We start from the raw sequence: 130,105 nt of genomic DNA, 5'->3' as shown, positions 1-130,105 counted from the left end.
AGAATAATTTTCTAAAAGTGAACGCACTCTTAGTATTTCTAATTCCGTTTTCTAAATTAAGTAAAAGTATGGAAAAATCTGTATATTGTAATTTTTTAAGGGAAAATGACGAGGCTTAGCATTAGAAGGTGGTCGTTATTGATTCACATGGGATTCCATGTGTCCAAAAAAACGATGTCGTTTTACCAATAATATAATAATAATAATTATTATAGTTAACATTATTTAAAATCTTGTAAACTCCATGTGTCTTAGATTAAAGGGCAAGCTGATAATAATACTGCTTATACCATAGCACAAATAGTAGCCATTTCTGACGAGCTTTATGGCCCATTGTCTTTGGGCCAGACTACCAGAGAGGAGCCCATTTCTGACCTTTTTAGTTCACTTTTTCAATCTCATGAATTCAAACATGGAAATTTCTGAACCCATTTTCGCTAAGTGCCACCTACTTTAATTGCACTGCTACACATGGATAAGGTTGCAAAGATATTTAGCTGAAAAAGTTGGACCAGAAAGATATTTTTTGGTGCTAATTACCCCACAGAGGAAGAAATCAATAAATGATACAAGGAAATGTCAAATTATAAGCAAAGCCTCTGTTTATAAATTATAAGCAAACCCAATTGAGATTTAGGCAAAGGAAAACCAAAATGGAGTGTTGCAGAAGGGCAAACAGAAGTGACATTCACTTACCAATGGAAGAAGAAGCGAAAATAGAAGAAGAAACAAGAGATTACTTTGATGGAATGGCTCCTAAACGCCATACGAAGCCTTCACGCAGCGAACATTCAGCTCAGTATGTAGATGTTCTTCTTCCTCACCAAAATTCAATTCCTGAGTTGCTTCAATTTCAAAGTCTCCAAACTGAATCTGAATCTCAGGTTCTTCCTCCTTCCTTTCATTTCATTTACCGTTTTTTGTGTTTATTATTTGCAAAAACTCTGGTAGATAAGCTTTCCGAACATCATTAGACGAGCCTGAGATCTAATAAATAAAAAGAGAAAAAAAAAAATAAATAAATGCGTTTGCCGGGAGTCGAACCCGGGTCTATTGCTTGGAAGGCAATTATCCTAACCGTTGGACTACAAACGCTTGTTGATTTTGTAATCGTTTCTTAACTTATTTCACTAGCAGGAAATAATTCACAATGGAAAAGGTGAAATTGGAGAGGAGTTTGTGGAGACAGAGTACTATAGTGATCTCAACTGCATTGACAAGCAGCACCACACGGTATCATAATTCTATATTTTCCATTTCTTTACAATGGTTAAAAAAAAAAAAAAAATAGCAAATAGGCACACAATTGAGAATAGTTTATTACAATTTCAGAAAAAATTCTTTCCTTATCTTTAAGCTTCAAACCTTTCTCTTGATGATAAGCTATTTTTCATTTGCTTCTTATTTCCTATGGAAATATGTGAAATTGAGTTATGGTAGTTTTTGTACATTTCAGACAGGAACAGGGTTCATCAAAACGGGGAATGCCAATGGCAAGTGCTTTAGCATAGCACCAGACTCTGTGACCTCTTGTCATACCTCTTGTCAAGGAAACCCAGCAACTAATGATTGGATTCCAGCTGCTGCTAATTCAGTACCTCCACTTGCTTACTTCATTTCCAATTAACAATAATTATTCTATTATGATACTCTCCATCCCAATTATCATACTCTTTATCCCAAAATATAAGTAGTTAATGTTTTTACGTGGTCGAAGAAATCAATTAATTTTTTTAAATTATAATAAAATCAAATAAAAAATATCTTGCGAAGACAGCTACTATATTTAATCTAAATAAAGATAATATTAGAAAAATATCATTTGTTATTTTTTAAAATATGTAAAATAATTTATATTTTGGAATAAGATAATCACATAAATACGATTTATATGATTTATATTTTGGGAGGAAGTATTTAACTCAAAGTTGACTCTTGTTTCAGGACAGTTTGACTGCTTCAAACAAGCCTAAGAGGAGTGACAGTTGAGATGAAGGGTGGTTGGAGGGTGTGTTTTCATCAAAGCTAGACCTACCTAAATATAAAAATCTTCTCTACCTATTATGCTTACTTGTGATAAATGAGCGTTCATTATTGTTGCTATCAGGCCAATTTATTTGTCCTAGTATAAGTATTAATTTCACTGTAATTGGCAATTGGATGCTTGTGGTATTTTATGCTCTCTTGTTTGATTATTATAAATCTCTCAAGTCAAAGTTCGACAATAATTTTTAAGCAGTTTTTAGCCTTCTATCTTAAAGGAGCTTTGTGTGAAACATTTAATCATTATAGTTTTTAGCTTTTAAAAAGGATTAATTAATTTCTTTTGATAATCATATCCATGATTTTTCTTCTTGGATTCAATTAATTAAATAAATAATATATTTTTCCTGTCATTTTATAATAAATAATTATTTTCACCGAACCAAGCTAACAGTTAACAATTAATAGAATAATTAATAATTATTAAAATAATTAATATTACCGTGGGTGTGCAGGTATACATGTATTTTTATAACCACCTGCTTTCAACCCAGCCTGTCAACTGAAAATATCATTGCATAGTTTCCTTATCCTAATAGTGAATGGAGAATGGAAAAAAAAAAAGAAAAAAAAGCTAAAAGCTTTCATTAGGAATAGCCATTGACTAATATAACATAATGGCTTCATTAACAAGTATGAATCCGTTGTGTACTTATGTTAGACATGAAGAGTGTTGGCATAATTATACTCCCGTAATGTATAAGCTAGCTGCAAAAACTATGTCACGTTTTATCGAATTGGATGCAGCTTCCATTTTCTTGTAGAGTGCAGAATTACCCATAATAGCAGCAGCATTTCTAAACTCGCGACATGTCTCATCCAGTCTGACAATGGTTCGCACTATCAAGCCTTCAGGAACATCAGTAAGCTCACAGATATCAGCAAATGGAGTTCCCTGCCACGAGAAAAACATAATTACAGGCCATTCAATAAAATATAGAGCGGTGAAACTAAGCTATATTTTGTAAACTTCCTAATGTTGCTTCTTTTGTCTATACTTTAGCTATTATAGAATATTATATTCTATAATAGCAAAAAAATGAAAGAACAATTTTAGCAAGTTAACCAAATGGAGTCAAAGGATTTTTAGAATAGACCTTTGCCCACTCGTAAACTACTTCTACAAGACCGAACTTCAGATTTTCCTGTGCATACTCTTCAGGGCTTATCTGTAGTTTGCAGTTGACTTGAAGCTCTCCAAGCCTTATTGCTGTATCATAGAGTCTGAAGAGAACAAATATCTGGGATTAGATTCAGAAATTGAAAAGGAAAATAAATAAAGGGAAGTACAAATATTACAGTCAAGTTTCAGAGTCAGAATCCAGGATTTATAGGCAACACAGTTATTAGAGGCTGGACACTGGAGAAACCATTACCAGCACCAAAAAGTCGCTATAATCCAACCAGACAACCACCACCCCTAAAATCGCTTGCCACTGAGGCTTCTCTATCCTAAATTTGGACACCTTCAATATCAGTAAAGAACAGCTTTTTGGATGATTGCATCCAGGCCCTCTCCCCTCCTAGGCTCATATTTCTTTTTGCCTCTTCCCCCTATTTAATCATCATGGAGTGCTTTATATTAATAATTTTCACTTTATCCTTTTTATTTGTGCAAGCAAACAGCATTAGTTTTTGGGCCTTACAGTTATAAACATCATAACAGCTTATAGAAGTATTTTGGGCCCTTACAGATATATTTTAGAACTTAATTAGTTCATACTAAGGAGATTGCAACTTTAGAAGAGAATGGAAGAATGGAAAAGTTGTATTCTTATATTCAATAAACTTTTGGGGTACTCGCAACTTTTCCATGTGGGCAGTAATCTTATTTTGAATTTACTTCTGCACTTTGTCCCAACTCTCAAGTGCATGCCTTGCACTTAGGCTCCAAGACTCTGTCGTAGTTACAAAACTGCAAGAGCACATAATTTTACATGGGTGTATATTTGGAAGGTTGGACCTTGCGAGCATTCATTTCCACTATATGTTGATGCACAGTATCATATGAAAAACAAAATTTGAAAGTATTATGAGGAACTAAGGAGACTTACTATGTGTACTCATAAGACAGGTGTCTTCTAACATGTTTTGATTTAATTTTGAAGAGAAAGGGAGCATTTAGGGAAAAATGCACAAATTTTTAATGACAACTTTTGAGAAAAATTATGAGTAGAAAGCATTCTACAGCAGATAGAATGGGAATCACCTCTTTTTAGCTTCAGATAGTTTGGGAGTTAGAGAAGGCTCAGAAGTTTTCCTCTGCTGAAACACAAAGGCTGACATTATTGCCACAGCTTCTTCTGGTTCCAGGTTATCAAGTTGATTCTCAAATAAACACTCTGTGCATATCAACTCCTCCCCTGAATTCATCTCACAAGCAACTCGGCCTTTAATTTGAACAACGAGGTCAGCATCGATACAACCAATTTCCTTTAGAACATCCATCTGCAAGTACACCATTTAAAATGTTCATAAAGAGTGTTTTACGACTGTCATGACTCATGAGACCATTAGCATCAGAAATCCCACAAAAACATACCCTGCCCTGAAAGTCTGGCATCTGTTGCAGTGCTTCATCTGACATTTGAAATCTTAGGTTATCAATTTCATCTTTATGCTTCTTCAGCTCTCTTGCCAAGGCAATGTGCTCCTCCAATTTTATACAACCATGACATTTATTCACTGCCATCTTTTGCAACAGGCTAGTCCACTTTTTGTATGCCTCCACAAGATTCCAATCTTTCATCTTCAGATCTAAAACAGAATCAACAACTTAGAAGCAACTTCAAGACTCAAGATAGCTGCTATGAAAAGCTCACCATCATAAACACAAACTACAGGTGGAAAGAGAGAAAGAATCAAAATGCATCTATGTGTTATAATTTTATGACAAAGGATGGGTTACTTCATTATGCAGAGGATGACTGTAAGCATAAAAAAATCAGCATCTTAAAATGAATCTCTCTGTTACAATTTGCTTATCAATCTAAGATGAACACATCGTGCATATGATGACTGTAACCATGCACTATCATATGGTTGGTCAAGGATCCTTGACCCTTCTAAGCATTATGTTAGATATCAAGGAAAATCCATTCTAGTTCAGGATCTCTAAGAAAGTTCATATATAACCAATGTTATAAAAACATCCAGCCTTGCCACTTCACATAATATACGGCATAATTTAGTCCATAGCATATGAAGGCAAGGGAGATAAACAGCAGCCATGTTGTCATGACTCTCACGTATGACATACAGTGAGATCACTGAAGAATGCATCAACAGTAGATAAATAGTGATTTCAGACGATGTGATAATACTAATAGAAAGCCATTAGGATAGAAATAAGAAGGGAACTAATCTTCTGGGAAAAGAAAAATCTCAGAACCACGGTACACAACTACATAAGACAAAACCTCATCAAGAAGATTATCCTAAAAATCCACGAATTAGTGTTTGCTAAAGCGAAGAAAGTTAGAGCATGAAAATAAGGTATTGCATATGGCTTGCAAGACAAATGAAGATTTGTTGTTGGGACTGACTAAAGTGTTACTTCCGTGACTTTTGTCAAAATAAACAGCTTCCAACACAATTGAAATGTAATTAGTTTAATGCCGGTAAACTTGAGAATGTTATTGCATTTTTATCATAATTGCCAGTGAAGCACTGAAATGCTCCTCAAACATGTGTTATGAGCTAAATTGCAAGCCCATCAGACCTTACAAGTTATACAGTGCATATTTCCAGGAACTTATATATGATATTCATCAACAAATAATTTTACCTTTCAGTGGATCTAAGGCAGGAGGGTACTTATTTCCATCAGATTTCAGTTCTGACAACTGCTGGACTGTCTTAGAGAAAGCACTGTTGCTAACATCCTCAAGAAGTCCAACTTGGTCAATCTTAATTTTACTATTGCATATGCATAAGAAATCTTTGGTATCCATTCCTCTAACTTCATAACTGACACCAGCGGCACTGCCTTGGTATGGTAATTTTATGTTGATTGCACCTGATCCTTTACGTGTAGCAGCAGAATAGAAGTACTCTTCTCCACCACGCTTCGATTTTGGCATAAGCAAATAAGCTTGTGGGCTATCACCACTCTTCTTATCTTGCAGCTCAGAGACTGGCATTGATGATGGCAAGTCAGGTTTGAGAAATAAAACTATGTATTGCTTCATAGTGGCAGAAGGTCCTTTCACAACTACTCCAAGCAAGTGGTCTTGTGCCTGTAATTGACAATTCCATAAGCTTAGCAACCTTAGCTACAGAATCAAAAAAATAAAAATAAAAATAAAAACAAAGTAATAATATGAAACGGTTAGCCATTTTCTATTTCAACAAGGTCAAAAAAGTAAAAAATTATGCTCCTGGGCAGGTTACATTCATGATGACTGAACTTATCACTAAATTTCAATGTGGTCACGCGAATTTCCAATTTGTATTCATAGAATACTCAACTTTGAATTCATTTCAATTAGTTGGATCTTCATGTGCTTCGCCAGCAAGGCCAAACTTTAAATACTATTTATTACAAATTAATCTTTTAAATAAATATAATAATTAATAAAGCATTGTAACTTTTCATTTTATTTTTATTAATTAAAAATAGTAAGATTATTATAAAATATTCAACCAATCTATTACAAAGTATATTAAATCAAATACTCTGAATAAGGTCGGTAGTGTTAAATAATTTAACATAAGCAAAATATTATTAGAATGTATTAAGTAATTGAAGTATATAAACAATTTCTTTCTAGACATTATTATGAACTAACAATTTTTAAAAAATAACTATTTATCCTCATACAAGTGTATCATAATTTCATATATGATCCATGAAAATAATTTATAGAGAAATTAATTATGTTAACTAATTACAAAATTATGAAATTAAATTGCATGTAATGTATGAAAAAACATTTTTGGAATGAATGATCTTTTAGTAATTAATCAAAATATAGGTGAAAAGTATTTATGCTTTTAATTTGATGCATATTTAATTATTTATATCTGTAGATCTTTTTATGTTGATCCAGTGTACCTTATTGGAGGAATCAAAGATAATAAGGGTAAAAAATAAATAAAAGATAAACAGTAGATTTGTTAAAAAAAAGGGCAAAAAAGAGGAAAAATAGATATTCATTGTTAAAAAAAATGGAAAGAATAATTGTAAAGCTGTAATAAAAAGAAAAGAAAGAAAGGGCACGGAAAAGGGAAATAAAAGATGAATAGCATATCTATCCAAAATAAATAAATAAATAATAGACGAAATAAAATATTTATTGTAAAAAATAACTAAGTAAATAGTAAATAAAGAACGAGAGCAAAGTTGTAAATGAGAGGAAAAGATGAAAGAGGAAGGGAAATTCAGTGCTTATTATGAACAGTAACATCCCTACCTTTTCTTTTATACATATGAACAGATAAAGTCACTCTTACTAAATTTTAATAAAGATTTTGTAATGTTTTTAATGTGAAGGCTAAGAATGGTAACCCTATAGTTAAAATTTTATCAAAAAACTAGCAGACTGATTTTATTGAAACAAAAATAAAAAAGTTGAGTATTTTGCTTACAAAGATTGAAACTTAGTGATTGCAAAAATTGATGAAAAGTCCAATGGTTTGAAATTAACCCCGATACTCTAATGAGAATGAACTTCATAACTGCCATAATTAGCAATACTGATTTTATTGAAACAAAAATCAAAGTTGAGTGATTTTGCTTATACATATTGAACTTAGAAACTGCAATGGTCTGATATTAACCCTGAGACTCCAGTGAGAGTGAACTTCATAATTGCTGTGTTAAAGACCATCACTGATAAAAAATTATGCATGGGAATCACCCTTTCTTACCATTTAAATTGGTTTGGTTTAAAATTTTTATCTTTGACTTCTATAGCATACAACATCCAATCAAAAGAGAATCAGCAACTCCTAGCAAATGTATGTCATTCACCTTCATCATTACTATGCTTGTGTCCAAGTCTTTTGACCACATGTCAACAATATTTTGCTTCAATACTCTTATCATATTCGGCTTTTGTATACCTTTAAGAGTATATTTATATTTTATTGCAAAACTGAAACCAACCCAACATTTCCATTAGAATTAGTGAATGCCAGTAGCAAGAATGGTTAGTTAAACTTCATATACTCAATCAAGAAACTTCATTAAAGAACCACGCCTTTATCAATTAGCACAACAACAATGCTTCAGCCAACATAGAGCATAATTTTATCCCTTTTTTAGCGAGAACATTAATAAATATGGGAATCATATTTTAAGACAAAAAGATATGGTCAAATATATGCACCAACCACAAATTAGAACTCACTGAGTGTGACTTCACAACCACCACTCTTCCAGGAGTAAGGAAGTGTTGGGCAGCAGGGGACTGCATAACTGCTTCTGATATCTGATTCCCATATTCCTCGGCTTCCAAGTACATGTCGTAGTACTCTTCAATTGCTGGTTCGCCTTTAATACATCTACATCCAAAGAGCCATACTTGATGATCTAAAAAATAATAATGCAGGAAGAAATATACAAGATGATTAATCAAGTAATAAGCCACAGAGTACTTCACTTCCTCACAGTTTATGAGAAGATTCAAAGACATGTATAAGAAAATTAATAAATACCCGCTAAATTTATTTAAAGTATGAGGAAACAAAAACAACATCAGATGCGGCAACAAATATGACGTGCTACTTGCAATGCTGCTTAAATTCTTATGCTGACTTAAGCACAACTAATAACTTTATCCCTATGCTATTGTCAGCAAAAAGACCAAGTTTTGAGGGTCAGAAGGAATCTATAATAGAACAATACAAGAAAAATTACAATAAATTTTTAAATTTTTGGGATTAAAGTGTAATAAGATATTCATAATCTTGTACCGCAAGGACTAAGGTATGAAGTCATTAAACCTCACGGACCAAAGTACCTGATTTTTAATCAACATGGATGAAAATGGATATTAAGCCAATCCTGAGGGGTGTTCAGTAATTACTCTAAATAAAACCATGATAACTGCATTTCAAACTTGTTCTAACGAGCTTCATCATTTTTTCCCTGTGATCTTGCATATTCCAATTGTTCAGAATCATGAAATGTATGTAAATGAATATGATATACATGTTGAGAAAGAGAAGTTTCTAAGTTTCTAAGACAAATATAGCCAAGCTATTGAAGCAAAACTTGCAAGGCGACATTTGTTAGAGTATTAAGCCAGCATAACAGTTGTTAGGGATATTCATATCAGGTTGATGGACCAGATTTAAAAGAACATATAACAGTAACTGAGGGTCATTATCAGGGGTGTTTTCTTTCTATAAAACATTTTCCATAGTAAATTAACTGCAATTAGGTTCTCAGTTTGAAATCACAAAATTTGGAAAACATTTAAGAGCCAAGCACAGAATTATCATAAGATCCAAAGCTAAAAAGCTATAAATCTAAAGAATAATAAAGCACAGACATATTAGGCATACGCGACATCATGAAAATATCCTGCATTGGTAACTGAAGCAAAGACATTTTTCACTTTGAAAGTGAAGAAAAATACCAAGGTTGACATAAAGGCTAAAGGTCAAGTTTCTATTGCTGGTATACTTACTCAATAGCTTTGGTAGGCTGAGCAAGCTTTCGCCTTAGAATTTGCTGTGTTTCAGGAAGTTTCTTTTGAGCATGAAACTCAGCAAAACTTCTTTTCAACATGTCCTCCACCTGCAGTTAAGTCCCCCGTCTGGTGAAATGAACTCACTGATGGATATGAAGACTCGAAGAAAACCACAAGCCAGACTTGGGAAGGGGGAAAATAGAAACAAAAGACCCAGTTACGTGCCTAACTACAAAAATTAATGCTACATGCAGAGATCACTCCTTTGGCTGCAAGAAACTCAACATGCACCTTCACCCTGAGCAACAATCTTCTGGCATTTGATTTAAAATGAGAACCTCAAGGCAAAATTTAAGCATCACAACTGAATTATGTGTCATGTCTTAACGACCAAATTTCCCTATATGAAAATAGCATAGACTTCAAGAGCATTATATCTATAAACATCTTTTTGTTTTTCATGCTTTTCCTTCCAGATATCAGGGTAAAACATCTTTAAAAATCCGGAGTTCCATGTACTAAGCCACATGCTCTGTAAGCTTGGGACAATGCAAGAGAAGGTTCTTGAATTTGCCAAAGGAAATGTTTACCCTGGTCTTTTTGTTATCTACAGAATAAGTTTAAAAATTGAGTTCATCTATCTTGCTTATCATCCATCACCCATTTTTCAGGATTGATGGCATCTCTATATTTCATACTTTTAGAATAAGAATCAATGAAATTGACAGTGGAAGAAATGCACCAAAAGACTATGCTATTGCAAATTCTGGGAATGCAAATGTAGAGGTCAACACACTAAACAACTAAACATAAGTGTGACCAGAGGGCTAGGTGTTCCCAAAGAAGCACAAATGTGTGCATGCTGCAGTCACGTCCAAAGTTGCTAGCAAAAGTACAATTGACTCTACAAGCATGCAACAAGTCGTAGCTTCAATTTTTTTACATTTCAATTTCAGAGCAAGCATAACCTACAGTTGGAAATTCAATATGCACACAAAATATAAATTAAAACATTTTGAAGGTCATGCAATTCCAAATGACAAGCAATCAAAAACATAAATTTTAGTTTGATAATTATTTACTAACTGTTGCACTGCTACATATTTCAGAAAACATAAATTTAGAAGTACCTTCAGTTCCTCTACACGGAGGAGATGTAAGATCATAATATAAGTCAATCGAAATTGAGATTCAAGCCTCGTAGCACTTCCAACTATAACAAGTCTCAAATCGCTCTCTTCAGGTATCTCATCACGGCACATCACGACAACTGTACCAATTTTGTCAAGTCCTCTTCTGCCAGCACGACCTGCCATTTGAGTATATTCCCCAGGAAGTAATTGTCTAAATTCCTTGCCATCAAACTTCCTTAAAGTATCAAATACAACCTGCATATTATGTCAAGGCAAAGTTGAGATTAGATTTATGCATCTCAAATCTAGAACTGGTAGTAATCATGCACATGAAAACCCATGATAATCTGTGTAAGACCAATGCATGTAGTTTCTCACTAGTTAGCAGACATAAAATTCAAAGAATTCCTCAAGTCTGGTGATTCCAACAATGAGCAAAAGCATTAGATCATTGGAAAGCTTGACACTGCTACACTAAAATGCATGTTAATGACAAACTACTCTTGATTTTCACTTCAAAACCAACATATGACTAATGCCTTCAAGTAACAGAAAGAGGACATCATCCACACAAAATGAACTAGAAATGTGACAGGTGTAACCTATTGCCAATTCCAACAATTCTGAGATAAACAGTCATATCAGAGATGCACTTTTTCTGTTGATCAGTTCCAATTTCAAAGTCAACCTCAACCAAATGATTCACTCTCATATAATGCCATGACTTTTTAATAGCAGGAAGAGCCCTTTAATCATTTTGTTCACCACTTAAAAATTCAAATATTAAACACCAGTAGAAATAACAAAGGAACAATTAAGAACAGAAGTATAAAAAACTATTTTTAATAAGAATAACGTATTGACAGAATTGAAAGAAGAGATAAACTGTTACAGTATAAGATTTGCAGGCAGATAGCAAACCTGCTGCTGTAGCTGTAGATGGGATAAGAGTTTACTAGAGGTATTTGCATGTCAAGAAGAAAGAGTCCAGAAAGAAGCATTGAAGACTTGAAGCATCTGATTTATTTCTTATTTTCAGTTATATGTGTGTAATTATGTAATTACATATTTTCTTTTTTAGCTTTTACCTCACTTTTAGAAAGTTGTAGTGGGGACGCGGTTATGCATATGAGATAGTTATTTGTTTCATGTAATTTTCTTTTCCCCATATGACATTTCTTGAAAGTCCACTTGGAAGCTTCCTCATTGGACCTGTTCTGACTGTTATTTATTTGGAAGGAAAACAAGAAATGGAAGTGGTTATTTTTCCTCAAAAATTGTCATTTGTTTATGAGATCGAAGGGTTCTCTCTAATGAGCCCTTAAACCAGCAATAATAGTTGGAAAAGGCAGAAACACTTATAAATTCAGACTTGTATCTGATAAAGGGACTGATTTTCCTGTTAATCAACACCAAACCAGATCACTAACTCGGGAACATAACATAAACACAACAAGGAGACTCTAGATAAGTAATAAGTAAACATCCCAGGAAATATGATACTGTGGCACAACACATCATTCCATTTTTCAAAATTAGTTATAAAGGAAACTCACCGTCCTAGCAGGGGCATTGACACCCATGGCAAATGTCTCTGTTGAAAAGAGTACCTAAAAGAAAACAAGCACAAGATAATTATATATAACTGCCTGAAGAGCAACATTAATAAAAGTGCAAAACATAGTTAAGAAACTCCAATTGTGTAATTCTTCAACCTCGTAAGAGCATCATCAAATAATACAGAACACTCCAGAAACTAAGGGAGAACATAATACAATATTGAAGCAATCCATAATCAGAGAAAAATTACCTTAATGACTCCACGGCAAAAAAGCATCTCAACCACTTCCTTAACAATTGGAAGAAGTCCTGCGTGATGTACGCCAATTCCTCTACGAAGAAGGCTCTGAACTCTGACAATCTGTAAATCAAATTAGTATGTTGAATCTGAATCATATTTATATCAATAGAATATGAATGAATATTTAGCTGTCAAACCTGTGGTAAATTCCGGTCAGATCCCTTTAATCGTGAAAATGCTTTATCACAGAAAACTCGGATCTCACTCTTCTCAGATTTGCTAGTGAGGTCAGTTCCAGACATACTATCTGCTGATTTATCACACCGATTCTTTGAGAAACAAAATATAACTACCTGAGAGCACAATGACAAGAATTTTAGAATATAAAAAGAAGGAAACTCCGATGCTGCATTTTAAAGTTTTCGGCATACATTAGAAACAGAATGAGTCATTTGATGCTATCACAGCATTCAAAAGACTAAAACACACCAGTAAGTTTGAGGTTTTCAATTGTCGCCTGTATGAACATTAAGAACAAATATTTAAAAAGTCAAATGCAAACTTAACTCCATTTGTCAAAGGAAAAATAAGAAGGAATCTTAAGCACTTCTTTTAGTTGTGGGAAAAGCCTATTTTCAAGGAAATGATTCCAAGAAAATTGGAATAAAGCTTTTCTATAGCTACAAAAATTTTCTTAATAGAGAACAACAAAATAGCTCTCCAGATTTTCCAAATTTAGACCAGTAGCTAGAAAATTAATATTATGTTTCCATAATTCATTTAATAAAGGAGCACTTCAATTTAGAAACCCTGCCTTCCATTGAAGTAAATGTGCATCGTGTCAGACTACTGGGTTTGAATCCCAACATATGCTTTTGACTTTTTTCCTTTTTGGATTGACACCAATTTTTTCCATATATAATTCAGTTATATAGATGGTTTTGTCAATGTCTTGCATAGACCATCATATGCACCGGTTCGTAGGTATGATATGTTAGTGGTGGAGGGTGCTAAACGTGAAAGAGATAGCCATACAATCACATAGAGGGAAGTTGTTGCAAAAAATCTATTTTCTCTTGCCATTAGCAGAATTTAGCTCTGAAAAGAGCATAATTGACAAAAGATTTGTAAGCCAATCCCAACTAGTTTGGAATTACGGCTTAGTTGTTGTGTTGTTGTTGTTGTTGATAGAATTCAGTATATGCATATGAGTGATCAAGTTTTAAAATTTATTTTTAGATTAAAAAAATTAAGTGATTAGACAAAAAATTATTTATATACTCACCTTTAATTTAATTTTTATTTTTATGAACTACTGATTACTTAATAAAGAGTCTAATGTACAACCATAAAACTATAAATAATTTGTACTTGATGAAAACAATCACACATACAGGTAATAGAGATTTCTTTGATAGTCTGTTGACAAGCTGCAACAATAGTGATGCCTCTGACCTCCTTGACCCCCAGTTATTTTGACCACTTGCACTTTGTTGATTCCCCCCACTCCCAAAATTTTGTGGACCAGAATGCTTATTCTGTTTGTTACGATTAGAAAATTCACGCTTTTGACCCTGAGCCCCCTCCCGCATTGCTGCAGATCCAATACCAACTGCACTTGTATTCTTTTTCTTGTGTGCATCCTTGGCAGCTTTCAAACCCTGAGGTATAAAAGTTTCATTCTCACATATTTTGTAAAGTTCTCCAGAAAAAAAGAGACAATGCTCCAAGGGGACGGGCCTTCTTGTAGTTCTGAAAATAGATGAAGCAAAAGGGAAATGAGCAACAATACAAGAAGATAAAAAAACATTATAAATTTCCTTTCTTCAGTACTTCTATTCTTGAAGTATGAAAGACTAAACAAGTAAAAAGTTAATAATTCTAATGTCCTTTAAAAAATTCAAGAATTTGAACATTTTTATTACAGTAGAGTGAAACTAACCCAGTAACTTGGATTTTCTTTTGTTTTGTCCGACCAATCCAGTCTGCAAATTCAACTGTGTTCGGTACCTGTAATGAGCAACTTAAAACTTATTCAATGGTTCAGTACAAAGAGAAGGGCAAAGCGGAAATGACTTATAACCAAAATGTGCTATCTAGCCATGCTACCTAGTTATGACCTTCCAGGGAAGGCATAGTTACAAAGTAAATAGTATGCAACTCATTCAGTGCGTAAGAAGAAATTCAATTGGCATCCATCGCTTCCTTTAAAAAACATAGCATTGCCATTAATAAATTTTGAAGATCAAACAACACCATCACACAAGTCAAACCCACAGGCAAGCTGTATAAAATAGTCACGATAGAATAAGCGCATATGATATTTCGGTGCCAAAGAATAAGTAACACACAAGAGATGCAGCAAATCTATTTTGAAGTTAGTGTTCGAATTATCAACACAACAAATTCAATGGTAATATTCATGCAAAAAATCTGGACAGTGAAGAATAATATACCGTGGCTGAGAGGAGGATAATATTTATATGCCTTGGAAGCATGATAATAACTTCTTCCCAAACAACACCTCTTTCAGCATCATTGACATAATGAACTTCATCAAATATGACCTATATCATAGACGGAAAAAGATAATAATAATGATAATTCAGCAGTTTACCACTGAAAGGGCAAAAAATAGATGAATGAAAGAATTTGAAACATTAAATGCAGAAGAAAGATTACTATTGGGAAAGAAAAATAATCAACACTAATGCATTATACCCATTCAATGTCTCTTATAATATCAGCACCTCGGTAAAGCATTGACCTCAATATTTCAGTGGTCATGATGAGACAAGAAGCCTCTGGCCTCAAGCTAACATCTCCAGTGAGAAGGCCAACATCGAATTTCCCACAAAAATCCCGATACTTCTGGTTGCTGATTGTTTTAATGGGAGCAGTATAGACAGCTCTAGTACAGTGCTGCATGACAAGAAAAGACAAGATTAAACCACTGTGGTATAGATTTTACAATGAGAAGTGAATTGTAAGATATCTGGAGTTCCAGGAAAAATAATTCTATATATCATCACATGTACTAGACTTAGAATATCATACTTTTGATGCTAAAGCAAAAGCATATTCTGCCACAACTGTCTTTCCAGCTGAGGTATGAGCTGCCACAAAAACAGAGTCTCCCTTTTCCAAATAATATATAGCCTACAATATCATTAAACCAAAATAATGAGGAAGAGGAAAGAAGCTGCTTAGGCAAGCAGCAATTAAAAGAATTTATACGAGTTACCTTTCAAGACAGAATATTGGCTGTATGTTGCTGCAATAGAAAGGGTAAACAATATTTTTCCCTCAGAGAGATTTGCCCATGCATTAAAATTCTATCATCAAGTAACCATAGTGATTAAAAACACAAGCACACAAAGGCGCAAAGGGCTCTTGTTTTGTTTCTTTTATTTTTATTTTTTTTTTATGTAAACAGATGCTAATGTGCTATCTGGAGACAGCTGGATCACATAAAAGTAAAGGCTGTTTATTCAGGATAAAAGAAAAATGCAAAGGCGCACCTTTCTGCCCCAGTGCAAAGAAGCACTCATATGCACCAGAGGCACGCACCTCAGTTGCCTGCCTCTGGGCAGTTATATGCAAGCCCTCCATAAGTAAGGTGCACCTGAGGTATGCCTTTAATAACTATGCAAGAAAGAATGCAATGCTTGTTAAGGCAAAATTTTCAAAGTTCGTTCTGAGGAAAGCAGCTGTATTGTGACAAAATGAAATTGCAATGAAAAGCAAAATCAATTATTTATTCTAAAGATTTCACTTCTTATATGCATTGGTTTAGGTTGCACAGTAAATTTGTCTACAAAAGATGTCATGGTGCTCTTTGGTTTGATTTCTCAAAGGCTTTTAATGATCCTAGGCATTCACACTTGCAAGCTATTTGCGGGAAGTGAGAATAATTATTGTCAAAACAAATAGAAAGTGGAAGTTATAAAAAACATTTTCAAAAGAATTGAGAAATAAAGTCCCAATAGAACACCTTGGTTAGAATGAACATCATACACCAACCAATTTAGAATGTTCAACATGGCATAATTCTCATAGGACATTTTACAGGCAGCTTTTTCTTAGTAAGCCTACTTTGTAAATGAAAGGGATTGTGCTGATCAGTACCTCTTTTTGGAATGAATCCAGTTCAAAAGAAAAATTAAGTGCCATATCAGGGACTAGTTCATGGAAGCGCTCTGCAATCCATTCATTATTGCCACTAAGAGCCCAGGCCTGTCAAGATATGGAGTCATTAAATTAAATTATTACAGCAAGGAACATTGGACTCTTGAGTGAAAGGCATAACATCATTTGAATGTGATGTAGTTACCTCTTTCGGCTTGTGGCCACCACCTTCACTAGTTCCATTAGATTTTGATGTCAATGCACCTGATTCAGCAGACAAAATCTCATCCAACACAGACGATTCAGTCTCGGACACATTTCCAGGCACATTAACCTTGCTGACATCAGCATCGAATTCTGGAGACTCCTCTTCTGATAAATGACCTTCAAAAGCAGTATTAACGTTAGTCTCATGGGAGGAAATAGGAGTAGGAGTAAAAGAGAATAAGCAATTATCTAAAGTTAACAATCTAACCCCCAAGGGAGGAAAAAACACACACACACACACACACACACACACACACATTAAACATAGAATTAACAAAAACAGAGTGCAAAGAGAGATATCTTTCTCAGTATTATTATTCATGAAAAAAAAAAAAGCAGTAAAAGGAAAGGGAGAGAGAAACAAAAAAAGACTCCAAACAAGGTAGACAAAGAGAGATTCAAGGTGTGTGAATGCCAGAAATGAAGGATTATTGGCTAGAGACTCCAAGGATAGTTGTCTAGCAGATTTCAAGTGATAAAGATAGCATTAACCAATAACTTTAAGGCATGCCAATTCCGGATTCCTTATAGATCCAGAGAAGCCAAGTCTAGTGGTGCCACGGAGGCGTCTTTTACCAATGAAAGAGCTTGTTAAAGGAAAAGGCTTGTGAGAAACACCTTTCTTGGGCCTCGTGCCTAGAAACAAGGCGTGCACCTGTTAGATGTCACCCGACCTTGTGCAGGCACTTGGGCCAGTGCCCTATGCACTTTGCACTTAAGGCTCTCCTTTAACGCCTACGGCCTCCTCACACAAACTCCCATTCTACTTGAGACATTAATAAGCAAAAGTTCATCTTGTGCTGAAATCTGATTAATGATATGGGGGTGGTGCTGAGGATTTGAGCTGTCGACCATTTGATCAAAGAGGCACTTAAATCATATAAAGGAGAACTCAACCTAAAAGCTCAAGTTTGTAGGAAAGGGCCAAGAACAGGTTTTATGTTCTAACAAATACAAGCATTATTTACTCCTAAAGAAAATGCAAGCATGAGGAATAATTATGAATTATATTCTTTTCTAAAATTGAACACAATTGCACGTCCAAGTTTGATGATTTATGGCCCATATTGTTATTATTCATTCAGTTATGGCTATGCCACAAGGCCACATTGGATTGTGGTTTATTTTTGTTTAACCCATCAAAAGGAAGTCAGAGGTGCAGATACAACACCCTTGTATAATTGTCATTTTCATTATTGGGAGGGTTTTATGTAATTGCTATTTGTAGTAGGCTTTGAACCTAGTGTCTATAAATAGGACTGTTAAATATTCTTTTTGGTGATTGAAAAAAAAAAAACATACACACACAACTGTCTTGTCGAACCACGTGAAATATTGTGTTTGTTTTTCTTTATCTTTTTCTTATCTGTGTGCTTGTGACTATTGTGTGATTTCAGCTAACAGTTACCAACAAATACCAAATAGAAATTCCACAAGAAAAGGGGAAAAAGTAATCTAATACTATTCTTGCTTTAAACATGCAATTAGAGCTTCAAGCAGCACACAAGAAGAAAAATAATTTATTAATCTGATAAGAAAATGGAGAAAATAAACGAGGCAACTTGAGAATTCATGCTTGATTTCAATCTCCTAACTATTGTGCGACCCGATATTTGTGCATCACTTTACATGATATGACAATCATCAACATTTATTCTTAACCATATAAACAATAACCAAATCATGTGCTAGCATAAAAATCATTGTATATCAAAATAATTCTTTTTCAATGCTGCTTACTTTTGAGATGTCTCAGTAAGATTAAAATATTGAACTTTTGGTTTCTTTAGTGTTAAACAAATTCCAGTACAGTGTGCTTCAATGCTTCAATACTAGAAGCTGAAATCTAGTGAAAATCACAAATCTCAAAATGTTCCCACATTTTTGCAGAACTCTGAATGTATACATCCATTTGGATATTGTCAATTTGAACTTGGCCTCTAAAAGGACAGTGACTCCATATCATTCTAAAATAAAAATTGATCAATCGCAGGGTATATTCAGGATATCAAACTGCCATTATAATTCAATATTATCCCCTACTTAGCCACATTGGATATTATCTTCATCATCCAACTCAAAGGGCCTCAAATGTTATTGAGCACCTTCATAGATTTATGCTCATAAGAATATAACTTTTTTGAAATATGCACATAAGAAAAAGGCACTCTAAATAATTACATACCATCTCCCACATATTCTGGAACAATATCCTCCTCCCAGGCCTTCTTGAACAAGTCATCAAACTGTATCGACAACTCATTCTGCAAAAATTTACCATCCAAACGTAATATTCTCAGACATGTAAATACAAAGAGTAGTATCTCATATGATTGAAGTAGTTAAATTGGCAAAACAATCCAGCGACAGACCAACTTTTCCTCTGGTGTGGTACTAATTGGACTTTGATCCTTGTAAACATTCCATGCGCTAGGGTACACCTTCAGAAGAAATAACAAAGAAAAGTTAGCATAAAAAATTTGTCAAATCAATTGTAAAGATTAGGAATTTTGTAAATTTATTTTCTTTGGAGTTTTACAATTTAAATTTACATCAAGTTGGTTACCTTAAGATCTCCAAGATCTAATCCTCTCTTAAGGCTTGGAGGAATGGATTGAGCTGGGCCACCATTCAGCAGTTCATGCACCCATTCACCATTAGTAGCACCAGCAGGTAGAACTCTCTCCAGAGATTGAGAATTATCTAAACCTCCTGGATGAAAAGGGCGGTTGTTAATGCTCCCTCTCACAAAGTCCTTTGCAGGTCCAACAATCCGTGGCAAAGGACTAGAATCTTGAGCTCCAACAGTTAATTCTGAGACATCCACCTAAACAACATAACAAGCAGCTTTCTAGCAGAAGTTAAAACCAGCAAGATAGAAAAATAATGAGTCAGACATCCTGCCAAAGCACCTCAAGCCTCCCTTGGCATGAACATTCTGATGGAATTTGCAAACAATAAAACAAATGGATGTGATACCTAAACTCATATGCTAAGTTGATAGGAATTCCAAAGAAGAAAAGTGTACATATTTGGAGAACACCTTGTACCTGTACTGAATTTGGTTCCCATATTCCTTGTTCTGATCCTGATTTTTTTCTTCTAAAAGGTAACTCCCATGTTGGAACCACAATGGATCGTGGCAATGAAGGCTCCTGTAGAACTTTTGCCCTCTCAAACCAGTCAAAATCCCACTGCCTTCCAGCTTTTTCTGCTGAAAATTCATCAGTATCTAACCTTGGAAATAGATATTCCTCTTCTATGTGCTCCTTTATTGATTCATATGTCTCCCTAGGGAAGGCAGGGGGCTGGAATATATTAAGGTGAAAAGTAATTGACCATATGTCTAGCAGTATTTTGTTTTAACTGAATTATGATTCAAATAATCAAAGAAAAATATAAATGAAACAAGAATTGCATCGTTCAACAAGGTATCTTTTGAAAGTCTCCATTTATTTCATGGAGAATAATTTTCTAGTGGAGAAAAAAATATTTTCTTAGAGCATGCACCTTATTTGTTCCCTAATGAGTTCCTTCCATTTTCTGAGTATGTGAAAACCATAGAGTAACTTCCCATTTTGGAAATAGCTTAGCATTCCCTTTGACAGTTACATATTAGTTGACCAATTTTACTAAGTACCCTAAAACACCAAAAGTACAGAAGCAGAAAATGATATTTAGGACAGTATTTTCTGTGAAACATTTTCACCAACAGAGCAACCATGGTTGTACCACTAACAAAACAATATTATTGATATCTTTGAAATCTATATTGCAAATACATGTTCTAATTATACCATTAGAAATTTTGTATTAGCTCTATTTATATGACTTTTTTTTCCCAGAAACTCCAAATACAAAGTGGCCAAGAGACCAGAAAAACATCAACAATTGCTTCCAATATCACTAGCAGTTAACTTAATATCATTTGCAACGCAAAGTAGTAGCTAAACAGCACACAATTCAAGCAAAAAATCAATCACAAACCGAGACAATTGTAGAATAAAGTCCTGGACTGGACAACAAAAAATGAGAGTTCAAATTATTACTATGCACACAAGGCGCATGATGCAATTAACAAATTATTGAGATACTTACAAGGATAAAATCAGGAAGCGACTTGACGGGATTGGGGCGCTCTACGGTGGACAGAGGCTCGACTCTGAGATGGCCACTGTAGCCGGAGAAGCCGACCCGGAAAGCGAGTTCGTTTGTTGCTTGGATTCGATCCATATGGTATTGGCGAATTGTTGGAATCTCGAAAATTTGTTACTGCTTTTGCCTCTGGTTTTGATTCGAAGAGTAACATGGGTTTTTCGCGGGTTTTGAGTGAGTGAAAGAACTACGAAGTGAGGAAGAGGACAGCGTTTTATCGTTTTAACCTTTAAACCCAGTGTCCACCAACGTTTTGTTTATTATTCTCTATGGAAAAGCTGCAGATTTCTAAACCAAAAATAGAAAAATAAAATACACAAAAATAGATTCTTCAAAAAAAAAAAAAAAAACTACACAAAAATAGTACTATCAATCAAAAATAATTATAAATTTTTAAGTTTATAATTCGGCAGATTAAAATCACTTTATTTTGGAAAAATACAAAATAAAATAATTAACAATACTATTATTTCTGCTTCAAAGAAAAAACAATATTATTATTTCTGAATGATTTGGAAAAACAATAACAAAATCTATTTTAATTGGAGCAATCAACCCATTTTTCAAACGTAAATTTATGTAATCAATACATAGTCTAGTAGTAAGTGCACATACGATTTATAATAAAAGAAAAAAAAAACCTTTGTATAGATTGAGTCAAATTTCTCTTGATAAATAATAATTTTTTTTCATAACATTCGAGTATTTTTGATAAAATTCAAATTTAAACTTAAAAATTCGGAGTAATATGAGTTATTTTCATGTTGACGAACGTTTTATACAAATTGATCCAAAAATTCTATCTAGGGCAAATTACATATTGTGAACAATATATATATTTTTTTTTCTTTGAAGTGTCATATCTCTATGGTTGGATTATATTTGGTACGAACCAACCAAATTTCTTTTTATCCATGGGAGCTCAGCCAGCAGGCCAAAAGAATATTGTACATTTGCTATCTAATGAGTATTCCTTCAAATTATCGAATATTTGCTATTAAAAAATTAAATAAATTATTTATTTTAAAAATAAAGTCACTACATAATATTATAAAGACAATCAACAATTGGCTTTATTTTTAATTAGTCATTGCTCTAGCTTCTTTTGGAGTTATTACATCCTTAGTAGCTCTATATGTACTTATACACAGCCCAATACTTCATTACTCAGCCGCGTTAGTGATCCTTTACCGGCGGTGAACAAGCTTTGAAAAAACAAAAAATTGAACCGAACCAAATTATTGTTGGTTTCTGGTTTATTATTCAATTTTTGGTTTCAGTTTTGACTTAAAATTTTCTACAATTTTGATTTTGGGGCTTTGAATCGATTATTCTAAAATATTTGTTTTGTAAATAAAACCAAACCGATATATAGCGAATCAAACCGATCATTTTGTTTTAATTTCTAAATTTATTTTGTTTTAATTCGATTTAAAAAAAATATATTTTTAATTTTCAATTTTTACAGTGATTCCATTCAGAACCGAACCGCACATTTGCACACCCGATTCACTTACTCCTCTAAATAAAAGATTGAGTCCGCGGAAGGCCCAATTTTGTCTTAGATGTTTTATATTTCAATATTAACTTTTAATTATCTAAGTTTATTATACACTTATCCGCGACGTTATTTATGTTATTATGAAATTCTCATTTTACAAGACATGAATTAATTTTACATTTTTAATAGTTTTTTTTGTTTGAGATATCAAATTTTATTAGTATATTATTAATTAGTTTATATAGTTGTTAATTATTGTAAATTCATTAGATAAAAACCATTTTGCTTGAATTAAAAAATTATTATTCCTAAATAATTAGATTTGAGGGTAATTTAGGAAATCAAGGACAAATGAAATTTAATTCTGAAATTATATCAAACAACCATAATATGGAATTCAATTGAATTATGCATTTTAAGTTGTATCAAACCAAACATTGGAATTCATTTTTAAATAAATTATAAATCAAATGAAATTGAACCAAACACTGTAAAAATAGTAATAAGAAAAAAAAAAAAGAAGCAATTATTGAGCTTCAACTAGAGCTTTTAAAAAGCTTTTAATAAGCCTTAACTTTTGGATAATAATAATAATAATAATAATAATAATAATAATAATAATAAATATTTTCTGCAAGCTCAATTGTGCTGTTTTGTACTTGTACATGCTTTTAATTGATTTCTTTATATAATAATTAACTAGTAATGGGATTTAGTATCCATCACACATTATTTCTAAGTCTTGTGATTTACAAGAAGTTCCTTACAATTAGATCAACATTAAGTTGCCATTAATCATTCTGAATCTTATCTATGGACATAAGAAATTAAATATATTAAATTTCTATGCATGTTTTCATTTTCTTTTTTTCCAGATGAACATGTTTCCTTGTTGTAACAGATCATTGACAAGGTGCATTACTTTCAAATCCATAACTAATTACAGTAAAATAAATTTCTATGTTATTCAAGATGTGTCAGTACTAACAGTCTGCATCTGTTTTGATCCAGTGTTCCCTGTTTCCAGTTGAGTTACATCCACCCAGCCCATATTCAGAAAGTTTCAAGTTGTTCTTCTACCATTTTATCCCTTCCATTGACTTGAATCTTGGAAGAAATTTTCCATTGTCTTCATCCTGCTGGACCAGGTCTGCATTATGATGCAGATTCATCTTAATATTCTGCATGCCAAAGATGGAAAAAAAAAAAATCAGAAATCTGGCGGGAAATATGATTTAATTTATTTTGGGCAACAAGGTTCCTACTAATAGAAAGTTCCACATAATTGTTCGTGAACCATCATGTTTTTTCTTTGATAGTAAAATTGTTGTCCCGTGGAGACATTTATATTGAAAAGTATACTCTTTGGTCATGAATAAAGACCACTCAGATGGTCTAAATTGGTGATTTGAAAGACACTAGTGAAATGAATAGTTTTTAGTTTTAATATCTAGACAAGATTATGTCTCCCCACAGCCTATTTTGCGTTCAGACATTTATGGTTTTCTCTTGTAAACATCCCTCTGGTTGAGAGGCAATAGACTTAAAATCTGCTCCTTCTCATTATTTAACTTGAGAATCTATTGTCCAGAAATTCCGATAGCATGATTTAAGAAACAAATTAGCATTCACCATACTTAACCATAGATTATCAGGGTGTAGCAATAATATCGGATGTTTATGGATAGAATCATAGGATTCCTTATCTTAGGAAATCTAGAGCTGGAAGACGCACCTTAATAAGCTTTTTCTTTGTTGGAACAGAATTGGCAGCATCATCACTAGAAGGATAGGCAGGATTTCTTGAAGCATGAAACTTTCTTAGCATCTCTTGCTTTCTTTAATTCAACTCTTGTTTCAGGCAATTCTATTGATGACCCCAAGAGATATCCTTGAAGTAGACATATTGCAGTCTTCATCATAGGTATCTGTTCCTTCCATTTGCATGCCACTGAGATTAATGGTGCTAACATAACTGCTCCTTGCCAATGATTCATTGCAACCTTCTTCTTCTGCTTCAGCATCAAGAAAGTTTTCTAGTCCATTGTTTACGAGCTTCAAGTCATTCTCCAGTCACCACTGTTTTATCTGCAATGTTATCCAAAGACATGGGAAATGTAGGTGTTGCCAGCTTACTGTTGACTGCTTTTGATCCAAGAGTTTCAATAGCCAGAAAACCATGAAAAAGCTCAGACATGATAATTCTCATCTGCTCTATAATATAGCCAAAGAGCTCCCCAAAAAACTCCATCACAAAATTTGCCTCAACAACTTATGCACCCGAGCCTAACTTCCAACTTCTATAGATCTACCTGTTGTACACAACCAACTTGCTTCATGTCCTGACCCAATTTGTAAATCATTTGATAAATCTTATGTGATTTAGGGTGTGATTCGTCAAATACAGTGAATTCATGGACCTCATTATCCAGCTCAATTGAACTTGCTCCGGCTGGTTTTTGGACTCCAGTGCTCTTCATTTGCAACCTCATACCGGCAACACTATTCCAATCACCAGCAGCAGCAAAAATATTTGACAACATAGAGTAATTACCTGGATCTGATGGTTCAAGTGTAACAAGTCGTTCTAGTATCTCCTTTGCTAGTGCCTTTGAGTTATGCACTCTGCACGCCCCCAAAAGGGTACCCCAAATAACAGCATTTGGTTCCATTGGCATGCTCTGCACGAGCCTAAAAGCTTCCTTAAGACAACCTCTTCGACCTAAAAGATCAACCATGCAACCATAATGCTCAATGTGGGGAACAATCCCATAAACCCTTTCCATAGTATTAAAATAATGAAGACCCTCATCAACAAAGCCTGCATGCGTACAAGCACATAGAACACCAACCAAAGTAATTTTGTCAGGCTTAAACCCTTCCTGCTGCATTCTAGAAAAGAGCTGAAGCGCTTTATCGCCATGTCCATGGATAGCAAGCCCCTGGATCATGCAATTCCAAGAGACTAAATCTCTCCTTGGCATCCCATTAAACACATCTAATGCTTTGCCCACTTTACCACACTTCGCATACATATCAACCAATGCATTAGACACATTAACACTGCACTTGGACCTAGTTCTCTCAATAGAGGCATGAACTCTTTTCCCTAACCCAAGAAAACCAGACTCGGCACAAGCTGCCAGTACGCTAATAAAAGTTCCATCGTCAGGCTTTAATCCAGTTGCTTCCATCTGATCAAATAATCTCGCTGCCTCCTGCACAGTCCCTTTTTCAGCATATCCAGATATAATTATGGTCCAAGAAACCAAATTCTTGACTGGCATTTTATCAAACAACATCCTAGCCATTTCCAAATCTCCTGCTTTACAATATCCTGAAAGCATAGTTGACCACGAGACCACGTTCCTCCCTGGCATTTTCTCAAACAACTCAAACGCGTCATTCATTGCTCCTGCCTTTACATAAGCATCTAACATGGTGTTCCAACTAACTGTATCTCTCACAGGCATTTCCTCAAACAACTTACGAGCCCCACTCATATCCCCAGTTTTAACCAACCCACCAATCATAGAATTCCAAGAAACAACATCTTTCTCATCCATTGCCATAAACAACTTCAATGCAGAATTAACACCCGATAAACCACATTTAGAATAACTATCAATCAGTGAATTGGGCACAAACATATCTCCAAAATATCCATATTTCTCCACATGGCTATGTATCATTTGCACCATGGGCAACCAAGCCTGTCCATTACAGGCCTTTAAAAGAAAAGGGTATGTGAAATTATCTGCAAAAATACCATTCTTTTGCATGTCAAAGAAAGCAGCAAAAGCCAATGATGACTGAGAGTTCTGCACGTGAGCTCTTATCAAAGTATTATACAACTGAACATTAGGGTCTTGAATTTGGTTAAAAACGTTGATAGCCAAAGTCATTTGTTGACAATGAGAGAAGGCCAATACTAGCTTGGGAGTTACATAGAGATCTTCGTGGAGATTCCTTTTGATTATTTGGGCATGAACTTCCTTTACTTGGTTTAGATTTTTGCATTTATGGAGGTCTTCCAGCTTTTGCTCAAAGAGCCTTCTCGTTGAAACCCATGCTGGGGCTCTAATTGCCGCCGACATTTGTGGGGTTTTTTAGACAGGGAAGAAGACAGGGCTCAACGATATCTATATTTTGTTCAATTCACCGGCCACCGTATAGCTACAGGTATTAGGTATTCTATTCCCGGTATTGGTTCGATTTTTCAATTTTAAGTCGAACCGAACCGAACCGAACCGCAAAAGTGTGTGTGGTAATTTGACAAAAATGCCACGGACTCGAACACAGAATTTAATGGGATTTGAATATGCTTTCGCATCCGCCTCTCCAGAAGCTTCTCCACTTACCTCTTACTAAATAAGGCTTTTCAGTTACCGATTGTTGCCATTTCGTAATTGTTCACTGCATTTGTGAGATCGAGATCGAGCCTCCTATTGCTAAACAAATCAAAACTACCCAGCGAGAAGGTTATACCAATTTTTTTATGGTGATCTTTCGTTCTTGTTCTTCTTAATTTTAATTTGAATTCGTCCCTGCTTCCATTTGATTTCTCGATTTTGTGATTATAGTCGGGTTTGTAATATTGTGGTTAGCGTTTTTGATTGATGGTTAAATTTTCTGCGTAGTTTCTAGCATTTTTGGATATATATTTGTTTTTTGAACTCCAAATAACTTGATTTGGTTCTTAGATATCTGTAGATTAGATGATTTCCTTGAAATTATCATTTTAGTTTACAAATTGGTTGCAAATATATCCTGATTTCTTAGGTTTTCAGATTGCTAGGACATGATGAATGTGTTAAATTTCCATTTTAATGTCCTCAGCCTGTGTTGATTATTCATGTGGACTCCTAAATTATTGTTGGAGTTAAAAGAATGTGAAATTCCTTTCATTTTCTAATGAAATTCATACAGAATTCGTATGTAAATATATTCTCCCTCATGAGTTGCATTATAAATATAAAAAATTTTCTAACTTTTTTATACCCTTTTTAAATTTTATCATCACAAACTCGGTCAATTTATCGACTAATCCATGTGGAATTTAAAAGATAATATGCTTTGAGATTCCAAATATATATATATACACACACATACACAAACACACCGTGAAAGACTCTTTGAGGAATCAAAGGCATATTTTTGTTTTTCTAAGTTGTCTTTTGTTTTTGATGTATTTTGTTTTCCCCTCTATGGTGTGTCCCCAGATGTCGTACTCCAGAAGGTCAAGATATTCCCGATCTCCTTCCCCATACAAGCGATACAGCAGGTCTGTCTCGAGATCATTGTCCAGGTCAAGGTCGAGGTCGACGGATAGGTTAAGATCAAGGTGTGCGTGGTTGCTGAGCTGATTTCTTTGTGCTATTATCTCTATAGCTGAGTTATCTACTCGTGTCATGATTTTGTTGGCAGGAGTCCTTCAAGTGATGTGGACAATCCTGGTAACAATTTGTATGTGACAGGGCTGTCACCTCGAATCACCAAGAGAGACCTTGAGAAGCATTTTGCTAGTGAAGGAACGGTATGCCTAACATAAATAATCTATTTTTACTTCCTAACTATGAATGCTAGAATTTTCTGAATCGATGTTGTTTGGAAATGATTTTCATTTTATTTGTTGTGTTCTTACAATTGGAAGCTTGATTTTTTTTAATCCTTTTAGGTGGTTGATGTTCATCTTGTTGTTGATCCATGGACTAGAGAATCTCGTGGTTTTGGCTTTGTTACTATGTCCAGTGTTGGGGAAGCTGATCGCTGCATTAAGTATTTGAACCGCTCTGTTCTTGAAGGTCGTGTCATTACGGTGGAGAAGGTATAACATTCAATCATTTTTCTACAGGGAGCCTACAAAAATTTATTGTTTCTTGGTTACTTTGCTACAATTAAATTGTGTTAAGAATTCTGGATGGTTTGCTATTAGTTCTTATGAGTTTGTAAGTTGTTTGCTTCTTTCCACTTGAAGTTTCTGTTGCAGCAGGTTAGCTGTGTGTAGCAGCTCTTCGTCAAACTCTCAAGTTCTTACCACAACTAAACAAACAAATCAAACATCAACAAGTATCAGACTGTTAGGGTTGTATGCCCTGCATTTCTCTCCTTCTTTAGCAATTAAATCTTCTGCTGTTTAAATTTATATGCCTAAGATTTATGGAAATTTGATTTTAGCATTGTAAATATATAGTGTATATATATATATATATATATGTATACTTGGAAAAAAAAAAAGGTTATGTTCCTTATTGATATCTCTGTTACTTTTAAAATTGGTTTTGCAATGCAGTGGACTGAATCTTTTAATTTATTTAGGCTAAGAGGCGGCGAGGACGAACTCCTACTCCTGGAAGGTATCTGGGGCTTAGAACCATTCGTGGTGAGTATGACGATTTCCACAACATGTGTTAATTATTCTCCTTGTTTTCTAGTTCATAGACATTCATCTCTTCTACTATTTCTTATTTTTTGTTTGTTGCAGTGCGCCGCTGGACACCTAGTTATTCTCCCCGTCGATCGCCAAGCTACTCTCCTTATGAGAGGAGTCGGAGTCGGTCACCTCGTTATTCATCAGAACACAGCAGGAGTAGGTCATATTCTCCTTACCATAGGCGGGGCCGACCCTACTCTCCCTATCACCGTCGGCGCAGATCATATTCACCTTATTATTATAGCCGGAGCAGGTCTTACTCAAGATCTCCTTACAGTAGGTCCCCTGTGAGTAGGCGTGACCGGTCATACTCACCATATGACTCCAGGTATCATTCACCAGATGACCGATACTACAGAAGGCATTCCTATCGCTCTGTTTCTCGAAGTCCTACGCCACGAAGAACAAGAAGCTCAAGGAGGAGCTACTCACGCAGCATTTCCAGGAGTCCAAGAAGGAGCTACTCGCGAAGCATTTCCCCTAGAAAAAGTTCAAGGCGGAGTTACTCGAGAAGCCCCTCCCCAGTGTTGAGGAAGAGCTTGAGGAGAAGTTACTCTAGAAGCCTTTCTCCTAGGGATAGGAAGAGCTCCAGAACTATATACCGCAATGGGTCGGCAAGGCGTGAACGTTCTCAAGATAGTTACTCAAGGAGCCCAAGTGCGAGTCCGAGTTTCCGATCTGTTTCTAGGTCTGCTACACCTAGTTCTACTTCTCCATCTTCTTGAGTGGAAGAGTGTATGCTATTGTAGCTCACAGGATATGTGGCCGTGGTGTTTGAGTCTTGGCATGACTTACTGTTGATTGGAGTTTCTGTCTCCTTTCCTGTAATGACTGATCTGTTATTGTTAATAATCTTGCTACTTGAAACCGATAAATAGAATGGTTGCTGTTTGGTATCAGGAAGAAAGTGACCTGGAAAAAAAGCCTAGGAATTTGAATCCATTTTTATCGTTTTCTTAGTTGAAGGCTTTTTACATGTTCACTTTGGCAGGCAATAAAATATTATGAGTACTGAAGCTGAGGTTCTTGTCCCTAGCTGGGATATTTGCTTCCAATTTTGTAGGACTACTGAAGTGGTCTCGTCAATAGTTGCATTAGGTGTTTAATTACTCTGTTGATATTTAGAGACTAAATCACGCACATGTTCCTAGGATGGTGATGTGTTGCGATATTAAGATTGTATCAAAAACAAAGTCAAATCATTAAATGGTTAATTGTTAAATAGTCTTTAATGAAGAATCATTCATTTGAGAAATTAGATCGATTCAAAATACTTCTAGTTGTTAGGACATAAGTAGATGTCATGGATGAATTAGAAGTCTATATTTTTAATTATTGCAATTTCTATTTTTCTGATTTGTGTAAAATTCTATTAAAGTTTTGCTTATGTAATATATATGTAGCTTCTCATTAATAATAATGTATTTTCGTATTTTCTTTTATATTATTTTATAATACGTTATTAGCATGGATCGTTCTATTACTATGAATTCGTTCTGCCGTTTTTGATTTTTATTTTATCGCTCCCTTGATCAAGTCGGTCGAAGAAAGGATAATTTATGGTTTGCGAGAATCAAAGTTAAGGCTTGAGTCTTTTAAATATTTATTTAATTATGATATTATATTATTGGTACTCTTCAATTATATGTTTGATTTAATTTTTTAATTGATTTTGTTTAATTATGGTCTTAATAGATAATTGGATTTCTTTAATTTTTGTATGGTCTTGCGACATTAATTTGATATTATTGCAATTAAATGTAGATTTTTAGTTATTTTTGCCAATTGTTTTACTCATGAAGCCATAGTGGTTTGCCGATATGATCTCTTGTGTTGGATTGTATGGTTTGGTGAAATACTTTAATTTATTTGATTGACAAAATGTCTATGGAGTGCCAATTTAAATTTATATTTAACCTTAATTATTATTTGGGCACAATGCCCTAATTTATTTATTTTTTAAAAAATCGAAGAATTACCAATCACAATCAGTTTATATTCATCTATAAATATTTGTTTATATCGGCTTATTTACTTCCACATTACAAAGCTTATTAACAACAAGTAAACTGATGAAAATATGTAATCGTTTGATGGATAATAAAACAAAAGATTTGTTTATATAAAAAATATTATAAGGGCTAAATATTTTTTTTTATATAGCTAATAAAAAAAATCTTTTTATAAAGATTTGCTTATAAAGTATGCACTGCACATATTTATTTTGTTTATTATTTTTATTTTTCAGTAAAATATGTGGTTTATTTTGCCCATATCTGATTTTGAATTAATTGGTAAATAATGACGGTTTTAGCATCTTTATAAGCTGATGTTTTATTTGTTAATCGCTTTATATTATTCGATACATATATTTATGTGGAAATAAATATTGATAATTTATTTGTCAACTATATTACTTTAAGTTGTATTCACTTTTGAATTTATTTAATTTAGTTGATTATTTTTAAATTTTTTGTTATGATCTTATTGTCTATTTTGTTTTATTATAATCACTTTCATGATATTAAATATATAGATTTTGAATTTATGGCCTTCTATATTTCCATCAAGAATTATTATATTTAGATACAATGGATCTTAAATATAAAATTAAAAAAGGAGATTAAGGATCTAGTCAAAATAGCATAAAGATTTGTTTTTTTGGAATGATTTGAAAGAAATGTATAATTGCAAAAAGTTCACCGCAAATAGATGCAATTATCGATGCAAAGTTCGTAAAATTGTAAGTGATTATAATTTTGTAATATTAAGATTATTGTTTTATTATTGTATATTGACATGTATTATTCATGTGTTACCAATTTTGAGAAGTGATTTATTTATTTTTAAATATAATTAAGATATTATTATTATTATTATGTTTGGGATCTATATATTAGCTTTTGATATAGAATTGTTAATGACATCTATACCTCGAATATGCTCCTGAAGTAGCAATATCGAGAGAAAAAGTTTTAAGAGAAATTTTAGATTTATTTCATATCTTTTTTATCATTAAGCAAAATAAAAAGATCTTAATAAAGATCATGAGGCTGTTAACTGGATTTTGCTTCATTCCCTAAAGTGAATGGAAGAATATATGTATATATATGAATGTAGCCATGTCTATCTAACTACATCTTATTCATTATTTGAAGTGAATGCAATAATATATAGCATGAATAATGACAAAAATATATTTGTCATTCATAATATCAATAAGATCACAGTTGAAGTAATGAATTTAGAAATTATGATGGTCACATAATTAAGAATAAATTTTAACACCAGAAGTAGTACAAATAATATGGCATATATGGATACATTTGATTATGCACGTATTAAACACAAAAATATAAAAAGGTAAATTTGGCTTTGGTAGTAAAATAATAGTTAAAGGCTCTAGAAGAGCAAATATTACTACCTAGAGGAATGAATTTTATGCATAATGTATTATTCCAAAGACATTCATTAAAATGGATACATAGTTTGTTCTCAAAGTAAATTAATTATTGAGCAACCACATAGTTCAAAAGAACTACTTATGTTTTCTGGAATATATATAAGGTGAAATTATTGATCAATTGATTTGGATAGATTATGGACGCATCCAAAAGATAGTTGCATGATTATTAATTTGCAATATGGAGTTTGCAAATATTATTAACTTGCAACCTGAAGTTTGCAAGATTATTTGCGCAAATAATTTGATTAAACATACAATTTTCAGATTATGTTATTAAGTTAATTTATCTTGAGAATAATGGTGAATTTACAAATCAGCCCTTTAATGACTATGACATGTGTTGATTGAAATAATTATAAGGTATTTAGTTGTTGCTTTTATTTATGCTCAAAAATGATTTAGTAGAATCATTTATAAATGATTGCAATTAATTGCAAGACAATTATTATGAGATCGAATCTTCCTATTTTTTAGAGGGACATGCTATTAAATTTAATAATACTTACTTGCATCAAGCCAATAAATCATTATAACTTCTCCCCTTTATAATTGATTTTGGATCAGAAACTAAATATTACCTATTAAAGAATTTTTAAATGTGCGGTATATGTTCTAATTGCTCCACCACAACGCACTAAGATGGGTCCTCAACGCACTAAGCCAATATATGTCGAGTATGATCTATGATTAAATATGTAGAACTTTCAAATAAGAAATTTACATATCTCAAATTTGTTACTTGTTATGGATCCCGACATTAGGGGGAGAAAATAAGTAACTAGAAGAATAAATTGGTTGAAAAGGAATTATCGTTATTATATTTTGATCCTCATACAAGGTAGTTTTAAAAGTTTGGAAGATAATTCATTTGCAAAATATTGCAAACTAATTGCTAGATATATTTATTGATCCAAAAAAGAGATAATTAAATCTCACATACTAGCTGCAAATGCTTTTATTAGAATTAAAGTTCTTGAAGGATAAACTGCCTATGCTAATGAGTCTAAGGCACACTTGAAGCGTGGTAGACTAATCAGTTTTAAGGATAAAAATCCTAGAAAAGGAAAGGAGCAAATATTCCAGATGATCAAGCTCTAGAAGAGCAAATTATGAAAGAAGTTCTTAGACATGACTAATAAGTTTTCCAAATAAATTTAGGTATCTGAAATCAATAAAGATTATGAGATCTCTATAAATTATGTCATGTCAGGACAAGTATAGAATTGATATAAAATAAACTTCGATGATATTTTTATATATAATATAGTGCTTGAAATTATGAAATGAGGATCTTTAACATAGTCTATTGGATTGATTGACCAAGATACAACAACGCATGTGGCATTTAAATTTACTTCAAAAGTAAATTTTGAAATCTTAATATGGACATCAAAGATGTCAAGCTATTAGAATACAAATATGTATTTGTGCGAAATTAAAATGGGATCATGAGATATAAAGCAAACTTATTGCACAAGTTTTTCGCAAAGAACTTACATTGATTATGAAGATAAATATCATCATGTGGTGGATGTAATAATAATTTGATATTTAATTAGTCTGGCAATTTATGAAAATTCGAAATGCGCCTAATGAATTGATAACTGTCTATTTATATGTTAACTTAATATATATATATATATATATATATATATATATATATATATGAAAATCTCCCCGAGGATTTTAGTTGCTTGGAGCATAAAGTTAAATTCTTGAAAATTTTATTCAATCAAATTGTATACAGTTCTATGGATTAGCAGATAATAATATCCATGAAATATTGAAAAATGTTTGAAGCAAGCAAATCGAGATCAGCGAAATATATTCAAGATTTCTATATGGATTAAAGAAATCACAATCAATACGGTACAATCACCTTAATGATATGTATGGCTGAAAAAATATTATATTATTTTATAATTATATTATATTTATAATATTGTTTTGTTGAAAGTCACATACTATCATACTTTGATATTTACTTTATATATTACGACAAGTAAAGTGATCTCTTGATTAATGAATATTTGTTGAAAGAATGATATAGTGATATTATAATATGTTCATGAATTTTTATAAAGATATTTGAACAAGAATTTATCATTATTTGATCATGAACATTATTGGAACTCCTGAAGAGCTTCCAAAGATTATAGATTCTTTAAGAGAAGAGTTTGATATAAAAGACATTGGATATATAAAGTTCTACCTCGGCTAGAAGATCGAGCATTTTATAAATGAAATTTTATCTATGAATTTACATATATGGCTAAGTTATCAAAATAAAATTATGTGGATGTCAATGGCTGGTGAGGTCATTTGATGAGAAGATGATCATTGTTCACTTTGAGAAAATTATAAAGAACTTATTGGTCTTAAAGTATCATTTCTTAGTGCAATAAAGGCGCTAATATATCTTGTTAGTCATATGACTTGATATAAGCATATTCATAAATTTTATTTGCAGGATATAGTTTTTCTAAAATATGAAGAAATTATTCTTAGAGGAATGATATATTAAAGAAAACAAGAAGATCATATTTTACAAAAAATTTCTTTTCGCTCATGATCTATAAAGAAATGACAATTTGAAGTTCAACCACTCAAGCGATAATATTATAAATTTGCTCATTAAAATACTTTCTACTACAAATTTTCTATTTATAAACTTTCTACCACAAGTTTTTGAAGGATTAATGTACCAAATTAAAATTATAAACTCGAAGATCTCAAGATTTATCTTCATGAGAGAGTAAATACGCATTATACTCTTTTTCCCTTTAACCAAGATTTTTTCCCATTAGGTTTTCCTGATAAAGGCTTTTAATGAGAGAGTATTTCAATGCATATTTTAGAAAAGAAGAATATACTACTTTTTTTTCATTAAGATTTTTTTCCCTATAAGGTTTTTTGTTAGTAAGGTTTTGACGATATATATTCTTTGAAGAATGAACATCCAAGGAGGAGTGTTATGAAATAAATGGATGTCCTATATGGGCTAAGAAGTCTGTATTCTTAATTATTGCAAACTCTATCTTCCTGATTTGTGTAAAACTTTATTAAGGTTCTCCTTATGTAACTCTATGTATATATATATGTGATTTCTCATTAATAATAATAACACTCTCATATTCTCTGCCATATTTTGCTTTCTATTACTTCACTTTCTTCTCATGAGTTTTATATCATTTTATAACAGTGGTTTCAAGAAATCTTTATGTTTTTTGTCAAATGCACTAAACAGGATATGGTTTTGAAAATTACACTATTTAGTCATTGCATTGTAATTCTATTATATTATAAGATCCAATTGCTAATTTTTCTATTAGGCGATTATGAAATTTAAAAATACTATAGAGGATAATCATTATATAAGACTAGGTAGTATAAAATTATGAAAATTAATATCTTTATTAGTCCATTTCTCCAAACTATAGCACAATATAGTAATTATTTTTAGGAGTACTTTAATTTTAGTCATCTAACAAAAAAACTAAAATCTCATAGTGTAACGAAATTATACTGTTAGGGGTAAATAGTATGATTTTACAAACCAAAATCCTTACTAGTGTATTTAAACGATATCTAGGAGATATTACATAGCTTCGTGAAACTATATTATATTCAATCAACAATCTAATAAAATATCAACTGTCAAAAACAAACAATATATTCTTCCATCAGGCTGCCAAAGATAATTGCATATATAAATACGTGAATAGTTGTAAACCATTATGTGGCGGTACTTTCTGATATAACATGTGTGCAGTACAACAGAGAAGCATAGGATTTGGTTTTATTTCTTTTACATATGCTTATCCTGATACAAGTGTAGTTCCTTACACCTGATATTTCTCCACATTCTTCCTACCTTGACATTATTTGGCTGAAATCACATACTGCACAGGTTGAAGACTGGTGCATCATACTATTTATGGTACTCGGCACTCTTCTATGTTCCAGATCTCCTTCGCATATTGAGCAATTGTGCGATCGCTGCTGAATTTACCACTTCCTGCAGTACTCAATATGGACATTTTCAACCATCTCTTCCGATCCCTGCAAGCGACAAGCGACATTTGATGTTTTCTAATAGTTAATCATCAGTTCACTTGATCATACGGGAACAATGTGTACTGTAAATTGTCTCAGGGTGAAAAGTCAAAGCAAGTATGTAAAGGAGAGATTAGAAAGCAGTGGTGTGGGCAATTATAGACTTGATTTGATAAACAGCTTTAAGTAGGCCTGGTCAACCTTACAAACTGGATCAAACTACCTGTTCTAGTTCTTCAAATTGGAGAACAGGAATTGGTGCCTCTATCTGGCTGGTTTTTCAAGGTGAAAAATTATTTCTATTTGACCAGTTTCAAAGTGCAACAAGACCCTCAGTTGCAACCAAGAGTTTGGTCCTGGTTCCATTATCATGGGAAGTGGAACCATTCCGTTTCCAGTTTTTCTTTTCTTTGGTTCGGTTCCAACCAATTCCCAACCTTGGCCAGGCAAGCCTAAAGTTTCAATCAAGCAGTAATTAGAGAGACTATCACGACAAGTCGTTGTCAAAGATTGTCTTCTTGTGTGGGGTACAGCTCCATATGTTTTTAAGACAATCTTGTGGAAATAACAACCTCAAACATAAAAAAATGTTGAATTCAAGAATATGGTAATCAATATCTTACTTGTAAGCTTCATCTACTCTTTCCTGAGCATCCAAATAACTTGGGAAGTCATACCCAACAAGAAAATAATCACCACGGCCATAACCAGAGTTACCCTCAAGAGATTCAAGAAGAGGGTTGTAATCATAGCTTCCAAATGCCCCACTTCTAATGAACTGCTTGGCCTCTTCAAACCGAGGATCCGGTTTGAACTGTCATCAGCAAGTGTGATGTTAGATAGAGAAACAGGATACTAGTTTATTTTTATGAAATAACAGAATTAACCACAAAATAGGAAAGCTGAGAATATTTTTAAGCAACAGAAGAAAATTTAATCCTGAAGTAACTAAAACGTCCTATTCCTTTTCCTTTTCGGTGGGAAGTGACTGTGATTATTATTTCATAGAACACTTCATTGGTAAATTAACTTCGTTCCACCACAACTTGTAGTAGGTGCAGGGGCCACTGCCAAGTCAATACTCTTTTAGAAGGTCTCTTGCAAGATTTAGGTGTAATTAACTAAATGCATCAACTTAATTGGAAAGCTTCCACTGGCCCCGTTTTCCAGTAAGGTTTAATCACAAGGGGACCTGGAAGAGCAGCAGTTACATAGTGATCTGGTTATCAAAAAATTGCAAATTCTTCTTGTTCTTACCAATCCATTCTCTCTTTCCTTTCGGAGCCTAGGGACTTCATCTGCTGTTGCACCAAAGAGAAAGAAATTATCCTGTCCTATTTCCTCCCTGATCTCCACATTAGCCCCATCCAGTGTTCCTATTATAAGGCAACCATTGAGTGAAAATTTCATGTTGCTAGTGCCACTTGCCTCCATGCCTGCAGTACTGATATGCTGTGATAGTTCACTTCCTGGAATAAGCATCTCTGCCACAGACACATTGTAATTTGGAACAAATACTACCTGAAAATACAGCAATCTGTGAGTGGAAGGCCTGCATATACCATAAACATGGAATACATGGATGTATTTAAGGAGCATGTGCAGTATTTCTTTCGCAGAATCTCATTTCCCATGCCAGAAGATGCAAAGGCTTGTTGTTTGATATCAAATGCAAAATAAATGAGTTAATTAAAAGGTTGAACAAATTGGCTCTTGCAAGTTCTATAATTTTAGGTTCCTTTTTTGAGTAAACAGTTAAGCAAAAGAAAGTACAAACACTGAGCAGAAAAAGATCAACCATCATATAAAAAAAAGGAAGATGAAGATGTTTATGAATATGGTATCGCAGAAGGCAGAATAATAATGCAACTGCAAGATTGGAAGGGCATGCCTCAGAAAAGTACCAATCAAATTGGCAGTTTGACAAGAGATTGTCACCAACCATATACGGCAGTATAAATATATATATATAGCTATATTATTTCCAGTTGAACAATAATCTTTCCCTGTAAACACAATTACTCATTTGATGTATTGGTCCCTAGAGCTTAGGGCCCGAGGTCTTGAGTTTTATTTTTAAGTTCTAATATCACATATGTTTAACAATGGGAAAAACCAAGTTATCCTGAAATATTTGATGGCTCGACTCATATAAGGGCTATTTCAGACTCATTTATCTGCACTAATGACTGATTTACAAACCTAAGTTGAAGCACACTTAAACAAATGAGCCAAGTTTGAACAATAATGGGCTCCAACTCCTTTTTCGACATCTGCTTATGGTTTGATTATGAACTCCTAATAGGTTGAGTTCCACTTATAGCTTGCTTAAGGCACATGAATAACAATTCTTCAAAAGCTTAGGCTTTGGTTGCTAAAATATATGACCTCTGCTAGAGTTATAATTTTCAGACAAACAAATAAAAAAAATTCATGAACTCCAAGGCTCATGTCAACAAAATCTGTTGAATTTAATCTACTAGTTCTTATTTGAAAAATGAGCCAACTATGAGCTAATCTAGGCTCTGTTCTGCTGACTTGTGTGGTGAAACTTCATGTATCTTCCGAAAACCAAATTTATTACCTTCAAGTAACTATTGACTTCAGGATCAGTGTTGACAACAGCACCAACATCATTTACCAGCTTCACTATTCTTTTTGCGTTTGTGTATGTAGCAAATGCTTTTCCTCCTATCATGACAGTCCGTGGAGTACTTTTCTTCCGCTTTTCAATGCTCATCTCCTGTCAGAGTCCAGTAAAAGTAAGTCTGAAGTAGAATAAGTCATGCCACATAAAATTATACAGTATTAAGCACATAGTGCTATATAACGAGTGAGCAACAAAAGAAATAGCGGCCTTAACAGGTGCACTGTTATGACAACGTGCTAAAGTAGGAAGTGGCTGATGTGCTAGTTGATTTGAATGAAAACTATCATTCATTAGGAAATAAATAAAAAGTGAGAAAGAAATGTCTTGGTACCTTCAGTTTCTTGTATCTGAAAACTACACCCAAAATGTTCAGCAGCTGTCTTTTATATTCATGGATTCGCTTGACTTGTATGTCAAAAAGACTATTTGGATCAATGCTTACACCTGTCACTCGCATTATGTACTCTGCCAAACGCCGTTTATTAGCCATCTTGGCAGAATCCCATTCAGCTTGGAAGTCCGCATTGTCCACAAACTATTCAAGAAAATCTCAGTAGTGAATACATGAAACCACTTTTGTGCAGATGAGTTCACACAAATACAGCATGTAGATACTTACCTGTCGAAGACCTGCAAGTAGGTCAAGCTTGGTAATCCACTGGTCAGTTTTTAATTGTTTTGTAATTATGTCACTAAGCTCAGGACTGCAAAATCTGAGCCAACGGCGAGGCGTAATGCCATTGGTTTTGTTTTGGAACTTTTTTGGCCATATTGAGACATAGTCTGCAAATAACTCGGACTTTAAGATATCACTGTGTAACTGGGCAACACCGTTTACCTGCAAAGCAAATTCAAAAAACAATCTTATTAAGTCACCTCACGATTCTGAGCTTAAGGGCTCAGCTAATTGAGATAATGCATCTCATTGTCTTTTTAGATCTCTAGAAAGATGATCCGCTTACCGTATGTGAAGAAACCACACATAAATTTGCCATCCGAACAACTGGCTTTTGGGGATTATTATCCAAGACACACATGCTAGAAATCTTACTCTCAAGATCAGTTCGACTGCTGCGTATCATTGCAATGAACTGCAGTATTTTCAAAGTTGACATACAGATTACAGCATCACATATATAGATGTGGAGGAGTGCAAATGGTTAGTTCATATACCCTCTTGTCTATTTCTTCTATGATTTCCATATGGCGTGGAAGAAGTTTCCGAATCACAGTTTGTGACCACTTCTCCAGTGCTTCAGGAAGGACTGTGTGATTGGTATAAGCAATGGTCCTGGTTAAAAAATCAAAATTTTATTTTGCAGACCTCAATAATAATATATATATATGGTTAAGAAGGATTATGAGAAACAGCAGAAGTCCTCAAGAACATGAGTTTACACACTTTATTGTCACATCCCAAGCTTCATCCCATCCGAGTCCTTCTTCATCCATTAATAACCGCATCAGCTCCGGAATAGCAAGAGTGGGATGAGTATCATTCAATTGCACAGCCACCTTGCTGGGAAACTCAGACCATTTCCATGAGCTCTTTCCAGTTCTCCTCTCCTTAAATCTGAGAATTATATCCTGCAATTAGTCTCAAGATTAGGCTGAGTAGTAGTGGAAAAATAGCAAAATGCAACATTTAGAACCTGAAGAAACACGAGTTGGGAATTACTGTATCTCTACAAGAGAGCACCCTTTTACAAAAAAATGTGGAAAATTGGATCAAGTCACCTATTATACACTGTAGATTCTCTTTGGAATTCTCAGCTGCCCACCCCTTGCCTAGCAGGCAGTAGTGGAGCCAAGATGTGGAAGGAGGAAGGGGGAGAGGGGGATGCACAGGTGCTTCTGGAGGAATCCCTCGGATCATCAGATGGTGAGATTTTGGGGGGGAATAGAATAATTTATATAGCAAGGTTTTTTTAAGAATTGAATAATTTACTCAGTTAAAATGATTTATAAACTTCTTTCACTGTGGTGCCAAAAACAGGTCCATTTTCACATTAGTACTTGAGTTCTTAGTGCCACTTGACCTGATATGTCCTCCAATTGACTCCATTCTACATTTTCAGGACCAATGGTGAAGCTAGAATTTTACATCAGGAGTGTCAAAAGTGTATGTATTTGAAATCAGAATGTAAAGGTTGTGCAATTTTTGAAAAGCAGGGCAGTTTTTAATTATTTCTTAAATTCCAGTTGATGAAATTCTCTTTTTCAAAAATATAATAAATTTAAATTAAATTTTAATTGTTGAATAAGTCCTAAATGTTCCTAAATTAGAAAGTTTGTAGGTTAATAGCAATTGAAAAGTATGGACTCAAGAGACAGCTTGAAAAATTCAGAGGTTTAAAAATAAATTATTCCTCATATTATATATTCATATCAAAGGCGACAACAATGTTCAATACAGTACTAAGTGTGTCATGAGTGATAACTTTATAATTGAAGTTACACTTTAAGATAGGTATCCAAAGTCAGGAATTTAGTGGGGCAAGATTATTTTTTAGTGGGCAATAATATAAATTCACCACAATAATAATGCAAAAAGAACAAAAGAAAATGTTAATGTTCCCTGCCTGAAGTGATGCACTACATAGAAAGAATTGTTGCTTCAGCCGTAAAAGCTTTCCATCCTCTGTTGCATCGCCGGGATAAAGAACAGCACAAATCTACAAACAATTTTACAGGCAGACTTCAGGAAAAGATACAGAACTTTGCATATTGTGCATGCTTTATCAAATATCGATTGTAGCTTCATGGAATATTAAATTTTTACAGTATCATTCTACAATAAGCAAGAGATGACACGGAAAAAGTTTGATTAGTGCATCGTTTTTCTCACATGGATAGCTCCTGTTGGAAGGATCATTGCTACTATGATAATTAAAACCAACCTGCTGAGCTCGAGAATGAAGCTGTGCAGCAGATTCATACTGTCCATCATTAAAGTGAAACAGGTTGAAGTCCTCAGCAGAAGCTCTTGCTTCCCAGAGACGAAGACTAATGGTATTCTTGGTTTTGTATCCTGGAATTGGCACATCATAAGCTAAAGCTTGCATGACCTCTCCACCAATCCACTTTCGGCTGCAGATACAAGATGCAAGCATCTCATGTCAAATTGCTTGTTGCGGAATAAACAAGAGAAACATGAAGACAGGAACATAAAGCATTCTAAAAGTGCTAAAGGTAAGAGGGGAAGTATTCTAAAAGTAAGTATGGTCAGTTTTGTACAGGCTTTGAAACCAGTCATACTGTATGGTAAATTGGCCAATTAAAAAGATTTACCATTAGTTTAGAACTTACAATCCATCAGGATTAACCTGAACATGGCCAAAGAATCTGACAGGGAAAACAACATCATGCCTGGCGACTTCCCAAGGACTGAATTTCTGCATAATTTGTCAAAATAAAATGTCAATGAGTTTACAGCATTAAATAATGTTAAGCAATATTTTGAAGCGAGAATCTACCTCAAGCCAGTCGTCAGCAATTTCTTCTTGGCCCTCCTTGGTTATTCGTTGCTTGAACAAACCATATCTGTACCTTAGACCATATCCCCAAGCAGGCAAATTTAGTGTTGCCATAGAGTCTAGAAAGCATGAAGCGAGTCGTCCTAGACCACCATTTCCAAGTGCCGCATCTTTCTCCTAAAAAGAGTTATTTCTAATGATCATTATTCAAGTTGGGAGTAAATTCAGATCAATGTTCAACTTAAACTGGATTATGATAAAGAAAAATAAGCTAATAAAGTCTTTTCCGAAAATTCTGTTTATCTTCTCTCTCAAAAGAGGTCAGTCCATTACTATGACATGGACTTGAATACTGGATTCATTTTATTTGAAACTCTGAAATCTGAACGAGGCTTTGTTCGTTGACTGGTGGTCCATGCCCATATGTCAAGAATGACATGGGAAGCAGAAGCATCAACAAGGTTCTACGATATTCACAGATCATGAAAAAGTGAAACTCACTTTGACCAGATGCGAAAAGTTGCCAATCAAGTTTTCACCAGGGCAAGATTTCACAAATGGAATCAGATTTCGAAGTTTCTCTTTTGGTCTTTTCTTTTGATAAGCAGTTTCCGACCAAATATCAACACTAATATCATCAACAATTTGATGAAAACAGTTTTTTGTAGTTTTCGTAAAGGCTTTCGAAAGAAAGTCTAAAGAATATCACAATTGGATTACCTGCTCAACTATTTCCTCAAGTTTGTGTCCTAATTTGTTTAAAGCATCAGCATATGCACCGTGAACACCCAGGTTCCCAATAGCATTAGTCAGAGCTCTTCCTTGAAGATATTCCATTGATAAGTAGTATGTTTGCTTTGGATCAACTTTGTGATAATGAAGATAGGTTTCATTCCATTGCTGCATATAGAAAGAGAAAAAAATATAAACATCTTCACCAGAAAAGCTTTCTGATAAAGCATAACAGTTGAAGTTTGCACTGTAACAACAAGCTTTCACTACCATTTTTACACTGGTTGGAAAAGGTAATTCGTAAATGTTCAACAAGAAACTAATAGCAGAATGCAGTAGCTACAAACTGAATTGTGGAGAACTTCATTCTTCTAACATGTCAATATGTAGTATGAATTGTAACCCTTTACAGAAATAACAATCTTGAATTATTTATGAATTGAAAATAAAAAAGAAAAAAAGAAAAAAAATGCTCAGTAAAAGACATCTACAATATGGTAGGTAAGAAATATATTCTTCAGAAATAGAAGATGTCTAGAAACTAAATGATCTAGTATAACAAGACCACAGGAAAAACAAATAAAAAAAAAAACTATAATAACAATAAGCCTTCGATTATTTAAGGCTGGAAAACATCAGTACTTGTATAAGACGATCACGAACACTGTCTGCGGTGGCGCAGTAGGCTTGCTCCGGCTGAAACTTGTAAGGGGAAAAATGAGGAGTATAGTGTGCATGGTAATTGATATTAGAAGCGATCTCTGACGGGTCCTCAGACAACGGATGTGCAACTGCTGGAATCTTAGAACAAGAAACAGCAGATACAGCAATACTAGAACCGTTGGCTTCTGCACTAGATGCCATAGGTGACCTCCAATATTTCCTTTCAAAAGCAAAATTTAAAATTAATGAAAACCCAAAATCCGAATGGGAATCCAAAACAATGTAATGATACCACAAAGCGGAAAACAGAGTGAAAAAATGTTACTTGGAGAGAAAGTGCGGGTATAAATATCGAAAATAGTGACTTTCTGAAAGATACTAAATTAATGAGCTTTCACAAAGGAAAATCAATCAGTAATGACAAGGATATAAAGCGAATGAGAGAGAGAGAGATGCGGAATTTAAAGAAGCAAGTGGGAGAAAAATCGAAAGGAGTGAGATGTAAGGAAGATATTTGCAGAAATGTCCAAAAGAAAGAGAAGAGAAAGAGACAAAGTAGAAAAAGAAAAGAAGAGAAAAGGGGGAGAAGAAGAAAATATCAGAGATGGGAAATGATGGGAGATGAGTGAAAATGTGATAGAGTATCACATGAGTAGAGTGATCGAATGAGTGAGATTGGGGATGGGCACGTTGAAGTTGGTGATTTTCGTCTTCTTCTGCTGTATAGTACACAGAAGATTGGAAATGGCGGGGTGCACGTGTAGCCATTCAATGAAAGCGCGCACAACGAAGAGGGCTTAACTACCGGATCTTGAACTCTAAAAACGGAAACTTCACAATCACATAATAAAAATAAATAAAAGTTGGGCCTTTTCATTTTCAGAAACATTTTTCAAGTTTATATTTGGACTTTCATTGGTAGTTAAATAGATAGAAACGCCTTTTCTCAAAGAAAAAAAAGGAAAATATCAAAACACCAATTGAAAATTTTAACTCTCTTGTTTGGATGGATGGAAAATGGGAAAAAAAAGGGTTTTTTTTCCCTTTTTTTTCCCAAAAAAAATAAAGAGGAAAAGAAATATAGTTGAAAAATATATTATACATGCCATAAATAATTTTCTTCCCAAATTAGAAGAGAAGTGAAGAGATTTTGAAAAATTATGAATATATTTCTTTAAACATAATTCTCAATAAAAAAATAAATAATTTAAGCTACTGTTTTTTTATAAAATAATTCCATTTCCCTCACTTGAGAAATTATCCAAAAAAGAAAATAGACTTTCCTTCAATAATATTTTTTCTTTTTCCCCTAAAAATCTTCCCAAATAGACTATTACTCAGTATCTAAATAGTTGATAAAAGGTAATTTAATTAATTACAAATTCTTTTAATTTTTTTGTAATTTGCACTTTTAACACTTAAAATTGTAGTAGGGAATAGTTGAATTCCATGAAATTAGACAGAAATATTAAAGACTAAATAAATAAACATATTTTAACAAGATTGGTGGTGCCAAAAAAATATATCAATCATTATTGACTGGGGTGATAAACAATCTTAATTTCTATCAGGTGAGAACACGGGTTCAAGCATCGGGAAACGCATTTTGCTGGGAGAGCAAAAAACCTTTAGGTTTTATGGCCTAAAGGGAGGACCTCCTGCTTATACCCAAAACGAAAAAAAGAATACAAACACTAACAAACTATTATCTGCCCAAATCTAGATTTCTTCAGCTCAAGTGAACATTACATCTAAAAGAACACCATAATGCTTCCCATTCCACAAGGCTTTTCTACATTATATATGCACTCTCTCCCCCCTTGTAAATACTAAGAGATTGATTCCTTAATTCAAATCTGAGATCTCCATCTCCTTATTCCATTTCTCTTTTCTAGCAGGAATTCTTGGAAACTGCAACTTCTGCAGGAAATTTTATAACAAAAGAACAATGGGAAAAAAAATGTACATAAGGATCACATGCAGTCACAGTTTCATGCAGAGATGAATTTATAGCTCTCCCCCTCTTCAATCCCAAATGTTTTTTCTCTGCTCTTCTTTGCATCTCTCCATGGATAATTTGCAGACTGGTGAGAAGTAGAGGCAGAAGCAGAAGATAGAGATTTTTCTCTTAAATCCTTTCGAATTTTCCATAGCACCTCCCCACATTCTTTCATGGAAGGCCTTGATGGTCTAATATCAGCAACACATCGTTTAGCTAATTCAAGTACCTTCTCCATTGCAATGTTTGATAGAGGAGTCCTCCTTAGCATTGGATCCATAACTAGTATTGCTTCCTTCTCCTTTAACTTCTGCATTGCCTGCAAATGCACATGGCATTAGCAAATTATACATCACAATTACATCCCACTAGGTGGATACTATTTTGGACTAGATTTTTCTGTGTTCTCATTCTTTTTTTTTTCCCCTAATTTCAAAGGCAAGGTAGTATCATTGGTCAATTTTAGTATAATGTATCTGTATGTTTAACATTGTTGTTTCAGCTTTTGTTGAGAAAAACACCGTTCAAAATGTTACTTAGTGGTTATCAAAACTTGGTTTTTGACGTGAATTTCACATGCTCCATTCATAGAAGTTGTAAAATAGCTAAAAAACACTTGAAAGCTTTTTTTTTTTTTTTTTTTTTTTTTTTTCAATAGCATCTAAATGGTGCTTCTCCAGTAGAAATTTCAAAATTAATGTCAAACAGTTTCTAAGATCACTTTCCTGGTTTGATAAAAAGGAAACGTCAGACTAAGGTTGGAGATTCACAATGAAGGTAAAACCTCCCCGTTAATATGATCCCAACGGGATTTTGAGTTATAGCCAACAACATGATACGCTAATTCACTGATCACTGAGTCGACCTTTAGAATTTCCCTTGTGTGTGTTCATGAGTTTGACCTTTCATCTATAGAGTTTTCCATTGATGGGCCAATTACCTGATTTTTCTCCAAAACTTTTATATTTTTTCAATGATTCAGAACACTGTTATGATACAAGAATGTTGCCTACAATACATAGGAACTGGCCACATGAAGTTTGACGAGTTCCTAAAATTATAATAGCTACATGTGACCATGTAATTACGGGAGAAGAGCGGGACCAATTTTCAGGGAGCTCAATTATTTACTTCAATTAAATTTCCCGAGGAATTATGTGCTAAAACCTAATTTACAGTTATGATAGGGTTCACCTAGGTTATTTTACTTGATTTGATATAGTTTTCCTTAGACATTCATGAAATACAAAGAATTTGCATCTCCATTAAAAGAGAGATCTTCAGGACTGAGGAATACAAAGAATTTAGTCTCACTAGATGTTTAAGTTAGCCTCAAGATATTTCTGATGATTCAAACAAAAGTGGGAGAGAGAGAGGGAGATCCTAGCAAGGTAAGAGAAAATTTCTAGCCAGACAAGCTTTTAGTGGAAATTATGCACAGTACTACATGTGTGCAGATTCTTGTGACAAGAAGTCAGAATGATAAATCATGCTTCTGAATATGTGGACTGACATAAATAAGAATTTGGATAGTTGAAACACTTACCCATCTTGTTGTTACTCTCTCTTTTATTGGTCTTTTTGGTTCAATTGGATATCTTCCAGTCATCAATTCAACAAGCAATACACCAAAAGAATAGACATCACTCTTTTCAGTGAGTTGATATGTCCTCAGGTATTCAGGATCCAAATAACCAGTTGTTCCTTTGATTTGAGTTGAAATATGAGTGACACCAGGATCTTCTGTGGTCAATTTTGCAAACCCAAAATCTGCTACTTTGGCCCGGAGTTTTTCTGTTATAAGAATGTTTGATGCTTTTATGTCTCTATGGATTATTGGAGGATCTGTCGAATAAATTAGTGATGTTTTCAGGTCTGTGAAAGATTCTATATTCCAGTCAATCTGAGTATATATAATGATTCTATCAATATGAGTATATATAATGATTCTATCATCAGCTTGCCTTATTTTGAATGTTTGATCCATCAAGTTATACCTGTGTACATGTGAAGATAGGTAATTGCATGAGCTACATCAATTGCAATGTCAAGACGTTCAGCAATCTCTAGTCCATTTCCTCGAATTCCTGCACCATCAAATGATCAAATTTCAAGTGAATATTATGCAAAAACAATCATTGATTAGTAGTCTCAAAGCATTAAAGGGCTTAGCCTGCCTTGTAATAGAAGAGTTCAGGAGCTTCAAAGCCTTGCAAACACCTCTTTAAAAGTTTCCGAAAGCACTTTTGTGTGTGAGTTTGCAGTTACCTTTCAAAGCTGAGCTTTGATTCCATTTTTTAATTTTAGTATTTTTTTTTTTTTTTAAATTGCTTTTGGAAAATAATGGTCTAAGAAAAGCTAAAACATCTAGCTTTCCTCAAACCAAGGTGTGTTAGGCCTTAAATATTTGAAACTGTAGTCTGTAAAAAGCAACCTAACCATAATGCCAAATGGTAACTTAATCAGTTAATCCTGTTAATGTTTTTACAAGTCATATCAAAGGACTTGTTGACTCAGTTTACTACATTATTCAAGGGCTAGCCAATGATAACATTCTGTGAAAATTCTGGGATCTATGGAAGGACAAATCAAGAAAACTTTAATAAGCAAGAGATTTTGTCCTTCCATCACTTTGCAGGTGGAACATTATCAGTGACTAGTTCATGGCTGATGTGGTAGACTGAGTTAAGAATTTCACGTCATACAAGTGATACCAATTTTTCAAAAAAGTTTGATAAAAGTTGATAGCTGTTTTACTTACCATCCAAATGCTCTCGAAGAGTTCCATTTCCAACATATTCAACCACAATAATCCTCTCATCTCCATATTCTACACATCCATATAACCTCACCAAATTCAAGTGTCCAATCTTAGACAGTGTGAGTACCTCATTCTTGAATTCCAGTGACAAACGCTTGTCGTTATCGTTCTGCACAGAGTTTCAAATCATTACTATTAATTAGATCACACATTCTTTTCCTGTCATAGTTCTATTCATACCTTTTTAGCACGCTTAAAAGCAACAAGAGATCCATCCTTGAGTTTCCCTTTGTATACAGTTCCAAAACCACCTTCACCAATCGTATTGGCTGGGGAGAAATTTTCAGTTGCTTTATAAATTTCTTCAATGGAAAAACTGATTGTTCCAACTATTCCACTTGATTTGCTGGAAGAGCCATAGGAACTAGAAAACTTGAATCTTGATGAACTCTTGCTGTTGCTTCCTGTTGAAAGATCAGTTGAATTTGAAACTGCAGTTTATAAGAAAAATTAGTTTTTGAAACAAGAAACTATCAGATCATATTTAAAATGAAAATTGAAAGTCTAAATCCAAAGAATCATGTTTCAAGTACATTTCTGAAATGACCCAATGAAATTTATTGATTTTATCAAGAATTATAACTAAAAATCGATAACATTTCAATAATAATAATAATAATAATAAAAGAGATTCCATGTGGACCAAATAAAATCTTATTCTCAATTCACATAAAAGTTAACTTTCTATCTGAAGCTTCATTAAAACTGTAAAACTACAAAACACTCTTAGATTAGGTTTATTGCATGAAGAGTAATAACAACTTACAGGGAACCCCTTCAACTAGAGTGTTATTTCTTGTGGTTCCTGTAGTTACAGCTCCGGCCACCTTTCTTCGCCGGAAAAAGATAATTGTAAAAACTCCAGCTACCTTTTTGAAATAGTTGAAAACAGGATTAGTTTGAGTTTTGGCATGGTGTTTAGTAGTGGCGCTAGGAATCTGTTTTCTTTGGCTCGACTGAAGGATGTGGGGACTTTTTGATGTTTTCTTCATTTGCAGAGATGCGGTACCTTTTTGGCTAACTATTTGTTCCTGCTTAAAACTTGACAATTCAAATGTGGGGTTATGTTGTCTCCATGTCTCTTTTCTTATTTTCAAGACTAATTCAAGCAGAAGCGCGTTTAGTCTTGAAGAAAAGATGATCAAACACACAGAATTCTTTTTACATTAAAATGACCAAGTCAACAGTGCACCAAGTAATTAGTGAATATAAATATTAATCTTATATATTATAATCATTCCGATCAGGCAATCAATTTTTCTTTTCGAAAGAACATTTCAGCTCCTCGTTTCCGTTTGACCAAATCTGGATACAATAAACTACTCAAGGACAGCAATGTTTAAACTTTAAATTAATTTCAGGCATAGTTTTATTTTTTATTTTATCTTCAAATAATATATAAAATTAATATATTTATCTTCAAATAATATATTTTATCTTCAAATTATTTTTAGTTTTTAATTCTTGTGAATGGAAAAGAATTCTACTGGGAGCTTTACCCCCTTGTAGGCCTATCTTTGAAACATCTCTGATATAAATAAAAAAGAAATTTAGTAGTTTAGGTTTATTTTATTTTAATTAATTATTTTCCTTTTTTGTTTGAATTTTATGGGCTCAATATATATTGCCACTTCGAACTTTACACTTGAGGGACGACAAGAATACACACTGTACATTTCTTCAATTTCATACATAATAGTATCCCATCTAGAGCAGGGGAATTATTGCAGTCAGACTTCTCTACTGCCTTGAAGAACACAGCTTCACTTAGCTGCAATTGTAAACTCTACACAGTCCATTCTTGAATGATACTTTCAGAGGTACAACTTCTTCGGGTTACTGCAGAGGAAAAATTCGTAAGACAGCCCACTTAGGTAAAAAATACATATATATATATATATATAATCAAACTGTTAATAATTGATTGAACATTCTCTCAGTATCACTGTATATTCTGCCAAGTGTTTGTGAGACACTAGCATAACAACATTATGCGATAGCTGAATGTTAAGTTCATAAATTAAAGAAATCCAGACATCAACAAGAAGAGAAGATAAAGAATGAAGACTTCTTATACTGACCAGTTCAGTCAAAATTCACCCTTTCTCCAGTAGAAAAAACGATGTAGAACAATGCAGAGAGAAAATATAAGCATGATGTAAGCAATAGAAATCCTTGGAATGATCCCACCAATTCAACAAAAAAACCAGCTCCAACTGTCCCAACAATGGCTGCTAAAGTTCCAGCAGTGTTTGAGATTCCTAAAACAAAGCGAAGCATAGCAGTTAAGACATCATAAAAAACTAATTCTTTGAGGTATTGAAGTTGTTATTTGAAATTTAGATTTAGTAGTACCATGTAAAACACCAGTATATTGGGGAGCAATCTCCTGGAAATAGAAGTGCAATGTGAAAGGTTAGAGAAATATTTAAAATGAAAAATTTGCACAGTTTATAATTTCAATTTACATCCTTCAGTTTACCAACCTGAAAGTTCACAAGAAAACCCGAGTGACTAAAAGCTTTCAGTGCAACAGCTAAAGAAAGCCAAGCAGATGCAATAGATGGACTTTTTGCAGTAGTCAAACCAATAAAAGCAATCCCAGGACCCATAAAACCAATTGACTGCACAGAAGAAAATTCAATGGTTACTCGGATAACCCAAAATGGCATATGTACATACAGACAATCAAGACAAAGAATATTAGGCACAAAATAGAAAGATGAGATATAATCTCAAGGGTTACAATTGATTCAGAAGAGATAATTACAGAAATAATGTGGTTGGTCACCAGAAAATTGGTGAATCACTGGATAAATATAAGCTGTGACCTTTTAAGAGCACTTGCAAGAATCAATTTACCAATTCCTTCCAATTTCTTCATGTTTGGATTAAGAATCATATAGGGGATGCACCATATATACCAGCAAGTTTATATAAACCACAGACCCGTTAATTATCAGTCTATAACTAGAACAGATAGTGCACATATTGATGGGATGGAAGAAAAACAGCACCTGCATGATCTTGCGAGTCAAAGTGATACTTATACCGCCCTGTATCAACGTGTCTGACCACAGCCCACCAAAGAATCCCATGACTGCCATCAAACTCCAAGGAACCGCACTAAACCATGCAGCTTGTTTCAGGTCAACATGAAATACCTGCAGTTAAATATCATCATTTTAACTCATTAAAAGTATATCATCTAATAATCCTGACCAATGGTTAATGGAGAACCACAGCATGTAACTGAGCATTTGGTCTTACTGTATTAAAGTATATAGGCATCCACGAAAGAATAACAAAAAATCCCTGCAAACAGTTTTCAATTAAAATTAGTAAAAGAAAAACTAAGCTGACATATAAGGCAATCATACTCAAACTTTAGAATTGATCTAGCCAGAGGGTATGATACACCACCACAAAGTAAGAAAATATTAAAATCCAAATTAAAGAGTACAGCACAAAGCGATATGAAAAGTACCCAGCTATGCATGGAGTTTGCAACTATAAGAGACCATGTCGGCATTTTAGACAGCAAGCGTCTGAATGGAGGGATTACCCCGGCCATCCTGGGTTTATTTTCCACAAGGAAAGATTTCTGCTTCTTGCTCATAATGTACTCCAATTCATATTTTGATATCTGGGGACTACGGTCGGGAGTACTTGATATTGCAGATAACCAAACCAAAACCCAAAGGAATCCAGATAGTCCAAAAATTACAAACGGCCCAAATATACCACCTCGTGACATGAGGATTGGGGATAGAGTGAGTCCTATTGCACATCCAAGCTGAAATCCGGCCATTGCAATTCCAACTGCTCTGGCACGTTCTGTCGATGGAAACCATCTAAAAGAAAAAGTTCATATAGTTTCTTCAACATTTTAGCTTCACCACTTCTAACTACAAACCACAAGTTGTTGAGAGGCACACTATGTAGGAGTTTAAGTTTTCCATCTATACCTTGCTATCATGTTGTTCATGCAAGGAAGAGCAACACCTTCGGCCACCCCAAGCAAAGCTCGCATGGCCATTAGAGCCCATAACGAAGTTTCTGCAGCAAAGGGAGTAAGAAAGGTAGCTAATGACCACAGCGCGACACCCCATCCCATGACTACTTTACCACCATAATAATCCACCAAAGTCCCTCCTACTATTGGAGAAACTAAGTATCCCCACAGGAAAGATGACTGCCACAGCCAAAAGCATCGACCAATCAGTTATGAGTAACAAATGAAGGTAAATCGTTACAGTACAAGCAAACTAAAATCTCAGTACTTGTTTAAAACTTGGTAAAATTACTTCACCAGTATTGCAATTGGCATGGTTAATTAAAAAAATTCCTAATAAAGAGGAAGTAATTGCTCCAAAACCAATATATTTTTTAACTAATTTCTCCTTGTTGACTAATAGCAAGAAAATTCAAGTTAAAGAAGACCACCTGAACAATACCGGAGAAGGATCGGCTCCATCCGTGAGCAAACGACAATGGAACAATTGCCACCGACATCACAACACGATCGGCATTACAAAGCGCCAGTGCCAAAGCAAGCATAGCTACCACTTTGATTCTCTCCGAAGTTATAAACTCTCTAAAACTCCGCTTCTCCGGCTCGCTATCTTCGCCTAACGAACCTAACCCAGTGTCGTCCGACGAAACCCTAACTCGTGAAAGTGAAACTTTACGGAATGCAACTGAGTCATGCCGGAGTTGAGCTTGAAAAGAACCCGGCGGAAAAAAAACGTTTCGATTATAGTCATGGCTTGTCGAAACAGCGAAACAAGAAGGAAATGGAAGCTTGAAACGTTTGGATTTGAGGCTTTTGATTCTGTAGTTTTGGAACAGAGACAGCGAGTGAGTGCTATTTGGTCGATTGAGAGAGAACGCAGAGTTCATTTTTTGGAGTTGCTAATTAGCTATTGCTGTTGCTGACTTGAGATTGGAAGGAAACTCCAGTTCTTCGTACACTCCATCAAGATGAAATGACAGGAAGGCCCCTATAATCTGAGGTAAATGTGTGAGGAAGATTTGTAGTTTGTGCTGACTCGGAAGGTCTGAATAATGAGTTCCTCTATAATTTGAAAATTGAGGGAAAGTATCTTGCTGCTTTTATACGTATCATACGTATCATCGGTGAGCACTCCTTTAACCGAAACCAATCAAATTGAATTCCCTGTGATTATCGATTTAATTGAATTTATTTGGGTTAATTTAAAATTGATTATTTCAAACTAAATCAGATAAAATAACTATCCAAATCTGATGAAAATGAATCGGTTATATTTGATTTTCGGTTTCTAACCGAGTATTGCACCCCTGCATCAATCTTGTCATGAACGGAGACCAGAGACAGAGACATTGTTAAACGACAACGTTGGACATATGCATATATAATATTGCCTGTTATTGTTTATTTTTATTTTTGAAAGAAAAAAAAAACTTTAATGAAAAAGAAAAGGGATTCTTTCTTTCCTAGTAAACCTGTCTGGCCCAAAACAATTGCTTAGCACAAGGGTTTCATGAACAAAAAAATCCAGAATATCAGTGAATCAGCAGAGTGGAAACAAGACGTATAAGCTAGGCAGGTAAACTTGAGCAATCATCAGAGATTTCTGCTTCCCCTGAAAGTACTTATCAGAATCACTGGATTCATGGAGCCTCTGTTTCTCAAATTATAAGTCTATGACTCTCCTGTTTAACTAAAAAGTTAACACACTTCATATCAAGCTTGAACTTGACAATAGCATAACAATGGAAACAAACTGCAACAGTTATCAAATCAAGGCCATATTGACCCAAATGAGAAGGAAAACATAAAAAAAATAATAATACGATTATATTTTATTGTGAACATACTGAATCTTTTCTTTTTTTTCATTATATATTGTCTGATTACTAGTTACAAGAAAGATATTTTTCAGATAGACACAGACGTGCTGAGGGGTATTATCTAGATACGAGTTGCACAGAGTTCCAAAGGGAAATTACAATCAGATTTTGCTATTATGTTTGCTGAACAGCCAATGCCGACCTTCAGCAATCAACTCCGCCGTTGCTTTGCTTTTCACAAGAACAAGTGTTCCTGCATAGCCTCATTTTCGTCTCAAAACCTTTGAAGTACTCTCTAACTCAACCTGCAATTTAGGATGAAAAGACCAAAATTTAATACAAAACCGAGGCTTAGGCTACCAACACCAAACAACCAACAAATTATATAGCAAAACTGAAGAACTCCATATACAATCCCAAAAGAATATCAATTGTCATTATCCTAGATAATGACAATAAGTCCAAGCAAAGTCTTAACATCCTCATCGTGAATGTCTGCCTTGTAATGCAAGTGATTATCGGTTCTAATCCCAAAAGTCCCTACCTTTTATGAATTTCCAATGCACCAAAAAAATCATAAGCATCATCAAATGAAATATACAAATCTTATAATGAAATTCACTTCCATGAATTCTATGTTCATTGTTTATAGTAAAATATTCCTATGTTTGGTAAACCGTAATGCAATGTAATTATCGAACATAGAACAACGTAATGCACCATGATTAAATAACATAGAACAGTGTAATTTTATCGTGCGTAGAACAACATAGTGCAGTGTAATTACCAAACATAGAACAATGTAATTCAATGTATGCCTGCATTAAGGCTTACCAAACATGGTCGAAAAATTCATTGCATCAATCCCAATTGCAATCCACCAATCAAGTTTTTTAGTGAGTGGTGAAACAATCTTGAAGCGGTGAAGCCAATTTAAGGAACAGTCTGTTCACAATCCAACAACAATTACAATGATTAATTTCTTGGTGGAAATTAACCAATATTACAATAAAAAATAGCGTTAATTAAAGAGAAAGAGCTTGATTACATTGACATTTGCAGTCGAAAGAAAAGAGATAGACATATCCACTGGCAAAGTCATGAGCAGACCTTCAACATACACAATCGTACCACCTACACCTACTACATCTACCAGATCCGCAACTGCACCAGCAGTTAACTTACCGCTTCTGTCCTGACACAGTAAATTAAGCAATTTTTTACTATAATTAGATCACAATCTTGGCAAATGAATAATAAATTGTAATTAAATGATAATAATAGAAAAATTGGGAGAGAAAGGGTTTAGAATTCGGATTATCGTACAGTGAGGCGAGTAGGACCTTAAAAGTGCACGAGATGAAACCGGGCTCGACTCGGTCGACTCGCATTCCTCTTAAGGCGAAGTCTTCGTAGAAACTGCAATCGAGCCCGAATCGGTGAGGATGAATAGTGAGTTGTGAGACGCTCCCCGATTCTTCTTCGCTTAGTTTGAAAAATTCTTTCGTCTTCTCCATCGAAGCGTTTTCTCTGGCTTGCATTTTTCTGGAGACCCTTGTACGACCCCATTACGCAAATAAATACCAATTAAACGTGTTCAGTATTTCCATTTGGTCCGGGCTTTTCTAATGGGCTGATGACATTATTAAGCCCCTTCGGCCACAAGGGTAAACTGGCAAACTGGCTTCTAAATTTAACAGCCAAAATTACCCTCGCTACTTTACATGCCTTCTACTATTTATCAGGGAAAGATTTCTGCTACTTGCTCAAAATGTACTTCATTCACATTTTGATATTAGGGAACTTTCAATAAGAACTTTTCAATAGAAAGAAAAGGACATTCTCTATTTCCTAGTAAACCTCTCTGCCTCAACAATTTCTTAACATTAGCGTCCCAAGAAAAGGAAAAAGGAAGCAGAATATAAGTGAATTTTCTGAGGAATATACTACAGAATAGCTGAGGAAAATACTTTTGGTTGCTTGCTAAGCAGTATGAGCAGAGCAGAAACAAGAAATGCAAGCAAGTCAAGGTATACTTTTCTGCTTCCACTGAACATACTAAGCAAGTCAAGTAATATGAGCTTGTGTGACCATAACACTTGGGTATGGTGAAAACCGCTTTGCTTGTGATACTTTTCTGCTTCCACTGAACATACTTATCAGTACAATTTGCAAATATATCAGTCTATGACTCTCCTGTTCAGCTAACTAAAAAGCTCATTTCAAGCTTGACCCTTGACATTAGCAAAACAATGGAAACATTCCACAAGGACCACAAAAGTTATCACATCAAGGCCATGTTAATCCAAAATAAGAAGGAAACATGAAAAACAATCAGAATATGTTTTATTGCAAACACAACAAATATTTTCTTTCTCCATTATATAGTGTATTGATTATTAGTTACAAGAAAGATATTTTTCAGATAGACACTAGCGTATACACTGTCAAAATACAAGTTCCATAAGTTATATAATCACATTTTGCTATTATGTTTACCAAACAGTGAATGTCGACCTTCAGCAATTAACTCCCCTGTTAGTTTGTTCTTTACAAGAACAAGTGTTCCTGCATAGCCTCCTCTACGCCCCAAAACCTTTGAAGTAATCTCTAACTCATCCTGCAATTTAGCATCGAAAGACCAAAATCAGATAAAAAACCGAAGCTTAGGAAACAACCAACAAACTATATAGCAAAACTAAAGAACTCCAAATGCAATCCCAATAGAATTTCAATTGCCATTGTGCTAGATGATTACAATAAGCCTAAGCAAGGTCCAAACATCCTCATCATGAATGTCTGCCTCGTAATGGAAGTGATTAACAGTTCTAATCCCAAAAGTCCCTACCTTTTAGGAATTTCTAATGCACCAAAACGAAATCATAATCACCCAGAGAAAATTAGGAACACTTGTCAATCTTAAAATTGCAATTAGTGCATAGTTATTAGAACTTCAGAGCTTAATTGGTAAAATGAATTTGAAGCACAAACTAGCAAAGAATGAATATAAAAACTTTTATAATGAAATCCACTTGCATGGATTCTATGTTCATTATTTTAGAATAATGAACTAAAAATTCATCATTCCACTCCATTAAAATCCACCAACAATGCTTTTCAGTGAGAGGTGAAATAATCCTGAAGCCAATTTAAGAAACAATTTGTTCACAATCCAACTACAGTTACAGTGATTAGTTTCTTAGTGGAAATTAATCAATATTGGAATAAAAGAATAGCCTTAATTAAACAGGAGAAGCTTGATTACATTGACATTTGCAGTCGAAAGAAAGGAGATACACATATCCACTGACACATTCATAGGAAGACCTTCAACGAACACCACCGCACCACCCACTTCATCTACCAGATTCGCTATTGCACCCGTAGCCAACTTCCCGCTTCTGTCCTGACATCATAAAGTAAGCCATTTCTAAGGAATTTATACTCTAATTAGTTGGAAAACTGAATGATGTGTTGTAATTAGATGATGATGTAGAAGAAGTTGAGAGAGAAAAGGATTTGGAATTTGGATTATCTTACCGTGAGGCGAGGAGGGACCTTGAAAGTGCAAGAGACGAAACCGGGCTCGACTCGGTCGACTCGGATGCCTCTTAAAGCAAAGTCTTCGTAGAAGCTGCAATCGAGCCCGACTCGGTGAGGATGAATAGTGAGTTGCGAGACGCTCGCCGATTCTTCTTCGATTAGTTTGAAAAACTCTGTTGCCTTCTCCATGGAAGCTTTTTCTCAGACCTCGACTAGGATTGGCAGTTTCTGGAGACTTCTTTATTCAGTTTCAGATCGGACGATTCAGTTGAGGATCGCTTTGTGCGACGTCGTTCATTCCCGTTCCCAGACTAGTACTTCTCTTTGGTCCGGGCCTTTTCTAATGGGCTTATCACATTATAAGACCCAAAGGGCAAACTCATTCGTGGATCACATTGTGAAGTATTATAACATATTCGAACTCGATTCAATTTATTAAAATTATTACAGTTGATAATTTTAGCTTTTTTTTTATTTTTCATGGTGTTTTTTAGTTTAAAATTTTTTTTGCATGCAGTGGATAATTTCTTTAATCGAGTTCATATGGTATCAATATGTATCAATATGTATAATTTTTTTACCAAAATAGAAATGAAGAAACATGAAAAGATACAGGAAAATGAATATTTTATATGGGTAAACACACGTGCACGTTACCATAACATGAAAGCGCCAATGGTTAGAAGTTTCCGTGCGTCCATAGTTGCCCTAAGTGGCTTGTTTAATAATCGTCTTAAGTGGCTTGTTTAATAATCGGTGAGTTGATGTGATCCTTCATCCTTCTCCCCACCGCCATTTCCCCTATCAACTTCACTTTCATCAACACCACATTTCTCCTCATTTCTTTGCTAAACCATGATCACCTTCAATTCCTAAAAATCCAAAACGATAAGACTGTTATTATTTTCTTTTCCATTGGGTGCAAACGATTGATCAAGTTGGGTTTTTATTAGTTTCTGTTAAAGAGAAGAGTTTGTACACATTCTGCAGGTATCCAATGTCATTTTTGGAACTACATTAGTGAAATATTATTAGCTAATTAATAATTACTGGAAAATAATTTGCTTAATTGGAATTAGAGAGTTAGAATAATACATTATCAATAATACTTCCATTGCGCACGGAAAGAGAAGTTGGATTAATGGTGAACCAACAGTATGTCAGTATGCACTTGAAGCAAATCCATTTTCACTTCCAAGTTCCAACCCATCTGACATTTGGACCAGCAGCTGAGAATATATTGATTGAACTAGCAATATTCTTCAAAATCTTAGCTTCACCACTTCCACTTCAAACTACAAACCAGAAGTTGTTAATGTAGGAATTGAGTCCAAAAATAACCCCTAATATCCTTAAATGACAAACATATAACACGAAAAGCAAATTAAGTGTAACATTTCTGGAAAAAGACAAGGGCACTCTTTTTTTGGGTCTTTCCTGATAAACCTCTATGCCTCAGCAATTTCTTAATATAAGCATCCCAAGTAAAAAAATATACATATCAGTGAACTTTCTAAGGAATATACATACTTGTGGTTGCTAAGCAATATGAGAGAGAAGAAACGAGGATGAAATATGAAAAGCAATCAGAATGTGTTATTGCAAACATACGGAGTCCTTTCCATTTCCATCACATAATGTATGATATGATCAGACAGACACTAATGTAAGGAGGAACATTATGAAAATACAAGTTCCTAAGTGAAGTTATAATCACATTTTGCTATTATGTTTACCAAACAATGAATGCCGACCTTCAGCAATTAACTCCCCTGTTGCTTTGTTCTTAACAAGAACAAGAGTTCCTGTGTAGCCTCCTTTTCGTCCCAAAGCTTTTGAAGTAATCTCTAACTCATCCTGCAATTTAGCATCAAAAGACCAAAATCAGATACAAAACCAAAGCTTAAGCTACTAGCATCTGACACCAATAAATGATATAGCAAAACAAAAGAACCTATTCAATCACAATAAGCCCAAGAAAAGTTCAAGCATCCTTATTATAAATGTCTGTGTTGTATTGCAAATGGTCATCAATTCTAATCCAGAAAGTTTTAAGAATTTCTAATGCACCAAGACCAAATCATCATCAGCCATGGGAAATTGGGATTTGGGAACACTAATCAATCTTAAAATCGCAATTACTGCGAATTTATTAGAACTTAGACTTCCTCGGTATAATGAAGTTTTGCAGACAACCCATTAAGGAATGAATTATAAAAATTTTTGTAGTGAAATTCACTTACATGAATTCTATGTTCATTATTGTAAAATAATGAACTAAAATTCATTCCATTACACTCAATTGGAATCCACCAATTGCGTTTTTTAGTGAGAGGTGAAACAATCATGAAACCAATTTAAGAAACAGATTGTTCACAGTCCAATTCCAACAGTTATAGTGATTAGTTTCCTAGTGAGAGATGAAGCTTGGATACACATTGGTGACACTGGTTTACTCGATTTTGTGCTGAAAAATCGGTGAACCATCTAATTTCAGAGTTCCGCCCCTTCCGGCAAGAGTTATAGTGACTGGAGCCGAAATATACAGAGATGTGTCTTATTTGTATACAAATGTATGGTTGAATTAGCCAGAAGCAGAACTGGTGGAATTGGTAACTCAGGCAAGACGAGACAGCAAGCAGTTTGAGAATTAAGGATGAAAACGACCAATTTATTGAGATTACATTGACATTTGCAGTGGAAAGGAAGGAGATAGACATATCCACCGTCACATTTCTGGGCAGACCTTCAACGTACACTACCGCACCACCTACTTCATCTACCAGAGTCGCAATTGCACCCGTCGCTAACTTCCCGCTTCTGTCCTGACACCATAAATTCAGCCATTTCTAAAGAATTTATACTCTAATTATATAATAATCGTGGAAAACTGTATAATAATGTCGAAAAATTGACAGAGAAAAGGATTTGGAACTTGGTTACTTTACAGTGAGGCGAGGAGGGACCTTGAAAGTGCAAGAGACGAAACCGGGCTCCACTCGGTCGACTCGGATGCCTCCTAAGGCGAACTTTTCATAGAAGCTGGGACCAAGCCCGACTCGGTGAGGATGAACAGTGAGTTGCGACACACTCGCCGATTCTTCTTGGCATAGTTTGAAAACCTCTGTTGCCTTATCCATGGAAGCCTTTCCTCTGATTTTCAGTTTCTGGATATTTTTCTATCCGGTTAAGTAGTACTGGTGTCATATGTTTAAATCAGTTAGAAAACATAATATTCTCTGGTTACCATATTTGTCATATTAGGAATTTTATGATTGTTGAAGAAAATCATTTAATTTATATAAATTATAATAAATTATTAAACGAATCGATTATATTATTTTATTAATTATATATAAAGGATAAAAATAAAAAAAATAATTTATAATTTATAAAATTCATAAATATGACAAGTATTGGAAAAGGAAAAAAGATGAAACATTTGATAGCAGCAAAATAATATTGGCAGCAATAATTAAATAATTGACTGTAGAGGATGAATTTTTATTTATGAAAAATGTGTATATATTTATTCAAAATAGAACTTGAACTCTTCATTAAAAATCAATAGTTGAGTATTTCTAGTTTTTAAATAGAATTCTAGGTTACATGAGAAAATTAAATAGAATTCTAGGCTACATAAGAAAATTACACCTCAAAAGTTAGTATTGAGATTAGAAATCTTAAGGTTATGTAAATTTACTTGTCAAGTGTGGTTAGCTTTCCATCCACTGATCGATGGAGTCTAGTAATATGGTATGTTCTTCAATTGATGTTATTGACGTATAGCGGCGACGAAAATTTATCTGTATTCGTCGTATGTTGTAAATTATTAGAAAAATAATTCAGTTATAGAAGATCTAGAGAGTTATTATTTTGACTTTCAAATTAATTAACGGACTAATTGTTATTATTAAGATTTATATCTTTTATCAAGATCAACTTTAAAAGGAAAGATATAATATTATATATTTTTTTAGTTTTAATCTCATTATTCAAAAAGATATGAATTTCATTGTTTCGTTAAAAGATCAACTAACTCTGTTAGCTAGTAAAATTCTATGTCTGGTCTATATATTTATTTATAATTCTTGATATTATTATTAATGAATTACAATTAAAAAAAATTATTTAGAATTTATTTTTTCATAGAAAAATTATTTTTTAAACAAAGTAGATTTTCAAGAAAGCAATTTTAGAAATGTCCAATTATCACATAATGACGATGAAAATAGCTTTTAAAAATAAAGTAATTAAAAACAAAAATATCATTTTATTTTTTAAATTATCTTGATTTTTATAAGAATTTAACTTTCTCACCTTTTTAAAACGAGGATATACTTTTCCACATTAAGAAAATGAATTTTCCTAAAAATATATAGTAGTATATTTTTTTATACCAATCAAAATTAAATTTCTTTTTTGAGAAAATACATTTGAATACTTAACATTCTTATATTTTCAATAAATTATTATAATATTCTTAATTTTTATTTCAAATTAAATATCAGATTCTTCTAATTAAAAAGTTACTTGCTTTCGAACGAAATATGCTAACTTTTTTTTGACAATAAATTCACTTTTTAAATGAAACAATTTAACAGTAAATTCGTAATAAAAGTTAAGAATTTCATAATAATTTTTTAAAAATAAAATGATAAAAATATTAATTATAATATAATTTAGGGACCTAAATATATTTTACATTTATTTTTTTTATAATGAAACGGGATTTTTATTTCATAATAATTCACATTATTATTATTAGCCTATTTTGAAATGCAAAAGGAGGCTAATGGCTATAGCGTCTCTATGGCTTATAGGGACCAAAAGGATAGCCCAAATTCTGATGGAGTGTAAAGTGCAGCGCACGTGCAATTTGGTAAAGCGTTCCAAGAATCAGAAGATCAAGGTCTGGCTTCTAGTTCTACCATTATTAAATTTAATTTTAATATTATTAAGTATAGAATAAACAAAAGCTAAAATCAAAGAATCCTAAGGCTTCTCAGTCTCAATTTCCAAGATTGGCATTGTAATATTATAAATTTTTTACAGCATTACCGTATGGGTAAAACCAAATGGGGTTAATTTCGATGCTTGCTGCAATGTTCTTTGGTGGGGTTGACTATTTAATCTCTGGACTGGACACACATGATGACAAGTAACTTGTTTGGTAGACACTATTCATATTGACAGATAATGCGCAAAATGGCTGAATACGTAAATTCACCGATTAACTAACCTCTAACCTCTAATCTTGTGTTTCGAGAATTGTAAATATTTTATATTACACTTGAATTTATAAATTTTAATAGTTTACACACATTTAGATATTAATATTAGTAATTTTTAACATATCGATTTCATACGTAGTTAGTATGATTTTTGGAATATTAATTTTCAGAAATTTCTAACTTTTTAATCGGTGTTTAATTGATTTAATTTTGTAAGTTGAAGTATTTAATAAAATAATTTTAAAAATCAAAGTGTTTAATAAATGTAATTTTGTAAGTTGAAATATTTGATTGTCATAGTAAAAATTAAGAGTGCCACAAAGTTAAAATGACAAATTTCAGGGGTGAATTTATATATTCAGCCCATACAAAATCAAGCATTGGAGTTTTCATACCTTTGTCTCATTATAAGTGTAATTTAAGGTAATTATATAAAAGTTAAAAGTCAACTACATAAATTCACTCTTAAACTTTATAACTTTAATTCTGTGATACTCTGAACTAGATGAACGATCCATCATGCATTTGAACATACAAATTTTGATAACATTTCCATATTAATATCAATAGTTTTTAAAATTTTTGACTTTTACATGTAAAATATTAATATGATTTTTTGAGTAATAATTTTTCATATTTTTCAATTATTTAATATATTTCTATTGATCTAGTTTTGAAGTGTTAAATAAAATAATTATGCAAATTGAAGTGTTTAACAGGTGTAATTTTATAAGTTAAAGTGTTTAATGTATTAAAATAAAAAATTTAGGATATTGTTTAGGATTAAAGTAAATAAAATAATTCAATAATAGTACTACTTAACCTTCAAAACTTAGAAATCTCAAATTTTAAATTTGAATCAAAGTCAAATTAATTATACTCACTTATTGCAAAATAATTATTGTTTATCAATAAAAAATTAGGATAGGGCACAAATTCATCAAAATTGAATGAACCAAATTTTGGTTGAATTTGATTTAACTTTTAATATATTTGGTTCAATTTTTATTAAGTTCAAAAAAAAGTCTAAATTTGCTCGAAAATAGTTAAAGAATAAATCAATTGAACTGAACTGAATTAACTCAATCGGTTCAATTCAATTTTCATTTTAAAAATTTTAATTTATTTAATTTAGCAATTTACACTAATTCCATTTGATCTAACTACTTATTAACAATAAAATGTTTGTATGGAAAATCCTAATTCTAAGTATGGGAAAACATTTTATAAAGTTTGGTATTGAACTTTATTTTCATTTACTTGTACTTGAAGTGATACTCATTACTTTCACAAGTTGAACAATGAAAAGTTAGGATAGGAGAGTGAAAGCAGTCCATCTATTCCTTTTGCTTTTTCACTCATGAAATCTCCACATCATCAATTGCTCCATCTCAAGTTCTATTCATCTTAATCTTGTTGTTACTTTTTAAAGATATGAAATGTGATTAAATCACTATCTTGATAATTGTAAAAAATGTAAATAATTATTTAATGTATTAGGTTTTAATTATAATTATAATTATAATTATAATTTTCTCCTCTTTTATTTGGTAAATAAATTGATTACTTCTTAAAATTAGCTCTATTAAACTATTTAATTTTTTTGTTAAAAAATATTATTTTTGTCAGTAAGCAAGGGAGTAAATAATAAGTGAAAAATCAAACAATACTATATAGCATTAAGTACCCTCTAAAATGACACTTTTTGAATGGCAACACTAAATAATTTAACAAGACCAATATTAGAGACTAATAAATATATTTACCAAAATAAAAGGAATGAAGTTGTAATTATAATGGATTTTAAGAGATTAACTAGTTATTTACTATTTCATCAGACAGCTTTCGAAAAATAACTTATTTGGATAATATTTTTTGAATTTGCTGATGTTTGTTATATTCAAGAAAATTAGTCAATGGAAAAAAAAAAATTAGGCAATTTTAAAGAAAAATGACTTCTCATTTTTTAAAAAGAAAAACATTTTTTAGACATTATGTTAAATTTATTATAACCTTATGATTACATATTCGTTCACTAAATTAGTAATAGCTACCATCATTAGTCACTGTTCACTATTTACTAGCATCGATCACAAACGACTATCATAATCCATCATTTTTATATATTTTTTCTCATATATAAAAATGAATTTTTAAAATATAAAATTGTTATAAATTTGATATTGTTATATCCTTATAAACTATAAAAGTAAATTCCTTTCAAAAAAAAAAAAAAAATTCTAAGAGTAAATATTTTTAGCTAATTTTTAATAAACAACTAAACAATAGAAAGGAAATTATTTAAAAATTATTTTTTAAAGATAAATTATTTTTTAAAAAAATAAATAAAATCTTAAAAAATATCAAACACAATAATTTCTTGATGAATAGTGTAATGAATTCAAATTTAAATGCTAATCAATACAATGAAGGAGACTAATGACAATATCATGATGATAAGCAATTCTTTGAAGAATAATATAATCATGAAATATCTAACTCTAATCCCTCTTTAACTCTTTCATGCATATCCTTCAATAATAACTTTTGTAGGTTGTAAGCAAACAAAGCAAAAGTAAAGTTTCATAAAGTTACATGAGAATGAGATGAAACATTGCTTTTAGGATCATCAATCAATCTCTTAACTATTAAACCTTCTATTGTCTTTTATTTAAGAAACCATTTTCAAATTTGAATTTTTGCTTTCTAGATTTGGCCTTTATTTAATTTTTCTTTTCAAAAGAAAGCCCCACAATTCCAATTTATACATTGCAAACTAATTTAAAAAAATTAACAAAAATTTTCCAATGATTTAATTATTATTTTGCTAAATTAATTAATTTAGTTATTTAAATTGACTTCATCTTTTGTGTTTGTGTTTTTCTAGAGAAAAAGTAGTATTTTCATGAAAAATTATTAATTTATAATGGCATTCAAATATATTTGCATTGTTTTTTTCTTTTAGTAATATTTTTTAAAGTAATTTTCCTCCTACAATCATTAAAAAGAAAAATTACGGTAAGGGAGGAGTAAAAAAGAGAGACAAATAATCTAGTTAGAGATGTGCAAATGGGTTGTTCAATTCTGAATCGAGCAGCAGAAATCAAAAATGATTTTTTTATAAGTCAAATCAAACAGTTCAGTTTGACACACATTAATTTGATTTAATTATCGATATAAAGATTGAAAATCGAAATTATAGAAAAAAGATTAAAACCAAAATCGAATTAAAAAATCAAATAAACAAACTAAAAATCGAAAGTAGTTCGGTTAAGTTTGATTCGATTTTCGATTTTCTTTAAAGTTGCTCACCCAACAAAAAAAAAAAAAAAAAAAAAAAAAATCAAAATTTTGTATTAATACAATGCCAAATTTAGATGGGGGTTTATCCAGGGTTTTCTCTTGCATTTCTCCACGATACTAATTACTACTAAACTACTCTATAGCCTATAGTTAGTGCTTAGTACCCACTCTCTCTTCCCATTCTTCAATCTCCCTCTTTCTCTGTTTGTGTCAGAGATGAGCTTAGTATAGCAGCAATGACTCTACCACCTCAATCTCAACCCCACCACCACCGCCACTCCACCTGCAACCGCCACCCCTCAAAACCCATCACTGGTTTCTGCGCATCTTGCCTCCGGGAACGTCTCGCCGGCATTGACCCCGACACACACCAAGAAACCCCTATTACCTATCTTGCCAACGAGCTCCGCCGTAGTAAATCCTATTCCAGTAGCTCAAATCCAAATGCATCCTCCAGCTCCACCAGCACCACCACCATCTCCGAGCCTCGCCGCAAGTCTTGCGATGTTAGGTCAAGGAACACTCTCTCTGATCTGTTCCATATTGATGATAAGAGAAAATATAGCTTGAATAGGAAGCCAAAGGGTTTGGGTTTGGATTTGGGACGTGAATTGAAAGAAGAGGAGGAAAATGGCGCTGAAGTTAGGGTTGCAGATGATGTTAATGTAACAAATGTGAATGCTAGTGAAATAAATTTAGATGATGAGTTTGAAGAGGATGGAGAGTTTAAAACAATGAAGGAGTTTATAGATCTTGAATTGGAGAGAAAGAAAAATGGAGGTAGAGATTTAAGAAACATTGCAGGGAGCTTTTGGGATGCTGCTTCAATATTTAGAAAGAAATTAGTTAAATGGCAGATAAAACAGAAGAAAGAAAAGAAGGAAAAGAAACATGGTGTTGTTATCGGTGGTGGTGGTAGAGATGGTAATTTTGCAATGGAATTTGAGAAGCCAAGTATTAGAAGATTAAGAGAAACCCAATCAGAGATTGGAGAGTATGGATTTGGAAGGAGATCTTGCGATACTGATCCAAGACTATCAGTTGATGTAGCTAGGCTGTCCGTTGATGATGCAAGGTATTCTTTTGATGAGCCTAGAGCTTCTTGGGATGGTTACTTGATTGGTAAATCTTATCCGCGTCTTGCACCATTGGTATCTGTTGTGGAGGATGTGAAGTTACCTGCGAATGGAATTGGAAATGTGAAAGATAATGTGGACTTGAAGAATGAAGGAGAGAGTAGCCCTGGAGGCAACGCACAGACTAGGGATTATTATTCTGATAGGAGGAGAAGGAGGAGCTTTGATCGTCTTGGTTCAAATAGGAGATTGACATTAGGTGATGATGAGTTCAAATCAATATCAAATGCTAAGGTATCTCCTGAAACAGTTGGGTTATTCCATGGAGCTAAGTTGTTGGTTACAGAGAAAGAATTAAGGGATTCGAATTGGTATTCACTTAAAGATTATCAGGCAGAGAGTACTGATGCTAAGGATGTGGAATCTGTTGTTGGTGGAGTTAGCAAAAAAGGTTTGAAATTCAAGAAGTTGCAGACATGGCGTAGCATGTGGAATATTTGGGGTTTGATGCAGAGGAGAAGTGAGAGCAAATGCGGCGATGAGGAAAGGAGTATTGGTGGAAATGTGGCTGATGGGTCAGCGACAGAGTCTTGGCAGAAATTGAGTGGTGTGGCCGATGTCGAAGCAAAGGGCACTGTTAGCCAAAAGCTTATAAGGAGTTACACTATTAGTGCTAAGGATTCCAGCAAAATGGCCTGTGGTGCAGGTGAGACCAAAGAGAATGGTATGAAGAGAAGAGAAGACCTTGTGCTGCAGCGTAATAGGAGTGCCAGGTATTCTCCAAACAACCTGGATAATGGCCTGTTAAGGTTCTACTTGACTCCATTGAGAAGTTATGGAAGAAGCAAATCTGGAAAGAGTCGGCTACAAAACTCACATTGTTTGGCAAGGAATGTTCTGTAAAGGTGCATACCTGCGTTAATTGTTCCTCAGTGAAATGTGATGTTGTAAAGACATAACTTAATGTGTTTCTCCTTGTTCTATAGATAAAAACTCGTCATATTTATCACTTCTTCTCTCTGCTTAATACATGTTTCTAATAAGTCAGCAATGATAATTAGAAAATTTTTGTTTTTGCTCAATTTGAATTTAGTAATGGTGCTTACAGAGGCAATATAGATGGCATATTCTTTTGGCAATCCATGCAATATTGAATTGAAGCATTTGCTAATTTTGTTGTCAATTAACTTATTGTTGTACATATTCCTGGAAATTCCAATAGTCAGTAATCTCAGTGATGTAGTTATGGCATCTGAATTTGCTTCTAGAACCATTGCTAGCTTCTGGTTGAATGAAATTAATCTTCGTAGTCCATTGTAGTGCAGGATCATTGGTGAGTTGATGAATACTAACTTGATGCCCACTTGTTCAAAAAAATTAGAACCATACAGTTCTTTATTTTATCTTAACGAGACCGGCCATTGAAAGGGGAGCCCGCCGAACTAACATATCTAGTTTCTTCCGAGCCAATAGCTCCCGCCCCAAAAGAAAAAGGCAGGACCCAAAAGTGCAATGCTTCACCCTCAGAATTGAAAAAGACTAAGCTTTTTGTTTTGCCTTGACTTGGCCTTTCCCAGATACCCAGAATGTCTCATTGATTTTTACATTTAGTGGAAATAGTTTCTAGTGATGGCCTGGCTTTTTCCTATGAATAAATGGTATTGTTGCATCTCTGCTGGATTCTGATCTCTCATGGTTGCAATAGCTGTCCATATATTTGAAAATGCTTCTTTCAATAATGCTTTTGTGAGTCTCTTTACCACTCCACTGGAAAAAAAAAAAAAAAAAAAAAATCATTTTTTGATCTTTTAGGTGATGGGTAATGTTCAGTAGATGCACTCTTGCTCTGCTAAAATGCAACATACCTGCTTGTCTTTGAGAATTGTTTATGGTACTTAATAGTACAAGCAAGTTGCTCTTGATTCACTCGGATTGCCATTGACTTCTACGTGTCTAGGTTGATTGCTACAGGTCTTAGTCTTACTTTTAGTCACAGATGTTGAATCTTCACTTCCCTCTAGGCAAAGAAGAAGAGAAGGAAACTTCAATCTGACCATATCAGTTCTTAGGTAGTTAGCACAGAGGAGCTGATTTAGGATAAATCCATAATTTTCTTTAGTTTATTATACAGTTTCAAACTCAAAGCCTCATGAGCTTGAAGATGACTTTAGTAACTTTAAATGAATGAAAGACTGGATGGTAAAGTCACCCTATTTTGTTTTCAAGGAAATTTACTTGTGGTAAAAATCAACGAAACAAAGGTTTTAGTCCTTTAGATCCTGTTGTATTTCTGTGAGACTGTGACATTGCCGAAGAGTACTGTTATCTTTTGTAATGTGGGAGTGGGGACCCAAAGATCCTAGCCAAGCACTTGTTACAGGTTACCAATAATTGCTTCTGATGAATTATTTTTTTCACTGGACAAACTTGATTGGTGTGATCCTGTTGGAGTTTTTGGCTTAGGATTCCCCAATTCTGCGATCTTCTTCTGTTTGGGCCCTAAAATGGGTAGTATTGCATTAAAGGCTTATTTGCCATACCCTCCAGCAAGTACTGCAAGGTCTTTTCTCTACTTTTATCTACATGGTTGAAAAGCTTGGCAACAATTGTAACTTGGAAAAAAGCAATAGTGAAATTGTAACTTGTAATTGGTGAACATGCAGATTGTGGAGAGACAATGTTTTGTCCTTTGCAGATATGTAAAAAAGTTTAGTCTTGATCTTGTGTGATAGTACTCTCATTGTTTAGCCAAATATAGATAGTTTTCTAAATGTTCTTGCTGCCAGAATTAAATCAAGAATGCAGCAAATCAACAGTAGTGAAATTTTTGTTTGGAAATGGCATGCCATTCAAGCATAGTATAATAAATAAAATTACTGCTCCCGGTTGACATATTACACTAGTTGGCTTATAGAAGGGGAAGATGGTCCCACATAAAAATAGGAGAAAAAGGTAGGATATACTACATTAAATAAATATAATTTATTGATAATTTAAATAAGTAAACAATCATTTATAATAAGTGATAGACGTAAAATAAAAAAATATTTAATTTTTTATTTCAACATAATTAGTAAAATTCTCAAAATTAACATAATCATTGAAAATCTTTAAAAAAGATCAAATTAATTCCCAACGATATTCCGCATTTTAGTTTATTAATATAATATAATATTATCATTCTATTTTTATAAAAGCTTTGTAAATTACTGATTTCAATTCAACATTGTGAATTAGTTCTTAGATTTAATAATAATAGGTATAAATTACCAATTGTAAATTATAAGATAAAGTTTTTCATTCTTTTATGTATCTTTTAACTTTGTATTTTAAGTATTAACAATTAACAAATATATATTTAAGACAACAATTTTAATATATTTGTTAATGAATTTATCTAAAATTCTAATAAAATTTTCAAATATATCTTTAAAGTGTCCAGAAACTATCTCAGATGTTTTGCATGTTGTTAAGGTGTCCAATACCAACATGGGTATGTTGTTAAGGTGTCCGTGTAATTTAGGTCTTTCTCATACAGTAATTGGCTTACGTGAAATTAATCCTGCCTAAAAATACAAGGAGAAAGTGTGTTTGGTCCAATACAAGGAGAAAGCGGGCTTGGTCCAATACCAAAAGAAATACAGTAATGGAGGAAAAACATACTCCAACTTCGAGTCTATTGTCAAGTAGTGAGAGTGTGTGTGCCATTAAGCTAAACTTGGGACATTGCAAGCTCGAAACTTGAAACTTTTTTGCTGCAAAATTCTTAACCCCCATAGAAAAGAAAAAGAAAATTCTAATGGCTACTCATTATCCATGCATGACAAACGAAATCTTCTATTATAAAGTTAATTATAAAAATAATAATGATCAAACCATGCATGCCATAAAACATTATTGTCTTCCTTTTCCATTTGAAGCATGATACTAAGAAATCATGCCAAACAATATGACACAATTATATCACAATCTCATCATCAAACAAACATACAAACAAACATCATTAGACATTCAGATATTGTCACTCAACATCATACCCTTTTTCTTGAAGCTCTTGTATCACCTCATTTCTCATCCTTATCCACAGCTTTTGTGCTTCTTGTTCAAACTTCTTGCTTTGCAATTCTTTCTGATAGTTATACGTATCTTTATCCGTTTCTACAACCCCTTTAGGCCCAATTGTTGTTCCAATCATTCCTCCTTTTGCAACAAACTCTTCCATTGCTTCTGTGTCGCCTGGGTATGGAAACTCTCGCCTTTCATACAAGTGAGCTAGTTCTCTCTCCTCCTTTGGCTTTGGCTTCAATGTCCACCAACCAAGCGGGGAAGTTTCGTTGTAGAGCCAAGCAGCGCCAAATAGTGTGTAGGTGCAGAGCAGTGCCTTTCCTACTTGCTTCCAGAAATACCAATCTTCTTTTCCTAATCCTACTTTCCTTAGATACTTGTCGTAATTCACTGATTTTAGATATTCGAAGCCTGAAACATCGATTTATCATAATTTCTATTATCATTCTTCTTTCAAGCTCTTTATCAAACAGTTGGAGTGCAGCTAAGTTATTAAAACAAAGAAAAACAAAATTTACATCACCTGTTTTGGCTTCTTGAAAACGTTTACGAACCATTTCTTTGGCTGCGCTGCTGAATTCTTTGAGGAAAATTCTATATTCGATTAATGGCTTCAGCTTTCAACTTTGAAAAGAAACAGATTCCGCGGACTCTGTTCCAGATTTTTTGGAACCCTTGGATTGTTGTATGGAAAAACTTAAGTGCAGCCTTCCATATTAACCTTCTCCAAGTCCACACACAACACATTTTAATGGTCGAAACGACATCACTTTGATATTTTCCACGTTTTTTAAAATTTTAACAATACTCTTTTAAATAAAACTTCTTACCTAATTAATAAAAAAATTTATATTATTTTTATTATAGTTTTACATTCAATCAAAAAATCTGATTCCTGAATGCCTAATTTTCCTTAAAAATAAAATTGAATCGCTATTTTCTATTCTCCATTTTTTTTTTCATTTCAAATTCAGTATCAACAACGAATTGAGTATCCACTTAAAATGGGTAAAATCTAAATTTAAATCTATTTAATAAATAAAATATTTAAATGTATGTAAAATTTTTTTTTATCCCATATATTCGTCATAAATCCAATTATAATTATACTTTAATATTTGAACCAATTTAATGCTAAAAATAATACTTTAATTTTTAGAAAAAAATAAAAATAAGTAAAATTTATAAAATCCTATTTTGACTTAAAAAGACTAGGGATAAGGATAAATTTACCACTTGAATTTGAAAACAATTTAAAAATAATGTACAATTTGCTCAAAAATCAACTTTTTGTATAATTTATCCTTTAATTGCATAAAAAAATTAAAAAAAAATCCATTTTTTAAAGAAAAAATATGACATCTATATTAAAAACAATGATAATGCTTGTTATGATTAAAAATGTATAATTATAATATCATTAAGGTCCTAATTAAATGAGGATGGTTGGGACCCTAGAACCCGACCCCGACTCGGATAGGAAAACTACTATTTCAACTCGTCCCCAATCATCTGAATCTGTTTAATCCAATCCTCAAAAGTGAAAATTAGTCCAAAAAGCCCAATAAAAGAAAAGCCCATATGCAAGTCCAGGGCACTCCAGAGGCTTCCCCGTAAAATCTCCAAGCTCCAAGAAATCACCAGAAAGCTCGTCATAAGATTGCTCCAGAAAGGACCACATATCTCCCCTGCTTCCTATAAATACCCAATCTATTCCCCTCCATCACATCATCGAAAAACTAGAAACACGACGAAGCTACTCTCGCTACGATCGACCAAATCTAAGGCTTTCAGATCGAAAAATGGCATTGATTCCAAGCTTTTTCGGTAACTCACGAAGCAACATCTTCGATCCTTTCTCTGCTCTCGACGTTTGGGATCCATTCAGAGACTTTTCTTTCCCTTCATCTTCTTCCCTCGTCTCTCGTGAAAATTCTGCTTTTATTAACACTCGCATTGACTGGAGAGAGACACCAGAGGCTCATATATTCAAGGCTGATCTCCCTGGGCTCAAAAAAGAGGAAGTGAAAGTAGAAATTGAAGATGACAGAGTGCTTCAAATCAGCGGGGAGAGAAATGTGGAGAAGGAAGACAAGAACGACACGTGGCATCGCGTGGAGCGTAGCAGTGGCAAGTTCATGAGGAGGTTCAGGCTGCCGGAGAATGCAAAGATGGATCAAGTAAAGGCTTCAATGGAAAACGGAGTACTTACTGTCACTGTTCCTAAAGAGGAAGTCAAGAAACCTGATGTTAAGGCTATTGAGATCTCTGGTTAAGTTTCAGCTTATAATGATGTTATCTCAATATATATATATATATATATATATATATATATATATATATATATATATATAATGATATGTGTGTGAGAAAGTATGTACTGAAAGAATGTTTATTATTACTGTTTCATTTTAATAATGTAAAATATAATAATTCCTGATTATCTTTTCTCCTTTGTTGCTTGATGAAGTAAATTTTAGCTGTATAATTTTGATATTACTGATCTAAGGTCTTAAGTGCATAATCCGCTGATTCCATCAAATCATTAAATTCAAAACAAAAGCACCAGAAGGAAGAAAAGAAAAGGGAAAGATTTGTTGGTTGGGGAAAACACACACAATAGACCGTTGTCTTTGTTGTAAAATTTTTAATTATATTTTACCCATTTCTGGTAAAAGAAATACAATCTTCATCACTAACATGATATATTTTCTATGATATGTTTTTTCACAGTTTTTTCAACGACACAACAGCAAATCCAAGAGATGATGATCAACGAAGAGTTCCCACAGGAATCTTGTATGTATACCACTTTGATATCAAAAGAAAAGCCACTAAATTTAGCACACTTAGTATTGCCCATACCCAGAAGAAGTAATCAACGTGACCATAATTTAAATTGTCTGGTATCCACCCTGGTTTTCCATTCTTTGCAGTAATGCTCATGGTAATAGTTACGAGAAGAGAGCTCAAGTAATTACCAAGTGCGACTGTGGTAAGAGACAAAGCAGAACATAAGCTCCTCATTGCATCTGGCGCTTCTTGGTAGAAGAATTCTAATTGTCCGATGAATGTGAATACTTCTGCACATCCTATAAGGAAATATTGTGGAACTTGCCAGAATACTGATATGGGTACTTCTTTAACTTCATAAATATTGTGTCTTTCAACCATTGCGAGTCTTATCATTTCTAGTACTGCAGCAGATACCATTGCAAATACTGATATCACAAGGCCAATTCCCATTCTTTGTAGTTGAGTCAAGCCAGTTTTATGGCCTGTGAATTTTCTTGCTACTGGAACAATGATTCTGTCATAGATTGGAACCCAGAAAATGACGCTAAGGGGGTCGAAAACAGAAAGAGACGCAGATGGGATCTTGAAACTGGAATTGCCAACATATTTATTCATCTGATCTCCTTGCAATACAAATAAGTTGCTCATTTGGCTGTACACTGCAGCGAAGATTATACCAGTAGCCCATATAGGAAGCAACCGAATGATTGATTTTAACTCCTCAACTTGAGTTACTGTGGAAAGTCTCCATGGGTCTACTGATTCTTTTACATTATCTTTTTCGGTTTCCACTGCTGCCTTGTCAAAGAAACTGAAACAGCAAGATTACCACCGCAAGTAAGAAACTAAATTTTTGAGTTTGATCACTGAAGCTCAAATAAAAGGACATGTACAGTGCATGAGGTTAGTCATTGATTTAACTATTTAATCCTTTCAATAGATTAGTCATTGATACTTGACCATTGAATTTTGCCTTACCTCAAGATTATATAGGAATTCACTCTAATTAAAATCTTTCAGTTGCCTTTTGTCCTTGAGTTTGACCAACAGGAAATTTAAGTGGAGAACCAAGTAGTTGATGAATGAAATTATTGGGATAAGTTAATTTGACTTTGAAAATGGTGATCCTAACTAGTGATTAGGTCGAAACTCAAGCACTGAATGTTATCCACAAAAAAAGGCATTCTTGGTTTCCTTTGAATTCTTGCAGATTGTAATTGTTCAAACACTAACCTGAAATCTTTGGTGTGCTCAACCTTGCGGCTCCCTTTGATGTTGGATTCAGCATCTGCTGTCTCATGTAACAGAGACTTATCAGCAGGCACTTTTACTTTGTATTTCCTAATGGATGCCACTATCACCTGGAAGAGACGTGTAAGAGGGCTGCCTCCTGGTTTTTGGTTTCTATAATATCTAGTACCTAAATAGAAGCTTGTAAGAGCAATTAACATGGCTATTGCAGGAATGCCAAAACCCCATCCCCAACTCCAGTTCTCTTGTACATAAACAAGCACGGAAGAAGCAATAAGAGCTCCAACGTTAATTGAGAAGTAGAACCAGTTGAAGAAAGAGCCTTTGTGCTTCTTCTCAACCTCATCTGTATCATCAAACTGATCTGCTCCATATGACGACACACAAGGCTTAATCCCTCCAGTGCCTAGTGCTATCAGGTAAAGTGCTACAAAGCATGCTGCACTTTGTCCATCAGTCGGATCACAGTCATTTTTTGAATAACATTTTGGCTTTAGACCTGGGACTGATGCTGACAGAGCTAAAAGCGTCATCCCCTGTGGATAGCAAAGGGTATTGTGTTATATGCCTTGAAGTGTTGAAAATGATGTGGAGAACACAGAAACTATGATGTTTGAGGCATGCTTGAGCATTGTACTTTAAGAATAAATTTTGCTCCTCAGAGGTAAGCAACAGAAGTATGATTTCTTTCTTATGCAATATCTAACCTCTTATGCTTGATTTTAAGGCTTGTTTAATACATGAGCCAAGCTCGAGCTGACCAGAACTCAGCTTGGTTCATTCGCGGCCTAATTGTGATTTATATGATTATAACATTAAACAAAACAGCGTATCAAAAAGTAAATGCAATGCAAATCCCTTTTGGGTTTCAAATGCTTAATCTTCTATAAGTTGAAATCTACAAATACAAGGCAAAAAACATTAGTGAAACTTACAATGACATAAATACTCATGAAAATTGCAATAGTCCGATATCTTCCTAGAAAAGCATCAGCCAAAAATGCTCCGATCAGCGGTGTGGTATAGCATGTTCCACTCCAATCAGAGTTATTTTTAGTGGCAGTAGCACTGTCCTGATTTAATATGTTCTTGAAATAAAGAACCAAATTGGAGCTCATCCCATAATAGGCTAATCTTTCACAACATTCATTTCCTGTTAATAAAAATATAAAAAACTGATAAGCATTTCTCTTTTTATGAACATATTTCACTGCATGTGTCAGATGGAGTTCACCAGTACCTATTATGAAGGGGCAGGCTCTCCATGTTCCAGTTTCCTTTTTATTAGCAGGATTCCCACGGTAATCCACTGTCCCATCTTTTGTATATATATCCTCTTCTGCCATGACTTCTTACAAATGTTCTCTTCTTTGCCTATTCTTTGGAACTGGCTACTCTGCAGAATTTGTGAAGTTCTTATAGCTGCATTAAACAAGTAACAATAGCTTTATCAAATTAGATCTGCAGCAAATGCTAGACAAGAAATTTATAAACTTTGAACCCTAATTTTCTTTCTCCTCCTTTTAAGAAATTTAGGCAAGAACTGATCATTTCTTGCCAAAATTCGACATGAAAAGTCAGAAATTATCCTTTCCGCTATAAGTAATATATATGAAATATATTAGGACATGCAATAAATAAGTATTCAAACCTCATGCGTGATAAATTGAAGCAATGATCCAAGGAAGCAGTTTGGCTAATGAGAAAGAGAAGCAAAATTAAGACAAAAGTACTAAATTTCCTGATATTGATCACCACTCAAAACTCAAGAGGCTCACTGCCACGTATAAACTGTACCCATATAACCCACTTTTTGTTTGACTGATCTATAATGTGGAAAAAGAGGTATACAACAGATACCGAGGTTGGATTTTTGTGGGTTTGACTAGTATCTTATAGTGACATATGGGAGCCAGGAAATGACAGTTTGGCTTGCTGGAAATAGGGCTAGCCGTTGCTAATGAGCTTTAGTTCCATAATATTGAAGTCATTTCAAGATTCATATCTGAGATAGAGCCGTAAAAGGACTTCTTTTCTCAAGGAGTGCAACTATTCTTATTGTTTCAAAATTAGCAAGTTCTTGAAAGTTCAAACTTTTCCACTAGAAAAGCAGATTGGTGATGTACTCTGTTGGGCGAGTCAAGAAATGCAAATTAGTTCAAGATTTGCAGAAATATAATTAAAATGGGAACTCAATTAGAAAGGAAAGAAGATTCTTACCATTACTTACTCTATCTTGTGTGTAGTTCAAATGCCAAGAACTAAATAAAGGGTTTTCTTCATTGGTTTCCACAACAGTGACGTTGGGTTCAATGGGTTCTCCTTTGTTTCACCATAGCCAACCGTTGTTGCTATATATGTGGATGGTCTGGGCACAGCTAACAGTGAGTTGCTTGCTCCTGTTGTTTATTGTAAATTAAATAAATTATTGAGTGTCAAATCAACGAAATCAGTGAATTTAAACATCCATTGAAAACCACGTAAGCAGCGGTTTACTAGTTTTACAAGTTTATTACGTTGGAAGATTATATTAGTACTCCTTCTGTTAGTTCCGTTAAGAATATTTTAAATTTAAAGGATCTGCAGTTCCTTTGTCGTCTTATACATATTTAAAGGATCTGCAGTTCCATTAAGATTATATTATGAAAATTTTATGTAAGGTACCCAATCCATTCCCCTCCATCACATCATCGAAAAACTAGAAACAAGACGAAGCTACTCTCGCTACGATAGACCAAAACCTAAGGCTCTCAGATCGAAAAATGGCATTGATTCCAAGCTTTTTCGGTAACTCACGAAGCAACATCTTCGATCCATTCTCTGCTCTGGACGTTTGGGATCCATTCATAGACTTTTCTTTCACTTCATCTTCTTCCCTCGTTTCTCGTGAAAATTCTGCTTTTATTAACACTCGCGTTGACTGGAGAGAGACACAGAGGCTCATGTATTCAAGGCTGATCTTCCTGGGCTCAAAAAAGAGGAAGTGAAAGTAGAAATTGAAGATGACAGAGTGCTTCAAATCAGCGGGGAGAGAAATGTGGAGAAGGAAGAGAAGAACGACACGTGGCATCGCGTGGAACGTAGCAGTGGCAAGTTCTTGAGGAGTTTCAGGCTGCCGGAGAATGCAAAGATGGATCAAGTAAAGGCTTCAATGGAAAACGGAGTACTTACTGTCACTGTTCCTAAAGAGGAAGTCAAGAAACCTGATGTTAAGGCTATTGAGATCTCTGGTTAAGTTTCAGCTTATAATGATGTTATCTCAATATATATATATAATGATATGCGTGTGAGAAAGTATGTACCGAAAGAATGTTTAGTATTCATGTTTCATTTTAATAATATAATATATAATAATTCCTGATTATCTTTTCTCCTTTGTTGCTTGATGAAGTAAATTTTAGCTGTATAATTTTGATATTACTGATCTAAGGTCTAAGTGCATAATCTGCTGATTCCATCAAATCATTAAATTCAAAACAAAAGCACCAGAAGGAAGAAAAGAAAAGGTAAAGATTTGTTGGTTGGGGAAAACACACACAATAGACTGTTGTCTTTGTTGTAAATTTTTAATTATATTTTACCCATTTCTGGTAAAAGAAATACAATCTTCATCACTAACATGATATATTTTCTATGATATGTTTTTTTACAGTTTTTTCAACGACACAACAGCAAATCCAAGAAAAGGTAAAGATTTGTTGGTTGGGGAAAACACACACAATAGACTGTTGTCTTTGTTGTAAATTTTTAATTATATTTTACCCATTTCTGGTAAAAGAAATACATTCTTAATCACTAACATGATATATTTTCTATGATATGTTTTTTTACAGTATTTTCAACGACACAACAGCAAATCCAAGAGATGATGATCAACGAAGAGTTCCCACAGGAATCTTGTATGTATACCACTTTGATATCAAAAGAAAAGCCACTAAATTTAGCACACTTAGTATTGCCAATACCCAGAAGAAGTAATCAACGTGACCATAATTTAAATTGTCTGGTATCCACCCTGGTTTTCCATTCTTTGCAGTAATGCTCATGGTAATAGTTACGAGAAGAGAGCTTAAATAATTACCAAGTGCGACTGTGGTAAGAGACAAAGCAGAACATAAGCTTCTCATTGCATCTGGCGCTTCTTGGTAGAAGAATTCTAATTGTCCGATGAATGTGAATACTTCTGCACATCCTATAAGGAAATATTGTGGAACTTGCCAGAATACTGATATGGGTACTTCTTTAACTTCATAAATATTGTGTCTTTCAACCATTGCGAGTCTTATCATTTCTAGTACTGCAGCAGATACCATTGCAAATACTGATATCACAAGGCCAATTCCCATTCTTTGTAGTTGAGTCAAGCCAGTTTTATGGCCTGTGAATTTTCTTGCTACTGGAACAATGATTCTGTCATAGATTGGAACCCAGAAAATGACGCTAAGGGTGTCGAAAACAGAAAGAGACGCAGATGGGATCTTGAAACTGGAATTGCCAACATATTTATTCATCTGATCTCCTTGCAATACAAATAAGTTGCTCATTTGGCTGTACACTGCAGCGAAGATTATACCAGTAGCCCATATAGGAAGCAACCGAATGATTGATTTTAACTCCTCAACTTGAGTTACTGTGGAAAGTCTCCATGGGTCTACTGATTCTTTTACATTATCTTTTTCGGTTTCCACTGCTGCCTTGTCAAAGAAACTGAAACAGCAAGATTACCACCGCAAGTAAGAAACTAAATTTTTTGAGTTTGATCACTGAAGCTCAAATAAAAGGACATGTACAGTGCATGAGGTTAGTCATTGATTTAACTATTTAATCCTTTCAATAGATTAGTCATTGATACTTGACCATTGAATTTTGCCTTACCTCAAGATTATATAGGAATTCACTCTAATTAAAATCTTTCAGTTGCCTTTTGTCCCTGAGTTTGACCAACAGGAAATTTAAGTGGAGAACCAAGTAGTTGATGAATGAAATTATTGGGATAAGTTAATTTGACTTTGAAAATGGAGATCCTAACTAGTGATTAGGTCGAAACTCAAGCACTGAGTGTTAATCCACAAAAAAAGGCATTCTAGGTTTCCTTTGAATTCTTGCAGATTGTAATTGTTCAAACACTAACCTGAAATCTTTGGTGTGCTCAACCTTGCGGCTCCCTTTGATGTTGGATTCAGCATCTGCTGTCTCATGTAACAGAGACTTATCAGCAGGCACTTTTACTTTGTATTTCCTAATGGATGCCACTATCACCTGGAAGAGACGTGTAAGAGGGCTGCCTCCTGGTTTTTGGTTTCTATACAATCTAGTACCTAAATAGAAGCTTGTAAGAGCAATTAACATGGCTATTGCAGGAATGCCAAAACCCCATCCCCAACTCCAGTTGTCTTGTACATAAACAAGCACGGAAGAAGCAATAAGAGCTCCGACATTAATTGAGAAGTAGAACCAGTTGAAGAAAGAGCCTTTGTGCTTCTTCTCAACCTCATCTGTATCATCAAACTGATCTGCTCCATATGATGACACACAAGGCTTAATCCCTCCAGTGCCTAGTGCTATCAGGTAAAGTGCTACAAAGCATGCTGCACTTTGTCCATCAGTCGGATCACAGTCATTTTTTGAATAACATTTTGGCTTTAGACCTGGGACTGATGCTGACAGAGCTAAAAGCGTCATCCCCTGTGGATAGCAAAGCGTATTGTGTTATATGCCTTGAAGTGTTGAAAATAATGTGGAGAACACAGAAGCTATGATGTTTGAGGCATGCTTGAGCATTGTACTTTAAGAATAAATTTTGCTCCTCAGAGGTAAGCAACAGAAGTATGATTTCTTTCTTATGCAATATCTAACCTCTTATGCTTGATTTTAAGGCTTGTTTAATACATGAGCCAAGCTCGAGCTGACCAGAACTCAGCTTGGTTCATTCGCGGCCTAATTGTGATTTATATGATTATAACATTAAACAAAACAGCGTATCAAAAAGTAAATGCAATGCAAATCCCTTATTGGGTTTCAAATGCTTAAATCTTCTATAAGTTGAAATCTACAAATACAAGGCAAAAACATTAGTAGAACTTACAATGACATAAATGCTCATGAAAATTGCAATAGTCCGATATCTTCCTAGAAAAGCATCAGCCAAAAATGCTCCGATCAACGGTGTGGTATAGCATGTTCCACTCCAATCAGAGTTATTTTTAGTAGCAGTAGCACTGTCCTGATTTAATATGTTCTTGAAATAAAGAACCAAATTGGAGCTCATCCCATAATAGGCTAATCTTTCACAACATTCATTTCCTGTTAATAAAAATATATAAAACTGATAAGCATTTCTCTTTTTATGAACATATTTCACTGCATGTATCAGATGGAGTTCACCAGTACCTATTATGAAGGGGCAGGCTCTCCATGTTCCAGTTTCCTTTTTATTAGCAGGATTCCCACGGTAATCCACTGTCCCATCTTTTGTATATATATCCTCTTCTGCCATGACTTCTTACAAATGTTCTCTTCTTTGCTTATTCTTTGGAACTGGCTACTCCGCAGAATTTGTGAAGTTCTTATAGCTGCATTAAACAAGTACCAATAGCTTTATTAAATTAGATCTGCAGCAAATGCTAGACAAGGAATTTATAAACTTTGAACCCTAATTTTCTTTCTCCTCCTTTTAAAGAAATTTAGGCAAGAACTGACCATTTCTTGCCAAAATTCGACATGAAAAGTCAGAAATTATCCTTTCTGCTATAAGTAATATATATGAAATATATTAGGACATACAATAAATAAGCATTCAAACCTCATGCCTGATAAATTCAAGCAATGATCCAAGGAAGCAGTTTGACTAATGAGAAAGAGAAGCAAAATTAAGACAAAAGTACTAAATTTCCTGATATTGATCACCACTCAAAACTCAAGAGGCTCACTGCCACATATAAACTGTACCCATATAACCCACTTTTTGTTTGACTGATCTATAATGTGGAAAAAGAGGTATACAACAGATACCGAGGTTGGATTTTTGTGGGTTTGACTAGTATCTTATAGTGACATATGGGAGCCAGGAAATGACAGTTTGGCTTGCTGGAAATAGGGCTATTTAGTTCCATAACATTGAAGTCATTTCAAGATTCATAGCAGAGATAGAGCCGTAAAAGGACTTCTTTTCTCAAGGAGTGCAACTATTCTTATTGTTTCAAAATTAGCAAGTTCTTGAAAGTTCAAACTTTTCCACTAGAAAAGCAGATTGGTGATGTACTCTGTTGGCGAGTCAAGAAATGCAAATTAGTTCAAGATTTGCAGAAATATAATTAAAATGGGAACTCAATTAGAAAGGAAATAAGATTCTTACTTTTACTTACTCTATCCTGTGTGTAGTTCAAATGCCAAGAACTAAATAAAGGGTTTTCTTCATTGGTTTCCACAACAGTGACGTTGGGTTCAATGGGTTCTCCTTTGTTTCACCATAGCCAACTGTTGCTATATATGTGGATGGTCTGGGCACAGCTAACAGTGAGTTGCTTGCTCCTGTTGTTTATTGTAAATTAAATAAATTATTGAGGGTCAAATCAACGAAATCAGTGAATTTAAACATCCATTGAAAACCACGTAAGCAGCGGTTTACTAGTATTACAAGTTTATTACGTTGGAAGATTATATTAGTACTCCTTCTGTTAGTTCCATTAAGAATATTTTAAATTCAAAGGATCTGCAGTTCCTTTGTCGTCTTATACATATTTAGTTAGCTTGTTTTTATTTTTTAACCATCGGCTACCCGAAAATTTACTCCGGGCAGATTTGTAAGAGCAAAACACTCTCTCTTAAATTTTTAAAGAGACTTTTATAATTTAAATTCGAGATTTCTATTTAACAGAGAATGAACTTATGACATCCCATCTCATTGAACTTATTTTGTTAACATGCATGCATACATGTTTCTACCATTGCATTTGTTATTGTTACGATTATGGAAAGTTTCTTTCATGGTACAATTTGAAAAAAAAAAAAAAAAAAAAAAGACTATTTTTACCAATTTCCAATAAAAAAATCTAATTTTTATGTTTGCATTAATTATTTCTCTTATGAAAATGTTATATAAGGTACCCATTTGCTTACAGTGAATTGACTTTTTTATTTATAAAAAAACACCATCCATTATCATTAAATGAAGAATTCCCATGTATTTATGAAAAACAAGATGCAAAATTTGTAAAGAAAATGACAGGCCAATGGAATTGGCTGACTGAATATACTTTGAAAGGTATGTCAACAATAATTATTGCATTGTCATCATTTCAATTCATAAATAAACTCGCTCCTAATGTGAATAATGTCTTGGACTGACCTAACAAACTTGGTGTGAACAAATGACTTCTTTTTTCTTTGCTTTTCTTATCTTTTTTTTTTTATTATTATTATGCAGCTCCTGCACGTTGAGTTCTTACCCTAAACGACAAAAATAAAATTACAAAAAAGGGGAATTATTTATTTATTTATTTATTTTTAGGGTTTGTAGTATTTGTTTGATGTCACTTAGATAAAGCATAGCAGAATTGTTTGAAAGTGGCTTGGAATGGTCCTTTCTCCAGGCCTCTCTCTTTCAATACAACTTGCATATCATACTCCAATGTTAAAGCTTTTGTAATTCCAAACTATTGGTCCTCTTGATAAAGAATTGACAACCCATAATTATCCTATCTAATTATAACTAAATGTGTTTAATATATATATAGTATAACTATCATATTTGATTTATTTGCAAAATAAAAATATAATTGAATTGTTTATTGTTGGACATAATTTTGTTTTCTTATTTAACATATATAATAAAGCTTTAAAATGCTTTTAATTATATAATGTAAAGAGTTGAAATATGCTTAATAAGTTTGTCCATTGGTTCGATCTAAAATTAGGTTTTTCAAGTATTTTTGTTTTTGAACTGGATAGAAACTGGAAATACTAGATTTGGTATCCTGAACCCCTGTGATCACCATTTCTACAAATTTTCCGTGAAAAAATAAAAAATAGGTAAAAATAGGTCATGGGATGGGAATCATGCCAAAAATAGAATTGGAAGGATTATTTTTTAGTTTTATAAATTTAACATAGTTGTTTACTAAAATTACCATCTTTAATATTTAAGCCAATTTAAGTATATATGAAACTAAATTTCCATCACTAATGATTCCAAGGATAATATTTAAATTTAAATTTATAATAATATATATTCAAGCAACTTAAATATTATTTTTAAATATAAATTTAAGATTCTACTAAATATTGTATTTAATTATTTGCAAAAATAACTTAAAAAATGAAACTAAGAAAGAGGAGGCCCCCAATTCCAAAGGTAGGCCCAAAATCTTTAAAAAAGTTGAAGCCCAAGATCAAGATTCTGCATGGTAACCTGCCAAAGCCCAATCAAACTGGGCTTCAGTTTCAACTTTGAAGACCAGCGATTCACGGGAATTTTATTAGCTAAACGAACAGGTAAATCTATCTGAAACGAAAGGTATATCTGTACAACACAGTTACACTGAACTCCGGTCTTTCATTTTTCAACGACATGTCGTTTTCCATAGATTAGAATAAAGAGAACTTGTCGACAAAGGAGGTCGCCAAAGATCGTACTTCACATTACATAACCTGTTGAAACTCTCTCAAATCTCTGCTGGACTGGTATAGCTATGGCGTCCATCTTCAGATCGAAACCGGTTATTCTCATACTTTTCATACAATTATGCCTTTCTCTCTTCGGTCCGGGCCTTGCGATTTCATCCAGGTACGTTTTCTTTTTAAAGGTGCGAAAATGCGATTGTTGAAATTAAAAGGAAAAGAAATTGCAAACTGAAGTTGGAAACTTCTTTAATGATAACTCAATGGGAAGATTTTTGTTACTAGCTAGTTCAGTTCGGTTTTACCTTCAACTTGCAGTAGGTTTGTCCTTGTCAACCATAATGGATCGAACTTTAGGGTTTTGAATTATTCAGTACTCGTTCATGTTCTAATTAAACGCTTATTTTACTTTTCCAGTTCTGTAGATGGTTACACCATTAATGGTAGAGTGAAGATTGCAGGTAAATTTTTTTTTTTTTTTTTTTCTCTGTTTCTATGTATGGATGGATCTCTAAATATTGTAGAACGGAGTGTTAAAGCTTAAGAGAAACTTGAACAAAGAACTTTAAACAACTGGAATTCTTATTTGCTGAGGATTAAACGGTTCAGACTTGCTATATATAGCTTTACAATAAAGACAAAAACAAAACGTAAACAGCAAAACAAATAAATCCATAAGACTAGGACTCTCCTAAGGAATAGCACTTCCCTAAAGAATAGGTCTTTATTCAACAGAATCCAAAAACTAATCAACTCCTAACATACCCTCCCTTAAACTTATTCTTGGCTAAAAAGAATTAGTTTAAATCTGAAAAATCACAGACGCCAAGCTTCCTTCGTAATTTCTGGAAGGCTTCTAACTTGAGAGGCTTTGTAAACAGATCAGCAAGCTGATCGTGAGTGCCACAAAACAATAAGTTTACTGTTCCTTCTTTGGTAAGATCTCTGAGGAAATGAAACCTTACCTTGATATGCTTTGAACGCCCATGTAGAACCGGATTCTTTGACAGTTTTATGGTTGAAGTATTATCACACATAATTTCCGTTCCTTCCTTTTGTGAATGCCCAATCTCATTGAGTATTTGTCTCATCCAAACGGCTTGACATGCGCACGCAGTTGCAGCTACGAACTCTGCTTCTGTTGTCGACAAAGTGACTATGGGTTGTTTTTTAGATGACCAGGCTACTGCTCCTCCATTCAGCATAAACACGTAACCTGAAGTGCTTTTGCTGTCCTCCATGTCACCAGCATAATCACTGTCAGTGAATCCAATTAATTTACCATCTCCGCCCCTTTTATAGAAAACCCCATATCCAGTTGTGCCTTTCAAGTACCGCAAAACCTTTTTTACTGCTGCAAAGTGTAATTGCGTTGGACAAGCCATGAAACGGCTAATTAAACTCACCACAAACATTAGATCAGGCCGTGTGGCAGTAAGATACATCAGACTCCCCACAATCTGTTTGTACAAAGTCTCATCTGCTTTGACACCATCTTTATCTTTGTCGATTTTCTGTCCAGGAACAATTGGATTACTCACAGTGTTGAAATTTTCTACCTCAAAACGCTTCAAAACCTCAGCTGCATACTTCCTTTGACTGATAAAAATTCCATTTGAGCGTTGTAAAACTTCAATACCGAGGAAAAATCTCATTTGACCGAGATCAGTCATCTCAAATTCACTCTTCATGGAACTTTTAAATTCTCCCAACATTAATTCATCATTGCCGGTAAACAATAGATCATCAACATACACACTTACAATCAGAATTTTACCTCCCCTTCTTTTGACGAAAAGTGTGTGTTCACTGGAACTGCTTTGGAATCCCTCCTTGATAAAATAAGCTTCAATTCGACTGAACCAGGCTCGGGGTGCCTGTTTTAACCCGTAGAGCGCCTTATTCAGTTTGTATACCAGTTGCTCACTCCCTTTCTTGACATAGCCTTTCGGTTGCTCTACAAAGACATCTTCTTTCAATTCCCCATGCAAAAAGGCTGATTTAACATCCAATTGATAAAGCATCCAACCATTTTGAGCCGCAAGTGCTATAATCATCCTTACAGTGTCCATTCTAGCCACAGGAGCAAAGACCTCAGTGTAATCAACCCCATGTTTCTGAGTATAGCCTCTTACGACTAACCTTGCTTTGTGTTTGTCTACCTCACCAAGCTCATTTAACTTTGTTTTGTAGATCCATTTTACTCCTATTTTCTTTGCACCAGCTGGTAGGTTGACTAGATGCCATGTCTGGTTCTTTTCGATAGAGTTGATCTCCTCATCCATAGCCAATCTCCATTTTGAGCTCTTTACAGCATCCTCATAGCTTACTGGATCTGACACTGATAAAAATACAAAATTAATATCATCTTCCATGTTGACATCTTCTTCTTCGGATAAACCTTCACCGGTCACATAGTCTGTTGACCATATGGGTGGTCGTCTTGTTCTGCCCTCCCTATGAACCAATTCGGATTCATCAATTTGTTCAGCAACTGGATTAATTGATGTTGTGACAACAGTTTCAGCAGAGGTATCTGCAGTTTCAGTGCTTGTTTCTGCAGTTTCAGTGCTTGTTTGTACTTCCTTTTTTTGAATCTCTATGCTCTCTTCCCAAATTAATTCTGCTTCATCGTCACAATTTTCCCAATCCCATTTTCTATCTTCCTCAAACACCACATCACGGCTCACGATGATTTTCTTTTCAACTGGATTGAATAATCTGTACCCTTTGGATTCACTGCTGACTCCGAATAATACACAAACCATGCTTTTGTCTTCCAGCTTTGTCCGTTTAGCATCTGGAATATGAACATGACTGATACATCCGAAAACTCGGAAATAATCTACTGCTGGTTTTACTTCACTCCATGCTTCTTCAGGTGTCATGCCTTTTACCGCTAGTGTGGGAGAGCGATTTAAGACATGATTTGCCCACATAACAGCTTCAGGCCAGAATTTTTTGGGCACGCCTTTTTCAGTCAACATAGCTCGAACCAGGTTCATTACAGTTCGATTTTTACGTTCTGCGACCCCGTTTTGTTGCGGCGTGTAGGCAGTGGTCAGTTGTCTCTTAACTCCATGACTTTTGCAGAAGTCATTGAATTCAACAGAGTTAAACTCTCCTCCTCTATCGGTTCTTAGGCATTTTAATTGCATTCCAGTTTCTGTCTCCACGAGATTCTTGAAACACTTGAAGAGATAAAATGTTTCTGACTTTTCTACCAGAAAATATATCCAGGCTTTTCTAGAAAAATCATCTATGAAGCATAATAAATACCTTTTTCCACTGCTCGAAGATGGTGTAATCGGACCACATAAATCTGCATGAACAAGACCCAATTTTTCGGATGCTCTCCAGGAACTCATCTTTGGAATTGGAGTTCGATGTTGTTTCCCTTTCATACATGCCTCGCAGGTGACACTTGGTTCCTCAATTCGTGGCAATCCTTCCACCATGTTTTTGTGCTTCAAGGTACGAAGGCCTTTATAACTGAGATGGCCATAACGTTGATGCCAAAGTGTTGACTGATCTGTATTTGAAACTTGTAAACATTTACTCACACTTGTTTTTGATGTTTCTGCTAGAAGAATGAACATCCGATTAGCACTCATAATGGATTCTGCGATTTTTCCTTTCTGTGGATGATAGACACTACAAGCTCCATTTTTGAACAGCACCGCACCTCCTTTTTCTTGAAGCTGTCCAACACTTAAAAGATTGTTCTTGAGTTCTGGCGCCCAAAAAACTTCCCCAACAGTGTAACAGGTGTCCTGCAGAATTAATTTCACAGTCCCAATTCCAGAAACTTTCATTCTGGTGTTGTTTCCAAGTTTGACACTATGTGTGAACGTTGTGTCTAAATTGGAAAACATATTTTTATCACCAACCATGTGATTGGAGCAACCAGAATCCAGGAACCATGCGTCACTTCTTTTTGCTTTATGTTGCTCAACATAGGCCATTAGTAACATCTCATCTTCTTCATCGAGCTCTGTATAGTTAGCTTCATTTTTCTTAGGACATTCATACTGAAAATGCCCTAAATCATGACATCTGTAGCACTCAACAGTAGCCTTGTCAAAATTGGTTCTACCTCTTCCACGCCCCCTTCCTCTGTAACCTCCTCTTCCTCGATTGCTTGTGCTCGATCGACCTTCTATTTTCAACACCTGGTCTTCATTACTGTTACTGGGTCGACGAAATTTCTGTTCATGTACCACTAATGAGCTCTGCAACTCATCAATGGACATTGTGTCTGTATCCTTGGATTCTTCGATGGATACAACAACATAAGTGAACTTCTCTGTCAGGGTGCGTAGAATTTTCTCTACAATCTTCTTGTCTGGCATCTCTTCTCATTTTATTTGCAACTAACATCACCCGAGCAAAATATTCTGTAATCGTTTCATCATTTCGCATTTCCAGGATCTCAAATTCTCTTCTTAAGGCATTGAGAAGAGATTTCTTCACCTTCTGATTTCCTCCAAACTTCCGTTTCAGTGAGTCCCAAACAATCTTAGATGTACGACGGTCTAAGATTTGTTCGAAAACAGTTCGATCAATAGCCTGGAACAGGTAATGTTTTACCTGATAGTCCTTGGTCTTTGCATCATCCAGCTCTGCCTGTTGAGCCTCAGTTAATTTCGTCCCTTCTGTTGGTTCCGTGAAGCCTTGCTCCACCAAATTCCACAAACCTTTTGCTCTAAGCAAATTTTCCATCAACTCACTCCAATGATCATAGTGACCGTCAAAGTGAGGGAGCTTTGTTAAAGTTTTGTCATCTGCCATTCTCTCAGTGTTTGACAAACGTTGAAGATTGCAACTTCTCGTTTCAGAAACCCAGTGGGGGCTCTGATACCAATTGTTAAAGCTTAAGAGAAACTTGAACAAAGAACTTTAAACAACTGGAATTCTTATTTGCTGAGGATTAAACGGTTCAGACTTGCTATATATAGCTTTACAATAAAGACAAAAACAAAACGTAAACAGCAAAACAAATAAATCCATAAGACTAGGACTCTCCTAAGGAATAGCACTTCCCTAAAGAATAGGTCTTTATTCAACAGAATCCAAAAACTAATCAACTCCTAACACGGAGAGGATGAGCTTGATCCATATAGCCTGTCCCATTAGATTGGGATGAAGAGTTAGTTGAGATAAAGAATACTAATGCTTTATTTTTATGGCATTTTCATAGTGGCAAAAGTTGATTTTTAATAAAAGAAGAGTACACGAATAAAGAAAAAAATAATATTGTTTCTAGATATCTCAATTGCTCAAATTCGAAGCAATTCTCTCTTTTCGACGAATGCACTAAAGAGCCACCTCAAATTCAGAGGAGGTACCCCTTCTCCCGAAGTTTCGGGGCTATTTTTCTGAGTTCCTTTGAGAGAGCTGTCTCGCACCCCTTGGTATTTTGAGGCAGAAGACCTCGAAAAAGGAAAAAATCGTGGTTGGGATGCTTATAGTAGCAAAAGCAATTGGGATTATTATTTTATACACTGGAAGAATCTGATTTTCAATGTGACTAGATAATGCATCACTGATCGAGAAAAAGATTCTTTCTTTTCTATAATTATAAGTTCAATTAGAATTTGACAATGTTTTTCTTTTCTTTTTGATAAGCCATAATTTGGCTGAATCTTAGATTTATTACATTAAAATGGTATCTGCAAATGCTCAGAATTTGACCTCTCATTCATGCAAAAAGAATTGATTCTTAATAACATTGTTAGTCCATTCCTGTTGCCTTGCAATTTAATCAAAATGAAAAATTGGTGGAAGAGAGTATATTAGGCAGAAAAAGAAATTTGGTGCTGATAGATGAAAATGGTTACGCTTATTATACAAAGGAAAGCCCAGCCCTTGTCTGCTAGGTGTATATGGTAAAATAATCTATACACAGTCTCCGTGGTCAAATTAGCTTTTGTGACTAATGGTTCATTTGAAACTGTCCCATTATTTTTTCAACCAATGCTGCCTGAAATCTGATGCATGTATTGAAACCTTGATGGAGTGAATGATTAGGCAATCATTTTGAAGACTAATAAAAAAAAGTTTGATTTTTGGATTACTTTGCCACACATACATGAAAATTTTGGTTGCGCTCCATCTTGCTGTTTATTTCTCTGATTTGCACCTTCTTAGTTCAGCATTATTGATGTTATTCAGCAGGTCTGGGTGCAAAAGGATTTGGTCTTCCTGGAAAACTATCCAATGTCAAAGTTATTCTCAATGGTGGCCAAAGCATCACTTTTCTGAGGCCTGATGGATATTTTTCATTGTATCCTACTTTTTTTCTCCATGGTTCTTTTTATTCTAGCCATTCTGAGGAATTTCTCCCAGGCGTTCTTTTCACTTGTTGCTGAGTATAATCTATATTATTTTATTATTAAGGGAATGCTATTAAACACGTTTTGGGAGATATCATGATTCCTTGACTTGTGTACTAAAAGCTATAACGTGCCAGCAGGGACTCATTTAATTGAAGTTGCTGCAGTAGGCTATTTCTTTTCTCCAGTACGGTTTTCAATCTCAAAAATGATGTTAACATTGGATGACTGTGTTTTTAGATTTCTTTTTATTGAATTTCTTCAAAAATGTTTAGGTCCGAGTTGATGTTAGTGCCAGATTCCCTGGCAAGGTTCAGGCAGCATTGACAGAGAACAGAAGGGGTCTGAGCGAGTTGGTATTAGAACCAATCAGAGATGAACAATACTATGAGGTTGAGCATCCTTCTTATATTTATCATTGTAGTTGATTTGTTTATCAATTATTGTCTATTTTCTCATATCTCGTTTTGTTACAGATTAGGGAACCATTCTCTATAATGTCTGTTGTCAAGAGTCCAATGGGTCTTATGGTGGGATTTATGCTGGTGGTTGTGTTCTTGATGCCCAAATTAATGGAGAACATGGGTAAGTTTTCATATTTGATATGAAATTGCTGTGTTTCTGTCTTGATGTCTTGCAATTGCAATAGAGTTAAATGTGCAAACCAGCTGATTTGGCTAACGATGCATTATTTTTATGATCAAATGTTTTCACTCATGATAATGGTTTCCAGAATGTCATGAGTGATCATCTTGTTATTGTGTCAGGATTCCAGATTTTGATCAAAATATAAATGCTGTTCTCTTTCACATGCATTGACCTCTATCCTTGAATGTTGCATTGACTTGCTAGTTCTGCACTTGAGTGAATTAGCTTTTAGTAGAGTTCTAGCCATAATTAATATGTTGGTTATCTCTCCTCTATGTTTCTCTATTGTAATAGATCCTGAGGAAATGAGGAGAGCACAAGAAGAAATGAGGCAACAAGGGGTTCCCTCCCTCGCAAGCTTATTGCCGGGAGCACAAAGATGAACCTTGTCAATTGTTAGAGGCGAGCTGGAAAATTCTGCAGCATTGTGTTGAAAGGCTTTGTTAGAGTCGAGCAGAATGTTCAAGCATATTGTCAATTGTTAACGATGTCCATGGCCAAAATTTCATGGAGACTTAAACTAATTATATTGGTTTCAGTTTTTGAAGATTTCGTTCCATTTTTGTATTCCTGGTATCATCGTCTTTTTCACTTGATTGAAGAGCGTACAAAATAGGAATTCACATGCAATACTTCTAGTGAAGTATTTGAATTAATGTAATTAGTTAAATAGGGGCAGAATGCATAAGTTTATCCCTATACTTTCAATGAAAACCCTGTAGTTGAACTTTTACTTGATCTTGTTTACATTTACAAATTTAACCCTAACAAAATTGGAGGGATGAAAGAACAATTAATTTAGAGGGAAAAAATCAATGAGAGGGTTATTTTATTTTTCAATTCAATGCACATGTAATGTCAATGGCAAGCTAAGATTTTAAGGATCACTGTGAACATAAATTGAACATATTCTCTAAATTATATCTATTCAGTTTGTTTTGGCAAACCAAAATGGTCCGTAACTCACATTAAAATTTCTTACAATGAACTATTTTGAATTCTTATGTATGCTATGAATTTTTTAATGTCTAATTTTTTACTCCATTTCAGTAGAAAGACCATTATAGTCGATGCACCCTGACTTGATTCAGTGACATGTCAGTGACGATGGCAAATCAATTTTAAAAAATGGATTCAATTGACTCCTCTTTTTTTCAAAATTTTCTTTAAATACATATACATTTTTCTAAATTGATCCTCTTAAATTTGAGGTTGAACCATTTTTATTATATTTTATTATATATCACTTTAGAAGATTTTTTTTACTGGATGGTGATACCAAATCCATTGGTCAAAGTTAAGCTTAAAATGTTTCATACGTTTCATATGTTTTCACCACCTTTATGAAAATATTGTACTCTACTTATTATTAACACAAGCGTGTGTTCTGTTAATTTTATATTGAGTACAGACAATTAGACATGTTCTTGATCCTTGTAATCCTTCAGTTACCAAATTCATTTCGCAACGCAAAATTGTAAATTGTATATTAATTGACCTGAGTGAACCTTGGATTCTTTCCAAGTCATTCTTTATCTTAGTTTGCTTGATCGAATGATGAATGTAGTTTTAGCATTTTATTTGTTTTCTTTCTTGCCGGTTTGGTAGACTTGTCAATTGGTTAAGTGATCCTCGCTGAACATGATGACTTGTCAATGGATCCTTGCATTTATAAAGACCCAAATGCACCAGTAGAAGCTCGTGTCAAAGACCTTCTTTCAAGAATGACTTTGTAAGAGAAGATTGCCCAGATGACTCAGACAGATCAAGATGTTGCCTCTCCTTACTACCTCAAAGACCTCGCCATTGGTACCTCTCTCTTCACTTTTAGTTAGTGAGAAGATAATAATTAATAATTGCTTATTGGGTTTTTTGAAATGAAAGAAAGAAATAAAGGAATTAAATGATTTTTCTGAATTTTTTGTTCTTTCAAGAATTTTATCATACATTTGACGGACTATTATTTGGCAGGGAGTGTTCTCAGCCTTTTAGGCAGTGGACCTTTTGGGAATGCTTCATCGTCTGATGTGGCGGATATAGTTGATGGGTTTCAGAAGCTAGCACTTGATTCACGGTTAGGTATACCAATTATGTATGGGATTGATGCAGTTCATGGCAATAGTGGTGTCTATGGTACCACTGTATTCCCTCACAATGTTGGCCTTGGAGCTACTAGGTGAGTTCTTTAATGCATTGTTTTTGATTAATTTAGAATAGTAGCATTCTCGTACGTTTTTCTGTTAAATTTAAAGAATTCAAAATATGGATTAATGCTTTGATTTTGGCTTCTGAACTCTAATTGTCATAGGGATGCGGATTTAGTACGAAGGATTGGCATTGCAACAGCTCTTGAAGTTAGGGCAAGTGGCATTCATTATACTTTTGCTCCCTGCGTGGCTGTAAGTTGTTGCCTTATTGTTGGTTATTGTTAGATAATAACATGCATTACCCAACGTGTGGTTTGGAGTAAGTGATAGTGTTTGGGAACTGAGAATCTGAGAGAAAGAGAAGGAAAAGTGAGAATAGAAAGAGATCGATAGGGAAGGGAGAGATAAGAGTATGAGAGGGGGAAATACCTGACCAATTATATCTTTATAATTGGATTCTACATCTACAATTACAAACCAGGCCCAGTATCGTTGAGTACAAAAATACACAGAAAGCCCAAATACGTCTGAAGTTGAACCCAAATTCATAAACAGTATCAGAACTCAATATTCACAATTAGATTGCAATCATATAATGCCTAAAATTATTCTTTTTTATTTATTTATTTTTTTTTGAAAGCCTAAAGAGAGACTTTATTCAAATAAAATAATGCGAATGCAAGATAGATGGACCATGTCCAAACTACAAGACTTGCACATTGGTAGGATACTCTTGTTAAACAATGAGTCCCCATGTTAACATGTTTATTAATCCAACGAGCTAAGATGTCATTATGACAACTAAGAAAAAATTTACAATCCTCAACCACTACACCAAATTCAGAATAATCCACTGAATTGGAATACAAAGCATAAAAAAGAGACTGACAGTCACTATAAATACAACCCGAACCTGTCATATTACTAACAGCCATTGAAAGGTAGCTTGCAAGGCCAAAACTTCAATCAATTTTGCCTCACCATACGCCAAGAAACTGCTGGAAATTGTCTTATAAAGCACACCCCCCTGACACTCACAAATAGCTCCAAATCCCGACATTCGTTGTAGTTCTTTAGTTTTAAGTTCATATTAATAACATTTTTCATTTTAAGTTCTGTACTTTTGGCAGGAGATGCACTGGCTAAATTGTTGAAGCCTTCTCAGACTGACATAATGATATGCTTCTTGGGAGGGGTAGCAATACTCACTTCTGTATGGTTCAGTTACTATTTATAATTAAACGAATTTTTTCTTACGTCCAAAATAGTTATTTGGTTCAGAATAAATGCATTCAAACCAAGAGGAGTCGGTTTAATTTGGTTTTTGAGTTTCGGATTTGGTTACTTATAAAAATGCATCTGGTGGTTAGAGAAATTGAACTGGTTCGATTTGGTTCGGCTCGGTTAATCAAATGCTTGCCCCTACAGTCCTTAGTTTGGTCGGGATTGAAGTCCTTTCTGCAGGAAAAGTTATTACCAATTTGGTTATGTTATTTAAATATACTACAAAACTATGCTGCTTTACTAAAGTTAGCAACTCAGAAAATTACAGAAAATAAAAATTGGAAAAGAAATAAAGCAATAGCTCCTTCTGCTCTATCATCACAAGAAAAAAAAAAAAATACACTGTTGTACTACATGGTTGGTGTAAGATTGTAAGTTTTAGAAACCACTTGCTCTTTATCTAGGGTAAGATGCAATGTTCAGAAAAGCTTCATCATAATGATCCAAATCTCTAACTGCAATCTCTAAATCCAACAATGATGGTGTTGGTAGATAGGATGTTGTCTATGGGTCTTTCCTTTCATTACTGTTAATGTATGGGTTTGAGATTCCTTTAATGGTTGCATCAGTTTTGGATCTTGTATTTTAAAATTGATTTGATCAGGTTTACTTGTGTACCCCAACTTTCTATGGAGTGGAATGAATTATCTGTGTTCAAAAAACAAAAAAAAAAAAAAGATCCAAAAAATGTTATAGTAAACCAGATATGAAGTTCATATAAAATAATTTAAATAATTTAAACAGGATTATTTGTGACAAATAGTGGATTATTTCTTCCTTTTTTTTTTTTTCCTCTTTCCGGCTAGTGTTGACAAGTAATGCTATATTCTTCATATTCCTTCTTCATTGAATTGAAATTATAATTTTCTGTATAATTTATCTTAATGGTTGCTGCCAGGTATGCAGAGATCCCCGATGGGGAAGGTGTTACGAGAGTTACAGTGAAGACACCAATTTAGTTAGGCAGATGACTTCGATTGTTTCAGGCTTGCAGGGACAGCCACCTGAAGGACACCCAAATGGCTATCCTTTTGTGGCAGGAAGGTCAAGAAATTAACATCAATATGATTCTTTCCTTGTCAATCACGAAAGGCAACCCTAGTGGGCCAGAACCATAACACCATTGTTGATTGTTCTCATTGGTTATTTGATTCCAGAAACAATGTCATTGCCTGTGCTAAGCATTTTGTTGGAGATGGGGGAACAGACAGAGGCATAAATGAGGGGAATACTATACTTTCATATGAAGATCTAGAGAGGATCCACATGACACCCTATCTTGACTGTATTTCACAGGGTGTTTCCACTATTATGGCGTCCTATTCTTGTTGGAATGGGCATAAATTGCATGGCAACCGTTTTCTTTTGACAGAAGTTTTAAAAAATAAGTTAGGGTTTCAGGTAAAGAACATTGATGTCTAACTTGCAATATCATTTGAGCATTTAACTAAAACAATGATGTGGAAATTCAGTTTCCTATTGGCTTCTCTACTAATCTCCAATTTTTCTTTCTGATAATCAGTGAAATACAAATTCTCCTGACATTAAATTGACACCCTTGATAATACCTTCGGGGTCTTTTTGTTCTCTAAAGAGAGGAGATTACTGGAATCCTGAAATATAGCACTCATCCGATATTTTCAAATTTTCAAATTTTTGTTTGTTTATGGAACTAAAAAGTGATGAACATCTTGATATGTTTTATGGAAATTTGTTATGGCAGGGTATTGTGATCTCTGACTGGGCAGGAATAGATGAACTTAGCCAACCTTATGGCTCAAACTACCGTTACTGCGTCTCTTCCGCTGTTAATGCTGGAATTGACATGGTAGAGACTAAACCTTAATTCAAATATCTCTAGAATAAATATCACTTTCCTTGTTTATGGCGTCAGTTTCTGCAGGTGATGGTGGGCCATAAACACGAACAATTTGTGGAAGATCTGATGTTTCTGGCAGAATCAAGGGAGGTACCAATGGCCAGAATCGATGATGCTGTTGGACGAATACTGAGAGTAAAGTTTGTTGCTGGTCTTTTTGAATATCCCTTTGCTGACAGATCTTTACTTGGTATGGTTGGTTGCAAGGTGAATTTTCACACTCTCACACAATTGTCTATTTTATCCCTTTCACTTGATTGGGCAACTGCATCATTAGAAAATACATGCTTCGTCCACTTCTCATCAGCATGCATTAGTTGTATCACATTTTTTATTTCTATTGGATTTTATAATACAAGTCAAAAATAGAATTTAGATATCTGAAAGTTGTTAATATATGCACTGAAATCAACAACTTATACAGTGCCAGATGGTGAATCATGTGTCACCAACTTTAGCAGTCTGATTTCTGCTTGATGTCATATCCAAGCCCTTGATTCAGACCAGGAACAATAAAATCAAAATTCAGTGTTATTTTATGGCATGAACCATTCACTACAGACAAAAGAAGAAAACATCAGGCATGAAGAGAGAATGTAAAGGGGATAGGTGTTGCCAATTGGAATAGGACAAGAAAGAATTGTGGTGTCGCCAATTCCTGGTCCAGCCCGTTAGACAGGATTCTTACCTCTTTTCTTTCTCTATTTCTTCAGCTGAGATGGCTACGACTTTCCATAAATCTTTCACTAATCCCCTCTACATCAAAAACAGGTGAAGCCAACCCCTGGGTAAATACCTGTATTTGATACTTGTAAATAGGAAGAGGGAGATACTAATCTGAGAACTAGAAACTGTTATAAAAATTTTCATTTTTATTGCTATGCCATTTTTCACTTGATTTTAACTCAAGCATCATTTTTAGTTGTACATCATCGAATTGATTTGTTGCTGGTGATTCCTTTTAAACTCAGTGACCTTTTGACAGATGCATAGAGAATTAGCACGTGAAGCAGTGCAGAAGTCTTTGGTTCTCCTGAAAAATGGGAAGGATCTGAAGAAACCTTTTCTTCCATTAGATAGAAATGCTAAAAAGATTCTTGTTACTGGAACACATGCAGATGATCTTGGATATCAGTGTGGTGGCTGGACTATAACTTGCAAGGGATTAAGCGGCAAGAGTACTACTGGTATGCAGTTTGCTTGATCGCCAACTATTAAATATAATTATGTTGGTGTGTGTGTGTGTGTGTGCAAGTATTTCTATTTTCATTGATGATGTTCCTTGGTAGGAGTTTCTCTCACTGGTTGGTATTATTTTCATTTTCCTATATGTCAACATTGCTTTTCTCCTTTTGCTTCATGCTTTATTACCTCCTTCCCAAGGATGAATTCCATTGATAAATTGCATATACAGACTCTATGCGTGCTCGATGTATACCTTGGTTCTTACTGCTGAGTGCATGACTGCATGTTTTCATCTCCAATGTCTTTCCATATTGAAGTCAGTTTCCAACTTTTATGGAGATAACAAATATATAATTGAAGTTAATTTTGCCAAGCTTGATAATATATTTATGGGTTTACTTTGTTAACTAGTAATATGTGATTCCGTCCCTAGCATTCCTCTTTCTCCTTGTGTGCATGTGAGAATAGGTGTACAGCGATATGTGCCTTTACTTATTTTTTGTTGTCTGAATAATCGGGTAAAGTGTAGCATTCTGGTCAGAGCCCTTCCTGAAAAGAAATAAAGTAAATGTCATTATAAATATAGAAATTAGATATTGTGTTTCCATGAAAAACCTTCTTACAGTTTCTTTTGATTGTAGTTTGGACATTTTATTCAGGGTTTAGTGGCTGGGTACACAAAGACAGTTTTCCTATACTTAAACACCCCATTAATGATTTGGTTGGATCCTAGATCCTTACATTTAGCATAGTGAGATTTCTCCATCCAACTTAATCGGCATCCTTCTGATTTTGTGACTCCATGGCTATTAGCCAAAATTGACATTTTTCTCATTTATATTCTCTAGTGCCTAATTCTGCTGATAAATATGAACATCTCATTTATGAATTCATTTGCATTTTAGGTATGACAATCTTGGATGCTATTAAAAGGGCAGTGGGAGAGACAACAGAAATTATATATGAGAAATATCCATCACAAGAAACCTTAGCAAGCCAGGATTTTTCATATGCCATTGTAGCTGTTGGTGAAGGTCCATATGCAGAATGCACTGGTGATAATTCAGAGCTTGTGATCCCCTTGAATGGAGCTGATGTGATTAGTTCAGTAGCTGATAGAATCCCCACCTTGGCAATTTTGATATCTGGGAGACCTCTAGTTTTAGAGGCATGGGTCTTAGAGAAGATAGATGCTTTTGTTGCTGCTTGGTTGCCCGGAACTGAAGGAGCAGGAATCACAGATGTTATATTTGGAGACTACAAATTTACCGGTCGACTACCGGTGACATGGTTTAAGAAGGCTGAGCAGCTCCCTATGCATACTATGAATAGTGGAGATGATTTGTATGATCCTGTATTTCCCTTTGGCTTTGGCTTGACATACAGCGGAGAGAAATCCTTGGACTAATTTATTTGAAGAAAAAGGGTAGCTGAAGGTCCAAGTTTCCTTATTTTATTATGGTTGTAAATAGGTTGTCCATGCATAAGTTCCTACCTTAACACAGTGTTTTCGTTCATCATCAGTGGCAGATCTATGTTATGGAGAGGGGTCAATTGAGTGTGAAGTTTGTAGGCAAACACATTTGTAGGCGTATCATCAATGGCGGATCTATGTTATAAAAATGGGGTCAATTGAGCATGAAGTCTACAAACAAATACATTTGTGTGCGATCCGAGCTCTGGTACCATATTATAAAATAGATAGGGCCTAACTCACTCTTCAAAAACTAGCCCAAGGGAAGAAAATTGCTCATGTTTTATATTTTGAATAATGACCTTATCCCGAACCGAACCAATGTGTAACAATAACTATGTCAACTGTGTAAAGGGCAGTGCCTGTTTCTTTTTCAAGGTAAACCGTGGTTAATTGAAAAGGGATAATCAACGTGGTAGTTGTGTAAGGATTTCAAGCTGGCAATAATCAGTTGGTGTATGTGAGATGTGTAAGTAGATGCATAGGATCAGAAGACACAGAATAGTAGGATATAAGCACAGGCAAATCAAGAGCCTAACTTGACTTGTCGATCTTATGTTCTTAAAAACCAGCAATGAACTCAAATATTCATTTAATCTTATAATTAATACTTAAAATCTTCGCTCAGCATTTATGAATAGGAGTCGCATTTACATCTTCAGTTAGGATAGGAAACATCCTATAAATATTTGTATGACATCCATTAGAGGACACATTTTCAATCTCCAACAATATCTAGTATTCTTTCATCTTTATTTCTATCAATAATCATTTGCATTTGGAGAATTCAATTAACTGTAGGTGACTTGAAGTACATTGAAGTCATCTAAATTTACAAAATACATTATTTTTTCCAAGATTGTGATAATTTTTACGGAATTTTGACAAAATTACTTTTTTTTTTTAAATTAGTAATTTTTTTTATATTTTACAAAACAGTGATTTCATTTACAGAATTTTAATAAAAGTACATTTTATTTTATAATTCGTCGCTAGATTATAATCTTTGCAAAAAAAATCACTTTTTTACAAAATAATACTCTTTTTGTCCTGTATTGTTTGTATGATTTGATAAAATACACATATTAAAAATTTAGTTAACAAAAGTTATATTGCTTTTTTTTCCCTTTAAATTATTAAGATATTAATAAAAATTTTTCATTTAATGAACAATAATAAATGATTATTATAAGAAAAATAGTTATTTAAATATCTAAATTTAAAGACCTTACAAACCTTTTGGCACATTAAAAAAAGAAATAATAAGCAGACAAAATGAGATTTTTTAGAGAATCTTGATAAAAATACAATTTATTTTTTACTTCATTGCTAAATCATTAATTTTTACAAAAAAAAAGACCACCTTTCTACAAAATAGTGATGTCTTTTTAAAATTTTTTGATAAAAGCACATTTTATTTTATTTTGTAATTGACTTACCTTTTACAATGGATCTCAATCGCTATATCATTAATTTAAAAAAGACTAATTCTATAAAATAATGATGTTTTTTTTGTACGCTATTTTAATAAAAATACATTTTATTTTGTACTAACTTATCTTTTACAACTGTCATTGCTAAATCATTAATTTTTTTTAAAAAAAACCCACTTTTTATAAAAGAATGATGTGATAAGATGAGATTGGAGGAATCCATTTTCTATTAACTAGAGTACTCGAGTTTGAATTTTAGTTATGAAATTTTTTTAAACACTTGAATCGAGCGATTTGTCCCATCTTTTGTCGGCCTATCCGGTGCGAATCGGGAATAATAAGACAAGTGAAAAGAAGAAGAGAGAAAAGAAAATCGAACTAGAAACTCTTGTAAAATTAAAGAAACAGAGAGCTCCGACTCTACCTCCAAGAAAAAACGAGAACTGACGTTAGTGCTTTTTGGAGGCAAATCTCAAAGCCAACGCAACACCCAGAAGGAGCGGAAGTAACAGAAGTACGAAGAGCTTCACAGCCAAACTATTGTATTTTGGTTCTCGAGCTGTAATACGTATTGTATTTGGAGGACGGTTCTTCTTCTTCCTTCCCCAAGCTGGAACGCTCTTCTCATCAATATCTCCGATGTAATACTTCTTCATCACTTCTTTTGCATCTTGGCTGTGTCCAACATTTTCATAATCACCCGTCGCGTCTTTCTCTGCAATATTTACTTTTATCTCAATTTTATTATCCAAAGGAATTCTCTTTTTCAAAATGGGATGTTAATCCTACCTGTTGCTGCTAATAACACTTCGTCTCCTCCTGGGTGCTCTTCCAGAAAATTGGTTACATCGTAAACCCGACTGTACAGTTTTTTAATTGAGTATTAATATTAAAACATAGCTAATCAATCTTAATTAGCAAAGATGAAATCAAATCGACAGACCTTGCCATGGATTAGAAGCCAGCCACTCATGTCTATCCTTGTGCTTTACAACGTCATCAAATGATGGATTTTCGGGTTTGAAGCCATTTCTCTGCTGTTATTTGATCAAATACTAATCATTCAAAATAACAAATTAATAAAAAAAAAAAAAAAAAAGAGAAAGAACAAATAAAATGATGAAGAAGAAAGAGTCTTACATCTAAAAGAAAGCAAGAGATGGAGAGAGAGACAGAGGCGAAGTCTTTGAGCACAGAGTTTGGTTTAGCTAATAAAATCTCAGTAGGGATGTTCATTGTTCATAAACCGCATCAAACCATTCAAATTGAATCAAACTAATCTAAATCAAAATCCATGTTTTAAGAGTTGATAGTTTGGTTTGATTTCAAAATTTTAAAAATCGACAACATTAGTTTGGTTATGTTTTTGAGTGTTAAAACCGTCAAATCCAATCATATCAAATTGAAAATGTAAACATTAATAAATAATTAAATAAATAATGTTACTTTTCTTGTTATATCATATGGGATCAATTTGCCTAAACCAGATCCATAACTTCATCCATTTATCAAATTAATCAAAACATAATTTTTTTTCAAACGGTGATATTTCTAACCATGTATTGAAAGAAAAAAAAAAAAAAAAAAACTAGTAACAAGAGCATGTGCTCTATTTCTTTATGTTCCTGATCCTTGCAATTCTTGATCAATTGCGTAATTTTAAAATTTCATATTCATTGACTTGATTAAACCTAAGTTGCTTTTAAAGTCAATCATTACGCCGTTGTAAGTCTTTTGTTGTATTAAATCTATAATTTTAACTGTTTTATCATACTAAACCTGTTAGATATATATTAACACATCATACAAATAATCGTATGAGTGCAAATTGAACATATTTTTAAACTATATTTATCTAATTTATTTTCGTAAACTAAAATAATGTATTACCCATTTTAAAATTTCTTATATTTATCATCTGAACTCTTTGAATTCTTATGAATATTATGAAAATTTCAAATATGTCTAACTTTTTACAACAATGAAAAGGCCCATTTGGTCGATGTAGAATACTTTCTTTATCATGACAGCCTTATATTTGAAAAGGATAATCTTATCAAATTTTATAACAACATAATATTTGAATCCTCTTGACCACAAAAGTGTTTATTAATTTGACGAATCAAACGGAGAATTATCTCATATTGTATAACCTATACTATTATCTTATCACTTGAAATAAAAAACTTCAAAAAAAAAAAAAAATTCAAGTATCTATTTTATTTTCTTTATTTTCAGGTAGATTTCTTGAGTGTTGGTGCATTCTTCTTTTAGTTTTATGTTTTGATTAACCTCTATAGATAAGATTTACGTGCATCCGTATATGAGTCTAGCCATATACCAAATTAATTAAAAACGGTCTTTTTTTTTATTTGAAATGAAAGTATTTCTGACCATTCATTGAAAAAAAAAAAACAATTTTTAAAAATATTTTTCATATACACCATCACAGATTATAAATTACTTTAGGAGCCCATTAGTGGCAGCCAACATGTGTTCTGATCCTTGGATCGTTTATTATCCCAACGGCAAGTGATGGGTGGAATTTTTCAATTTAAAATCTATCCTAATTTTTTGTTTTTTCCAGGATCTATTCAAAATCTGAAGACCGCCATTGTTTGATTCTTGAATACAAAATTCAGGGCCCAAAGCCAAAATTTTAAATTGTATACTAGTTGACCTGACTAAACCTTAGATGCTTTTCAAGTCATTCTTTATTATTGCTTGATCAAATAATATATACATGTACATATATGGTCATGTATAGATGTCAAACTGAGTTTTAATTCTGAACTTCTAATAAGCCAGAGCTCATCAGTAATTTCATTTCTTGCAACCCGCTATGGCTTCCTCTGGTATCAGTTCAGCACCAGCTTCTTCTGTTGCTGATAGATACGACGTTTTCTTGAGTTTCCAGGGTGAAGATGCCCAAAACCAATTTATTAGCCATCTGTACATGGCCTTGGCTGAGAAAGGAATTAAGACCTTCAAAGATGATAAGATGCTTGACAAAGGAGCAGCAATCTCTCCAGCATTATTTGAAGCAATTGGGAAGTCAAGATTCTGTATAGTTGTCATTTCCAAGGGTTATGCTTCTTCACCATGGTGCTTGGATGAACTCAAGAAGATCACTGATACAAAGACAGGTACAGTTTTCCCAGTTTTCTATAATATTGACCCATATGAAGTTCGCAAGCAGACTGGTAGTTTTGGAAAGGCATTTTCTGAGCTTGAAAAGAATTTCTATGGAGATATGGAGAAGGTGCAGGGTTGGAGATCAGCTCTTACCAATGTAGGGAACATGTCCGGATGGGTCGCGGCAAATTATAGGTAATTAATCTTATGATTTTCTATAATCTCTTTTTACTTTACTTTCTCTGAATATATATATTTTTGTGTGTTTCAACTCTGCAGAGACGAAGCCCTGCTTGTTGATGACATTGTCTTACATATTTTGAAAAAACTGAATGGTATTGAAGGTGGACTGGATTCCTGTGCAAAGGAAGTGGATAACCAGTAGAGATGAACGCTTGCTAGTGTTAAGATACCGGCAATAAAAATACGAGAATAATTAAGCAGCGGAAATATTAAAATTGGGACACACAGAAATTTACGTGGTTCACCCTCAACTGTTTAGGGCTACGTCCACGGGACCGAACTCCGAATATTTTTCTTCCACTATTAAAAATAGTAGGCTTACAAAGAGAGTAATACAAAATAGTGGCACTCACAAGTGTTTCCCAAAACACTCTAAATTATCTTCACTATTTTAACTACCCAAGTTTTAGAACCCGTTCTAAAACTCAAAACTCTCTCTCTTTTATTTTTCTTTCCTTGTTGGTTGCATTGAACTGCGAAGCATCCTCTTCTATTTATAGGAGAGGGAATGAGAGAATAAGAGAGTCGTTTCGTAGTTGGTTGCCAACAATTCAAAGTTTGGCAACCAACCTTTGAATTTCACTCTTTCTTCTTCCGTGGTATTATTGACTGAAAAAAAAAACGTGTTTTATTATTATTATTTTTTTTTCTTTTCACATGTATGTGGGTCCCACTTGAGTGGGCACGCCACCACTAACAAATCTCCCCCTGCACGCTCAAGTGGGGACGTCAGCCATATTCTCCATCATCCCTGCAACTGATCGACAATATTCAAACTTGTCTTTTGGAAGAATCTTCGTTAACATATCTGACCCATTTTCATCTGTATGGATCTTCTCAAGCTGTAACTGCTTCATCTCCAGTACATCCCTGATGCAATGATATCTAACATCAATATGCTTTGACCTTGAATGAAAGGAGGAATTCTTCCCAAGATGAATCGCGCTCTGGCTATCGCAGAATATCAAATATTGTTCTTGATGAATTCCGAGTTCATTCAAGAACTTCTTCATCCACAGCAACTCTTTGCAAGCTTCTATTAGTGCTATGAATTCTGCCTCAGTTGTTGATAGAGCAACACATTTCTGCAATCTTGATTGCCACGACACGGCTCCCCCTGCAAATGTGATTAGATATCCTGATGTAGACTTTCTCGAGTCAACATCCCCAGCCATATCTGCATCAGTATAACCGACTAATACTGGCTTCTCATCTCCAAAGCATAAACATACTTTGGTTGTACCTCGAAGATACCTGAAAATCCATTTCACTGCAGCCCAATGTTCCTTTCCAGGATTTGAAAGAAACCGACTCACTACTCCGACTGAGTGAGCAATATCTGGCCGTGTACAAACCATGGCATACATCAAGCTTCCAACTGCTGAAGCATATGGGATCTTTTCCATCTCTTCCTTCTCTCCATCGGTAGAAGGCACTGTTTTGAGCTTAATTTAAAGTGATTAGCAAGAGGACAACTAACCGCTTTAGCATTCTCCATTTTGAACCTTTGAAGTACTTTCTCAATATACTTCTCCTGTGACAACCATAATTTCTTGGTTCTTCGATTCCTTGTAATCTTCATACCAAGAATTTGCTTTACTGGTCCCAAGTCTTTCATAGCAAAAGACTTACTTAGCTGTTTCTTCAAGATATTAATTCTGACAGAATTCTGACCAACAATCAACATATCATCTACATAGAGCAAGAGAATAATGTAATCATCATCAGAAAATTTCTTTATGAAGACACAGTGATCTGAAGTGGTCTTTTTGTAACCTTGCTCCCCCATAACAGACTCAAACTTCTTGTACCACTGTCTTGGTGCCTGCTTCAAGCCATACAGGCTCTTCTTCAGTTTACAAACATAATCTTCTTTCCCCTTTTTTATGAAACCCTCTGGCTGCTCCATGTATATTTCTTCTTCCAAATCTCCATGTAGGAAGGCAGTCTTTACATCCATTTGCTCGATTTCCAGATTAAAACCGGCGGCCATTCCGAGCACTGTCCGAATAGATGTCATTTTCACAACTGGTGAAAAGATCTCATCAAAATCTATACCCTTTCTTTGATTGAATCCTTTCACAACCAGTCTAGCTTTGAATCGTGGTTGGGAGCTGTGTTCTTCCTGCTTGATCCTGAACACCCACTTGTTCTTCAAAGCTTTCTTGCCTTTGGGCAACTTTACCAGCTCAAATGTTTTATTCTCATGCAAGGATTTCATTTCATCTTGCATGGCTTCAATCCAGTTCCTTTTGTGTTCACTTTCCATTGCTTCTTCAAAGCATTCAGGTTCTCCCCCGTCAGTCATCAATACATATTCATTTGATGAATATCTAGTAGATGGTTGTCTGATTCTACTAGACCTTCTTAATGTTTGAGAACCTTCTGGTGCTGGTGGCTGAACATGAACACCATCAAAATCTTCTTCTGGTTCATTCTGATAGGGAACTTCTGGATTTTCTAACTCTGGCTCTTGTTCTTGTGGAACATTTTCTGCATGTCCAACTTGTCTTTGTTCTATTGTTGGAGGAACTATTTGCACATCTGTTGAATCATCTTCAGATCTATCGGCATCTTGCTTCTGAGTCTTTTCAACATCTTCAATAGTCTGATTTTCAACAAATACAGCATCTCTACTTCTTATCATCTTTTTCTGGACTGGATCATAAAATCTATAGCCAAATTGATCTTGGCCATAGCCAATGAATACACATTGTCGAGTCTTGACATCAAGCTTAGACCTCTCATCCTTAGGAATATGCACGAAGGCTTTACAACCAAACACCCGCAAATGATCATAGGAAACATCCTTTCCTGACCATACTCTTTCTGGAGTATCATACTGTAGAGGAACACAAGGTGAACGATTTATAAGATGAACTACTGTAAGAAGAGCTTCACCCCAAAATCTTTTAGACAACTTTGCATGTGAGAGTAAACATCTGACTCTCTCCATCAAAGTTCTGTTCATCCTCTCAGCCAAACCATTCAATTGCGGTGTCTTGGGAGGTGTTGTTTGATGTCGAATACCATGCTCTTTGCAGAAAGCATCAAATGGCCCAGTGTACTCTCCACCATTATCTGTTCTGATGCACTTTAGCTTCTTGCCTGTCTGTCGCTCAACCAAGTTTAGAAATTGTTTAAAAACATCTAAAACTTGATCTTTGGACTTCAAAGTGTATACCCAGGTCTTCCTAGAATGGTCATCGATAAATGTAACGAAGTATCGATTTCCACCATATGACATCGTCAATGGTCCACACAGATCTGAATGTACCAGATCTAACACATTCTTCATTCTGGAAGGCTGAGAAATCTTGAAGGCTACTCTATTCTGCTTTCCTGCCATATAATCAGAACATTTCTCTAAATGGACTTTATCCAATCCAGATAGCATGTTGTTTTTTACCAGAGTTGTCATTCCTTTCTCACTCATGTGGCCTAGTCGTTTATGCCACAATTCAACTGCATTGTCATCCTCTGCTACATTAAAAGCATCTCGGGAGAGCTTCGCATGCCTCACGTACAGCTTTGGATCTTTCTTTCCATTTGCTATCACCATGGAACCTTTTGTGAGCTTCCACTTCCCATTTCTGAAGGTGCTACAGAAATTTTCATCATCAAGTCTGCCAACCGAGATTAAATTTGAATGCATATCTGGTACATGCACGACATCTTTTAAAATTAATCTCGAACCATTTTCTGTCTCCAGGCAGATATCTCCCTTACCGACGACTTTCAACAGTTTACCGTCTGCTATCTTGACCACACCCAAATTTTCTGGTGTGTAAGATGAAAAATTCTCTCTCCGGGATGTTGCATGAAGTGTAGCCCCACTATCAATTACCCAACTGGTCTCTTGGGTTGCAAGATTGATAGTGTCTTCAATGAACAGTTGGAATTCAGCAATGACATTAGCTTCATCATCACTGCTTTCTTCTTTCTTTGCCTTGCCTTTGATATTCTCCTGATCACTTTTGAACTTCCGGCAATACCTTTTAATGTGCCCCTTCTTCCCACAATGATGGCACACAATATTGGCAAATTTGTTTGATCTACCTCTGCTCTTATCTCTTGTATTTGTACTTCTAGATTAGCTCCTCCCTCTGGGCTGGTTATTTCTTTTAGCATCTACTAAAAAAATGTCTGACTGAGATGAAGAAGGATTCTGTGCTTTGCGTCTCATTTCTTCATTCAGAACAGCATTTTTAACAAATTCCCAGCTAACTCCACTCTGTGGTGTAGAGTTTGTTATTGATATCTTCAGAGTCTCCCAAGACTCTGGTAAGGAGGCAAGCACCATAAGGCCGAGGATTTTATCATCAAATTTTATGCCCATATTTGATAGCTGGTGAATAGTCGCCTGCATTTCACTCAAGTGATCTGCTACAGAAGTACCCTCTTGGTATTTGAAATTCATCAGCTTCGTCAAATAAAACAATTGGTTATTGCCGGATTTGAAGGCATATAGCTGTTCAAGCTTGTCCCATAATGTTCTGGCGTGAGTCTCGTTACAGATGTGGTTGTACACATTATCATCGACAAATTGTCGAATATAACCACAAACTTGTTCATGCTCGAAAGCCCATTCTTCATCAGTCTTGTCTTCCGGTTTGCTTGAACCAAACACGGGTAGATGCATTTTGGTTACCATAAGGAGATCTCTCATTTTATTTCTCTATATATGGTAATTTGCGCCATTTAGACTGATCATTTTGCTCGTTCTAGCTTCCATGACTTTTGAGTGAATAGTAACCGTATATGTGAATAGTAATAGTATACGAGAATAGTAACTGTATTTGTAAATAATAGTATACGTGAATAGTACCTGTATGCGTGAATAGTACTATATGTGAATAGTGCTGAGCTTAACAGTGACGGGCTCAGCAACAGTAACGTCAATAGTAACTATTCACCATCAACTGCGAGTTACTATTTTACTATTCATCACTAAGTCGATTTTGCAATGTCTTTCCGAGCGGACTGCACCAACGGACTCGTCGTAATTTTCTCGTCTTCGTGGTATATTTATTTTCAAAATATATCCACGGATCCGGTACCGCTATCTATCCGGCTGAACCAGGCTCTGATACCACTTGTTAGGACACCGACAATAAAAATACGAGAATAATTAAGCAGCGGAAATATTAAAATTGGGACACACAGAAATTTACGTGGTTCACCCTCAACTGTTTAGGGCTACGTCCACAGGACTAACTCCGAATATTTTTCTTCCACTATTAAAAATAGTAGGCTTACAAAGAGCGTAATACAAAATAGTGGTACTCACAAGTGTTTTCCAAAACACCCTAAATTATCTTCACTATTTTAACTACCCAAGTTTTAGAACCTGTTCTAAAACTCAAAACTCTCTCTCTTTTATTTTTCTTTCCTTGTTGGTTGCATTGAACTGCGAAGCATCCTCTTCTATTTATAGGAGAGGGAATGAGAGAATAAGAGAGTCGTTTCGTAGTTGGTTGCCAACAATTCAAAGTTTGGCAACCAACATTTGAATTTCCCTCTTTCTTCTTCGGCGGTATTATTGACTGAAAAAAAAACGTGTTTTATTATTATTATTTTTTTTTCTTTTCACATGTATGTGGGTCCCACTTGAGTGGGCACGCCACCACTAACAGCTAGTTATTCTGGAGTAGATGAAGTACCTGAAGGTTTAAAAGATAATAATGAATCTGAAACCCATATATGCGGAACCTTTATATGCAGAATTTCCAATTTTTATATTTTATGTTGTCTCTTATTTGAGATTTTCCATCTTGGAAGAATAATATGTATTCTGGAATTTTAACCTTGGAGCCTTATTTTCTTGTTAACTTCGGGGTTTCATCTTATTTGCAGGGCTCCTGCCACTTTATATTGTCATGCTTTCTATAGATTATTAGCTTTTGTTTCTTATTAAATAACACAATCTACAAACGGATTGAGTCTAAGTGCAAAGGACTAAGATTTATTAAATAAGACGTCGAGCATTTCATCCTTATGAAAAGAAAAAATCCCCATTAGAAAGCTTTCCTTTGCGAGCCTATCACGTCGCAAACAAAATTTTGTTTAACCTCATAGAATCTGAACACCTTTAGTGTAACCAAAAAAGAACACAATCATTTCCTTTTGCCTCCCCATTTTCTCCTTTGAATTCTACAAAATGATATTCATAGAACTAATTGACAACTAGGGATTCGAATCCGAATCTATTACTAAATCCTATATGTACTTATCACTAGGCTATGTCTTGATGTACAATTTAATCCTAATTTTAATATTTTTTTTATAATTGCATCCAATTAGTTAAAATTGAAAAATATAATATAATATTTTTAATATAAAAAAAAGTATGAAAGCTTTTTTTCCCTTCTTCCTTTCTCTTCTACTGTTCTCTTCTACATTTTTTAATATGACTGAACCAAATAGAAACAGTTAGGCCATACAAACACATTAACTCAAAGAGTAGCCATGAAAATTTTTTGAGATAAATATGCAGTTATTAGTTGCAGCAATCAAATCTTATCATAGGATACAATAAATGGTTGGATCACTGGGGATACATGTGTATAGATATCATGGATGGATACTGATAGTTCAGTCCTCATGGATGAAGTAAATACTCATTGGAAGTGCTTTCCTTTTAGCAATCGATCCGATGAGTACATGATTTAGGGTCTGTTCAATAAAATTAACTATTTTAGTATTGTTTGTTTTAGCGGTGTTTACGCTAAAAGCTAAACGTTACGTGAGTTAATTTTTTATATTATCCTCTAAAAGCTAATTGAAACACTATATTACCGAACACTATAAAAAATAGCGTTTAGCGTTTTGACTAAAGCTATTTAAAAAGCTGTTACCGAACACAAACATAGTCCTAATCCAGTAGGCTTTATTGAAATTTATGGTTTTATTGGGTACATATACATTTCCTTTTATATTTCATTATGTTGAAGTTGTCATCTGAACTCTCAGCATTCTTAATTATGAATATTCTGGATATATATTTAAATTTTTTATTCATTATAACGACTGCAATGACATATTATTCTTTGACTATTAATTTATTTATCATTTTGATTGACAGGTCACATGGTTCATCATACCTAATCAATTAAATTTCTTACAGTATATGAACACTTTGAATTCTTATGAACATTATGAATTTCTTGAATATATATATAGAATTCGGTAAGAAAGAGAACTATTCATGTCAGATGCATCGTTGATGACAGCTAATGCAAAATTAATTATTCTTATATTCATAGACTTGATTAAACCTAAGATGCTTTTGAAGTCAATTTTTATGTTAGTTTTGCTTAATCACATCGATCTTATTATTACAAGTCTTTTACAGATTAAATCTACACTTTTTAACTGTTTTATCATACTAACTGATCATTAAACATGTAAAAACCTGTTGTATAAATGATCATATGCATGCACATTGAATATATTTTTAAATTATATTTATTCAGTTTATTTTTACAAACTAAAACAATCTGCTAATTTCTTTATCATGACAGGATTTGGTAAGGTTAATGAATTTTACCCTATTAATCTTAAAATATTTCATATATTTTCTGTATCCATGTGCGTGGTTCTGAAAATATTTCACATCATAGTGTTTAATAATTAAGGATGTAATTGCATGAAAACTTTTAATTGGAATTGAATTGCAAAATGGATAAAATTATAGTAACACATACAATTTTTTACTGAAATTACTTGTTTAGACGGGATCAATGGCTCCACCTACAGACTAAACCAATAAAATTAAAGATTTTTTAAAAGTGATGTGACTGTTTTTTTTTAATATACGATCAAAAATACCTTTATTTTATAAAAATTTTCAATTTCATTAATTTAATATGTGTGGCAATGGACCCGTCCGTCGCATGGTTCACACTAAATATCCTGATTTTTTGGATCCTGTACTATCCTAGGAGGTCAGTGCCATTGCAGATTATCTTAATTTTTTTATTTTCATCTTTGGTTGATTAATTTATATATTTTTTTATTATTATTTCCTCTGCCATAAACAACATTGCTTGTTTAACCACTACCCAGGGCATGTGAGGATCCGATTGAGGCACTGACTTTTATTGATTGCTGAAGGTTGAAGATGAAGTTACATGGCACTTTCCCGAGAAAACCAGAAGAGTATCCTGTTGTTACTTGTAAGAACGATTATAGTTTTTTTTTTTTTTTTTTTTTTTTTTTTTTTTTTTAATAAAAATCGCTCAGCTGCAAATTCTTTTATTATTTGTCAGTTGACTTGTTCAGCCTTCTGCATGTGAATTGTCTAAGTCAAATTTTCTCTATTCCCTTAATTAGCTATAAATTGCTTCAGCGGAAATGGTTATGTTAATAATTTCAAACAATTTCAGTTCCCGTACGTCCAGTTATTCCATTTCTTGTACTCTCCTATGGGTTCTAACCTCAGCACCGGTGGAGATGCGGACCGTTCTACCGTGGCTCCTGCAGCTAAGACTGCTGAAAATTCGGCTTTTGCAACTTCTCCTATGGCAGCTTCTTCTTTTTCTTCTGTAAGTGTGGATTCTATGACCGTAAATTCTGCAACTGCAGCGGTCATAACCTCTAATTCTGCTACCGTGAAAGCTCACGTGAGTGCTCCGGAGACTGCAAAAGTGGCTGTTGCTTCCAGTTCTTGGGAACATGACGTTTTCTTGAGTTTCAGAGGTGAAGTCAGGCACGAGTTTGTTAGCAATTTGTATAACGCTTTGACTGAAAAAGGAATTAGAACCTACAAAGATGATAGGAGCCTCGACAAAGGGAAAACAATCACTCCTGCACTCCTTAAAGCGATTCAGGAGTCAAGGTTTTGTGTCGTAGTTCTTTCTGAGAAGTATGGTTCTTCCTCTTTTTGCTTGGATGAACTCATGAAGATCACTGAACGTATCCCAGATTCAGAGACGGATGAACAGAAATATACAATGAGAGATACAGTTTTGCCAATATTCTACAATGTGGATCCATCAGATGTGCGCAAGCAGACTGGTAAGTTTGGAATAAAATTTGCCAAGTCAATATCTAAATATCCTGAGAAGGTGGAGGGGTGGACATTAGCTCTTCTAAAGGCAGGAAACAAATCTGGATGGGATGCGAGAGATAGGTAATACATTCAATTCTATGATTACTTTGTTCATGTTCATTTTGTAGTTGCACTCTGAACACTCTGCTTATAATCTTCTTCAATTTCTGAATTCTGAGCACCTTAAATTGTATTCTGTCAGTCTTTTATCTTTCAATCAGTCTCTTTATGTTTTTATTTGACCTTTTCATTGCATCCATTTCCAATTCTGCAGAGATATTCCTACTCTTATTGATGAAATTGTAATCTATATCTTGAAAAAATTGAGTCGTACGTCCCCCAAAAGAGCTAAACACCTAGTTGGAATGGATTCCAGAGTAGAGGAAATGAAATCAAAATTACATCTGGGGCTGGACGATGTTCGCATAGTTGGTATATGGGGAATGGGAGGAATTGGTAAAACAACCATAGCTAAAGCTGTTTATGACAGTATATATCGCCAATTCAAAAATGATTGTTTTCTTGAAAGAGTTGGAAAAGTGGCAGAAACATTCGGTCTTCAACATTTACAGGAACAGCTTCTTTCCAAACTGTTAAAGGAAGATATCCAGACAATAAGAAACCTGGGTGGAAATTTTGATGCAATAAGGGAAAGGTTACAGTATATGCGTGTCCTTATTGTTCTTGATGGTGTGGATAATGGCGAAGAGATGGAAGCCTTAGCAGCGGACCATGACTGGTTTGGTCCTGGTAGTAGGATTATTATAACAACTACAGATCGCAACTTACTACTTGCACATGGAGTGGATGAAATTTATGAGCCTAAAGGTCTAAACCATAATGAATCACATTCTTTGTTCACTCAATATGCCGTCAAGAATAGCTATCCTGTAGATAAATTCATTAAATTCATGGAGCTCTCACGCCTTATGGTGAAGTATGCTGAAGGTGTTCCTTTAGCTCTGAAGGTTCTTGGTTCCTTTTTAGCTCCCAAGAATGAAACTGAATGGCAAAGTGAATTGCTTAAACTTGAAAAATATCCGAATATAAAGATCCAACAAGTGCTGAAGATCAGTTATGATGGGCTTGATGATCCGCAAAAATATACATTTCTTGATATTGCATGTTTTTTTAACGGGGAGGATAAATCTTATGTGGTGAAAGTATTAGAAGGCTGTGGATTCCATGCAGATGGTAGTCTGAAGGCTCTCGTTGATAAATGTCTGATTACCATTTTAGATAATAAGATATGGATGAATGGTTTACTGCAAAAAATGGGACGGGATATTGTTCGTCGACAGTCTCCAAGAAAGCCCGGTGAACGCAGCAGATTGTGGGATCACGAAGATGTGTACCGAGTGTTGGAAGAAAATGCGGTGAGAAATCATTCCCATGAAAGTTAATTCTTTTACTTGCAACTTGCAATTTTACATGCTTAAATGATTTTCTAAGACTATCTCTTCCCTATATATGTTGCAGGCGACAGACAATATTGAGGGTATGATCCTGGATTTGTCTAAAGTAGACAATTTGGTTATTGATACCGAAGTCTTCTGGAGGATGGAGCACCTTAGAGTGCTTAAGATCTGCTATGTTGACCATTCTGGGGGTTTTGAATACCTAACCCAAAATTCAAGAACATATGCTATAAGGCCACCCAAAAAGTCTCGTGCAATTCTTTATGGAGATTTTTCAAAATTGTCTAATGACTTGCGGTGCTTGTACTGGCATGGATGCCCCCAAAATTTGCCATCAAAATTTTATCCAGTGAACCTTGTTGAACTCAATATGTCATACAGCAGCATAACAAAGCTTCCAACAGAAAGGAAGGTATTGTTGTCAGGTATTTTCATTTTGGTCTATATGATGTGAGATTCACGGCCAAGTAGTTTGATTTTCTTTTTTATTTGACAGTGTTTCGACAATTTGAGGTTCATCAAACTCAGTCAGTGTCAGAAACTCACTATGACACCAGATTTTTATGGGGTCCAAAAGCTTGAGGTACTTATTCTCGAAGGGTGCAAAAGTTTAATACAGGCTCATCCGTCTCTGGGTTCTCTCAAAAACCTCAGATTATTAAATCTGAAAGACTGCTCACTTCTTCAATCCTTTCCAAGTGAACTTCGTACAGTGTCTCTTGAGATTCTCATACTCTCTGGATGCTCACTGCTTAAGAAATTTCCTGAGATTAAGGCTAATATGGAATTCTTGTCAGAGCTTTATCTAGATGACACTGCTATACAAGCACTACCTTCATCTATTGAAAAGCTTACGGGTCTTGTTCTTTTGAGTGCCAAGAATTGTAAATATCTTTGGGATCTTCCAACAAGCATTGGCCATTTAAAGCATCTGAAGACTATTTATTTTTCAGGATGCCCCAATCATTACACATTGCTGAAGGAGCTAGAATGGCTGGAGAACTTGGAAGAACTTTATCTAGATAAAGTGACAATGAAAAAGCCTCCACTCTCTATATGCTCTTTTACAAAGCTTAAAGTACTTTCCTTTCGTGAGTGTGAGAATTTTCCATTTGTAAACCCAGAACAGAATCTGCTGGAAGAAACTAGAGAGAATTTGTCACCATATTTTTATGGAAGTTTATCCTGTTTAACGAGTCTTGATCTCAGCTACTGCAATTTGACAGAAGTATCAATCCCTAAAGAATTTGGCCTGTTAGAGTCTTTGAAGGACTTAAACCTGAGTGGAAACTACTTTTACACATTACCCTCTCAAACTTTTGCCAAACTTAAGAATCTACAAGTTATTTGTTTGGCAGAATGTATCAATCTTGTCTCAGTGCCATCTCTTCCGCCCAAGACACATTGTGTAGAAGCACAAAATTGCCCAGAACTAGTCAGTGTAGCACCAAGAATGAAGGGATCGTGCAAGAACTATTTCAATTTTATGAATTGTTCCAACTTGGGTTATGTTTATGGGGAAAAATGTGAGGCTTCTGCAATAAAGGTAGCACTTGAGCTGCTGAAACATCATGTTCGCAAGGTCTGTTACTCTATTTGTTTCCCTTGTTCATGTTCTTGATTGATTTTCATAGAACGTTCTCTTTCTTTCTCACAAATAAATTTTCTTGTTTTGTATGATGCAGGTATCATTCACTGAATTTACTGTTATTATTCCTGGAGGTGGGATTCCAGTGTGGTCTGAGCACGAGCAGAGTCACCCTTCAAAGAGTATCAATCTGCCTGGAGATTGGTACAAGGAAAGTTTGAGGGGTTTAGCTTTTTGGGCTGTTTTTGAAGTCGATGATTATGACTCTGATAATGATACATCCATGGACATGCAATGCGGATTTGAACTTTATTTTGTGCATAACAACTACAAGGTGATTCCTGATACTGGATTTTTTATAAATAGAAGTAGCAAGGTTAAGTCAGATCATTTGTGGTTGCATTATATACCGTCATGTTCATTCAGTACGACAAGGAAGATGGGTAGTTGGACGGAGCTAAAGGCTGTTCTGCACACTCGTGGCAAAGGCTTGCGGGTGAAAAAGTGTGGCCTATTCCCAATGTGCTGTTTGTCCAATGGGAAAGTTGTTATTTAGCGAGCGTTTGTTTTAGCTTTTTTGACGCAGCGGACAGCTAATTGGACCCAACAGCTAGATTGAAAATATTTGGATAGGATTCTAGTCAGGAATTAATAGCTGATAGAACTCCTAATACACTGCTGATCCCATCAGCTGGACTTACGGAGCTTTTTACAAACTGCTATTAGGATAAACTAAAATATCATCATATTGCTAATAACACAACATATCTTATCGTGATATATTTAGCAATAGAGATGACACCTAGTCAAAAGAAATTCAACCAGAAATTGAAGCAGTTCACACGAGTGTCTTACATGATCAAATTGCTCACAGCTTAATGTAAAAAAATAATAATTAGATAGGTTTTATTAATATGTTTATTAATATTTAGATACATAATTTTATCAATATGGTCATAGATTTTATTAATTAATATATTTAGTTTAATTAATTTTATTTTTTTTATTTTTTAATTCATTAGAAATAGATTAGAAATATTTTATAAGTAAATCTTAATTTATTTAAAAATAATCCTTATTGATAATTTTACATATTAACAGCAACAACTGATTATAGATGATATCAGCTTTCAGCAATCGTTATCAACTGTCTAAAACCGTTAAACCAAACAGGCCCTTAGATGATAGTCGAGGTAAGATTTTTTTTTTTTTTTTTTTTTTAAATTTAGGGATAAAAGTTATTACAATAGAAAATAATTTCTCATTAACTTTTTGCCAAAAACCACGGACAAAAATAAAGAGGTGAAGAATGATTTTATTGGATGCAATTGCTTCCCGTAGAGGTTAGCTGGTTTTGCTGTAAGGAAATTTTTGTCTACACCTGGTGCATAGGTGGTTTACATACACCTAGTCAATCATTATCCAATGGAGAATTCCTCATGTTTACTTTACAATTCAGAATTCCTAAGGGTGTCGGGTTTAACATGAATTTGCTTAAAACGCGACACTATTAGGTTAATACGAACATGACCCGTTTAATAATCGTGTTAAATTTCTCAATACAAACATAATATGAAAATTAAACAGGTGACATGAACATGACATGTGTAATCCACCTAATATCATAAGCAGGTTAAGTGAATTGTATTGACTCGTATATGATCCATGTAACCCGTCTAATATTATAAACAGGTTGAGTGGGTCGTATTAGCCTGTATATGACCCATTTAACCTGCTCATGATATTTTTAAGTTTTAACATTTTTGACTCAAATCATATTTAAAAATAAATTTTATTCCAAGATTCATAACTAAAGTAATAATAAATTAATAAAACAATAAATTTTAAACAGGATTTTAGTTGTGTATTTATATTTGATACTAAAATTATCTCTTTGCCCTAAAGTAAACGGGTTACTCGCCTAACCCGCGTGTCAACCCGTGACACAACACGTTTATATTCGTGTCATAAATAGTTGATCAATTTATGACACGAACTCGTTTAACCTTAACCCTAACTCGTTTATTTCACGTGTTAGACTGAAACACCCCGTAATTTTATTTTCAAAACTTTCAAATTTTTATTAAATCAAAAATCCGAATTTTTGACGGTATGGGCCGTAAATAGTGAACAATCTTAATTGAATTCAAGTTTTGCAAATTGGGCCCAAGCCCAAATATATTATCGAAAATTTTGAATTTAAGAACAGTTAAAATTTCGAGTAATAATATGAAACTCTAGCAATTAATCTATTATGTGTATATATAAATTAATTTTTCCGAAAAATCAAATATGATTACTAATTATATTTTTATTTTATTTAGTTAGTGGAAGAAATGTTACAGAACCTAATTAAACTAACCAAATAAATCGAACCGGACCCGAAAACCAAATTGATTTGTCGAAGACCAGCTTGAATTTTCTGAAAACCAAGTGAAAAACCTGCAAATCGAGTAAAAATCGAGCCGAATCATTAAATTAGACCAAACCGGTTCGAATCGAACCGGAATGGTCTAGAAGCCAAGATTTTTCTTTCTTTTCTTTTTTTTCTTTCTTTATAATCGAGTAAACAAGTAACTGTATGTATAAAAGGCTATGTATATCAAACAATTAGTGACTCCGCAGTTGTAGAATTTATTTACATTTAGTCGTGTATTATTATAGACGAAATTATTTTGTGAGCCCATATTAAAAAAGTGATGTATTGTTAATTAGGCTCAAATGTGGAATGTGGTAGCTGATAATTTGGGCCGAAATTTAGTAAAATCTTGAGGTTTAGTTTCCTGTAAATATGGACTGAATGTTTAAAATTAAGTTGAGGTAGTAAATTTTTAGTATTTCAGGCTTACTACGGGCCTCGGGGGCCTTAAGCTTACCTGAGCCCTAGTGCCGGTCCGGCCCATGGAATCGGGTCATGACAAAGTTGGTATCAGAGCTTAGGGTAGGGTTCTAGGACACAACTGCGGAGTATAGGAAATTTCTTTATGTTGGGATCGGCCGTAACCAACATAAGGAAGGAAACCTTGTAATTTCCCTCTCTAGGGATGGTGGACGCACTAGACCCTATGAGGTGGAAAAACCCACACCTATTGTGTAAAAAAAAAAATAATAATAATAAACTATAGAAGAATTAATTGACGATTAGAGTGAAAGTAGTGGATAGTAGGATGAACCCATTGCAATACCCATAGGGGGCCAGAGTTGGTATCAACCCTTAGGCTAGGGAATAGAGTAATATCTGTTGGTAGTGGATTGGCCTGATCACCCAGTACACTACTTTACATGTGAACTCTATTCCTACAGTGAATAGGATAGTATAGAGAATAAATAGGTTTTTCATTTGTATGGCGCATTGATGAACTTTGGATGATTAGGAACTGGTATTTTAGTATTCAGCTCAGCTACTGAATTTCTTTAGAATTTATTCAAAAGATAATCTTTTTATTGTTTTATTTACTTGATATTTGATATTTAAATTTAAAACCCCATTTTAATTTTGAATTCAAAATTGTGTTATGATAAATAATTTGAAATTGATTATTTATATAGAAAATTATTTTTGAAAGTTGTCTATTTATATCACGGGGCCAATTGGATTAGATCATAAAATGAAACGATTGCGAGGATAATAAAATTTTAAAGAAGATTTGGAAAAGAAGAATAAGACAAGTGGTGATGATGATATTAAGTAAGTAGACATTTAGTAGCTAAGTAAGAACATAAACATTGGAAAGGTTGAGGAGAAAATTTTAGTTTAGAAGCTAAACTGCAACCAGAGTTAGAGTGTAGGACTGTTTAATGTTATAAATGGGAGAAATAACATTAGAAATGGACTGGAATGATTTAAGGGTATAGAAATGATATACATGAGGAGTAAGTGGTAAAAAAAAAAAAAAAAAATTTGAGGAATTCATGAATACCTTATTAGACTTTGATAAGGAAAAAGATTGGTTGAAAATCCTACAGTCAAAAATGAAGTTAAAGATAGATAAAATAAGTAAGTTGACATATGGAGTGGATTCATATTGCAAATATAATTGATAAAGGTATAGAAACATGTAGATTATTGCGACTATTGAAAATTTTAGTATGGTAGCAACTGTTTAGCCATTAGAGTGTGAGTTGTGGTATAAAGTGAGGGACTTGATATTGTTTATAATGGAGGTATAAATTGAAATTCCATATAGAAATAAATAAATTATTTAGCTAAAGAATTTGGTCAAGGAAGTTGGGTTATTGTGGTCTATCTATTTGATGAACTACCTTAGTATTGATGAGTATTAGGTATAAGGTAAATGTTTTGGTCATATAATAAATGGTAGTTTAAAATGTTGGTGATTAGGTAAGTCATCAGCAATGCTGATTAGTAGTATGAAAGAAACCAAGAGAACAAAATAATTAATAAGAGTATCTAATATCCTTAGGATGAACTAATAACAATATTGGTGGAATGAAAGTTATTAAAAATATAAGAGCTAGGAGAGATGAAAGGTGTTATTATGAAAACCCATTTGATGATAAGTTTTAGGGTAACTTGATAGATTAAGTATTAAAGAGAAACTGATGGTTAAACATGAAAGATATTAAAAATCTTTGTAGAGGCATGATAATTGGGGGAATAGTTGCACCAGTCTACAGTAACAATATTATAGGGAAAATAGGACTTGTATGGGTATGAATCAAGAGAGTGAGCTCAAGTCGCCCTGTGATACTAATAGACAATGAAAGTTACGAGACGATTTTTCTTAAAGTTTTGAATTAAAGAAATAGTTTTCGAACTTTTGATTAAGCAAAGATGTAGGGATAACATATGTAAACTAAATGAGTTAATCTTATTATAAGTAAATCAAATTTCAAATATTTTTTAGTTTTCGTAAGCTATGTATTTAATCCTTACCAATATATTCTGCTTTCATAGAATATGTGTTCTGGTTAGATTGATGGAAAAACCTTTTGACATTACCATTGTGTATTTTAAACTTTATTGGAACATGTTTTTCATGGACAAATATGTAATAAACTTTAAATTTTCAAATAAAATTTAAATAATCTTGAGAAAAAACATAATGTGCCAATCCGGTAAAGCTATCAACAACAACTCTTATGCCAATCCTGCCGCCGGAGGCAGATTTCAAAAAAAAACATAATGTGCGATAGGTTAAAAGGATAAAGGAGAAAAAAAAAATACCTCCCTAAATTATAGTCATATTTATATATGTCTCCTTTAATATTTTAAGACTAACACACGCCTTCCTGAATTAACTATCTGTTACACAACTACCTCCCTCTGTCCAAAATTAGCCTACTTTTCTATTAGTCTACCTCATAAATTAAGGTCAAAGAAAAGAAACAAAAAGACAATTCTACCCTTATAGAATTAGCTAATTGGACCGGTTCAACCGAAACCATAAAAAATTACTAACCCAAACTAAAGACCTTCTAGAATTAGCAAATTGAACCAAAACCACAAAAAAGACTTTCCTTTTCTCTTGGGTAACGTGATCTGAGATCGCAAGCTTTGGTCTAGTGTCTCCTCAGCCGCCTCTTAGTTTCCGGCGAGCAACCAATCAAGGTTGGCTGGAGAATCACGTTATCAGCGAAAATGTCTCTTTTCCATCCCGTTAGCTCAACTCTTGGACCCGTGGCCTGCTTTTCGTTCAACAAGAGAGGAGGAGGGAGCGGTGGAAGAGTCTAACCGGTCGGTCCTTGGTCTCGCCAGAAAATTGAAATAAAATATTGAAGTAGACTGAGGTGGAGCCACTCCATTCGAAAAAACGAAGGCAGCTCACACTCTATCATTACGCCAATCGGAAAAGAAATGGAGAGAGAGAACGGCGGTGAGGCAAAGGGAGGAGGTCGCTGCTAGCCGTACATGAGCCGGTGATCGGAAAAGGAAAAAAAAAAAATGAAATAGCAATAATGGCATCTCTACCATGAGAAAGGGAAAGGAAATTAGCCTATGCTTAAATTCATTTATTTGTTCGTAATTTCATTTTTGAAGGCCTTGCCCTCACATAGATTGCTCCATGCTTAATTTATGATTCAGAATTGTGAAAATGAAAGAGTTCAGAAAGTGCAGATCATAGCATTAAAGAGAGAGATCACCGTTTTCTTTTTCTGTGAAGGATTCAAGGAAAGAGATGGAGGAATAGAAGTAATTAATTGTGAAGAAAATTTTGTATATTATAAAGGTTAGTATGGTCATTTTATTTGCCATTTGATGAAAATTTGACTAATTTTAGATGGAAGGATGCGTTTGTGCAACCAAAATAAAAATTAAAAATATTAAAATCAGTTTCAAAATATTGAAGGAGACATATATAAATATGACTATAATTAGGTAAATGAATGATAAAACTCACGTTAATTTAATAATTTAGTTCAAATTGATATTTTTTTTAAATAAAGTTTCAAAATCTGATATTTACTATAATATCCCTCGATTGAATAAGTAAACGCTTTCCTTCTTTCTCCCATGCGAACAATAAAGCACGATATGGGCCCAAAGTTTCGCGTTTGTAGCACTATAATAACTTTAATAAAAAAATAATTCATATAAAATTAGATTATTATTTTAAAATATTTTATATTCCTTATTAATTTAACATTACTCCTTATTTTATATGAGCACTAATACATGGTATCTACCGGGCAAACGTTTGGCATTTTTCAATATATTGGACCTACTTGGTATTATAACAAAATAGAAACACGTGTACAGGCAATGATCTTACCTCAATGCAATTTAGTTGTTTTTAGGCCGCGGCGGAGGTACACTATACCTAGTGTAGGCATGGTCCCACCCTAGAATAAAAGAAAAAAAAAATTGACCTGTGTTATTTATTTTTGTTCTCTTTCATTCTCTGATTTTATGATTAAAATTCAACAACCTAAAATTTTTATTTCATACCGTCTAACGCAAAATTTTTATAATTTCAAAAAATAATCATACCAAAATTTATCATTTTAAAATATATAAAATCCTAATTAAATATTTCTTTTAGCTAGCTATTTAATTTTTATATTTATGTTTCTGATTTCCAGCAAATGTCCGACCATATTCATCTTTTTCTTCATAATTTTTCTTTTGTCTACTTAACCTTAGTCTTCTATCTCTCTCTTAATTTTTTTTTTAATTAATTGGTCTCTTTCTTTTTAATTTACACCTTAAGCATATTTAATTAACTTTTTTTTTGTTTTATTGTATAAATGATTATCTTCCAATTAGCTATTATATAGATTGTTTAATAATAGAAAATAGAAATTTAAGAAAAATTATCCATCCATATATTTGGAACTTGAGTAATGATTTTTTTTTTTTTTGCTGTTCAAATAAAATTTATTGTATTGAAATTGGATTAATTTTACCTAGACCGGGTGTATGGCCCTTCTTATGGACCAAACTAATGAGAATAATGTTTTTTATTGAAACAAAAGTATTTCTGACCATACACTTGAAAAAAGAGATAAAATCGAAATATTTTTTAAAGAATCGTTACTATCATTGGTTTGGTCCATAAGCATAGCTATGGACCCGATCTAGGCAAAAGTAATTTCCATTGAAGCATAAAATTTTATGTAAATGCTGACTTGGCATCTTTTGGTTTCAGAATTCCTCTTTTTCGTTTTTTTCAAATTTTCTAGATTTTTAATTCATTTTTAACAAAAAAAAAAACTATAATTATTTGTCAACTAAAAATAATATTATTTCCATTATTATCACTAATAATTTATTTTAAAAAAATCAAATTCTAAATCTCTTTTAACTAGTTTAATCTGTATCTTCTAACAATCTCATCTAAAAATCTAAAAATATTTTCTATTTTTTAAAAATTTGTAAATTGTAGCTAAATATTTATATAACTCTACGGTTCTCTATCTTTTGATTCAACAACTGTTTTTTACTTTTTTTTTAGTTTCTTTGTTTATCTTTTTTTTAATAATTTATATTTCTTTATATTTATATTAAATTTTGCTATTTTTGTTTTTCAGATTATCAACTACAAAACAATTTTTTCTTCGTCAAAGATAACATTAGCTCTTCCGTATATTTTTCCTTTTTTTAAATTTTATTTGGAATATATAGATTTAACTTTTTTTCTACTATATAATTTTTTTCCTTCTCTTCCATTTCTTTTATAATTCTTTCTTGGTTCATTTGTCTTTTTATTTGATTTTCCATTAATATCATTGTTAAATGAAGAAGATTGGAAAAAACACGAAGCTTAGATCTGAGCAGGTATCGTTTTTGTATTGCTCTTGCATATATTTTTTTATATTTTATTGTTCATTTTTTAATTTTATTTGGACCATAAAGATATTCATATCTTAAATCAATCTTTCATTTTTTTTTTTTCTTATCCCGATCTATCACAATTACTCTAACGCTCTCTATTTATTAATTGATGTCGATAAGATTTTTATTAGGATCGAGTTATTGGGATATAAAATAGTGATGACTCTCCATTCGTAACTTTTACTATGACAGCTTCAACAAGAAATCTCAGATTTTTCAACTATTCTAATTGCAATTTGAGGAAAAATGCTTCAAAATATGGTAAGTTTACGCACTAAGGGATAGATATATGAACAATATAATAAAAATTAATTGTAAGTTTAGATTTAGTTTAACTGATTTTTTATCCTCCTTGATTTAGTGAATAGTTAATTTTGTTTATGTAACTTTATCTTTTGAGATTCTGTATTCTTTATTTATATTTTTAATATTTTTAATTTAACATAGAATTATCCACATTAAATTATTTAAATTTTTTATCTATCTATTATTTTGTTGTATATTATCCACATTGAATTATTTGAATTTTAGAACTTTATATTTTATATAGAATTATCTAGGATAAAAAAATATTGTTTGTATAATAAACTCTAACTAAAACTTTGCTAGACTAATTGAAATTTATAATTATTTTAAATAAATTAACGACATTATAATTTCTATATAACATAAAATTTTAATAAAACAATTCACGGAGAAAATGAATCTTATAATATATACTAAATATAATTCATATATTAAAAATATAAATTATAAATTATAAACTGGCAAAGTAACCGTGCTCATCTAATTTGAGAATAAATTTGTGTATCTCTAAATTTTCTGGTTACTTCGCTGGAAAAGCATCTTACCGAGAAACAAAAAACAGAGGCACGGGCTCTAGAGCCAGAGGAGCCGAAAAAGGCATTACCGGTTCTTGCTGGAGAGGAGATTGCTGCTTTTAAAGCTGAGAAATCAAAAACCCAGTTTTGGCGATTTTACTCATTTTTACTATCCGCACTGAAAGTATTTGAGTTTCAATCGAATTCTGAAGATACCCATCTGTACATTATATACAGGAGTGTCCTATTATAACTATACTACTAATTATACATATTAGAAATAACAAATAACAAATTGACAAATTGTCATTATCTCTATCACACCCCCTCAGTCGAAGGGGCAGCGGAGCGAATACTTAGACTGTTTCTGAAATCATCAAACAAAACGCGCAGAAGACCTTTTGTAAAGATGTCTACAATTTGATAACGATAAGGAACATGATGAACTCGAACCTCTCCTTTTTGAACTTTTTCACGCACAAAATGAATATCCATCTCTATATGTTTAGTGCGTTGATGCTGAACTGGATTCTCTGACAAATAGATCGCACTAACATTATCACAATATACCATTGTAGCTTTTGATATCGGACAAAGTAGTTCCAGCAAAAGATTCCTCAACCAACAAGATTCAGAAACAACATTAGCAACTCCTCTGTATTCAGTTTCTGCGCTTGATTTTGAGATTATACGTTGCCGCTTTGAAGACCAAGAAATAAGATTATTCCCTAGAAATATATAGTAACCAAAAGTAGAGCGGCGGGTGTCAGGACAACCACCCCAATCGCCATCCGTGTAAGCCACCAGAGAATGTGCCGATGATTTATATAACTGTAAACCATAATGAATTGTTCCTTTAATGTACCGCAGTATCCGCTTTAAAGCCTTCATGTGCTGTTCAGTTGGAGCATGCATAAAGAGACAGATTTGCTAGACTGCATAACAAATGTCAAGTCTAGTAAAAGTTAAATACTGTAATGCTCCAGCCAGTTGCCTGTATAACTTAGGATTAGAACACGGTTCACCACTTTGAGCACTTAATTTGCCTGTTGTATCCATAGGTGTGAGACTCGATTTACACTCAGTCATGCCGGCACGATCTAACAGTTCAGCAGCATATTTTTGTTGCGTCAAAAACATACCTGCGTTGTTGCGTTGAACTTTAATGCCGAGAAAATAATTAAGTGGTCCTAAGTCCTTCATTGCAAACTCAGCACTTAATTTAGTAATGATGTCCTTTCTTAAAGCAGCTGATGAAGTTATAAGAATTATATCATCAACGTAAAGTAATATGTATGCCATTGCTACATGTTTATGATAAATGAATAAAGAATGATCACATGTGCTATGAATAAAACCAATTGTTGCCGCAAAATCAGTAAACCTTTAGTACCAAGCGCGAGGGGCTTGCTTCAAGCCATATAAAGACTTCTTTAACAGGCATACATGATCAGGCCGGGAGGAGTCTCGAAATCCCAAAGGCTGATACATATAAACTGTCTCATTGAGATTACCGTGCAAGAATGCATTCTTGACGTCAAGTTGATGAATGGACCAATTCTTCGAAACTGCCAGGCTAAGCACCATTCTGATTGTCGCAAGTTTAACAACCGGATTGAAGGTATCCTCATAATCAATTCCTTCCCGCTAAGACCTGCCATCACCTACAAGACGGGCTTTATGCCTCTCAAATGAACCATCAGAATTCTTTTTATGATGAAAAACCCACATTGATCTAATAATATTGACATTTGCTGGACGAGTAACTAAATCCCAAGTCTTATTCTTAATGAGAGCCTCAAATTCATCAAGCATAGCACTTTTCCAATTTGGGTCTTTTAGAGCTGACACAGGATTTGTTGGTATAGGGGAAATAGACGAAGAAGTAGCAACATAAGACTGATATTTTGGGTTAGGCTTAAATATTCCTGATTTACTACGGGTTGTCATATTATGAGAAGGTGCAGGAGGATTTAAGTGAGCTTGGGAAGTATTGACAGGTGCATGGTGTTGTGTCATATTATTGGAAGGTGCAGGGGAATGTTGTTGTGAAGTTGGTATAATGGGAGCAGGTGATGACACATGTAAAGGCTCATCATTGGTAGTTGGAGAAATAGATGAATTATGTAGCCTGTGTATCTGTAGTGGTGTTAAACTACCATCCAGAAAATCATATTTAGAAGTGTTAGCAGCAGGTAATTTGGAAAAAGGATGCTGATTCTCATCAAATTTAACATGTCGACAAATGATGATTTTATTTGAAGACAAATCAAGATACTTATACCCTCTATGATTTGAAGGATATCCTAAAACTACACAAGGTTTAGATCTTGGCTCTAACTTATGAATGGTGGTAGACAGAATTAAAGGGAAACATAAACACCCAAATATTCGTAAATGAGAATACGACGGATATTTAAGGCAGAGCATTTGAGTGGGTGACCTGTAATTCAATAATTTGCTAGGAAGTATATTAAGAAGATAGGTGCAGTTGATAAAGCATGATGCCAAAAACGTGCAAGTATAGAAGCATGAAGCAAAACAGTTCGAACCATGTTATTGATGGTTTTAATTTTACGTTCAGCTTTACCATTTTGAGAAGAGGAATAGGGACAAGAAAATCGAAAAACTATGCCATTTTGTATACAATAATCATGAAATTTGACATTGTTATATTCGCCACCATTATCACATTGTAAATGCTTAATTGTCTTACCGAATTGGGTTTGAACATATTTAGAGAAAGAAATAAAGATACTAAGCACTTGAGATTTATGTGATATTGGAAATGTCCACAAGAATTTGGTAAAATCATCAAGAAACAAGACATAATATCGATGACCAGCTGAAATTGGAACAGGTGATGACCATAAATCACTATGAATAATATCAAATGGCATATTTGTAGTTGAACTAGAAGCATGAAACGGCAGTCTTATAGATTTCCCCAATGGACAAGAATTACAAAATGGAAACTTGTCGTTATTACAAGAAATAGAATTATTGTTCCTAAGAGAAACTAGCACATCTTTCCTAGGATGACCTAAACGAGAATGCCATGTTGAAGAAGAAAGAACAGAAAACGCAGACTGAACAGAAGATGGTCCAACGCTATTGAATGCAGAATCAGTAAATGGATATAAATCACCTGTGCTATTGCACCTCAGAAGGTGGCTCCCCGTCAGAAAATCCTTCACAGTAAATCCAAAAGGATCAAATTCAACAGAAACTTTGTTATCAACCGTAAACTTTCGAACAGATACAAGATTTTTAATTAAATGTGGAGTATGTAAAACATTGTTGAGATGCAAAAGGGGTTTAGTATATGGTAATAATGCATGACCAAGACCATGAATTGGAATAGTGCTACCATTACCAATAATTATTCCATTATTTCGGCTCAAATTAGAATAAGAAGTGAGATTACCAGAATTTGTAGTCATATGAGAAGTGGCAGCATTGTCCATGAACCAATGTTCCTC

The 130,105-nt window shown here is 34.0% G+C and overlaps 19 protein-coding genes, 1 long non-coding RNA gene, 1 other non-coding gene and 3 pseudogenes across 38 annotated transcripts; 9 read left to right on the top strand and 15 right to left on the bottom strand.

The window, feature by feature from the left end:
* Positions 1-533: 533 nt before the first annotated feature.
* LOC105630983 (hypothetical protein) lies at positions 534-2,238 on the top strand. 4 transcript variants are annotated; one of them, XM_089721163.1, is made up of 4 exons: positions 534-884; positions 1,135-1,233; positions 1,457-1,594; positions 1,950-2,238. In XM_089721163.1, the coding sequence occupies exons 1-4, from the start codon at positions 654-656 to the stop codon at positions 1,971-1,973; spliced, it is 492 nt and encodes a 163-aa protein (XP_089577289.1). In that variant the 5' UTR covers positions 534-653; the 3' UTR covers positions 1,974-2,238. The 4 variants fall into 4 exon arrangements, with proteins under 4 accessions (XP_089577289.1, XP_089577288.1, XP_012068379.1 ...); XM_089721162.1 differs by having other exon boundaries at positions 545-884; positions 1,945-2,238; XM_012212989.3 differs by having other exon boundaries at positions 550-884; positions 1,138-1,233.
* TRNAG-UCC (transfer RNA glycine (anticodon UCC)) lies at positions 1,024-1,095 on the bottom strand. Its single transcript has one exon. It is a non-coding gene; the product is annotated as a tRNA-Gly (tRNA).
* A 206-nt stretch (positions 2,239-2,444) lies between the features above and the next one.
* On the bottom strand, positions 2,445-21,433 carry LOC105630976 (RNA helicase, ATP-dependent, SK12/DOB1 protein). The gene is made up of 23 exons (XM_012212975.4): positions 21,111-21,433; positions 20,063-20,320; positions 19,579-19,839; positions 19,385-19,453; positions 19,198-19,276; positions 16,951-17,129; positions 16,746-16,853; positions 15,675-15,776; positions 15,339-15,539; positions 15,074-15,184; positions 14,560-14,627; positions 14,012-14,369; positions 12,815-12,970; positions 12,627-12,737; positions 12,373-12,426; positions 10,814-11,071; positions 9,681-9,790; positions 8,397-8,550; positions 5,831-6,281; positions 4,586-4,800; positions 4,253-4,491; positions 3,141-3,267; positions 2,445-2,938 (listed from the first exon to the last, which is right to left on the bottom strand). The coding sequence occupies exons 1-23, from the start codon at positions 21,243-21,245 to the stop codon at positions 2,726-2,728; spliced, it is 4,017 nt and encodes a 1,338-aa protein (XP_012068365.1). The 5' UTR covers positions 21,246-21,433; the 3' UTR covers positions 2,445-2,725.
* Positions 21,434-23,482: 2,049 nt separating this feature from the next.
* Positions 23,483-26,841, bottom strand: LOC105631436 (Tetratricopeptide repeat (TPR)-like superfamily protein). The gene is made up of 2 exons (XM_012213561.4): positions 24,404-26,841; positions 23,483-23,849 (listed from the first exon to the last, which is right to left on the bottom strand). The coding sequence occupies exon 1, from the start codon at positions 26,763-26,765 to the stop codon at positions 24,969-24,971; it is 1,797 nt and encodes a 598-aa protein (XP_012068951.1). The 5' UTR covers positions 26,766-26,841; the 3' UTR covers positions 23,483-23,849; positions 24,404-24,968.
* Positions 24,371-24,919, bottom strand: LOC149495950 (protein LAZY 1-like; annotated as a pseudogene).
* Positions 26,842-26,990: 149 nt separating the features above from the next.
* LOC105630958 (uncharacterized) lies at positions 26,991-30,117 on the top strand. Of its 2 annotated transcripts, none has more exons than XM_012212961.4 (6): positions 26,991-27,149; positions 27,891-28,012; positions 28,096-28,204; positions 28,346-28,495; positions 28,987-29,050; positions 29,153-30,117. In XM_012212961.4, the coding sequence occupies exons 2-6, from the start codon at positions 27,891-27,893 to the stop codon at positions 29,824-29,826; spliced, it is 1,119 nt and encodes a 372-aa protein (XP_012068351.1). In that variant the 5' UTR covers positions 26,991-27,149; the 3' UTR covers positions 29,827-30,117. The 2 variants fall into 2 exon arrangements, with proteins under 2 accessions (XP_012068351.1, XP_012068358.1); XM_012212968.4 differs by having other exon boundaries at positions 27,011-27,169.
* Positions 30,118-36,242: 6,125 nt separating this feature from the next.
* On the bottom strand, positions 36,243-44,865 carry PHS2 (alpha-glucan phosphorylase 2). The gene is made up of 16 exons (XM_012212950.4): positions 44,470-44,865; positions 44,124-44,364; positions 43,470-43,649; positions 42,750-42,926; positions 42,583-42,668; positions 42,174-42,363; positions 41,856-41,948; positions 40,676-40,860; positions 40,447-40,564; positions 40,236-40,364; positions 39,893-40,111; positions 39,605-39,808; positions 39,208-39,366; positions 37,881-38,144; positions 37,247-37,437; positions 36,243-36,629 (listed from the first exon to the last, which is right to left on the bottom strand). The coding sequence occupies exons 2-16, from the start codon at positions 44,343-44,345 to the stop codon at positions 36,503-36,505; spliced, it is 2,544 nt and encodes an 847-aa protein (XP_012068340.1). The 5' UTR covers positions 44,346-44,364; positions 44,470-44,865; the 3' UTR covers positions 36,243-36,502.
* A 786-nt stretch (positions 44,866-45,651) lies between these two features.
* CRCK1 (calmodulin-binding receptor-like cytoplasmic kinase 1) lies at positions 45,652-50,159 on the bottom strand. Of its 3 annotated transcripts, none has more exons than XM_089721767.1 (6): positions 49,731-50,159; positions 49,145-49,395; positions 48,905-49,073; positions 48,141-48,230; positions 47,690-48,018; positions 45,652-46,462 (listed from the first exon to the last, which is right to left on the bottom strand). In XM_089721767.1, the coding sequence occupies exons 1-6, from the start codon at positions 49,954-49,956 to the stop codon at positions 46,136-46,138; spliced, it is 1,392 nt and encodes a 463-aa protein (XP_089577893.1). In that variant the 5' UTR covers positions 49,957-50,159; the 3' UTR covers positions 45,652-46,135. The 3 variants fall into 3 exon arrangements, with proteins under 3 accessions (XP_089577893.1, XP_020533767.1, XP_012068324.1); XM_020678108.3 differs by having other exon boundaries at positions 47,690-47,937; positions 49,731-50,157; XM_012212934.4 differs by having other exon boundaries at positions 47,690-47,988; positions 49,731-50,143.
* Positions 50,160-50,502: 343 nt separating this feature from the next.
* Positions 50,503-54,028, bottom strand: PHT4;3 (phosphate transporter 4;3). Its single transcript, XM_012212921.4, has 9 exons — positions 53,411-54,028; positions 52,933-53,159; positions 52,452-52,818; positions 52,235-52,279; positions 51,982-52,128; positions 51,451-51,588; positions 51,320-51,353; positions 51,046-51,225; positions 50,503-50,803 (listed from the first exon to the last, which is right to left on the bottom strand). The coding sequence occupies exons 1-8, from the start codon at positions 53,864-53,866 to the stop codon at positions 51,050-51,052; spliced, it is 1,590 nt and encodes a 529-aa protein (XP_012068311.1). The 5' UTR covers positions 53,867-54,028; the 3' UTR covers positions 50,503-50,803; positions 51,046-51,049.
* A 756-nt stretch (positions 54,029-54,784) lies between these two features.
* LOC149495949 (uncharacterized) lies at positions 54,785-56,977 on the bottom strand (annotated as a pseudogene). The gene is made up of 3 exons (XR_016320948.1): positions 56,126-56,977; positions 55,848-55,994; positions 54,785-55,104 (listed from the first exon to the last, which is right to left on the bottom strand). The product of XR_016320948.1 is annotated as an uncharacterized LOC149495949 (transcript).
* A 146-nt stretch (positions 56,978-57,123) lies between these two features.
* LOC105630896 (uncharacterized) lies at positions 57,124-58,676 on the bottom strand. The gene is made up of 3 exons (XM_012212887.4): positions 58,340-58,676; positions 58,065-58,205; positions 57,124-57,419 (listed from the first exon to the last, which is right to left on the bottom strand). Exons 1-3 carry the CDS (start codon positions 58,529-58,531, stop codon positions 57,276-57,278), a joined length of 477 nt encoding a protein of 158 aa, XP_012068277.1. The 5' UTR covers positions 58,532-58,676; the 3' UTR covers positions 57,124-57,275.
* A 214-nt stretch (positions 58,677-58,890) lies between these two features.
* On the bottom strand, positions 58,891-61,548 carry LOC105630905 (uncharacterized). Of its 5 annotated transcripts, none has more exons than XR_016320950.1 (5): positions 61,291-61,548; positions 61,027-61,167; positions 60,097-60,199; positions 59,438-59,637; positions 58,891-59,214 (listed from the first exon to the last, which is right to left on the bottom strand). XR_016320950.1 is itself a non-coding variant. In XM_037638477.2 (3 exons), exons 1-3 carry the CDS (start codon positions 61,480-61,482, stop codon positions 60,056-60,058), a joined length of 477 nt encoding a protein of 158 aa, XP_037494405.1. In that variant the 5' UTR covers positions 61,483-61,548; the 3' UTR covers positions 59,919-60,055. The 5 variants fall into 5 exon arrangements, 3 of the variants coding, with proteins under 3 accessions (XP_037494405.1, XP_037494406.1, XP_012068289.1); XR_016320949.1 differs by having other exon boundaries at positions 60,079-60,199; positions 61,291-61,547; XM_037638477.2 differs by lacking the exons at positions 58,891-59,214; positions 59,438-59,637 and having other exon boundaries at positions 59,919-60,199; positions 61,027-61,162; positions 61,286-61,548.
* A 5,422-nt stretch (positions 61,549-66,970) lies between these two features.
* Positions 66,971-69,037, top strand: LOC105630876 (protein OCTOPUS). The gene has a single exon (XM_012212867.4). The coding sequence runs from the start codon at positions 67,116-67,118 to the stop codon at positions 68,856-68,858; it is 1,743 nt and encodes a 580-aa protein (XP_012068257.1). The 5' UTR covers positions 66,971-67,115; the 3' UTR covers positions 68,859-69,037.
* A 68-nt stretch (positions 69,038-69,105) lies between these two features.
* On the bottom strand, positions 69,106-70,299 carry LOC149495948 (uncharacterized). The gene is made up of 2 exons (XR_016321051.1): positions 69,821-70,299; positions 69,106-69,722 (listed from the first exon to the last, which is right to left on the bottom strand). It is a non-coding gene; the product is annotated as an uncharacterized LOC149495948 (long non-coding RNA).
* A 1,523-nt stretch (positions 70,300-71,822) lies between these two features.
* On the bottom strand, positions 71,823-72,739 carry LOC105630866 (homeobox prospero protein). The gene is made up of 2 exons (XM_012212855.4): positions 72,544-72,739; positions 71,823-72,431 (listed from the first exon to the last, which is right to left on the bottom strand). Exons 1-2 carry the CDS (start codon positions 72,575-72,577, stop codon positions 71,977-71,979), a joined length of 489 nt encoding a protein of 162 aa, XP_012068245.1. The 5' UTR covers positions 72,578-72,739; the 3' UTR covers positions 71,823-71,976.
* Positions 72,740-73,816: 1,077 nt separating this feature from the next.
* Positions 73,817-74,374, top strand: HSP-2 (17.3 kDa class I heat shock protein-like; the record flags this gene model as incomplete). Its single annotated transcript, NM_001308758.1, is given in 1 exon segment — positions 73,817-74,374. A coding segment is annotated over 1 exon segment (474 nt). The 5' UTR covers positions 73,817-73,822.
* Positions 74,375-74,647: 273 nt separating this feature from the next.
* On the bottom strand, positions 74,648-78,419 carry LOC105630829 (protein NRT1/ PTR FAMILY 8.1). 2 transcript variants are annotated; one of them, XM_089720971.1, is made up of 5 exons: positions 78,288-78,419; positions 77,308-77,489; positions 77,003-77,220; positions 76,050-76,603; positions 74,648-75,627 (listed from the first exon to the last, which is right to left on the bottom strand). In XM_089720971.1, the coding sequence occupies exons 2-5, from the start codon at positions 77,411-77,413 to the stop codon at positions 74,793-74,795; spliced, it is 1,713 nt and encodes a 570-aa protein (XP_089577097.1). In that variant the 5' UTR covers positions 77,414-77,489; positions 78,288-78,419; the 3' UTR covers positions 74,648-74,792. The 2 variants fall into 2 exon arrangements, with proteins under 2 accessions (XP_089577097.1, XP_089577096.1); XM_089720970.1 differs by lacking the exon at positions 78,288-78,419 and adding an exon at positions 77,719-77,867.
* Positions 78,420-78,677: 258 nt separating this feature from the next.
* Positions 78,678-80,037, top strand: LOC119370403 (18.5 kDa class I heat shock protein-like; annotated as a pseudogene). Its single transcript, XR_005177938.2, has 3 exons — positions 78,678-79,573; positions 79,720-79,754; positions 79,901-80,037. The product of XR_005177938.2 is annotated as an 18.5 kDa class I heat shock protein-like (transcript).
* LOC105630803 (protein NRT1/ PTR FAMILY 8.1) lies at positions 79,744-82,596 on the bottom strand. The gene is made up of 4 exons (XM_089720969.1): positions 82,458-82,596; positions 82,153-82,370; positions 81,199-81,752; positions 79,744-80,774 (listed from the first exon to the last, which is right to left on the bottom strand). Exons 1-4 carry the CDS (start codon positions 82,561-82,563, stop codon positions 79,940-79,942), a joined length of 1,713 nt encoding a protein of 570 aa, XP_089577095.1. The 5' UTR covers positions 82,564-82,596; the 3' UTR covers positions 79,744-79,939.
* A 3,041-nt stretch (positions 82,597-85,637) lies between these two features.
* Positions 85,638-93,401, top strand: LOC105630788 (ER membrane protein complex subunit 7 homolog). 2 transcript variants are annotated; one of them, XM_012212759.4, is made up of 7 exons: positions 85,638-85,851; positions 86,103-86,146; positions 91,863-91,971; positions 92,144-92,207; positions 92,296-92,412; positions 92,497-92,605; positions 92,963-93,401. In XM_012212759.4, the coding sequence occupies exons 1-7, from the start codon at positions 85,757-85,759 to the stop codon at positions 93,049-93,051; spliced, it is 627 nt and encodes a 208-aa protein (XP_012068149.2). In that variant the 5' UTR covers positions 85,638-85,756; the 3' UTR covers positions 93,052-93,401. The 2 variants fall into 2 exon arrangements, with proteins under 2 accessions (XP_012068149.2, XP_012068140.2); XM_012212750.4 differs by having other exon boundaries at positions 85,639-85,851; positions 91,860-91,971.
* Positions 93,402-94,034: 633 nt separating this feature from the next.
* On the top strand, positions 94,035-101,037 carry LOC105630781 (uncharacterized). 4 transcript variants are annotated; one of them, XM_037638466.2, is made up of 9 exons: positions 94,035-94,477; positions 94,640-94,844; positions 94,977-95,067; positions 96,998-97,143; positions 97,257-97,500; positions 97,823-97,927; positions 97,994-98,185; positions 98,964-99,165; positions 100,069-101,037. In XM_037638466.2, the coding sequence occupies exons 1-9, from the start codon at positions 94,420-94,422 to the stop codon at positions 100,569-100,571; spliced, it is 1,746 nt and encodes a 581-aa protein (XP_037494394.1). In that variant the 5' UTR covers positions 94,035-94,419; the 3' UTR covers positions 100,572-101,037. The 4 variants fall into 4 exon arrangements, with proteins under 4 accessions (XP_037494394.1, XP_089577573.1, XP_037494396.1 ...); XM_037638468.2 differs by lacking the exon at positions 94,035-94,477 and adding an exon at positions 95,946-96,010 and having other exon boundaries at positions 94,807-94,844; XM_037638467.2 differs by lacking the exon at positions 94,035-94,477 and adding an exon at positions 95,946-96,028 and having other exon boundaries at positions 94,807-94,844.
* Positions 101,038-102,403: 1,366 nt separating this feature from the next.
* Positions 102,404-103,226, bottom strand: LOC105631413 (cytochrome B5-like). The gene is made up of 3 exons (XM_012213523.4): positions 103,014-103,226; positions 102,860-102,930; positions 102,404-102,785 (listed from the first exon to the last, which is right to left on the bottom strand). The coding sequence occupies exons 1-3, from the start codon at positions 103,019-103,021 to the stop codon at positions 102,520-102,522; spliced, it is 345 nt and encodes a 114-aa protein (XP_012068913.1). The 5' UTR covers positions 103,022-103,226; the 3' UTR covers positions 102,404-102,519.
* Positions 103,227-104,912: 1,686 nt separating this feature from the next.
* Positions 104,913-105,590, top strand: LOC105631405 (toll/interleukin-1 receptor-like protein). Its single transcript, XM_037638488.2, has 2 exons — positions 104,913-105,400; positions 105,485-105,590. The coding sequence occupies exons 1-2, from the start codon at positions 104,913-104,915 to the stop codon at positions 105,588-105,590; spliced, it is 594 nt and encodes a 197-aa protein (XP_037494416.1).
* Positions 105,591-113,404: 7,814 nt separating this feature from the next.
* LOC105631396 (TMV resistance protein N) lies at positions 113,405-118,334 on the top strand. Its single transcript, XM_089720925.1, has 6 exons — positions 113,405-113,625; positions 113,836-114,581; positions 114,775-115,876; positions 115,980-116,330; positions 116,415-117,500; positions 117,604-118,334. Exons 1-6 carry the CDS (start codon positions 113,581-113,583, stop codon positions 118,060-118,062), a joined length of 3,789 nt encoding a protein of 1,262 aa, XP_089577051.1. The 5' UTR covers positions 113,405-113,580; the 3' UTR covers positions 118,063-118,334.
* The last annotated feature ends 11,771 nt before the right edge of the window (positions 118,335-130,105 follow it).

This window comes from Jatropha curcas, chromosome 5 (genome assembly GCF_041381405.1).
Source record: "Jatropha curcas cultivar XTBG-Jc1 chromosome 5, XTBG_Jcur_1.0, whole genome shotgun sequence".
Taxonomy (NCBI): Eukaryota; Viridiplantae; Streptophyta; class Magnoliopsida; order Malpighiales; family Euphorbiaceae; genus Jatropha; species Jatropha curcas.
The sequence above is the reverse complement of the archived record's forward strand: the minus strand, read 5'-3'. Positions and strand labels throughout refer to the sequence as shown.

Bases quoted from the DNA above. Each gene is read 5' to 3' on its own strand.
- LOC105630983 (XM_089721162.1), top strand. From the start codon at position 654: ATGGAGTGTTGCAGAAGGGCAAACAGAAGTGACATTCACTTACCAATG. The intron at 885-1,134 runs GTTCTTCCTCCT...TTATTTCACTAG, and splicing joins AAACTGAATCTGAATCTCAG to CAGGAAATAATTCACAATGG. The intron at 1,595-1,944 runs GTACCTCCACTT...CTCTTGTTTCAG, and splicing joins TTCCAGCTGCTGCTAATTCA to GACAGTTTGACTGCTTCAAA.
- LOC105630976 (XM_012212975.4), bottom strand. From the start codon at position 21,245: ATGGATCGAATCCAAGCAACAAACGAACTCGCTTTCCGGGTCGGCTTC. The intron at 15,540-15,674 runs GTATGATATTCT...CTTGTCATGCAG, and splicing joins CTTTTGCTTTAGCATCAAAA to CACTGTACTAGAGCTGTCTA. The intron at 4,492-4,585 runs GTATGTTTTTGT...GTGTACTTGCAG, and splicing joins TGCCAGACTTTCAGGGCAGG to ATGGATGTTCTAAAGGAAAT.
- LOC105631436 (XM_012213561.4), bottom strand. From the start codon at position 26,765: ATGTCGGCGGCAATTAGAGCCCCAGCATGGGTTTCAACGAGAAGGCTC.
- LOC105630958 (XM_012212968.4), top strand. The intron at 28,013-28,095 runs GTGTGCGTGGTT...TTTTGTTGGCAG, and splicing joins ACGGATAGGTTAAGATCAAG to GAGTCCTTCAAGTGATGTGG. The intron at 28,205-28,345 runs GTATGCCTAACA...TAATCCTTTTAG, and splicing joins ATTTTGCTAGTGAAGGAACG to GTGGTTGATGTTCATCTTGT.
- PHS2 (XM_012212950.4), bottom strand. From the start codon at position 44,345: ATGGCATCTAGTGCAGAAGCCAACGGTTCTAGTATTGCTGTATCTGCT. The intron at 43,650-44,123 runs GTACTGATGTTT...TTCTATATGCAG, and splicing joins TTCGTGATCGTCTTATACAA to CAATGGAATGAAACCTATCT. The intron at 39,367-39,604 runs GTACCAAGACAT...GGACTCTGACAG, and splicing joins TCAGATACAAGAAACTGAAG to GAGATGAGCATTGAAAAGCG.
- CRCK1 (XM_089721767.1), bottom strand. From the start codon at position 49,956: ATGAAGAAAACATCAAAAAGTCCCCACATCCTTCAGTCGAGCCAAAGA. The intron at 48,019-48,140 runs GTATAACTTGAT...AATCTTTCACAG, and splicing joins CTATCTTCACATGTACACAG to ACCTGAAAACATCACTAATT. The intron at 46,463-47,689 runs GTAAGTGTTTCA...GTGCATTTGCAG, and splicing joins AGAGAGTAACAACAAGATGG to GCAATGCAGAAGTTAAAGGA.
- LOC105630896 (XM_012212887.4), bottom strand. From the start codon at position 58,531: ATGGAGAAGGCAACAGAGTTTTTCAAACTAATCGAAGAAGAATCGGCG. The intron at 58,206-58,339 runs GTAAGATAATCC...TTATGATGTCAG, and splicing joins AGGTCCCTCCTCGCCTCACG to GACAGAAGCGGGAAGTTGGC. The intron at 57,420-58,064 runs GTAATCAAGCTT...GCTAAATTGCAG, and splicing joins TTTCGACTGCAAATGTCAAT to GATGAGTTAGAGATTACTTC.
- LOC105630905 (XM_037638477.2), bottom strand. From the start codon at position 61,482: ATGGATAAGGCAACAGAGGTTTTCAAACTATGCCAAGAAGAATCGGCG. The intron at 61,163-61,285 runs GTAACCAAGTTC...GTGTCAGGACAG, and splicing joins CCTCCTCGCCTCACTGTAAA to AAGCGGGAAGTTAGCGACGG. The intron at 60,200-61,026 runs GTAATCTCAATA...GCTAAATTGCAG, and splicing joins TTTCCACTGCAAATGTCAAT to GATGAGTTAGAGATTACTTC.
- LOC105630876 (XM_012212867.4), top strand. From the start codon at position 67,116: ATGACTCTACCACCTCAATCTCAACCCCACCACCACCGCCACTCCACC.
- LOC105630866 (XM_012212855.4), bottom strand. From the start codon at position 72,577: ATGGTTCGTAAACGTTTTCAAGAAGCCAAAACAG. The intron at 72,432-72,543 runs GTGATGTAAATT...TCGATGTTTCAG, and splicing joins TTTTCAAGAAGCCAAAACAG to GCTTCGAATATCTAAAATCA.
- LOC105630829 (XM_089720971.1), bottom strand. From the start codon at position 77,413: ATGGCAGAAGAGGATATATATACAAAAGATGGGACAGTGGATTACCGT. The intron at 77,221-77,307 runs GTACTGGTGAAC...TTTTATTAACAG, and splicing joins AGCCTGCCCCTTCATAATAG to GAAATGAATGTTGTGAAAGA. The intron at 75,628-76,049 runs GTTAGTGTTTGA...TTGCTGTTTCAG, and splicing joins GAGCACACCAAAGATTTCAG to TTTCTTTGACAAGGCAGCAG.
- LOC105630803 (XM_089720969.1), bottom strand. From the start codon at position 82,563: ATGGCAGAAGAGGATATATATACAAAAGATGGGACAGTGGATTACCGT. The intron at 82,371-82,457 runs GTACTGGTGAAC...TTTTATTAACAG, and splicing joins AGCCTGCCCCTTCATAATAG to GAAATGAATGTTGTGAAAGA. The intron at 81,753-82,152 runs GTAAGTTCTACT...TGCTATCCACAG, and splicing joins TCATGAGCATTTATGTCATT to GGGATGACGCTTTTAGCTCT.
- LOC105630788 (XM_012212750.4), top strand. From the start codon at position 85,757: ATGGCGTCCATCTTCAGATCGAAACCGGTTATTCTCATACTTTTCATA. The intron at 85,852-86,102 runs GTACGTTTTCTT...TTACTTTTCCAG, and splicing joins GGCCTTGCGATTTCATCCAG to TTCTGTAGATGGTTACACCA. The intron at 92,413-92,496 runs GTTGAGCATCCT...GTTTTGTTACAG, and splicing joins GAGATGAACAATACTATGAG to ATTAGGGAACCATTCTCTAT.
- LOC105630781 (XM_037638466.2), top strand. From the start codon at position 94,420: ATGACTCAGACAGATCAAGATGTTGCCTCTCCTTACTACCTCAAAGAC. The intron at 95,068-96,997 runs GTAAGTTGTTGC...GGTTGCTGCCAG, and splicing joins CTTTTGCTCCCTGCGTGGCT to GTATGCAGAGATCCCCGATG. The intron at 97,928-97,993 runs GTAGAGACTAAA...TTATGGCGTCAG, and splicing joins TTAATGCTGGAATTGACATG to TTTCTGCAGGTGATGGTGGG.
- LOC105631413 (XM_012213523.4), bottom strand. The intron at 102,786-102,859 runs GTAGGATTAACA...TAAATATTGCAG, and splicing joins AGTGTTATTAGCAGCAACAG to AGAAAGACGCGACGGGTGAT.
- LOC105631405 (XM_037638488.2), top strand. From the start codon at position 104,913: ATGGCTTCCTCTGGTATCAGTTCAGCACCAGCTTCTTCTGTTGCTGAT. The intron at 105,401-105,484 runs GTAATTAATCTT...TCAACTCTGCAG, and splicing joins TGGGTCGCGGCAAATTATAG to AGACGAAGCCCTGCTTGTTG.
- LOC105631396 (XM_089720925.1), top strand. From the start codon at position 113,581: ATGGCACTTTCCCGAGAAAACCAGAAGAGTATCCTGTTGTTACTT. The intron at 116,331-116,414 runs GTATTGTTGTCA...TTTATTTGACAG, and splicing joins AGCTTCCAACAGAAAGGAAG to TGTTTCGACAATTTGAGGTT. The intron at 117,501-117,603 runs GTCTGTTACTCT...TGTATGATGCAG, and splicing joins TGAAACATCATGTTCGCAAG to GTATCATTCACTGAATTTAC.